At 43.6% G+C, this 113,129-nt stretch overlaps 5 protein-coding genes across 6 annotated transcripts; 1 reads left to right on the forward strand and 4 right to left on the reverse strand.

Annotated features, from left to right (window-relative positions):
• Positions 1-23,665: 23,665 nt before the first annotated feature.
• Positions 23,666-28,223, reverse strand: LOC103188757 (zinc finger protein 180-like). The gene is given in 3 exon segments (XM_007908845.2): positions 23,666-24,136; positions 24,139-24,879; positions 27,968-28,223. Coding segments are annotated over 2 exon segments (1,011 nt in total). The 5' UTR covers positions 24,853-24,879; positions 27,968-28,223; the 3' UTR covers positions 23,666-23,839.
• Positions 28,224-53,493: 25,270 nt separating this feature from the next.
• On the reverse strand, positions 53,494-58,251 carry LOC103188760 (transmembrane reductase CYB561D2). Its single transcript, XM_042339776.1, has 3 exons — positions 58,052-58,251; positions 55,557-55,594; positions 53,494-54,430 (listed from the first exon to the last, which is right to left on the reverse strand). The coding sequence occupies exons 1-3, from the start codon at positions 58,173-58,175 to the stop codon at positions 53,927-53,929; spliced, it is 666 nt and encodes a 221-aa protein (XP_042195710.1). The 5' UTR covers positions 58,176-58,251; the 3' UTR covers positions 53,494-53,926.
• Positions 58,252-59,352: 1,101 nt separating this feature from the next.
• Positions 59,353-69,886, forward strand: nprl2 (NPR2 like, GATOR1 complex subunit). The gene is made up of 12 exons (XM_007908850.2): positions 59,353-59,556; positions 60,563-60,654; positions 61,569-61,737; positions 62,098-62,206; positions 63,001-63,137; positions 63,300-63,397; positions 64,315-64,351; positions 65,708-65,801; positions 66,827-66,944; positions 67,739-67,881; positions 68,258-68,342; positions 69,225-69,886. The coding sequence occupies exons 1-11, from the start codon at positions 59,407-59,409 to the stop codon at positions 68,323-68,325; spliced, it is 1,215 nt and encodes a 404-aa protein (XP_007907041.1). The 5' UTR covers positions 59,353-59,406; the 3' UTR covers positions 68,326-68,342; positions 69,225-69,886.
• Positions 69,887-70,566: 680 nt separating this feature from the next.
• On the reverse strand, positions 70,567-95,322 carry LOC103188758 (DDB1- and CUL4-associated factor 1). 2 transcript variants are annotated; one of them, XM_007908847.2, is made up of 25 exons: positions 95,273-95,322; positions 94,802-94,918; positions 94,171-94,247; positions 93,703-93,776; positions 93,406-93,519; positions 92,184-92,321; positions 90,833-91,345; positions 89,894-89,995; positions 88,968-89,126; positions 88,543-88,722; positions 86,903-87,112; positions 84,679-84,744; positions 84,032-84,201; positions 83,179-83,303; positions 81,515-82,784; positions 80,853-81,051; positions 78,399-78,481; positions 77,409-77,493; positions 76,894-77,127; positions 74,457-74,550; positions 73,860-73,964; positions 72,712-72,785; positions 72,081-72,182; positions 71,156-71,408; positions 70,567-70,692 (listed from the first exon to the last, which is right to left on the reverse strand). In XM_007908847.2, the coding sequence occupies exons 2-25, from the start codon at positions 94,909-94,911 to the stop codon at positions 70,634-70,636; spliced, it is 4,596 nt and encodes a 1,531-aa protein (XP_007907038.1). In that variant the 5' UTR covers positions 94,912-94,918; positions 95,273-95,322; the 3' UTR covers positions 70,567-70,633. The 2 variants fall into 2 exon arrangements, with proteins under 2 accessions (XP_007907038.1, XP_007907040.1); XM_007908849.2 differs by lacking the exon at positions 84,679-84,744.
• A 4,748-nt stretch (positions 95,323-100,070) lies between these two features.
• klhdc8b (kelch domain containing 8B) lies at positions 100,071-112,064 on the reverse strand. Its single transcript, XM_007908855.1, has 5 exons — positions 111,637-112,064; positions 106,614-106,778; positions 104,941-105,165; positions 101,573-101,674; positions 100,071-100,418 (listed from the first exon to the last, which is right to left on the reverse strand). The coding sequence occupies exons 1-5, from the start codon at positions 112,010-112,012 to the stop codon at positions 100,222-100,224; spliced, it is 1,065 nt and encodes a 354-aa protein (XP_007907046.1). The 5' UTR covers positions 112,013-112,064; the 3' UTR covers positions 100,071-100,221.
• Positions 112,065-113,129: the final 1,065 nt, after the last annotated feature.

The raw sequence follows: 113,129 nt of genomic DNA on the forward strand, positions 1-113,129 counted from the left end.
GTCATTTTTAATCTACGACTGTTTGTGGGACATTGCTGTGCGCAATTGGCTGCCGCGTTCGCCCACAAATATAGAGTTAATTCACTTTGCAGTGTGTTCTGTGAAGCGCTTTGGGACGTCCTCCCGATGTGAAAAGCGCTATATCAAAATGCAAGGATTATTATTATTATGTAAATCTATCTGTATTATCTGCTTCAATTACTACTTATGGGAGTGAGTTCCGCATAGTGCTGCCCTCTGTCTGAAGAAGTTCCTTCTAAATTCTCATTTCAATCCTCCAGTCACTATCTTATACTCGTATTTCTATGTGAAGTCTCAGTCAGAAATAGGAACTACCTATTTGAGCTGTGACACCATGTTGTATTGGTGTCACTTGTGGATGTAATCAGTCCTGCAGGTCAGGTTGGGAGTCCTGTAGCTCAGTGGTTAGAGCACTCGCTTTGCAAGAGGGAGACCTGAGTTCAATTCCTGGCAGGGCGAAACCTTGGGCAAGTTTCCTTACTCCACACAGAGCCTAATAATATTTCATCCAAAACCGAAAACAATAATAAATTGGTCATTTTTAATCTACGACTGTTTGTGGGACATAGCTGTGCACAATTGGCTGCCGCGTTCGCCCACAAATATACAGTTAATTCACTTTGCAGTGTGTTCTGTGAAGCGCTTTGGGACGTCCTCCCGATGTGAAAAGCGCTATATCAAAATGCAAGGATTATTATATTATGTAAATCTATCTGTATTATCTGCTTCAATTACTACTTATGGGAGTGAGTTCCGCATAGTGCTGCCCTCTGTCTGAAGAAGTTCCTTCTAAATTCTCATTTCATTCCTCCAGTCACTATCTTATACTCGTATTTCTATGTGAAGTCTCAGTCAGAAATAGGAACTACCTATTTGAGCTGTGACACCATGTTGTATTGGTGTCACTTGTGGAAATGTAATCAGTCCTGCAGCTCAGGTGGGGAGTCCTGTAGCTCAGTGGTTAGAGCACTCGCTTTGCAAGAGGGAGACCTGAGTTCAATTCCTGGCAGGGCGAAACCTTGGGCAAGTTTCCTTACTCCACACAGAGCCTAATAATAATTTTTCCAAAAACAAAAACAAAAATAAATTGGCCAATTTTTATCTACGACTGTTTGTGGGACATAGCTGTGCACAATTGGCTGCCGCGTTCGCCCACAAATATCCAGTTAATTCACTTTGCAGTGTGTTCTGTGAAGCGCTTTGGGACGTCCTCCCGATGTGAAAAGCGCTATATCAAAATGCAAGGATTATTATTATTATGTAAATCTATCTGTATTATCTGCTTCAATTACTACTTATGGGAGTGAGTTCCGCATAGTGCTGCCCTCTGTCTGAAGAAGTTCCTTCTAAATTCTCATTTCAATCCTCCAGTCACTATCTTACACTCGTATTTCTATGTGAAGTCTCAGTCAGAAATGGGAACTATCAATTTGAGCTGTGACACCATGTTGTATTGGTGTCACTTGTGGAAATGTAATCAGTCCAGCAGCTCAGGTCGGGAGTCCTGTAGCTCAGTGGTTAGAGCACTCGCTTTGCAAGAGGGAGACCTGAGTTCAATTCCTGGCAGGGCGAAACCTTGGGCAAGTTTCCTTACTCCACACAGAGCCTAATAATAGTTTTTCCAAAACAAAAATAAATTTGCCATTTTTAATCTACGACTGTTTGTGGGACATAGCTGTGCACAATTGGCTGCCGCGTTCGCCCAGAAATATCCAGTTAATTCACTTTGCAGTGTGTTCTGTGAAGCGCTTTGGGACGTCCTCCCGATGTGAAAAGCGCTATATCAAAATGCAAGGATTATTATTATTATGTAAATCTATCTGTATTATCTGCTTCAATTACTACTTATGGGAGTGAGTTCCGCATAGTGCTGCCCTCTGTCTGAAGATGTTCCTTCTAAATTCTCATTTCAATCCTCCAGTCACTATCTTATACTCGTATTTCTATGTGAAGTCTCAGTCAGAAATAGGAACTACCAATTTGAGCTGTGACACCATGTTGTATTGGTGTCACTTGTGGAAATTAATCAGTCCTGCAGCTCAGGTGGGGAGTCCTGTAGCTCAGTGGTTAGAGCACTCGCTTTGCAAGAGGGAGACCTGAGTTCAATTCCTGGCAGGGCGAAACCTTGGGCAAGTTTCCTTACTCCACACAGAGCCTAATAATAATTTCCAAAACCAAAAAAATAAATTGGCCATTTTTAATCTACGACTGTTTGTGGGACATAGCTGTGCACAATTGGCTGCCGCGTTCGCCCACAAATATCCAGTGTGTTCTGTGAAGCGCTTTGGGACGTCCTCCCGATGTGAAAAGCGCTATATCAAAATGCAAGGATTATTATTATTATGTAAATCTATCTGTATTATCTGCTTCAATTACTACTTATGGGAATGAGTTCCGCATAGTGCTGCCCTCTGTCTGAAGAAGTTCCTTCTAAATTCTCATTTCAATCCTCCAGTCACTATCTTATACTCGTATTTATATGTGAAGTCTCAGTCAGAAATAGGAACTACCAATTTGAGCTGTGACACCATGTTGTATTGGTGTCACTTGTGGAATTAATCAGTCCTGCAGCTCAGGTGGGGAGTCCTGTAGCTCAGTGGTTAGAGCACTCGCTTTGCAAGAGGGAGACCTGAGTTCAATTCCTGGCAGGGCGAAACCTTGGGCAAGTTTCCTTACTCCACACAGAGCCTAATAATAATTTTTCCAAAACCAAAAATAAATTGGCCATTTTTAATCTACGACTGTTTGTGGGACATAGCTGTGCGCAATTGGCTGCCGCGTTCGCCCACAAATATCCAGTTAATTCACTTTGCAGTGTGTTCTGTGAAGCGCTTTGGGACGTCCTCCCGATGTGAAAAGCGCTATATCAAAATGCAAGGATTATTAATATTATGTAAATCAATCTGTATTATCTGCTTCAATTACTACTTATGGGAGTGAGTTCCGCATAGTGCTGCCCTCTGTCTGAAGAAGTTCCTTCTAAATTCTCATTTCATTCCTCCAGTCACTATCTTATACTCGTATTTCTATGTGAAGTCTCAGTCAGAAATAGGAACTACCTATTTGAGCTGTGACACCATGTTGTATTGGTGTCACTTGTGGCAATGTAATCAGTCCTGCAGCTCAGGTGGGGAGTCCTGTAGCTCAGTGGTTAGAGCACTCGCTTTGCAAGAGGGAGACCTGAGTTCAATTCCTGGCAGGGCGAAACCTTGGGCAAGTTTCCTTACTCCACACAGAGCCTAATAATAATTTTTCCAAAACCAAAAACAAAAATAAATTGGCCATTTTTAATCTACGACTGTTTGTGGGACATAGCTGTGCGCAATTGGCTGCCGCGTTCGCCCACAAATATCCAGTTAATTCACTTTGCAGTGTGTTCTGTGAAGCGCTTTGGGACGTCCTCCCGATGTGAAAAGCGCTATATCAAAATGCAAGGATTATTATTATTATGTAAATCTATCTGTATTATCTGCTTCAATTACTACTTATGGGAGTGAGTTCCGCATAGTGCTGCCCTCTGTCTGAAGAAGTTCCTTCTAAATTCTCATTTCATTCCTCCAGTCACTATCTTATACTCGTATTTCTATGTGAAGTCTCAGTCAGAAATAGGAACTACCTATTTGAGCTGTGACACCATGTTGTATTGGTGTCACTTGTGGAAATGTAATCAGTCCTGCAGCTCAGGTGGGGAGTCCTGTAGCTCAGTGGTTAGAGCACTCGCTTTGCAAGAGGGAGACCTGAGTTCAATTCCTGGCAGGGCGAAACCTTGGGCAAGTTTCCTTACTCCACACAGAGCCTAATAATAATTTTTCCAAAACCAAAAACAAAAATAAATTGGTCATTTTTAATCTACGACTGTTTGTGGGACATAGCTGTGCACAATTGGCTGCCGCGTTCGCCCACAAATATACAGTTAATTCACTTTGCAGTGTGTTCTGTGAAGCGCTTTGGGACGTCCTCCCGATGTGAAAAGCGCTATATCAAAATGCAAGGATTATTAATATTATGTAAATCTATCTGTATTATCTGCTTCAATTACTACTTATGGGAGTGAGTTCCGCATAGTGCTGCCCTCTGTCTGAAGAAGTTCCTTCTAAATTCTCATTTCAATCCTCCAGTCACTATCTTATACTCGTATTTCTATGTGAAGTCTCAGTCAGAAATAGGAACTACCTATTTGAGCTGTGACACCATGTTGTATTGGTGTCACTTGTGGTAATGTAATCAGTCCTGCAGCTCAGGTGGGGAGTCCTGTAGCTCAGTGGTTAGAGCACTCGCTTTGCAAGAGGGAGACCTGAGTTCAATTCCTGGCAGGGCGAAACCTTGGGCAAGTTTCCTTACTCCACACAGAGCCTAATAATAATTTTTCCAAAACGAAAAACAAAAATAAATCGGTCATTTTTAATCTACGACTGTTTGTGGGACATTGCTGTGCGCAATCGGCTGCTGCATTCGCCCACAAATATAGAGTTAATTCACTTTGCAGTGTGTTCTGTGAAGCGCTTTGGGACGTCCTCCCGATGTGAAAAGCGCTATATCAAAATGCAAGGATTATTATTATTATGTAAATCTATCTGTATTATCTGCTTCAATTACTACTTATGGGAGTGAGTTCCGCATAGTGCTGCCCTCTGTCTGAAGAAGTTCCTTCTAAATTCTCATTTCAATCCTCCAGTCACTATCTTATACTCGTATTTCTATGTGAAGTCTCAGTCAGAAATAGGAACTACCTATTTGAGCTGTGACACCATGTTGTATTGGTGTCACTTGTGGAAATGTAATCAGTCCTGCAGCTCAGGTGGGGAGTCCTGTAGCTCAGTGGTTAGAGCACTCGCTTTGCAAGAGGGAGACCTGAGTTCAATTCCTGGCAGGGCGAAACCTTGGGCAAGTTTCCTTACTCCACACGCCTAATAATAATTCCTCCAAAACCCAAAACAATAATAAATTGGTCATTTTTAATCTACGACTGTTTGTGGGACATAGCTGTGCACAATTGGCTGCCGCGTTCGCCCACAAATATCCAGTTAATTCACTTTGCAGTGTGTTCTGTGAAGCGCTTTGGGACGTCCTCCCGATGTGAAAAGCGCTATATCAAAATGCAAGGATTATTAATATTATGTAAATCAATCTGTATTATCTGCTTCAATTACTACTTATGGGAGTGAGTTCCGCATAGTGCTGCCCTCTGTCTGAAGAAGTTCCTTCTAAATTCTCATTTCATTCCTCCAGTCACTATCTTATACTCGTATTTCTATGTGAAGTCTCAGTCAGAAATAGGAACTACCTATTTGAGCTGTGACACCATGTTGTATTGGTGTCACTTGTGGAATGTATCAGTCCTGCAGCTCAGGTGGGGAGTCCTGTAGCTCAGTGGTTAGAGCACTCGCTTTGCAATTGGGAGACCTGAGTTCAATTCCTGGCAGGGCGAAACCTTGGGCAAGTTTCCTTACTCCACACAGAGCCTAATAATAGTTTTTCCAAAACCAAAAATAAATTGGTCATTTTTAATCTACGACTGTTTGTGGGACATAGCTGTGCACAATTGGCTGCCGCGTTCGCCCACAAATATCCAGTGTGTTCTGTGAAGCGCTTTGGGACGTCCTCCCGATGTGAAAAGCGCTATATCAAAATGCAAGGATTATTATTATTATGTAAATCTATCTGTATTATCTGCTTCAATTACTACTTATGGGAGTGAGTTCCGCATAGTGCTGCCCTCTGTCTGAAGAAGTTCCTTCTAAATTCTCATTTCATTCCTCCAGTCACTATCTTATACTCGTATTTCTATGTGAAGTCTCAGTCAGAAATAGGAACTACCTATTTGAGCTGTGACACCATGTTGTATTGGTGTCACTTGTGGGAATGTAATCAGTCCTGCAGCTCAGGTGGGGAGTCCTGTAGCTCAGTGGTTAGAGCACTCGCTTTGCAAGAGGGAGACCTGAGTTCAATTCCTGGCAGGGCGAAACCTTGGGCAAGTTTCCTTACTCCACACAGAGCCTAATAATAATTCCTCCAAAACCAAAAAAATAATAAATTGGTCATTTTTAATCTACGACTGTTTGTGGGACATAGCTGTGCGCAATTGGCTGCCGCGTTCGCCCACAAATATAGAGTTAATTCACTTTGCAGTGTGTTCTGTGAAGCGCTTTGGGACGTCCTCCCGATGTGAAAAGCGCTATATCAAAATGCAAGGATTATTATTATTATGTAAATCTATCTGTATTATCTGCTTCAATTACTACTTATGGGAGTGAGTTCCGCATAGTGCTGCCCTCTGTCTGAAGAAGTTCCTTCTAAATTCTCATTTCATTCCTCCAGTCACTATCTTATACTCGTATTTCTATGTGAAGTCTCAGTCAGAAATAGGAACTACCTATTTGAGCTGTGACACCATGTTGTATTGGTGTCACTTGTGGAAATGTAATCAGTCCTGCAGCTCAGTGGTTAGAGCACTCGCTTTGCAAGAGGGAGACCTGAGTTCAATTCCTGGCAGGGCGAAACCTTGGGCAAGTTTCCTTACTCCACACAGAGCCTAATAATAATTCCTCCAAAACCAAAAATAATAATAAATTGGTCATTTTCAATCTACGACTGTTTGTGGGACATAGCTGTGCACAATTGGCTGCCGCGTTCGCCCACAAATATCTAGTTAATTCACTTTGCAGTGTGTTCTGTGAAGCGCTTTGGGACGTCCTCCCGATGTGAAAAGCGCTATATCAAAATGCAAGGATTATTAATATTATGTAAATCAATCTGTATTATCTGCTTCAATTACTACTTATGGGAGTGAGTTCCGCATAGTGCTGCCCTCTGTCTGAAGAAGTTCCTTCTAAATTCTCATTTCATTCCTCCAGTCACTATCTTATACTCGTATTTATATGTGAAGTCTCAGTCAGAAATAGGAACTACCAATTTGAGCTGTGACACCATGTTGTATTGGTGTCACTTGTGGAAATGTAATCAGTCCTGCAGCTCAGGTGGGGAGTCCTGTAGCTCAGTGGTTAGAGCACTCGCTTTGCAAGAGGGAGACCTGAGTTCAATTCCTGGCAGGGCGAAACCTTGGGCAAGTTTCCTTACTCCACACAGAGCCTAATAATAGTTTTTCCAAAACCAAAAATAATAATAAATTGGTCATTTTTAATCTACGACTGTTTGTGGGACATAGCTGTGCGCAATTGGCTGCCGCGTTCGCCCACAAATATAGAGTTAATTCACTTTGCAGTGTGTTCTGTGAAGCGCTTTGGGACGTCCTCCCGATGTGAAAAGCGCTATATCAAAATGCAAGGATTATTATTATTATGTAAATCTATCTGTATTATCTGCTTCAATTACTACTTATGGGAGTGAGTTCCGCATAGTGCTGCCCTCTGTCTGAAGAAGTTCCTTCTAAATTCTCATTTCATTCCTCCAGTCACTATCTTATACTCGTATTTCTATGTGAAGTCTCAGTCAGAAATAGGAACTACCAATTTGAGCTGTGACACCATGTTGTATTGGTGTCACTTGTGGCAATGTAATCAGTCCTGCAGCTCAGGTGGGGAGTCCTGTAGCTCAGTGGTTAGAGCACTCGCTTTGCAAGAGGGAGACCTGAGTTCAATTCCTGGCAGGGCGAAACCTTGGGCAAGTTTCCTTACTCCACACAGAGCCTAATAATAATTTTTCCAAAACCAAAAATAAATTGGCCATTTTTAATCTACAACTGTTTGTGGGACATAGCTGTGCACAATTGGCTGCCGCGTTCGCCCAGAAATATCCAGTTAATTCACTTTGCAGTGTGTTCTGTGAAGCGCTTTGGGAAGTCCTCCCGATGTGAAAAGCACTATACCAAAATGCAAGGATTATTAATATTATGTAAATCAATCTGCATTATCTGCTTCAATTACTACTTATGGGAGTGAGTTCCGCATAGTGCTGCCCTCTGTCTGAAGAAGTTCCTTCTAAATTCTCATTTCGTTCCTCCAGTCAGTATCTTATACTCGTATTTATATGTGAAGTCTCAGTCAGAAATACGAACTACCTATTTGAGCTGTGACACCATGTTGTATTGGTATCACTTTTGGCAATGTAATCAGTCCTGCAGCTCAGTTGGGGAGTCCTGTAGCTCAGTGGTTAGAGCACTCGCTTTGCAAGAGGGAGACCTGAGTTCAATTCCTGGCAGGGCGAAACCTTGGGCAAGTTTCCTTACCCCACACAGAGCCTAATAATAGTTTTTCCAAAACCAAAAATAATAATAAATTGGTCATTTTTAATCTACGACTGCTTATGGGACATAGCTGTGCGCAATTGGCTACCGCGTTCGCCCACAAATATAGAGATAATTCACTTTGCAGTGTGTTCCGTGAAGCGCTTTGGGACGTCCTCCCGATGTGAAAAGCGCTATATCAAAATGCAAGGATTATTAAATATTATGTAAATCAATCTGTATTATCTGCTTCAATTACTACTTATTGGAGTGAGTTCCGCATAGTGCTGCCCTCTGTCTGAAGAAGTTCCTTCTAAATTCTCATTTCATTCCTCCAGTCACGATATTATACTCGTATTTCTATGTGAAGTCTCAGTCAGAAATAAGAACTACCAATTTGAGCTGTGACACCATGTTGTATTGGTGTCACTTGTGGAAATATATTCAGTCCTGCAGCTCAGGTCGGGAGTCCTGTAGCTCAGTGGTTAGAGCACTCGCTTTGCAAGAGGGAGACCTGAGTTCAATTCCTGGCAGGGCGAAACCTTGGGCAAGTTTCCTTACTCCACACAGAGCCTAATAATAGTTTTTCCAAAACCAAAAACAAAAATAAATTGGCCATTTTTAATCTACGACTGTTTGTGGGACATAGCTGTGCACAATTGGCTGCCGCGTTCGCCCAGAAATATAGAGATAATTCACTTTGCAGTGTGTTCTGTGAAGCGCTTTGGGACGTCCTCCCGATGTGAAATGCGCTATAACAAAATGCAAGGATTATTATTATTATGTAAATCTATCTGTATTATCTGCTTCAATTACTACTTATGGGAGTGAGTTCCGCATAGTGCTGCTCTGTGTCTGAAGAAGTTCCTTCTAAATTCTCATTTCATTCCTCCAGTCACTATCTTATACTCGTATTTCTATGTGAAGTCTCAGTCAGAAATAGGAACTACCTATTTGAGCTGTGACACCATGTTGTATTGGTGTCACTTGTGGAAATGTAATCAGTCCTGCAGCTCAGGTGGGGAGTCCTGTAGCTCAGTGGTTAGAGCACTCGCTTTGCAAGAGGGAGACCTGAGTTCAATTCCTGGCAGGGTTAAACCTTGGGCAAGTTTCCTTACTCCACACAGAGCCTAATAATAGTTTTTCCAAAACCAAAAACAAAAATAAATTGGCCATTTTTAATCTACGACTGTTTGTGGGACATAGCTGTGCACAATTGGCTGCCGCGTTCGCCCAGAAATATCCAGTTAATTCACTTTGCAGTGTGTTCTGTGAAGCGCTTTGGGAAGTCCTCCCGATGTGAAAAGCACTATATCAAAATGCAAGGATTATTAAATATTATGTAAATCAATCTGTATTATCTGCTTCAATTACTACTTATGGGAGTGAGTTCCGCATAGTGCTGACCTCTGTCTGAAGAAGTTCCTTCTAAATTCTCATTTCAATCCTCCAGTCACTATCTTATACTCGTATTTCTGTGAAGTCTGTCAGAAATAGGAACTACCAATTTGAGCTGTGACACCATGTTGTATTGGTGTCACTTGTGGCATTGCTTCTCTCTATTATACTTTCTCTCTTTCACAAAATTTCTCCTTTCTAACACAATTTCTCCCTCTATCGGAATCTTTCTCTATCACACTCTCTTTCTATTGCAATCTTTGCCCTCTCTATCACTCTTTCTATCAGAATATTTCTCCTGTTACAACTTTTTCCCTCTTTCGCCTCTGTATATTACAATCTTTCCCCTCTTTATCACACCCTCTATTCCAATCTTTCTAACACACTTTCTCTCTATCGTATTCTTTCTCTTCTATTGCAATCTTTCTCCTCTCTATCACTTTCCCTCTCTATTCCAAACTTTCTCTTCCCTATCACACTTTCTCTCTATTTTAATCTCTCCTCTCTATCGCTCTTTCTATCAGAATCTTTCTCCTCTATCACACTTTTTATGTATTGCAATCATTCTCCTCTATCACTTTCTCTCTCTATCATTGTCCTTCTCTCGCTCAATTTTCTCCTCTCTCACATTACTTCTTTATCACAATATTTCTCATTCTTTCTAACACACTTTCTCTCTTTCAGAATCGTTCTCTTTCTCTCTATCACACTTTCTCTCTTGTGCAATCTTTCTCCTCTCTATCACACTTTCTATCAGAATCTTTCTCCTCTCTTTTACAACCTTTTCTGTCTCTGTCACACTCTCTCAATCAGAATATTTCTCCTCTATCACTCAGAATATTTCTCCTCTCTATCACACTTTGTCTCTGTTGCAATCTTTCTCCTCTATTCCAATCCTCCTAACACGCACTCTCGCCCAATTTTCCTCTTGTCTCTCATATTTCTTCTTTAGCGCAATTTTTCTGCTTCTCTCTATTATACTCTCTTTCTCTATTGTAAACTTTCTCCTCTCTATCATACTTTGTCTCTCTTAATTCCAATCTTTCTAACACTTTCTCTCTCTATATCAGACTTTCTATCCGAATATTTCTCCTCTCTACCGCAATCTTTCACCACTCTAACACAGTTTTTCTATCACAACCTTCAATAATAATGATCCTTGCATTTGATATAGCGCTTTTCACGTCGGGAGGACGTCCCAAAGCACTTTACAGAACACACTGTGGAGTAAGTGAACTTGGTCTCTCATTTGCAAAGCAGGTGCTCTAACCACTGAGCTACAGGACTCTAGTAACCAACCCTGACACCAACTGACTCGAACTACACTGAACCTGCCCTGACAAGCTAACTCAATCACACTCTCAACCAATCATAGCATAAACTGACTCAACAACACTAAACCAGTCTGAACAGAACCTGACTCGTGGCAGCCACACTGACCCAGACCCGGCAGTGACTGACTCTCGGCAGCTACACATTGCCGGTCACGAGTAAACCAGCCGTGCAAACTGCTCCGACCCAGCCCTGGCAGCGAGTGACCCGAGGCAACTGCACTGAGCCAGGCCTGAAAGACTCTAAACCTCAACAACTGCACTTGACCGGCCTCGACACAGTCACTGAATCTACACCTGTCCTGAACCAACTTGCACACAAACTGATGCTCCACAACCAGCCCCGACACAAACCAACTCTCAGCCACTAAACCCAACCAACCTTGACAGACACTGGCTCAATAAACTAAACTTCACACAAAGACTATATTACCCAACGACACACACATTCTCTGATCTCAGATCAAACTCTTGTAATAGAAGTTATCAAATCAAACCTTACACCAACTACAGTGTTGGACTTCAACCTCTGCGATTTATACAATCTGTACCAATTAATTCTACCCTCAACCCAAACTATCACCTCACCATGTTAACTCAGCAACATCTCCCCATCTTGTCCCTCTCAAACCCCAGTCTTTGATACTAACAACTTCTAGTCTCAACCTCCAGTGTGAACCAGAGTTTGGCTCATATGTGGTTGGATGTCAGACATCCTGCATGAAGTCCACATAATGTTACCAAACCTCTGGAGTGTGGAAGAGTGCAAGAGATAAAGAGATACAATCTTTGCCATCATCACAGGGTTCCCACTAGCACAGACTTGCCTTACTTATTCTCCACGAGTCTCAAGAAGCTAAAGAGAAATAGGGCATGAGCTTCAGTTGTCACCCTAAGCTTTCCAGGAATTTTCACTTTCCATAGAGTCCAATGTAGTGCAACACGTCTAAGTTCGACTCAGCTATAAACTAAAAGGCCCTTTACCTACATTGAACCAGTCTCAACACTAACCAATTCATGATCTACACTGAACCTGCCCAGACACAAAACAACTCAACACTGAACCAATCTCAGGATAAAATGCATTAATAATACAATTCTCTGACATGGATTAACTCCACAACTGCCCTGAACCAACCTCAACAGACACTGACTCCACACCTTGTCACAGTATCTTATCACTGGGTGAGAATTACACAATGTTTAAGTGCACTCTGAAAGAGCGATCCTTCTCTTCACAATTTTGCAGGTTGTGAGGCAGTAACCAATAGAGTAACATTATCCCAAACCTCTTACAAGTTCCTGAAATTTAGAGTTTGCATAATTAGTAATGTTAGAGTCAAGTGTCAGTGAAAACTCCAAACCTCAACAATTCTGGTTCATCTCCACCTCCTCCCTTTTATACCTCAAATGTGCCAAAGACACTTTTTTACCCAATCAATCCTGAGCACCTGGGACCCCTCTCTATGATCACAAACATTCACCTTATTTTGATTAGCCCTTTACTACCTCACAACCTGCACTGAACCAACTTGGACACAAACTAATGATGGACAAGTGCTCCAAACCATCTGTCGCATAAACTGATGCTCAACCAGTAAACTGAACCTACCTGGACAGACACTGGCTCTGGGCAAACAAAACCAACCTTCACACAGCTATTCGAGATTACCCAAAACCAAGCAAATTCACTGTCTAATCCGAAGATTAAACAGGTACCATCAAATCTAATTTTGCACCATCTAACAAAAGTATGTATCTTCAATCTCTGATATTCCTACAATCTGTGTGGATGAATTAAACCCTCAACCCAAACTGAGCTTAACACATTAATCCAGCAAGATCTCCTCCATCCTGTCCCTCTCAAACCCCAGTCTCTTTTATTAACAACTTCTAATCTCAACCTCCAGTGCGAACCAGAGTTAAGACTCATATGTTTGGATGTCAGACATCCTGCATGAAGTCCACACAGTGTTGGCAAACCTCTGGAGTGTAGAATGGTGCAGGAAAGAACAATATACAACCTTTGCTGTCATTACAGGGTTTCCACTAGCACAGACTTAACTTACTTACCCTCCTTGAATCCCAAGGTGCTAGAGAGAGAAACAGGGCGTTGGTTTCAGTCGACAGTTTTTGGTTCTCATTAGTACAGACTTGGCTTCTGGTGACAATAATAATAACCTTGTATTTGATATAGCACTTGTCATGTCTGATGTCTCAAAGCACTTCACAGAACGGACCATAAAGCAAATGGACTATTTATTTGTGGGCGAAACGCAGCAGCCAATTGCACAGAGCAGCATCCCACAATCAGTCGTGGATTGAAAATATCCAATTTATTATTGTTTTGTTTTTTGGAGCAATTATTATTAGGCTTGTGGAAACTTATCCAAGATTTCACCCTGCCTAGAATTGAACCCAGGTGTCTCACTTGCAAGGCGAGCGCTCTAACCAGTGAACTACAGGATTCCACCGAGCAACTGAGCTCAGCCCATTAATCACTTACATCTCCCATGGTTTTCAGCTGCATCTCATCTCCAAACGATTCCTAGTTGGACATCTTTGACCAAAATCTAGATGATGATTTAAAGACTAACACTGCAAAATAATAATTCTACATAACAATTCTGTCATCGCCATCTCTGAGACGAGTTAGACAATAAAAAGAAAAGCTGGACTGTTCAAGAGTTGTTTACAATCTCCATTAAATAGATGGATGGCAACAAGGTCTTTAAAGTTCAAAGGTTAGAAAACAAAAAGTGATAAATAATTGAGTTTCTCCAGAAAGATAAACAGTTTAAGAAAATAAACAAAAATGTGAACAAAAACACCATTGGGCACATTGGCAAGTGAGGAGAGTTACCCCAATAAGTGTCTGTGACAAATACACATAGTATAAAAATAAAACAAGTTAAAAACACAAATTCAGCTTAAAGCATATGATGTAGTAGCCATTATAGAGACCTGGCTACAAGCCAGAAATTACTGGAAGCTAAATATTCCAGGCTGTAAGATCTTCAGAAAGGATAAGGAAATTGGGAAAAGCAATATGGATAATACTGAAGTACACTAGTAGATAGAAAAGACTTTAGTAAAGGTGATCAGGCTGTAGAAACACTATGGGTAGAATTAAAGAACAGCAAAGGAGGGAAGACTCTGATGGGAGTTGTCTACAGACTCTAGAGAGAAACATAACCAATTGTTTTTGAGACAAATTACACAATAAAAGGAGAAGCCAAACTGGCCAAGAGTTGCTTACAATTTATATGAAGAGCAGGTGGACAGTGCAAATGTCTCTGAAGCTCACAGGGCTGACAACACCCAAGGTTTGAACAACTTCCCTTCACAAACATTACTGACAATTTACAGCCCACCAGAAAGTTCCCACAAATACAGACTTACTTGATATAGTCCATAGAAAGACCAGCCTGAGCCAAGCGCCACCACACACAAACTGACCATTTCACTGCTCTGAAACACAAACCTCCAGCAACTCATCTGCTCTCTCTGAGTTGATGAGGTGACTCCTTCCTCCAATTGTTTGACTGAGCTCAGCCTTCGAGTTAAATACCCAAAGGTTCAGGTTTTGACATGTGGCCAATGAGCGAATCACATTCCTCACGAGGTCCAGTTGAAGGTCCTCCCTTCACAGCTGGAAACAGTCAGTATCATCACATGGGCTATTGGCTATTGGATGGTTCAGAGAATTCACAGGTTTTATATTCATTACTTTAGAGCATTTACCCTTTTCTAGAATTTCCTATTAAATGCTCCATCAAACACAACATCAAATCAGATTACGAACACTAAAAGGTGTGAGAAAGAAGGAGAACGATTGCAATAGAGAGAAGGTGTAATAGACAGAGAGTGTGATGGACAAAAGGAGAAAGGTTGTGATAGAGAGATAGTGTGTTAGAAAGATTGGAATAGAGAGAGAAAGTGTGAAAGAGAGAAGCAGAAACTTTGCGATAGAGAGAGAAAGTGTGTTAGAAAGATTGGAATAGAGAGAGACAAAGTATCATAGAGAGGAGAATGATTGCAATAGAGAGAAAGTGATAGAGAGAAGAACGATTCTGTTAGGAGAAAGTGTAATAGAGAGGAGAGAGATGGCAGTAGAGAGAAAGTCTGATAGAGAAAATGTGATTGAGAAGGAAAAAGTTTGTGACAGAGAGAAAGTGTGATAGAGAGGAGAAAGATTGTAGTCAAAAGGAGAAAAATTGAAATAGAGAGAAAGTGCGGTAAGGAGAAAGATTCTGATAGAGAGAAAGAGTGATAGACAGGGAAAAGGTTGTAATAGAGAGAGCAAGTGTGATAGAGAGAAAGTGTGTTAGAAAGAAGGAGAAAGATTCGAATAGAGAGAGACAAAGTACGATAGAGAGCAGAAAGATTGCATTAGACAGTGCGATAGAAAAAAATAATTGTGATAGAGGGAGAGAAAGTGTGAAAGGGAAAATGAGAAAGGTTGCAACAGATACAGGGCAATTGTGACAGAGAGAAGGAAACAGTTTGCAAAAAAAAGGAAATGTGAGAGAGGAGGAAAATCGGGATACAGAAGGAGAAAGATTTTGCGATAGAAAGTGTGAAAGAGAGAAGGAAAAAGATTGCAATAGAAAGTGTGACACAGAAGGAGAAAGATTGCAATAGAGAGAAAATGTGATAGAGAAATAGAACGAATTCGATTGAGAGAGAAATTGTGTCAGAAAGGAGAAAGATTGTGGTAGAGAGAGAGAAAGTATAATGGAGAGAAGCAGAAAAATTGCAATAAAGAAGAAATGTGAGAGAGAGGAGGAAAATTGGGCGACAGAAGGAGAGCGATAGAGAGAGAAAGTGTGTTAGAAGGATTGGAATAGAGAGAGACAGTGTGATATAGATAAGATTGCAATAGAGAAGAGTGTGATAGAGAGCAGAAAGATTGCAATAGAGAGCAACTGTGACAGAGACGAGAAAGATTGCAATAAAGACAAAGTGTGATAAGTAGAGAAAGTGTGTTAGAAAGGAGAAACATTGCAATGCAGAGAGAGAAAGTGTGAAAGAGGGGAGAAAGATCGCGATAGAGAGAAAGTGTGATAGAGAGGGAAAAGGTTGTAATAGAGAGGACAAAGATTCTGATAGAGAGGACAGTGATTGCAATAGACAGGAACAGTGATAGAGGGGAGAAAGATTGTAATAGAGAGTGTGGTAAGGAGAAAGATTCTGATAGAGAGAAAAGGTTGTAATAGAGAGAGCAAGTGTGATAGAGAGAAAGCGTGTTAGAAAGAAGGAGAAACATTGCGATGGTGAGAATGAGAAATATTGTGATAGACAGAAAGTGAGACAGAGACGGAAAAGGTTGTAATAGAGAGAAGGTGAAAGATTCTGATAGGAGTGAGAGAGAGGACAACGTTTGTAATAAACAGAGACAAAGTATAATGGAGAGAAGGAGAAAGATTGCATTAGAGAGTAAAAGTGTGATAGAGAGGAGAAAGATTGTGATAGAGAAAAGGAGAAAGATTGCGATAGAGAGAAAGTGTGATAGAGAGCAGAGAGATAGTAATAGAGTGAAAGTGATAGAGAGGAGAAAGATTGCAATAGAGGGAAAGAAAGATTGTAACAGAATAAGTGTAAGAGAGAGAAAGATACTGATAGAGAGAAAGTGTGACAGAGACGGAAAAGGTTGTAATGGAGAGGAGAAAGATTCTGATACAAAGAGTGACAGAGAGGGCAAAGATTGTAATAGAGAAAGTGTGATAGAGAAGAGAAAGATTGCAATAGAGAGGAGAAAGAATGCGATAGAGAAGGAGAAAGATTGCAATAGAGAGAAACTGTGATTGAGAGAAGGAGAAAAATTGCAATAGAGACAAAGTGTTATAGTGAGAAGGGGAAAGATTCTGATAGAGAGAGATAGAGAGGGAAAAGTTTGTGATAATGTGTGATGGAGAGGAGAAATATTCTGATAGAAAGTGTGACAGATGCAAAAGTTTGTAATAGAGAGGAGAAAGATTCTGATAGAAAGAATGATAGAGAAGAGATTAAAATAGGGAGAAAGTTTGGAATAGAGAGGGGAAGTGTGAAAGGGGGAAGAAAGATTGTGATAGGGAGAAAGTGTGATAGAGAGGAGAAAGAATACGATAGAGAGAAAGTGTGTTAGATTGGAATAAAGAGAGAGTTTGCAATAGAGAGAGTGCGGTAAGGAGAAAGATTCTGATAGAGGGAAAAGCTTGTAATAGAGAGAACAAGTGTGAGAGAGAAAGTGTGACATAGATGGAAAAGGTTGTAATAGAAAGAGAAAATGAGAGAGAAAGAGAACGATTCTGATAGAGAGAGAAACTGTGTTAGAAAGAAGTAGAAATATTGTGACAGAGAGAGAAAGTATAATAGAGAGAAGCAGAAAAATTGTGATAAAGAAGAAATGAGAGAGAGGAGGAAAATTGGGTGACAGAAGGAGAGCGATAGAGAGAGAGTGTGTTAGAAGAATTGGAATAGAGAGAGACAAAGTGTGATAGAGAGGAGAAAGATTTTGATAGAAAGTGATAGAGAGGGAAAAGTTTGTAATAGAGAGAGAAAGTGTGACAGAGACGGAAAAGGTTGTAATAAAGAGGAGAAAGATTCTGATAGAAAGAGTGATAGAGAGGAGAGAGATGAAAATAGAGAGAAAGTGTGACAGAAGAGAAAGTTTTGAATAGCGGGAACGTGTGAAAGAGAGAAGAAAGTTTGTGATCGAGAGGAGAAAGATTGCAACAGACAGAGAGTGCGATAGAGAGAAGGAGAAAGATTGCAATAGAATGAGAGTGTGATAGAGAGGAGAAAGATTGCAATACAGAGAAAGTCTGATAGAGAGAAGGAGAAAGATTGCAATAGAGAGAGAGTCTGATTGAGAAGGAGAAAGATTGTAACACAGAAAGTGTGAGAGAGGAGAAAGATTGCAATAGAGAGGAGAAAGATTCTGATAGAGAGGTGTGATAGAGAGGGAAAAGGTTGTAATAGTATATTATACTTTCTGTCTCTGAAAAGGGTATGATAGAGAGAGTGTGTTAGAAAGAAGGAGAAACATTGCGATGGCGAGAAGTATTGTGATAGACAGAAAGTGCGACAGAGACGGAAAAGTTTGTAATAGAGAGAAGGTGAAAGATTCTGATAGGAGTGAGAGAGGGCAATGTTTTTAATAGAGAGAGACAAAGTATGATGGAGAGAGGGGAAAAGATTGTATTAGAGTGAAAGTGTGATAGAGAAAAGGAGAAAGATTGCACAAGAGAGAAAGTGTGATAGAGAGAAGATTGCGATAGAGAGGAGAAAGATTGGGATAGATAGAAAGTGTGATAGAGATAGAAAAGGTTGTAATAGAGAGGAGAAACATTATGATAGAAAGAGTGATATAGGGCAAAGATTTAATAGAGAGAGAACGTGTGATTGAGAGAAGGAGAAAGATTCTGATGGAGAGAGAAAGTGTATTCGAAAGAAGGATAAACATTTTAATAGAGAGACAACGTACGATAGAGAGGATAAAGATTGCAATAGAGAGAAAGTTTGATAGAGAGATGGAGAGAAATTCTGATAGAGAAAGTGTGTTAGAAAGAAGGAAAAAGACTGTCATAGAAAAAGACAAACTGTGAAAGAGAGAAGGAAAAAGATTGTGTTAGAGAGAAAGTGTGATTGAGAGACAAAGTATGATGGAGAGAAGGAGAAAGATTACAAGACGAGAAAGAATGCGATAAAGTGTTAGAAAGATTGGAATAGAGAGAGAGAAAGTGTGATAGAGAGGAGAAAGATTGCAATAGAGAGAAAGTTTAATAGAGAGGAGAAAGATAGTGACAGAGAGGGAAAAGTTTGTAAGAGAGAGAGAAAGTGTGACAGAAAAGAGGAGAATGATTGTAATAGAGAGAGTGTGATAGGGAGAACCATGGTCAAGAGTGGTCCCAATCTACACCAAACAGATGGATGGGGACAAGGTCTCCAAAGTTCATTGACGTATGGAAATCCGCTCTCATGTGGTACGAACGAACATTAGCCCAACGTTCAAGATCAACACAAACCTGCACTGGTCCCAGGACAACAACAACATTACATTTATAGAGTGCCTTTCACGTCGAGAGGACGTCCACTCACAACCTCTGACTCAAGTGGAAACAGCAAACTGAGGACAGAGAAGAGCGAAGAGTAGAAAACAAAAAGTGATAAATAACTCAATTTCTCCAGAAAGAGAAATGTTTTTTAGGAAATAAACAAAAAAAATGACAAAACACCATTGGGCCATATGGGCAAATGAGGACAGTTATCTTAAGTGTCTGTCCACAAATACATACCATAAAAAATACAACATGTTAGAAACACAAATTCAGCATAAAGGGTCTGATGTAGTAGTCATTACAGAGACCTGGCTACAAGCCACAAATTACTGGGAGCTTAATGTTCCAGGCTGTAAGATCTGTGGAAAGAACAGGAAAATTGGGAAAGGAGGGGAACAATATGGATAACACTGAAGTACAGCAGTAGATTGAAAGAACAGGTGATCAGACCATAGAAACACTATGGGTAGAATTAAGGAACAGCAAAGGAGGGAAGACTCTGGTGGGAGTTGTCTACAGACTCCAGATAGAAACAAAGTAGCAATTTTTTGAGACAAATTACACAATAAAAGGAGAAGCCAAACTGGCCAAGAGTTGCTCACAATTGACATGGAGAGCAGGTGGACAGTGGTAATGTCTCTGAAGCTCACAGAACTGACAACACCCAAGGTTTGGACAACTTCCCTTCACAAACATTACTGACAATTTACAGCCCACCAGAAGGTTCTCACAAATACAGACTTACCTGATATGGTCCATAGAGAGACCAGCCTGAGCCAAACTCCACCACACACAAACTGACCATTTCACTGCTCTGAACCTCCAGCAACTCATCCGCACTCTCTAAGCTGATGAGGTGACTCCTTCCTCCAATGGTTTGATTGAGCTCAGCCTCTGGGTTAAATACCCAAAGGTTCAGGTTTGACATGTGGCCAATGAGCGAATCACATTCCTCACGAGGTCGAGTTGAAGGGAACTTCCTCCCTTCACAGCTGCAAACAGTCAGCATCATCACATGGGCTGTTGGCTATTGGATGGTTCAGAGATGGTTCACAGGATTTATATTCATTACTTTAGAGCATTCACACTTTCCTAGAATTTCCTATTGAATGCTTCAGAGACACCATCAAACACACCATCAAATCAGATCACAAACACAAATAGGTGTGAGAGAGGCGAAAGATTGCAATAGAGAGAAGGTGTGATAGAGAGGAGAAAGTTTGTGATAGAGAAAAGGAGAGAAATTGTGACAGGCGAAAGATTGTGATCGAGAGGAGAAATATTCTGACAGAAAGTGTGATAGAGAGAAGGAGAACGATTGTAATAAAGAGAGAAAGTGTGAGAGGAGAAATATTGCGATAGAGAGAGGAGCCTCTGGAGCTCTTGCAGCCGCTGGAGCTCTTGCAGCCCTTGGAGCCGCTGGAGCTCTTGCAGCTCTTGGAGTTCTTGGAGCTGCTGGAGCTCCTGGAGCCCTTGGAGCTCTTGCAGCCCCTGGAGCTCCCGGAGTCCCAGCAGTTCCTGGAGCTCCCGGAGCCCTTGCAGCCCCTGGAGCTCTTGGCCAATGAGTGAATCACATTCCTCACACATTCCAGTTGAAGGGAACAGTCAGTTTCATCACATGGGCTGTTGGCTATTGGATGGTTCAGAGAATTCACAAGGTGTATATTCATTACTTTACAGGATTCACACTTTCCTAGAATTTCCTATTCAATGCTCCAGAGACACCATCAGATACACCATCAAATCAGATCACAAACACTAACAGGTGTGAGAGAGGAGAAAGATTGCAATGGAGAGGTGTGATAAAAGATTGCGATAGAGAGAGAAAGTGTGTTAGAAAGATTGGAATGGAGGGAGACAAAGTATGATAGAGAGGAGAAAGATTGCAATAGAGAAAGTGATAGAGAGGAGAAATATCAAAGAGTGATAGAAAGGAGAGAGATTGCGACAGAAAGTGTGATAGAGAGAAAGTGTGATAGAGAGAAACAACAAGATTTCATTTATAGAGCGCCTTTCACGTCGGGAGGATATCCCAATGCGCTGGACAGTTGGGTCGGGACCCAAGCAGGTGGGAAATGGTCAGAGTGAGGGGAGGGAAGGGAAGGAGCGAGGAGGGGGTAGAGAGTCGAGAGGGGAGCTGAAGGCACGGTCGAAGAGAAAGGTCTTGAGACCGGCCTTGAAGCAGGAAAGGGAGGAAGCAAGGCAAAGGCACTGGGGGATGGAGTTCCAGAGCCTAGAGGCTGAGAGGCTGAAGGCCTGGCCACTGATAGCAGGGCGGTTAGGGTGGGGGATGTGGAGCAGACCGGAGCCAGAGGAACGGAGAGTACGAGCAGGTAAGTAGGGGGATAGTAGGTCGGAGAGGTAGGAGGGAGCGAGGCCGTGAATGGCCTTGTAGGTGAGGATGAGGATCTTGAATTCGATCCTCTGGGGGATGGGGAGCCAGTGGAGGCGAGCAAGGGTGGGAGTGATGTGGTCGCGAAGCCTGGTGCGGGACAGTACACGAGCTGTAGAGTTCTGACTCCTAAACCCTAATCCCAAACCCAACACCTAACCCCTACTCACAAACACTAACCCTACCCTGAAACCCAACATCTCAACCCCTAACCTGACCCATACCTCAACCCTAAACCCCAACCCTAATACCCCTGCCTGTAACCCAACCCTAAACCTAACCCCCAATGCCAACCCTAAACTCTAATCCCTAACACAGCTCCTACCGTTACCCCCAACCCTAAACCTACCCCACAACCCTACCCCCAACCTGAAGAAAATTTTCAAAGAAAATTTGATCAAAAGAAATTCAGCACATGGAATGCACAGGAACATGTGTAAAACTACCCCCAAAATTTAAAAAACTTAACCCTAACCCTAATTTTAATCACCCCTATTTGCTTAGCTGTTAAAAGACTTTTCTCTAGAAAAAAATGGCCATTCCTATCCTGTCTGTCCTGCAGTGACCACCCTTACAAGTTTGGGAATTGTCAGTTTCAACTTAAAAAAAAGCAGAAGATTTTATTTCAAATCAGGCTTTGATTCATTTCAGATGCATGCAATTAATTTTAGGAAAAAAAACAAATCTAGGAGATACATAACAAAAGTTCAAAATGCAACAAACAACAAGGGTGTGGTTCTCTGAGATGCTACCCCACGTGAAAGGATTTTTATCGCGAAGAAACGTGAATTTCTACCTGACATCGAAATCCCTGTACCCCACTTGCATACAAATGCGAGTTTTTGGAATGCAATAACAAATTTAAATTTATACTGCCCTTCATATCGGAAGAATGTCCCACAGTGCTGGGCAGTCTAGGATTTGCACCCAAGCTGGGAGCAGGGCCAAGGGTGAAAGATGGTCGAAGGTATGGTCAAAGAGGAAGGTATTGAGATGGACCTTGAAGGAGGAGAGGCGAAGGGCGGATTGGAGGAACTACAGTCTGGAGTTCCAGAGAGCAGGAGCACAAAAGCTGAAAGCTCACCCATCAATGGTGGGGTAGGCAGGGCGGAGGATGTAAAGCAGGATAGTGCCTGCTGAGAAGAGGGATCGTGTGGGTTGGTAAGGGTTTTAGGTCACAGAGGTAGGGTGGAGCAAGACCCTGGAGAAATTTAAAGGATAGGACAAAGATTTTGAAGTCGATCCTCTTGGGGAGCCAGTGAAGCCAGGTGAGAATGGGGGTGATTGGCTCCTAGAGCCTGGTGTGGGAGAGGACACGAGCTGCAGAGTTTTGGTTAGTCTGCAGTTTGTGAAGGGAAGAGTTGGGAAGTCCAACAAAGGGTGAGGTCATGGTGGAGGCGGACAATGTTGCAGATGAGGGGGTGAGCACAGAAGGAATGCAAAATTAAAATGGGAACAACATGTACATGTAAAATATGGTGCATAAAACAGTGAAAAATATATTTGTTTGGAAAATAAAATACACAATGGTGAAAGCAGAAACTGTTCTGAAATATCAAGCTTTCAGAGACAATAAGGCACGGCAGCAACAGCTTTCAAGTCAGGAATCAAAGTCCTTCAACACAGCATCATAATAGAGAGAATGTGCTGCAAAATAGAGGTTATAATAATAATAATCCATACATTTCGTACTTGTCATGTCGAGAGGATGTCCTAAAGAGCTTCACAGGATAGACTGTAAAGTGCAGTGATTGTGTTTTGTGGGACAACATATCCAATTATAATATTAATAATAATGCTTGCATTTGATATAGCGCATTATCGCATCTTCGAGACATCTCATGGTGCTTCCCAGGATTCACTGTAAAGTGTCGTGACTGTGTATTTCTGGGGGTGAAATTTTGCATTCAGCGATATCTTCATGAACAACCTTGAGACGAATGAACAATTTTATTTGATGGATTGTTGACCAGTTGAAATAAAGAGAAACTCCCTTCTTTTGGAAGCAGTTCAATTCTAGCTTTCAAAAGGGAATTGGATGTGCACTTAAAAAGGAAAAATACGCAGGACTATGGGGTAAAAGCGGGGGAATGAAACTAGTTAGTAGCTCTTTCAAAGAGCTGGCACAGGCACAGAGGGCCAAATGGCCTCCTTCTCTGCTGTAAGATACTATGATTCTTTTCCAATAGCACCACAGATGTCCTGAACACAGCAGAGACATTAAAATTTTACAAACAGTGACTTCCCCACAAACAGCTGTGAAACAAATGACTCATTTTATTTGAGAGATTGTCTGACAGCAACGTGGGAGATCTTTAACATCTGGCCTGAATGGGGCAAGGACATGGAGTGATGTCTAACATCTCATCCAAACTACAGCATCTCCGACAATACGGCGCTCGAACCTACAAGCTTCTGACCCAAAGGCAAGTGTGTGCAGCTGAATCGGGCTGACAGAGAAGCAAAGCCTGCATTAACTGGAAGTTGGTTTGCCTTTCGTGTGTGTACGACGGTGCAGTGCCAGGTTCCCTAGTCTGTTGAACCCCTTTTCGCACACGTCGCATGGGAATGATTTCTCTTTGCTGTGGGTGTGTCGGTGCCGGGCCAAGTTGCCGAGTCGGTTAAACCGTCGCTCGCACACGTCACAGCGGAACGGCCTCTCCCCGGTGTGTGTACGTTGGTGTACGGACAAGGCTCCAGCGGCGCCAAAACGCTTCTGGCAAACGTCACACTGGTATGGCCGCTCCCCGCTATGTGTACGTTGGTGCCGGGATAGTGTGCAGGGACGGTTAAAGCGCTTGTGGCAAACCAGGCACTGGAATGGTCTCTCACCGGAGTGCGTCCTGCGGTGCCGCGAGAGGGCACTGGCAGTGATGAAGCGTTTGCCACAGGCCTCACAGCGGAACGGCTTCTCCCCAGAGTGTGTGCGACCATGCACTGCCAGCTCCCCCGCTGTCTTGAAGCGTTTGCCACAAGCCTCACACCCGAACGGCCTCTCCCCGGAGTGCGTGCGCTGGTGCCGCAACAAGTCGCTTGATTTTCCGAATCGCTTGGCACAGCCTCACAGCTGAAGGGCTTCTCCCCAGAGTGTGTGAGTCGGTGCCGCGCCAGGTCCCCCGATTTGCCGAATCGCTTGGTGCAGGCGCCGCACTCATAGGGCTTGTCGCCGGCGTGGCTGCGATAGTGCAGGAGCAGGTCGGCCGCCGTGAGAAAGCGGCGCAGGCAGGCGGCACAGGCGAAGGGCCGGTCAGCACAGTGGGCTCGCTGGTGTCCCCGCAGGTGGCCAGAGCGGCTGAAGCCACGTCCACAGGAGCCACACTCGAACGGCCGCTCCCCGGTGTGCGCTCGCCGGTGCACATCGAGCTCCGAGGGGAAGCGGAAACCGCGGCCACAGGCCGAGCACCGGTACCGCGCCTGCGGCATAACACCCCCCACGGCCTCCCCACTCCCCCCGCACACCTGCCCTGCCTCTGTCTCCACATCCATCCCCGCAAACCGTCTGCCGAGCACCGTCTGCAAAGAGAGTGAAAATCAGCTCAACTAACAATGAATAAGTATGAGCTGCAAGAGAGTGAGTGTAACGGTGAGAGTGAGTGTGTGTCACTGTGTGTGTGTATGTGTATCACAGTGTGTGGGTGTGTCACAGTATGTGGGGAGGGGGCAAGGAGAGGTAGAGTTTTGGCTGAGAGCAGCTGTGAATGGCTGGAGGTGGGTGGACAAGAGGTGGTTTGAGATTTGATTTAAAATTGAATTCAGGAAGAAGGAAATGGGAAAGAGGAAGCGAGAGCACGAATGCAGGAAGCGACATCAACATCCCCAGTAGCTACTAATACACAAAATGTATTGAGTAAACTTAGCGAGATAGAGTGTGTAATGTGAACAAATAGTCTGCGGCGTTTACACGGACACGAGTCTCCCCACTCCTGCTCCTCACTCTCCTCTACCTCCTGTGTTCCCCTCTCCATTATGGGAACCTTTAGCTTTCTCTTAAAGGCTTCAACACAATTTGATTCCACCACTGGTTCATACAGTGAGTTCCACAATGTCGTTATCCTCTGCAGGAAGAGGTGCCTCCTAAATTCTCTTTCATATCGCCTCCCCACCCAACCCACACCCCCAGTCACTATCTTATACCTGGGTCCCCTGATTACAGACTTCCCAACTGGTGGCAACAGCCTGTTGATGTTAACCTTATTAAACCCTTTTATAATTTTGAACACCTCCATTCGCTCCCCTCTTAATACATCTCTTCTCTAGTGAAAAAAGGCACAACCTCTTCAGTCTGTCCTGCCAATAACCTTTGTGGAGTCCTGTAGCTCAGTGGTTAGAGTACTCGCTTTGCAAGCGAGAGACCTGAGTTCAATTCCAGGCAGAGGGCGAAACCTTGGGCAAGTTTCCTTACTCCACACAGAGCCTAATAATAATCCCTCCAAAACCAAAAACAATGATAAATTGGTTATTTTCAATCCACGACTGTTTGTGGGACATTGCTGTGCGCAATTGGCTGCCGCGTTCGCCCACAAATATACAGTCAATTCACTTTACAGTGTGTTCTGTGAAGCGCTTTGGGACGTCCTCCCGACGTGAAAAGCGCTATATCAAATGCAAGAATTATTATTATTATAGTAACCTGATCAACCTCATAAACCTTCGCTATTATATCGTTATAGTGTGGCCTGAACTCCAAATGTGATCTAACCAAGATTTTGTATAAATTCAACATCGACTCCTCACTTTTATAGTCTACCCATCTGGATATAAAGCCCTAAGCCCCATTGGTCGTTATACATCTGTCTATCTACTTTTAAAAGGTTGTGAATTTCAATGTCCAGGTCTGTTTGTGACTACTCCTACCATCTAGACCAGAACCAGCGGGAACCAAACATTTATATATATGTATAATGAACAGCAACGATCCTTACACATCACTTCTTACTTTTTTCCAGCCTGAGGTAATGTCCTTAACTGTTTGCTTTTGATTTTCTAACCATTCTTTTATCCACTCTGCTATTCCAGCCTCGATTTCTGACATTTGACCAAAAGTAAAATAATCCTTACATTGAAGCATTCTGAGACACTACCCTGCATAAAGAGCCCTAACCCCAACCCATAAATGCAAGTTGTTGTTGTACATTTGTAACAGCGCCTTTGATGTCGGAAAAGCTCTTCACAGGATATACTCTAAAATGTAGTGACTGTGTATTTTGTGGATGAAATGCAGCAGCCAATTTGCACAGAGCAGTGTCCCACAAACAGTAGTGGAGTGAGCGAACATTTTTCTCTGGGGAATCGTTACCATCATTCCGGGAGTGAGAATTCCCTTCTCATTTCAAATAACGCTATGGGATCTTTAATGTCCACCTGAACAGGTAGAGGGACATCGGTTTAACATCTCATCCAAAGGATGGCACCTCCAACCAGGCAGTGCTGCCCGCATGTGTATGTATCTCCTGAGTGTGTGTGTATCTGTGTGTGTGTGTATGTGTGTATCTGAGTATGTCTGTGCGTGTAAGTGTCTGTACCTCTCTGAGTGTGTCTGTATATGTACAGACACACTCAGAGAAAATATATAATCCTTGCATTTGGTATAGCGCTTTTCACGTCTTCTAGACGTCTCAAAGCGCTTCACAAAATATACTGTAAAGTGAATTGACTGTTTTTGTGGGCGAAATGCGGCACCCAATTGCGCACAACAGTGTCCCACAAACAGTCGTAGATCGAGTGACCAAATTATTATTGTATTTTTTGAAGGATTATTATTCCTGGAAAAGTGATCCACCAATCGACTAAAAAACAGGTTCCTATTTATTGCTAGGTAAACAGAGGGGTGTGGAGTAAGGAAACTTATCCAACATTTCACTCTGCCAGGAATCAAACCCAGGTCTCTCGCCTGCGCTGAACTACAGGACTCCACTTATTTATGTGCATTTGAGTATGTTATTTTGTGTGTGAGTATGTTATGTGTTTATATGTTATTTATGTGTGCTTGTTCATGTGTTTGATTATGTGTTATTTGTGTCCGTATATGTGTTATTTGAGTGTGTGTGTGTGTTATTTGTGAGTGTGCGTTATTTGTATGTGGAGTCCTGTAGCTCAGTGGTTAGAGCACTCACTTTGCAAGCAAGAGTCCTGGGTTCAATTTGGGCAAGTTTCCTTATTCCACACGCCTGATAATAATCCCTCCAAGACAAAACAATAATGAATCAGTTGCTTCAATCCACGACTGTTTGTGGGACGCTGCTGTGCACAATTGGCTGCCGCATTTCGCTCTCAAATATACAGTCAATTCACTTTACAGTCTATTCTGTGAAGCGCTTTGAGACTCTATAAGACGTGAAAAGTCCTATATCAAATACAAGGATTATTATTATTGTATGTGTTGTGTGTGTATGTGTGCACGTGTTGATTTTTTGTGCATATGTTCTTTTGTGTGTATGTGTTATTTTTGTGTGTGTGTTATTTGTGTGTGTGTTATTTGTATGTTTCTTATGTTAAGTGTGTGTTAGGTGTGTGTTATGTGTGTGTTATCCTCGGCCTAGTTCCCAGCAAGCGACTCCGGAATTAAGTGCATGTGTATAAAAAGCAGAGAGCGCTGTCTTACCTGACAATCACAGCGTTACACACAGAAGCTCTCCAGGGAATGCAGAGGGTAAACAGCCAGACTCGGTGCACAAAGTTTTCCCACCCGCAATCAGTCCTGGATAAATGGGAGACACACAGTGACTGGTGCAATGCAGCAGCTTTTAAAAAGGACTTTAAAATCTCTCAGATCGGCCACATTCCCACCAGGTCTTTGCAGAAATCACTCAGATGCGACTCACAAAGAAACCCTTTGGTTTCCTTCCTGTCCTGTCCTCCGCCCCAGAGCAGCAATTGGCTGCTGTACACTTGTCAATTCAGCTTCTGTGGAGTTGATTATTCTGGCATTATGTCTCTCCACCCCTTTCCCCTCCCCTCTTTACTGCCCTTCATTTCCCCTTACATTGATTGGATTCGGAGCACTGCTGATAACAGCATAGCCAGCCTGGCTTAGCTGGTTAGACTCCAGCAGTTACCCCAACGCATATTCTGGGGTCCCCAAGCCTTGGCTCTTGCCAACCCATGCCTAATACTTTCTGGAATTAGGTAAGCAGAATGTGGGGTTCAGGTGCGCATTCCAACAATCTTTCTCTGGGATTTCCATGTGTAAGTGGGATGCATCGAATTCTCAGTTTGGTTTGGAGTCTCTTAAGCACGATGATAGGTTTCAGTGTGTGTCAGACACCCAGCTGACAAAGAAAAAATCGCAAAATCTATTTGTGAGAAGCATTCAGCTGGACTGGTATAGAGGTCTGAGGGAGTAAATTTAGCAGAGTCCATCCCTCCAATCTCTCCCTAAAAATTCTCATGTATCATCCTTTCAAACCCACCAGCACTTTCCTCTCTGACATCTCTCCCCTCCTATCTTCCCTTAGCCTCTGTTCTGAACACCTCTTCACCTTGGGTGCCTCAGCCTCCATTTTACCCCTTCCTGCTCCACCTCTGCTGACTTCTCCCTTCTCTTCTCTCACAACCTTTCCCTCCATTAACTCCGCCATTCACATTTATGAAGATGAAGATGTTATCCCAAACCCCATCTACCTATTCAGATGGATGTTAAAGAGCTCCCTCAGTGCTATTCAAAAATAAAAAGGAGTTTCTCTTTCCCAGTGTCCTAGTCAACAATGAATAAAAATTGCTCATTCAGTACATGTCTATTTGCGGGGACTTCTCTGTAAACAAAACAGTCACTGCACTTTACAGTATATCCTCTGAAGCACTTTGGGAAGTCCTCCTGATATGAAAGGTGCGATATCAAATGCAAGGATTATTATTAATAAGACTAATAGGGGAGAAAAATAACAAAAAGCAGGGTCAAAGAGGAAGGTCTTGAGGCAGACAATAAAAGAGGCCAGGGAAGAGGAAAGTCACCGTGATTCTGGGATGGAATGTCAGAGACTGGGGGAGGGAGGATGAAAGACTCGCGGGCGATGGTGGGCAGGGCACGTGCCAGCTTCAGGGTCAACAGGGTTTGAGGAGGTCGCAAAAGTGGTGGGACAAGACACTGGAGGAGTTTAAAGATTAGGATGAGGATCTTGAAATTGAGCACAACTGCACAGCACTGGGGTCAATGCAGCAGTGATAGGGCAACACATGATTGAGTTCTTGGTCTTGACTTAGGAAATAAAATGGGGAAAGTGAGTAACATGAGGTTTGGGAGCATCCCAGAAACAGTGAACACATTATTAGGCTTCATATAAAATGTATTAATAATAATAATCCTTGCATTTGATATAGTGCCTCATCATGTCCTTGAGATATTTCAGAGCGCTTCACAGATATACTGTAAAATGTTTTTTGAATGTGTGTTTTGTGGGTGAAATTTAAAAGAGTGAACAGTTAAATACAAAGGTATCCAATTTGAAAACAGGAAATTTCAAAGTATTTTCAAAGCTGAGCTAAAGAGTATACAAACAAAATAAGCATATATTCTCTATTATTAAAGGGAGAACTATTAAAACTACAGTTTTTTGGGTGAGTGGAGAAATTAAAATAAAAATTCAATAAATGTAAAGATGTTAATACAACAGAAAATCTGTCTGTGTGTAGAAAATGGAAACAAAAAAGGAGATTCGAAAGGGAAAGAGGATAGACTGGCAAGGAACATGAAGAAAAAATACAAAAGGATTTTATAAACACAACAAAAGAAATCACAGAAAAGATAGGGACAAGTATAAGCGAAATGGAGAAATCTAATAGAAAATGAAAGTCTGGCAAAGAAACTTAAAGAGCAGAGAAATGTCAATGGGGATGTGCCTCAGGAGACCATCAGTCACAGCACTTGTGAAGACAGGCATCAGGTCCACATTGTCCTTTGACAATTTGTGGCCTAGAGAGTTGGTGGGGGGTAACAACCTACCTTCCCATTTAAGGAATATATTTCGGTCCAATTCACCTTTGTGGGGGATGAGTGGGGACAACCTCGCTCACCCCAAAACAACTTCTAAAAGAGAATTTAGAAGGAACTACTTCACCCAGGGCTCTCACTGGAGTTGAATTGGCTCCAAGGTGACCTGTTTGTCAACAGATGTTTGGCAACTTCTGGACAAAGTGATGAAGAGGAACGTTCGGGGAGATCTTTGTGAAATCTCAGATCACAAAGCCAAAGCTCAGAACAATACTAACAGAGATCCATGAAAAGGGAGAAATGCCTTTATTTAAAACCTATATATCGTATTTCCTAAAAAATAAGCACTTTTTTTTGGGGGGGGGGGGGGGGTCAGCCAGGTTTCTGACACATGTGGAAACCCATCACCGTGCTTAAGAGTTTCCAAACCAAACTGAGAATTCTATGCATCCCACCGATACGTTGAAATCCCAGAGATAGATTGCTAGCTGCCTCATTTCGCCCACAATATAAACAATCAATTTGCTTCACAGTATATTCTGTGAAGCGCTTTGGGATGTCTAGAACATGTAATACCACACTATATCAAATACAAGGATTATTATTATTATTTCCTGGTTATTTTAGAAGCTGTTTACAGAAATCTACATTTTAAAATCCCTTCTGGATTTCTTTAAACCTTTGATAACTCGTACTTTTTTCCTGACAGCAATGAATTCTTTCAACAAATCTGTCATGTTCTGAACTTCTACTGCTGTTACTGGTCGGTCACTGAGGGCAGGGATTTTTCCCTCTCAACTCCTGTTAACCCAGCAAGTAAAAGCCCTAACAGGTAGGGTGGTCCTAGCTGGACAAACTGTGGGAAGTTTGACGGTGCTCTGAATGCCAAGCTACCCTGTTTTAGTTGGTCAGACTCCGGCAGTTACCTCCAAGCAACAACAACAAAATGGATTCATATAGCAGAGAGGAGTGGAGGGCATGGAGAAAAGATAACCAAAGGCTCAGTTGAAAAGAAAGGTTGGGCCTTGAACAAGACAAGGGAAGAGGCAAGGCGGAGGGGGTCCAGATAGCAAAGTACACTTGGGTCACCAAGCACTGGCTCCCGTGAACCTGGATTTAATAATCTCTGAATTGCATAAGCAGGAGGAGTTCCTCTAAATTTGTGTACCATTCCAATACACAGTGATTCCTTTGTGTAGACATGGAATTCTCACTTCGGTATAGAAATACTTTTTTTGGTCACCTTGTGAAGGCTCAACCTGTTGCCAACCTGTGCCTAATACTTTTTGGAATTAGGCAAGCAGGATGCATCCCTCCAAGGAGAGAGTACGCATTCCATTCTATGTGTAGATTGAATGCATGGAACTGTCAGTTTTGTTTGGATATTTTTAAGCAAGGTGATGGGTTTCCACATGTCAGACACCCTACCGACCAAAACAAAACACACACTATCTCATACATTCACATTCTCACACACAGGGCAGTGCTGATAGCTGCTGCAAACAACAACAACAACTTGGATTTTTTTAAAACAACAACAACAATAGGAAGGATGTTGAGGCATTGGAAAGGGTGCAGAGGAGACTTACGAGGATGGTACCAGGAATGAGGGACCTTGATTATGAGGAAAGGCTAGAGAGGCTAGGATTATTCTCATTGGAGCAGAGAAGGTTACGAGTAGACCTAATCGAGGTCTTCAAAATCATGAAGGGATTTGATAGGTTAGAAAGGAAAAAATTGTTTCCACTGTTGGGTGTGTCGGTGACTCGAGGTCATAGATTTAAAAGAAGCAGAGGGGAGGTGAGAAGAATTTTTTTACGCAGCGAGTTGTTCGAATCTGGAACACATTGCCTGAAAGGGTGGTGGAGGCCAATTCGATAACTACTTTTAAAAAGCGGTGGACAGGTATTTGAAGAGAATGGGTTTGCAGGGTTATGGGGAAAGGGCTGGGGAGTGGGATTGACATTAATTGCTCTACTCAAAGAGCCGGCAAAAACTCGATGGGCCGAATGGCCTCTTTTTGTGCTGTATGATTCTATGAACTTGGATTTATATAGTGCCCTCCACGCCAGATGGCGTCTCAGAGCTTCACAGTAACGGATTCCGGGGCCGAGTCGGGGGGGGTGTGGGGGGGTGAAGGTGACCAAAGGCGCGGTCGAAAAGAAAGGTCTTCAAACCATACTCCTGGCTCAATAGTTAATTTCAAACATTGTGAAACCAACGCACATTTATTTCACTGCTTCAACCTGGCTGTGAGTTTAAGAAGTTGAGCGAATGGAAAAAGCACCCCATTTCTCAGCTCCTCTCTGAACTTCCTCTGGCTCACCACATAAATGCACGTGTTTGTGCCGCAGCTGAAAAGCTGAAGCATAACTCCCACTTCTTGTCTGATGAACAGAGGATCGTCCACAATATAATAATAGTAGTTTTGTGTGATTCGGCCATATATGCCATTGATAACGTAAGTCATCCAGAGCAGAATAAAACTGCCTGAAACAGCAAAGAGTAAAACAATGGACTTCCTGCGGCTCTCCATCTCCGGATCTTTACGGTTTCTGGCATCGTTGCCGGACCGGAGTCTCCTCCGGGCTCTGCCGCTCACCAGGATATACCTGACAGTCAGAGCATTGAGGAGCAGAATCAACAGAAACGGGAGCAAAGGATTCCAAATGTACAGAATGTAGGCATAGATTTTCCATCCTAGAACCGAGTTAAAGCTCTGAGTGTGGACACAGCCCCAGGAGACGTTGTTAATCATGTAGCGAGGCCCGAATATAAAATACTGCACGATGCTCTTCAGACAGTTGATGATAACGAAGATGCCGATCACCTTGGATGCGGTTTGGTTTGTACAAAATGTTGCTTTCAGCTTTTGGCAACAAATGGCTACGAAGCGATCGAATGTGAAAGCGACTGTGAACCACACAGAGCAATCGGTGGAGGCCGTGAAGAGGACGATATTGACACGGCAAACCGGGGTGATATTGAGCATTGTGGTGGCAAAGTAAAGGTACCCAATGCGGTAACATATCACATCAAATATCACCACCATTAGGTCACCTGCGGCCATGGCCACCAGGTAGCGAGTGATGCATTTGGAAAGACCGCAATTTCCACGGGACAATCTCACAATGGCCAATAGGTTTACTGAAGAGAAAGAGAGAGAATACAATAGCAATTACAATTGTAATGTTTAGATCCAGGTATATTAATATTGAGGAAGTCGCTGTGTGAATTATATGCAATACAACAACAACAACAAAATTACATTTATAGAGCGCCTTTCACATCGGGAGGACGTCCCGACAAGAATAAGAACTGGGCCGATGAATGAACAACTTGCTATGATATACTCATCACCAGAACAGGCTGGACTGAGCTGAATACATCATCCCTTATTATTATTCTCTTTTACAAGCTTCCTTTTACAAACATTTACAGAGTGGAAAATGGTTATTCAACCCAACCAGTCCCTGCCAGTGTTGATAATTTCTCATCTCCCCCATCCCCATTCTTTACTCTTTCTTATATTCCTCTAGTTCCCTCTCCCTTGTGTGAAAGTCTAGCTGTTGCTTTTAAATGCATCTACACCAGGGGCGGGCAATTATTTTGGCTGGCGGCCACTTCACGAGTTTTGCTAAGCTTCGGGGCCACACACTTAATATAGATGCAAATGCTTAATAATAGCTCAAAATCAAGTCTTATACTTGTACATGCATAAAATAAAGTCTATAAAATTGACATTCATTAAAATTAGGTTAAATAAAAACAACTCATTGAGCAGACATTTATTCGATATTTAATCATTTATTCACATATTGATGAGAATGTAAGAAGCTCACTCAATGGGAAGAATGAAAGTGTTGATGTGTGTTAACCAGACAATTGAAGTCAGGCATCATCTCCGTTGTTGCAATGCGGAGAACTGCTGCAAGGTGGTCATCAGTCATCGCAGATCTATGTTTTGAGTTAATGAATTTTATCACAGAATATGTCTCTTCGCATATGTATGTTGATCCAAAAAGCTCAAGCATCCTTCGGGCATGAGCCTTTATTTTTGGAAAGGTATATTCATCAAGAGGCCTAAAAACTGGGAAGCGACACTGATTTGAGTAGCTCTGCAAGCAATGGATCATATTGCAGGTCAATAAGCTTGAGTTGGAGGTCAAATGGGGCTTTGTCAACATCAAATGAGAAAGGTGAAGAGACCAAAGACAGGTCACTTTCGATCAAATTGAAATCCTGGAATCGTCGAGAAAATTTGGCACGTAAATCAAGTAGTGAGGAAGTATACTTTTTAAGGTTTTTATTGAAAACGGTAATCTGCTGCAAAGTTGGAAAGTGGGCGAACAGCCTGTTTCCTATCTGATGCGATAAAATAAATAACTTTGTCATAAATGACTTGACACTGCAATACAAATCGTTCACAAAGGCTTCCCTTCCGTTGCAGTTTTGAATTCAGTTCATTGATGTGGCCCATGATATCAACAGCAAATGCAAAATCAGAGAGCCAATTCGCATCATGTCCAAAAATCAATCAATCTCTGTTCTCAGTTCCCACACTCATTTCAAGACCTTTCCTAAACTAAGCCATCTTACATTCGCGTGATACAGAACATCCGTGTGCTTGGATTCCAATTCCTTAAGCAGAGTTACAAATTGCCTGTGGTTTAATCCTCTTGCTTGAATGTAGTTGACCACTTTTGTAACTGTATCCACAACATTGTTTAGTTTCAGAACACTCTTACAGAGGACCTCTTGGTGGATAATGCATTGTAGAAAATTAATATTCTGTTCTGAATTTGTTTCTTTGACTTGATCTTGAATTCTTTTCAATAACCCAACACTTTTGTCTGTCAGATTTGGGCTTCCATCGGTGGTCACATTCACCAATTTTTTTCACTCCACTCCTAATTTTAAGATACCTATTTGCTGCCTCCAAAAAGTCTTCTCCGGTTGTCGTATCTTGCATTAACTGCATTGATGACAATTCTCCTGTGAGCTCAAAATGTTTGGTGATACCTCGAATAAAAATTATCAACTGAACTGTGTCTTTGACATCACAAGTCTCATCGAGTGCCAGTGAAAAACATGCAAAATTGCTTACTTTATTTTGTAACTGCACAATGTTTTTATTTTCTTTATTTTATTTTTAAATTTATTTTTATTTTATTTATTTGTTTTATTTTCCACCCACACTGGTAAAAAAATATTTAGAAGTCCATTCTTTGTTGCATATTTGGCCTTCAGCGTCCACTTTCCGCTTCTTTGATATCTCATTTCGAATTAACATCCTCTTCAGTGAAAAGTATTGCCGCGGTTGCCGGGCGGGTGTTTGAAAATTTGCCGATCTGTACATTTCTGGCATCAGCCTGATTCAACACTTAAGGGAGTTGCACACAACTAAGCCATGTGATTGGATGATGTTCCAGGTCAGATTCAAATGCAAAATTTGTGTGACTTTCTGGGACTGAACAAACTATATTTTTTTCTGTTGCCAGACACAATGACAGGCCGAATAGAATCACTGGCGGCCGGATATGGCCCGCGGGCCAACTTTGGTCCACCCCTGACCTACACTGATTTAATCATCAGTTCAGGCGGCAAGTTCCACAATCTCACTGCCCTCTTTTGGAAATAGTTCCTCATAAATTCTCCTTCACCCCCAGTCACTATCTTATACTTGGGTCCTCCGGTTACAGATTCCTCAACCGGTGGGAACCGCTTATTTATGTTAACTTTATTGAACCCTTTTATAATTTCAAACACCTCAATTAAGTCCCATCTTTTGTGAAAAGGCTTAAACTATCCAGGCTGTCCTAATAACAGTAACCAGCCAGCACTGACAATGTGTTAAAGTCTGCTGTTCTCTTTCCATCCCTGCTGTAGCTTCCTACAAATATTATGTGGACATAGAGGGATGGGTCAGGTTCTACCTTCAATGTTCACTTGACCAGGCAGAGGAGTTCTTGGTTTAAAATCATAAACAAAGTAGCTTCCTCCAACAATGTGCACTGATTGAAACCACAACCTTCTGCGGCAGAGGCAAGCATGACACTAATTGAGCCTGACTGACAGCAATTTATGAGCAAATTATAAAAAGTTATAGTTAGATCCTTCAACCTCCCTTGGTCATCTCCTTCAGCCCTGAGCATCAGACTATTCTGTCCACCATCTTCTCTCCTCTACTGCCTCCTGTTTACACCACAGCCCCATCAGCAATGACCAGCCAATGCTCATTGGAACTTTGTCCCTAAATTGCTTTGGCTTTGATTATTCTCCCTTTGTGTTCAAATCAATCTCCTACATCTGTCGCTTTGGACAACCTAAGTGTCTCCTTTCAACCCCCCTCCCCACAGTATATCCTCCTGATGTGACAATTACAAAACCAAATGTAAGGATTAGTATTGACTGGTCATTAATTTGTTAATTAGATGCCATTGTATGTTTGGAATTCCAGGAAATATCAACATGGTGTAGTTTACGTGCCCAGAAGATATCATTTTCATGTTTATCATATAAAATACAGGCATCATTATGAGTCCTGTAGCTCAGTGGTTAGAGCACTCACTTTGCAAGCGAGAGACCCGAGTTCAATTCCAGGCAGAGGGCGAAACCTTGGGCAAGTTTCCTTACTCCACACGGAGCCTAATAATAATCCCTCCAAAACAAAGCAATAATAAATTGGTCATTTTCAATCTACGACTGTTTGTGGGACATTGCTGTGCGCAATTGGCTGCCGCGTTCGCCCCACAAATATACGGTCAATTCACTTTACAGTATATTCTGTGAAGCGCTTTGAGACGTCTAGAAGACGTGAAAAGCGCTATATCAAATGCAAGGATTATTATTATTATTATTAATACAAACTAAAGGAAATGACAGTTAAGTAGCACCTACCAGGACCAGGGTGGTATAGGTAATCTGCCTTTCCTCTGCCTGGACTCCCTGCACGAACCCCTCCAATCCTGGTCTATGTCACCAATGCCATTCCTTCCATTTGTGCCTACGATTTTTTCTCCCTCTCCTCGTTTTTCTTGATCTCCCTGCCACTGTCAATACTGTTGATCACACTATCCTTCTCCTCCACTTCTCCTCTCAGCTCCACCTTCATGGTTCTGTTGTTTCCTGGTTTCATTCTTAGTTCTCGGAACTATACCTCTTTCAAAGGCTTCTCCTCCTACCACTACAGTCTCATTTACAGTGTACCTCAGGGCTCTCTTGCCATCCTCTCATTTTCAATCTCTGTTTACTTCTGCTTGGAGATTTCATTCTTTCAGCTTCCAGCGCTCCCTCACTCACAGGCAGAGACCTGAGTCGATGAATCACGTTCAGGCTTGACTCCCAATCTCTGCAAGTCAGTCTACTTGCCTCTTCCCTTCACAACCTACAGACTTTCCAGAACTCTGCAGCTTGTTCCATATCTTGCACTAGGCTCCGCAAGCTGATAACACCCATCCTCGGCCACTGGATCTTCATCATTCAGAGGATCAAGTTTAACATCCTCGCCCTAACCTTTTGAGTGTCAGCCTGGTGCAGTGTGTAGCACTCTCACCTCTTATTCAGAAGGTTGTAGGTTCAAGCCCCACATCGTGACTTGAAGTCACAGTTTAAGATTACGCTCCAATGCAGTGCTGGGGGTGTGCTACATTGTCAGAGGTGCTGTCTTTCAGATGAGATGTTAGTCTGACGTCTGTGTGGTAGTTCAGGTAGGCATTAAAGATCCCATGGAACTATTTGAAAAGAGAAGGAAGTTTCTATCTCCCACTGTCCTGGCCAACAATCCCCCCAAATAAAATTGGTCACTCACTCCATAGCTGTTCATGAGACATTGCTGTGTGCAACTGCCTGTTGTGTTTCACCTGCAAAATACACAGTCTATCCACTTTACGCTAGATTTGTGAAGTGCTTTGAGACATCTCAATGACATGGTAAGGTGCTACATCAAATGCAAGGATCATTCTTAATACAATCCTGTTCTATGGTCACCTCATCATATCTCTGCGACCTTCTCAAACTCAACAAACACTTTGCTTCACGTCTCTCACTCCACCATCTGCAGTCAGGTTTTCAGACTACCTTCCCCCTTTCTCTGGAACTCCATCCCAAAGTCTGTTTGCCTCAAACCTTTCCTCGCCTCCTTCACAGTCCACCTTAAGACCTTCCTCTTTCACCGCACCTTGGGACATCCTCTCCCTACCTTCCTCAGTTCCCACCTCAGACACTGGACTGTCCAGCTCCTCGGGCACCTCCCAACTTGGAAGGCGCTTTATAAGTAAAAAGGAGGGAATTTCTGTCTCCCATTGTCCTGGCCAACAATCCCTCCAAATACTGCATATTCATTTTGTTCTATTGCTAACTTGGAGTAACCAAGTGCGGGACAAACACATCACAATTGACATGTAGCATAACTAGACTCGCAGACAGATTAGCAAGGAGCATAAGCACTGCTTTGACTACAGGCTGCTCAGCTGTGGGAACATACCAGGGACCTGAAGGGCGGCCAGAATGGGATAGTATATGAAAGCTATTGGAAGAACTATTTCTTGTCGATGCATTGTCTGTGAGAAACAGTCACAACTGCTGGTGCAGGCTGCACGGGTTTCAGTGAAGAGTGAGTCAGGCAGGCGGCTGACAAGAGCTTTACTTAAACTGCAGGGAGAATTCCCGGTGAGATGGGGAGGTCTCACAAGCATTGAGGTTAGTGACAACTGGCTGAACAATTAAATTAATGATTATTTGACAATTGAGTTGGTATAACACATTTCAAAGATGAAAACAACAAAAACATGTCACATTTTCTCCTGAGGAAAATTGAAAACTGCCCTATCATGGAACTGGTTATTGCTTTTTGTTTGATTTCTGTAACTACATGAGCTGCTAAAAAGACTGATACAAATCAAAAATATTGGTGGAAAAAAAGACAAAATACTGCAAATGCTGGAAATCTAAAATAGAAACGACCTGAAATGTTTACTAACTTTCCTCTCTCCATATGCTGCCTGATCTGCTTAGTTTCCCAGCAACGTCTGTGTTTATATATTGTGGATATTGTGTCAGCACCTTTTTTGAGTTACTGAAATCTTTTTGAGTATAGTTTCGGAATCACTGTAAGTTTTGTCAGAGAAACAACAACAACATATTACATTTATATAGCGCCTTTCACATTGAGAGGATGTCTGAAGGTGCATTAAAAGAGAAAGGTCTTGAGATAGACATTGTAGGAGGCAAAGGAGGGGGCGAGGTGGAGGTGCTCCGGAATGGGGTGCCAGAGGGCGGGAGCAGAAAGGCTGAAAGCCAGACCACTGATGGTGGAGTAAGCAAGGTGGGGGACATAAAGCAGGCAAGTTGAGCGGAGGGATTGAGCAGGTTGATTTTAGTAGTTTGCAGAGATAGGAAGGAGCAAGACCATGGAGGGCTTTAAAAGTGAGGATGAGGATTGGGAACTGATGCTCTCGGGATGGGGAGCCAGTGGAGCTGGGCAAGGATGGAAGTGATAGAGTCATAGAGCCTGGTGCAGGAGAGGACATGAGCTGCAGGGTTCTGAATAATCTGCAGCTTGTGGAGGGAAGAGTTGGGAAGGCTGACAGACAGGGAGTTAGCATAGTCAAGCCTGGACATAATTAAAGCGTGGATGAGGGTCTCAGTGGCCTGAGGGGAGAGGCAGTGGCAGAGGCAGGCAATGTTTTGGTGGTGGTGGAAAACTGAATGGGTCATGGCACCAATCTAAGGTTTAAACGACAACTGAGAGTTGAACAGGACTTGAACAAGGTACCATACTGGCTTGTTAAGGTGGAATGTGCATCCATGAAGAATGATGCTATCAGTGCCTGAGGTGAGGAGGCGCTGAAAGAGCCGAGCAGGAGGGCCTCAGTCTTGTCAACATTCAACTGGAGAAAGTTAGCTCTCATCCAGGACTTGATGTCTGATAGGCAATTGATCATGACAGCATTGGTTCTGGAATTGAGGTTAGAGGCAGAGAGATAGTTGAGTGTCATCCGCAAACATGTGGAAGTTACCCACATGTCTGTGGATGACATCACCGAGTGGCAGCATATAGATATTAAAGAGGAGAGGACCAAGGACAAAGCCTTGAAGAATGCTGCATACGATAGTGAAATGTTGGGAGGAGAAGCCATTGGCAGATACAAAGTGGATATGATGGGAAAGGTAAGATTGAAACCCGGCAAGAACAGAACCATGAAGGTGAAGCTGAGTAGAATAGAATGGTCGATAGTATTGAAGGCAGCAGAGAGATCAAGAAGAACGAGGAGGCAGAGAAAGCCCTGGTCACAGTTGGACAGAATGTCATTTGTGTCTTTGACCAGGCTGTCTCTGTACTGTGAGCAGTGTGGAAACCAGATTAGAGGGGGTTCATGCTGGGAGCGCAGGGCGAGGAAAGATCAAAGCTGGGAAGCAATGACTCATCCCAATACCTTACAGAGGAAAGGAAGGTTGGAAATGGGACAGTAGTTATGGAACAGGGATGGGTTGAGAGAAAGCTTTTTGAGGATAGGGGTTGATGACAGCTGTTTTAAAGAGGATAGGAACTGTGCTATTAGACAGAAAGGTTGATGATGTCAGTTAACAGGTGGCAAAAAGGTGGAGTTGGGAGGTGAGGAGTGGGATGGGGTCAAGGGAGCAGGTGGTGGGTTCATTTGGGAAATTATGGAAGTGAGAGGGGAAGATGGGATTGAAAGTTTGGAGGGAGGGATGGATGAGTGAGGCCAGAGTGGGAGGTGGGGATGGTTTGACAGTTGCAAGGGCAGTGGCAGCATCTCACATTTAGAATTGCAGTTCAGGATGAGTGGGCCCTGGGGAGGTTGGTGAAGGAGCTGCTCTGTGGTGAAGTGGAGACTAGGGTTGTCCTTGGCCTCCAGGATGTTCCTGGAGAAGAAGGACGATTTAGCTGAGGCGAGGGCCCTAGGAAAGAAAAAACAAAACAAATTATTCTTCTCCTGTGGAGTCCTTTGGCATAATGATTAGTATGCTTGCCACTCAAGCGTTTGAATCCCAGACAGGGCAAAACCTTAGGCAAGTTTCCTTACCCCACATGCTTCTGTTTACCTAGCAGTAAGTAGGAAACTCAGTTGTTAATCGATTGGCCCCAGTTTGGGACGTTGAATCAAATTGTTTAAGCTGACTCTCCAATGCAGTGCTGGGGGTGTAATAATAATAATAATAATGTACCACAATGTTGAGGTGCCATTCTTCAGATGAGATGAGATGTTAAACTGAGATCCCCTCTGCCTGCTCAGGTAGATGTTAAAGATCTCATGGCTCTATCTGAAAAGAGAAGCTGTAGTGTTTCACCCGCAAAACACAGAGTCACTACACATTACAGTATATCCTGTAAACACTTTTGAGACATCCCAACATGACAAGGAGCTGTATCAAGTGAAAGGACTATTATTATTATTGCATATTTAACACAATTTTTATAGCACATATAGCACATATATAGCATGTTCATAGAACCATAGAATTATACAGCACAGAAGGCGGCTATTTGGCCCATTGTTTCTGTGCTGCTCTTTGAAAGCAGCTGTCCAAATCAACCCCACTCCCCCGCTCTCTCCCCATAGCCCTGATCAACCACTCCCCCGCTCTCTCCCCATAGCCCTGATCAACCCCACTCCCCCGCTCTCCCCCCATTGCCCTGATCAACTCCACTCCCCCGTTCTCTCCCCATAGCCTTGATCAACCCCACTCCCCCGCTCTCTCCCCATAGCCCTGATCAACCCCACTCCCCCGCTCTCCCCCCATAGTCTTGCAAACTTGTCCTCCCCAAATAATTATCTACTTCTCTCCTAAAAGTTGCTATTGAATCAGCTTCCACCAGCTTCTGCCCCGTTTTGTGCAGGGGAGTAACATTTCAACTCTCCAGGCCTCTGGAACCACCAAGAAGGATTGAAAGACTGTGGCCAGAACCTCCGTTATTTCCACCCCAGCTTCCCTCAGTAACCTAGGATGCATCCCGTCTGGACCGGCTGACTTATCTACCTTGAGCACTGTCAACCTTTTCAGTACCTCCTCTCAGTTTATTCTTATCTTATCCAATTTCTTTACCCTCTCCTCCAATACAGTGGCATTGGCTGCATCCTCTTCTTTTGTGAAGACAGATGCAAAGTACTCATTCAGTACATTAGCCATGCCCTCTGCCTCCACAAGATTTCCGTTTTGGTCCCCAATTGGACCTACCCTACCTGACTAAACTTTTATTCTTTATATGTTTAAAAGTTCCCTTTTATGTTACTCACTCATCTTTTTTCATACAATCTCTTGCAGTTCTTATTTTTTTTTAGTTTTCCTCTGTACTTTCTATAGCCTATTTGATTATCTTCTGTATTTTGGCCCTGGCATTTATCATAAGCCTCCTTTTTCTATTTTATTTTAATCCCAATTTCCTTATTCATCCAGAGAGGTTTGGGTGCCCTACCTTTCCCTTTTGTAGGAATGAAGTTGTTCTGTCTCCAAACTATCTCCTCCTTAAAGGCCTCCTCCAGGGCATTGGGACGTCCTCCTGATGTGAAAGGTGCTCTATAAATGTAATTTTGTTGTTGTTGTAAAGGCTTCCCAATGCTCATTAGCTGTTTTATTTGACAATCTTTCTTTCCTGTCCACCTTGGCTAGGCCCCTTTTTAACTCACTGAAATTAGCCTCTTCTAGTTGAGTATTCTCACCTTTGATTGTTTTTTGTCCCTTTCCATAAGTTCTCTAAACCTATGATGTTGTGATCACTGTTGTCCAGATGCTCTCCTATTGAAACTTGCTCCACTTGCCCCACTACATTCCCCAGAACTAGATTCAGCACTGCTTCCTTCCTCATTGGGCTGGAAACATACTGATCCAGAACGTTATCCTGCATACATTTCAGGAATTCTTCCCCCTCCTTGCCCTTTACACTGTTATTTTGCCCGTCTATGTTAGGATAATTGATCACCCCATTATCACTACTCTATTTGTGTTACATCTTTCTGAAATCTGCTTGCAGATTTGCTCATCTATCTCCTTCCCACTATTTGGTGGTCTATTGTTTGCACCTAACAGAGTAACAGCTCCATTTCTGCTCCTTAACTCCAACCAAACAGATTCTGTTTTGGACCCTCTAGCACATCGTCCCTTTCCAGGGCCATAACCAGTATTACCACCCCACCCCCCACCACCCCGGCTTTTTTTTTCTTCTCTATCCCTCCTGAACACATTGTAGCCAGGAATATTCAGCTCCCATTCCTGCCCAACATTCTGTTGCCAAACAGGTCACCTTGGAGCCAGTTCAGCTCCAAGGAGACCCCTGCATGACGTAGTTCCTTCTAACTTCTCTTTTAGATGTTGTTTTGAGGTGAGTGAAATTGTCCCCAATCATCCCCCACAAAGGTGAATTAGAGCAAAACATGTTTCTAACATTTGCCCCTCATTCAATGGGAAGATAGATTGTTCTGCCCCACTAACTCTCTAGGTCACAAATTGTCAAAGGACAATGTGGATCTAATGCTTGTCTTCACGACCACTGAGCGAGTGCGGTGACGGATGGTTTCTTGGTGACCAAGACACATCCACATTGACTCTCTGCTTCTCTCTGTGAGGACCGATTGAACTCCTCTGATGGGCAGTAGGCAATACTAATTCCCGTCACAGGGCATTATAATATAATAAGAACACATTTAGACCCTAGTCACCATTTGCTCCTGGCATCCCCCAGATATGGACTCCCCGACCACTGGAAAGGATTTATGCCAACCTTCTCCACATTTGTTGGGAGATTTCCCAACAATTATGGGAGGTTTGGGACATGGCTACTTCACTGAACGTGTTGTTGCAAATCAACTTCGCTCACACCTCTCTGTCCAATCCCTCCTCAAGCCCCTGCAGTCTATGTTCCACACTGCCCACAGCACAGAGATAGGGCTTGTCAAAATCACAAATACTTTGCGACTCTCTCTCTGTGACCAGGGTTCCCTCTGCCTCCTTGTCATCCAGGAAGGGATCTGGGACGCAACCACACGTAAAGAGTGGTCTATAAATGAAAGTTGTTGTTGTCTTCCTGGATCTTTCCACTACATTCAACACAGTTGATGATGCCATCTTCCTCCACTGCATCTACTTTCTCTTGTACTTCAGTGGGATGGTACTGTACTAGTTCAAATCCTAATTAGCTATCACCATCACTTCCAGGCAGAGGGCGAAACCTTGGGCAAGTTTCCTTACTCCACACAGAGCCTAATAATAATCCTCCAAAACCAAAAACAATAATAAATTGGTCATTTTCAATCTACGACTGTTTGTGGGACATTGCTGTGCGCAATTGGCTGCCGCGTTCACCCACAAATATACAGTCAATTCACTTTACAGTGTGTTCTGTGAAGCGCTTTGACGTCCTCCCGACGTGAAAAGCGCTATATCAAATGCAAGGATTATTATTATATTATTATCATTTTATCTCCACAAACAATTTCTTTGGTCCACCACTGCCCCCCCACCCCCCCCCCCCCGTCTCCACCCCCCACCCCCCGCAGACACCTGCAGCATATTGCAAGGTTCTATCCTTGGCCCCCTGCTTTTCCTCATTTATGTGTTCCCTCTCGACAATTTCATACACTGACATGGGGTGAATTTCCACATTTATACCAATGATACCCAAATCTACTTCTCTTCAACCAGCTGCCACTCCAGGTCCTCTGATATTCAGTCATCTTGTCTGTCAGACATCAAGGCCTAGATGAGCACAAATTTCCTGCAGCTGAATGTCGACAAGACAGAAGCCGTACTCCTTGGTTCCCATCAACGTCTTCACACCTGAGGCTCTGACCGCCTCAGCCTTTCCCTAAGATTTACCAAACCTGTACCTAATCTTGGCATCGGGTTTGATCCCCATCTGTCCTTCCTCCATCCATCCCCACCTATCTTCCTTTTAGGTCACAACTAAAGCCTTTCATGATAAGGCATTGTATCAAATGCAAGGATTATTATTATTATTAAAAGCAGCCAAACCCACGAGAAAAGCAAACAGTGGGAACAGAGGTCCTGCAATTCCCTAGTGCTTCTTCAACCAAATAAAGCTAAACAGGATGCAGTGGTAATATATCAAAACTCACTTCAAAGAGACAAAGACAATGGTCAATCAACTTCAGACCCAAATATGCCAGCAACTGACCGAAAACAATGGTTCTGCTTCGGCAAAAAGATTGAGGAAGAGAGAGAGGGCGATCCTAAATGAGTCTGGCACCAGATTTGAAGAGCAACTGGACAACAGCAGAGAAAGAACACAGCAACAATGTGTATGGTGGAGATGGTGCTGAAACACCCTCTGAAAAAGCTGAGCTCTTTAAAGATCACCTCAGCACTATCCCCACCAAAACAGACCCTAAATCTCACAGGAGCTTGGGTTATCCCCCAAAGGAGCAGCAGTGGGGGTGGTTACAGAGGTTAGGAGCAGAGAATTGACAACAATGGTGGTACAGACAGGACCAGGCTGTGCAGCTGACCCGGGTTAGCTGAGCAGATGTGGGAACAGAGGAGTCAGACTTGAGGAGGGGTAAAGGAATTTATAGGTGTGAGGACCCTGATATGGATCTGCTGGGAAACACAGAACAAATGGAGCCAGTCAAGACTGGGATGATGGGTGTGCAGAGTTTGGCACACCCATCATCCCATCACTGCAAGCAGCAAAAATTTAGATGAGTTGAGGTTTATGGGTTAGGGTTAGGGAGGGAGGGAGGGAGGAGAAAGAGCAGCCAGGGAATGTGTTTGGACTTCCAACACTTTCCTTCACAAACTGCAGCTCGTGTCCTCTCGTGCACCAAACTCTATGAACCAATCAACCTCATCCTTGCCCGGCTCCACTGGCTCCCCATCCCTCAGCGGATCGAGTTTAAAATGTTGTTGTTGTTGAAAGTGCATCTGGGAGATGGCACTGAAGGTGAGGTAAAGGTGAAGATAGAAAAGCCGAGACCAGATAATAATAATCCTTGCATTTGATATATCCCCTTATAACATCTTCGCGACGTCTCAAAACGCTTCACAGAATATACTGCAAAATGAATTGGCTTTATATTTTGTGAGCAAAATACAGCAGCCAATTGCGCACAGCAGTGTCCCACAAACAGTTGTGGATCGAGTGACCAAATTATTATTATAATTATTTTTTAAAATGGATTATTCCCACCAGAAAAGTGATCTGCCAATCGACTAACTGGGTTCCTACTTACTGCTGGGTAAACAGGCATGTGGAGTAAGATGACTTGACCAACATTTCGTCCTGCCCGGGAATCGAACCCAGGTCCTCTTGCTTGCGAGGCAAGTGCTCTAACCACTACACTACAGGACCCCACAGATGGCAGAGAGAAAGGAAAGCTGAGGATGGAATCAGGTTCCAGCTCGGGGAATTTGGGAGGGAGGCTGAGGAAAACAGGCCAAGAAGCGAGGAGACATTGGAGGGAGTCATGGCTTCCATTTCGCCCACATTTAGTAGCTTGAAATTAGGGCTCACACAAGCCTTGATGTCAGTTGATATTGCATAATGCATACAAAAGTTAAAATATATCACCCGTGTGAAGGTGTTTACTGAATCGACTTAGTCATGAGCGATGATGAAACCTGTCAACCTCCCTGGAGTTTGCTGCCATCTGCTATAAATATAAAATTGTTTTGATGTGTCAGTCACAGCTACTCTGTGGCAAGGAGAAATTTGTCCACTTTCACAAAAATGGGAAATCCATTTGACCTGTTACCAACAATGTTTCAGATGGAATACATTTACTATCCGCTTCTTGCAGCAATCGGAGTTCCTGGTAAGACTTTCACTGAGGCTAATTGGTGAAAATAAAGTTTGCTTCCACAATTGCTTCTGCAGCATTCACGTTTGCTGTCTTTGCTGGAACCTGGGAATCAGTTTATGGTGTGTGTATCCATAATATTTGTTAGTTCTTTTGTGATATTTAGGGAAGTAGACGGGTGTATGTGAGGTGAAGGATTGAAGAGCAATAGGGATAGCACAGAGCAGTGGGATTGAATGAACATCTTGTATTTTTTGTTTTTTTTTGCTCTGACCTGCTTCATATCCCCCGACCCACCCACCCCACCATTGGCGGGAGAGCCTTCAGCCACTCTGCCCCAACCTCCGGAATTCCATCCCCCAGTCACTCCGCGCGATATAGATAGGTTAGGTAATTGGGCAGGTAGGTGGCAGATGAAGTATAATGCAGGGAAGTGCGAAGTCATCCACCTAGGTAGCAAAAACAGTGTAGCGGGTTATGTTTTAGAAGGGGAGAGATTGGAATGTGTTAGCGTCCAGAGAGACATGGGTGGCCTTGTACACCAATCACAGAAAGTTAGTCTGCAGGTGCAGCAAGCAATTAGGAAAGCGAACAGTATGGTAGCATTCATTATGAAAGGATTAGAGTAAGAGTAGGGAAGTCTTGCTGCAACTGTATAGGGCCCTGGTGAGACCACACCTGGAATACTGTGTGCAGTTTTGGTCTTCTTATTTAAGGAAGGATGTACTTGCCTTGGAGGGGATGCAGCGTAGATTTACTAGGTTAGTACCAGGGATGAAGGGGATGAGTTACGAGGATAGGCTGACCAATTTGGGCCGTTCGCCCACAAATATACAGTCAATTCACTTTACAGAATGTTCTGTGAAGCGCTTTGGGATGTCTAGAAGACGTGAAAAGCGCTATATCAAATGCAAGGAATATTATTATTATTATATTCTCTAGAATATAGAAGAATTAGAGGGGATCTTATAGAAACCTAATGATAGATAGTGGGAGATTGTTTCCCCTGGTTGGAGAAACTAAAACCAGGGGTCACAACCTTAAAATCAGAGGCCAGCCCTTTCGCACTGAGTTGAGGAAGAAGTTCTTCACTCAAAGGGCAGTCAATGTATGGAACACATTCAAGACTGAGATAGATATGTTTCTTATTGCAAAAGGGATTAAGGGATATGGGGATAAGGCAGGGTTATGGTATTAGCTGAAGTTACATTAGACGATCAGCCATGATTGAATAGCGGGGCAGGTTCGAAGGGCCAAATGGCCTACTCCTGCTCCTACATGTTATATTATGAGAAGTCTCAAAGCACTTCACAGAATATACTGTAAAATGAATTGACTGTATATTTTTTGGACGAAACCCGGTCACCAATTGCGCACAGCAGTGTCCCACAAACAGCTGTGGATTGAGTGACCAAATATTTTAAAAGGAATTATTACCCCCCCGAAAAGTGAACCGTCAATCGACGTCAACCGTCAATCGACTAACAACCGGGTTCCTACTTACTGTTACGTAAACAGAGGCGTGTGGAGTAAGAAAACTTGCCTAAGGTTTCACCTTCGACAGATTAAGCGAGTGGAAAAAACTGTGCTAGATAGAGTTCAATGTGGGGAAGTGTGAGATCATCCACTATGGATCCAAAAATGGCAAAACAGAATATTTTCCAAATAATGAAAAACTAAGAACTATGGAGAAGCAAAGGGATTTGGATGTCCACATACACAATTCATTAAAAACTAGTTCACAGGTACAAAATGTTACCAAAAAGGCTAATGGGATGTTGGTCTTTATCTCAAGGAGTTTGGAACATAAAGGAGAGGAAATGATGCTTCAACTGTATAGAGCCTTGGACAAACCCCATCTGGAGACTGTGTTCAGTTTTGGGCACCGCACCTCAAGAAGGATATATTGGCCCTGGAGAGGTTGCAGCGCAGATTCACCAGAATGATACCAGGGCTTAAAGGGTTAAATTATGAGGCCAGGTTGCATAAACTTAGATTTGTGTTCTCTTGAGTTTAGAAAGTTGAGGGGTGATCTGTTTGAGGTTTTTTTATAGAAAAAAAGGGATTTGATAGGGTAGCTACAGAGAAACTATTTCCTCTGGTGGGGGAAATCCAGAACAAGCCTAATCTAAAAATTAGAGCTAAGCCATTCAGGAGTAAAATCAGGAAGCATTTTTTCACGCAAAGGCTAGTGCAAATCTGGAATTCTCTTCACCAAAAGGCTGTCGAGACTGGATCCATTAAAATTTTCAAGACTGAGGTGGATAGATTTTTGTTAGGTTGGGGTATCAAGGGATTGAACTCTGCGCCGAAATGCAGGAACACTCTTCCTCTACCCCTCCACCTTGTCCCTTCTTTCTCCATCTTCAGAGTGCCCCTGAAGACCTTCCTCTTTGAAAGTGCCTACGATCACCTCTGCCCTCCCCCAGGTTAGGTGTCATGCTCTGCCACTGTCAAGCGTTCTGGGACATTACCCTGCATGAGGGGCTCTATATAAATGTCAGTTGTTGTTGCCAGCTGGCATTGGGTCCCACTTCTTTGGCTGGTTGTCGGGTTGGCTGCTCAACAGATCTGTGATGTGAATTCTTTCTTCTCCGACTTGAAAGGATGGAAGGATCAAATGTAAGGTTTATTAATACCAGTCTCTATTCCTGATCATATCAAGGAGAGGATGCCAGTCAGTGCTCGGGGTGCCGATTAACACTATTTACCCTGTTCTCTTTCCCAGTTAACTTAGTTGCGATTATTATCCTGTCCCGAGGAAAGTGTGGTCTCTCCAAATGCATCACAAGCTACCTGGTGGCCATGGCAACGGCAGATTTACTGGTTGTTATTTGCGATGTGATTCTCAGGAGGTTGCGAGAGTTTTATTTCCCCTTAACCATCTTGTCCAGCACAGCCTCATGCAGCGCAATCACTGTCCTCCGCTACTCTGCCACAGACATTTCTGTCTGGTTGACGGTGGCTTTCACTTTTGACCGATTTGTGGTCATCTGCTGGCAGACATTAAGAATAAAGTACTGGACAGAGAAAAATGCAACAGTGGCAGTAATAGTAATATATGTGATAAGCTTCCTGAAAAATATTCCCTGGTACTTCACTCATGAACCTCTCCACACAATCAACAATGTGCCATGGAATTGCAAGACAAAGCAAAGTTTCTTTCTCTTTCCCTTGTGGATAGCATTTGACTGGTTTGATCGATTATTTACTCCATTACTTCCTTTCTTCTTGATCTTGCTGTTGAATTCTCTGACCGTCCAGCACATTTTATTTGCTAATAGAACACGCAAGGAAATAAAGATCCGCAGCCATAGTGAATATGACAATGATCCTGAATTGGAAAACCGAAGGAAATCCATTATCTTACTCTTCACTGTGTCTGGGAGTTTCATCTTGCTATGGTTAATCTCTTTGGTCCATTTCCTGTATTATCAATTTGGAAAAGTTAAGTATTTCCAAGAAGGTACCAGCGAACCATGGTTTATTGTAAAGGAAAGTGGGACGATGCTTCTGCTTTTGAGTTCCTGCACTAACACCTGCATTTATGCAGTAACTCAGACTAAATTCAGACAAGAGCTGAAAAATGCAGTGAAATATCCGTTTGGGCTAATTAGCAAAATTCTAAAATAAATGAAATAAATTCAGCAAAATTGTAATTTACCCATGTGTCACAGTTTGTCTTATTTAGGTCCTGCACTGGCCCTGAATTTATATATCTCGGCATCCAATTTACACAGCAGGAGAGGGGTGAGTCTGTCAGGAAAATTCTGGATGACAGCAACCAGAATCGCTCTAGGGCCCCCTTAAACCACAACAACAACAACAAGATTCCATTTATTGAGCGCCTTTCACGTCGGGAGGACGTCCCAAGGCGCTGTACAGTTGGGTCAGGACCTGAGCAAGGGGGAAATGGTCAGGGTAAGGGGAGGGAAGGGAGGGAGCGAGGAAGGGGTAGAGAGTTGAGAGGGGAGCTGAAGGCACGGTCAAAGAGAATTCACATTTTAACCTACTATCTTATACTTAAACTGCAATACCGTTTCATCTTGGGGAAGAGGATCATCCACCAACTGAAGACTCTGGATCTGCAAATTCAGTTGGCTGTGCATTAGTGGCTGTGGCTGCCCGTGGACACCCCAACCAGTTACTTTATTCTAACATTCAGGATGGCGTACTCAGAATCTCCTCTTTCTGGACCTCAATTCCTGTCCTCACCGCCTCATGACTATCCAAACTGATCCACACCACCTCCTCCATTATACATTATGTTTGAAACATTGGACATGGATGCCTTCAGGAAACGCATTTTTGAGGGGTCCCAATTTTGCAGGGTTACCGTCCATTGTGCACCGACGGCGCATAACATCTGGTCTCACTTACTGCACAGCCAATCGATGACGGCAGGGACTTCACCATAACAACTTGGTCCTCGGATACCAGAAATGGGGGCACTGGGGTCCTCACCGCTCGGTCTTATGACTGTGTTCAGGAACATGGGAACTGCTAGTCACGCTCTCCCTTCTGTCGCTCCCACAAAACGTGAGCTCACATCTCAGTCATGCTTCCGGACACATGCTGTACATGGCAGGAGGCATGACCAAGTTTGCAACTACGAGGCTCAAAGGCTGCAGAAGAAGAATCTTTTAGGAGTTCCTAATCCCAACACCATAGGCACACGCAAACCAGATCTAGTTATGCACAGAAATAATCTGGGTTTTGGACAGCCAACCATGACAATCTCTCTTCACACAACCTTAAAGCACAATACTATAACACACCACACGTCAGGGAATGGACAGAAAAAACATTCCCTGACTCCAGCGGCATCGCCCTCGAATGGAGAGGAGTTTGATGCCCCGAATCTGCAATTCCTCCTCTGGAGCTGGGACTCGACAACAGCCATTTTGAGCTCATGTCTCTCTGAACAACTCGAGTTGTCACTGCAGCACAGAGTCAGGGCCCATCACCGAGATCACCTGGAGCCACGCACCTGTCACACCTGTAATGCACGTGATCTAAGGCCAGGGAGTAGGATGGCGGCAGCTTGATCTTGATTTCCAGGATGAATACAGATCATGAAACCGGGGCCTCGCGATCCTTCTGTATATAATAATAATATAGAGCTATACATTATATACTCATTAAAATAGGTGTCTATTCCCAAAAATATGCGGTTAACATTTAGAGAAACGTATTTAATTATGTGTTTCTATTACTCACCATTTGTGGGTTAAACTGTGGAGAAACTTAACTATTTGTCTCAAAGATCTGCTCAACAATAAAACTACCTGTGGCCGAGGGAGCGGCTTGTGTGCACATGCACATTCCCATCATGCTTCGCATTTAGCCAATATCTCCCATGATGCTCTGCATTGCCGTTTCTGACCACACACAGCGCCCCCTTTGTACTGGAGCCACTTTACAACTTCTGACCACACACAGAGCGCCACCTCTCATAATAATAATCCTTGCATTTGATATAGCACCTTATCACTTCGATGAAACGTCTCCAAGCGCTTCATAGAATATATTGTGCACAGCAGTGTCCCACAAACTTTCTTAGATTAAGTGACTAAACTTTTTTTGAGGATTACCCCTGGAAAGGAATCTGCCTAATAACTGGGTTCCTAGTTACTGCAAGCTAAACTGTGGCATGTAAAGAAACTTGTCTAAGGTTTCGCCCTGCCCAGGAATCGAACCCGAGGCGTCTCGCTTGCAAGTTGAACGCGCTAACCACTGTGTTACAGGACTCCCCTGTTCCCATTCAAGATAGATGGAGTGTTTACTGTCTCTGCCCTGTGCTGTCACAAGGTAGAGGGTGCTTTCCTCTGTCTCTGACCTGTTTTGTTTGGTCAGCTAGGTGTCTGACACATGCAGAAACCCATCACCATGCTTAAGAGTATCCAAACCAAACTGAGAATTCCATGCACCCATCTACACATGGAAATCCCAGAGATAGATTGTTGGAATGCGCACTCCCTCTGGAGGACGCACCCTGCTTACTTCATTCCCAAAAGTATTAGACATGGGTTGGCATTGGGGTGACTGCTGGAGTCTAACCAGCTAAAATTGCATTGCCATTGCTTTCCCACTGCTTGTCCAGCTCGGAACACCCTACCCATTAGGGCTTTGGCTTGCAGGGCTAACAGGAGCTGAGTGGGAGGATTCCCTGCTCTCAGTGACTGATCTATCCTTCCAAGTCCTGCTGATGAACCAGGCTGGGCTATGCTGTCAACCGCGGTGGCCTGGACTACTGAGGACCCACCAGGTTCAGAAACTGGACAAGAGACCGTCACAGAGGACTGGCCCAAATCTGCCTTTCTGCTGGCAGGTATGTCACCTTGGAGCCAGTTCAGCTTACCATCCACCCAAGGAGGATACAAAGGCTTAAACTGAACATACTGCATAACATTACATTACCAGAGATTTAAATGCAAAGTAAATTTTACTTCATTTAAATAACATTTTAGCGCTGCACTGCAATGTGTGAAAGGAATATTATCAACATAAAAAGTGAGTAATGGAACATCACAAGCTTTCTAGTTCGGTCCTATTTAGAGTGCTAGTCTCATAAAAATTAGCAATGCATTACAAATGTGATAAATAACAATTTCTGAACATATTATTTAGACTCTTGATATTGCAGCACAAATTATCAGATTTAATTGTGGGAATTAAAATAATATGTAATTTATCAAATGAGCAAAGAATCCAAAGGTCAAAGATGGTTTCTTTGTAGGTTTCCCTTCAGAAACAGCTGCCTGAATTAATCAGTTGCCTGAGTAGATCCCATGAATGTTGTTTGTGAGGAATGTAAACTGTTTCCATTGTACTGATGGTAGAAACAATAAGACTTGATTCAAACCTGCATTCTCTTTTTCATCCGGTGGGAGTTAGTGATTTGGTTCATGATAACCAATGCTATCAGCAATGGACAGAGTGCTAACATGTACCAACTGATGCCACTCACAGCCACAGTGAACCAGGTTGAACACATACCAAGCAGTAGGCTGGTACTGCCCAGCATGTGTAGAACGAGCCCAGAGATGCTGTGGTACAGCTTCAGTTTTGCCAGTGACCATTTCCTCATTAGTTTAGGGTAGAAGAGAAAGATGCCTCCAACAGACTGCAGACAGGTGCATATCACAGTGACCAGGCCACACAGACCGTGCCAGCTGGCAAAATGGGGCTTGTTGTTCAATGCCTTGTTGTAGCTAATAGCAGCCAATCCAAAGAGAGCACAGACCGTGGCCAACCCCTGCAGCAACCAGTGTAACCGGACTTTGATTTTCCTGGAGTAAGATGGCACGGGAGAACATTCTGGAGAGAACAGCAGAATAGCTTCAGTCATAATGAAGGAAAACTAGGAGAAAACAGAAGCTCAGTTAGTTCCTCAATACTAACACTCCCCAGGGTAACGTCTCTTACAAATTGATTAGTTTTATATTAGAATAAAATACTAATACCATAAAAGGTTTATTTTTGAAGGCCAGTTTGACTTGTAGCAAGTTGAGTTTCATTCAAACAGGAATAAATAGGACATTCAACCACTTTGTCAATTTTTAGATCATTACAGATTGTTTAATCCCATCACAGGAACATCAATAAACCTAGTTTATGAATTATTTTATACAAACAGAGAGACTATTCACCCATTCACCAACAAGACATACGCAGTCAAACCTGTTCAAGCAATCACCTCCATTCAGCAACCACCTCTTGTTAACAACCACCCTGCAATAGCCCCTTCAACGCACGTTCACACATCAACAAACCCTGACTCAGAGGTCACCCTTAGATAAAGGCTTTGGCCCAGTCCCCTGAGAGTTTGAAGAAAGGTTTGAAATATCATTGGAGGAAAAACATGGAGGTTAGATTTTTACAGAGGGGTGTTAGCATATTAATATTCAAATACCAAAACCGAAATACAGGTAGAATGGGGAAAATTACCAGGAGCAAAATGGCCTGATAACCTGGCACATCTTCCAACTTCCGATGCCATTACTCCGTCGTAGAGATGCCAAAAATAAATTTCTAATGATTTTGCAGAAGAGAAAGGATGTTTTGATGTTATTGTGTTACTTCATTATGATGAAGTTTGGCTTTCATTCATGTACAGCCAATCATTGTATCCTCCTGATGTCAAAGGTGCTATTTAAATGTAAAATTGCAATGTATTGTATTGCAGACATCAATACCTCATCTGGAAGTCAGAAGCAATGTAAAAACAGTGTAAAGTAACAGTGTAAAGTTCATGCTGTTTCTGAGTCAGGGAGGGGAGCAAAGAGAGAGAAAACAAAGCATCTGCCTGAGGAATGTCTATTAAACTGTAGGCATTCACTTCCTGTCAACCAGTTACAAACACTTGGACTTCTGTCTTGCGATCAGGAGCTCAGGCAAGAGGGTGCGAAGAATAAATGTACTTTTCTTTTAAAGTAAAAATCATATTTATCAAAAGTTGGAATGCTCATCAAAAACACATTACTTACAGCTAATGTCATGAGGAATGGATGCCAAGAAAATAAACCTGCAGATAAACAAAATTGGTAAAATCAACAGCTCTCCTCTATCCACAAACATTTTTTTTTGCAATTCAGAATATCACATAAACACAATCACTTTTAACTTCAGGAGTTGGAAAATAAATCCTATATTCTCTTTTCTGACAAAACCAGTCACACACAACATTTACAGTAATTTCCATCATTCTGTGAGTGGAGTCCTGTAGCTCAGTGGTTAGAGCACTGGCCTGGCAAGCAATGAGACCCGGGTTCAATTCCAGGCAGAGGGCCAAACCTCGGGCAAGTTTCCTTACTCCACACAGAGCCTAATAATAATCCTCCAAAACAAAACAATAAATTGGTCATTTTCAATCCACGAACCTGGTCTGGGTGTGTGTTGGCTCATATGGGAAACACATGGGAACCTGGTCTGGGGTTTCCATGTGTAACAGATGTTACCAACACCCTAAACCCTGACCACAAACACACACACACCAACCCCTGGGGTAGAGGCTGTGGGAGCAGCTCTCACTGGGCCCGTGTCACCGTGTCTCTGTATCACTTTGTGACTCTCTGTATCTTACTGCCACTGTGCCTCTGTGTCTCTTTGTGTTACTGTCTGTGTCTCCGTATCTGTTTGTGTCTCTGTCTTTGTGTCATTGTCTGTTTCTCTGTGTCACTGTCTCTGTCCCTGTGTCACTGTCTGTGTCTCTGTCTGTCTTTGTCTCTGTCTGTCTGTGTCTCTGTCTGTCTGTGTCTCTGTCTGTCTGCGTCACGGTGTGTGTCTGCATTACGGTGTGCGTCTGCGTCTCTGTCAACGTGTGTGTCACGGTGGGTGTCTGTGTGTTTGTCACGGTGTGTCATGGTGTGTGTCTGTGTGTGTGTCAGGGTGTGTGTCTGTGTCTCGGTGTGTGTCTGTGTGTGTGTCAGGGTGTGTGTGTCAGGGTGTGTGTCTGTGTCTCGGTGTGTGTCTGTGTCTCGGTGTGTGTGTCTCAGTGTCTGTGTCTCAGTGTCTGTGTCTCAGTGTGTGTCTGTGTCTCGGTGTCTGTGTCTCGGTGTGTGTCTGTGTCTCAGTGTCTGTGTCTCAGTGTCTGTGTCTCGGTGTGTGTCTGTGTCTCGGTGTGTGTCTGTCACGGTGTGTGTCTGTGTCTCGGTGTGTGTCTGTGTCACGGTGTGTGTCTGTGTCACGGTGTGTGTCTGTGTCTCGGTGGGTGTCTGTGTCTCGGTGGGTGTCTGTGTCTCGGTGGGTGTCTGTGTCTCGGTGGGTGTCTGTGTGTGTGTCACGGTGTGTCATGGTGTGTGTCTGTGTGTGTGTCAGGGTGTGTGTGTGTCTCGGTGTGTGTGTCTCGGTGTGTGTCTGTGTCACGGTGTGTGTCTGTGTCTCGGTGTGTGTCTGTGTCACGGTGTGTGTCTCGGTGTGTGTCACGGTGTGTGTCTCGGTGTGTGTCACGGTGTGTGTCACGGTGTGTGTCTGTGTCACGGTGTGTGTCACGGTGTGTGTCTCGGTGTGTGTCACGGTGTGTGTCTGTGTCTCGGTGTGTGTCTGTGTCTCGGTGTGTGTCTCGGTGTGTGTCACGGTGTGTGTGTCACGGTGTGTGTCTGTGTCTCGGTGTGTGTCTCGGTGTGTGTCACGGTGTGTGTGTCACGGTGTGTGTCTGTGTCTCGGTGTGTGTCTCGGTGTGTGTCTCGGTGTGTGTCACGGTGTGTGTCTCGGTGTGTGTCTCGGTGTGTGTCTCGGTGTGTGTCACGGTGTGTGTCTCGGTGTGTGTCTCGGTGTGTGTCACGGTGTGTGTCACGGTGTGTGTCTGTGTCTCGGTGTGTGTCACGGTGTGTGTCTCGGTGTGTGTCTGTGTCACGGTGTGTGTCACGGTGTGTGTCTCGGTGTGTGTCACGGTGTGTGTCTCGGTGTGTGTCACGGTGTGTGTCTGTGTCTCGGTGTCTGTGTCTCGGTGTGTGTCTGTGTCTCGGTGTCTGTGTCTCGGTGTGTGTCTGTGTCTCGGTGTGTGTCTGTGTCACGGTGTGTGTCTCGGTGTGTGTCACGGTGTGTGTCTCGGTGTGTGTCTCGGTGTGTGTCACGGTGTGTGTCACGGTGTGTGTCTGTGTCTCGGTGTGTGTCTGTGTCTCGGTGTGTGTCACGGTGTGTGTCTGTGTCTCGGTGTGTGTCTGTGTCACGGTGTGTGTCTCGGTGTGTGTCACGGTGTGTGTCACGGTGTGTGTCACGGTGTGTGTCACGGTGTGTGTCTGTGTCTCGGTGTGTCTGTGTCTCGGTGTGTCTGTGTCTCGGTGTGTGTCACGGTGTGTGTCACGGTGTGTGTCACGGTGTGTGTCTCGGTGTGTGTCACGGTGTGTGTCACGGTGTGTGTCTGTGTCTCGGTGTGTGTCTGTGTCTCGGTGTGTGTCACGGTGTGTGTCTGTGTCACGGTGTGTGTCTCGGTGTGTGTCACGGTGTGTGTCTCGGTGTGTGTCACGGTGTGGTCACTCACTGCTCCCGGGGTGACTGATCGCGGCCACAGTGACCGCCAGTCCGAGGCCGAGCAGCTGCGCCGTCAGTCCGGCCGCGGGGCCGAGGCCGCGGGGACAGGGGCCGCCGGTGTCGGGCTCGGCCATCGCTGCTGTGGGGGCGGCGCTTGGCGCGGGGCCAGGACTCGGGCCTCGGGCTCGGGCTCAGCACTGAGGCCGCAAACATGAGCCGCATCGAGTGCGTTTTCTTCAGCGAGTTTCACCCGACACTCGGACCCAAGATCACCTTCCAGGTCAGTCACCGCCACCGCCGCCATCACCGCCATCACCATCACCGCCAACACCCTCACCCTCTCCCCCACCAGCAGCTCCCCCACCCCCACCATCACCCTCTCCCTCTCACCCACCAGCAGCTCCCCCACCACCCCCAACACCCTCACCCTCTCCCTCACCGTCTCCCTCACCCTCTCCCTCACCGTCTCCCTCACCGTCTCCCTCATCCCCCCCCCATCACCCTCACCCCCAACACCCTCAGCCTCTCCCTCAGCCCCCACCAGCAGCTCCCCCACCCCATCACCCCCATCACCACCCTCTCCCCCACCAGCAGCTCCCCCACCCCATCACCATCACCCCCACCCTCTCCCTCATCCCCCCACCAGCAGCTCTCCCACCCCCACCCCATCACCCCCATCACCCTCACCATCACTGCCACCCCCACCCTCTCCCTCACACCGCCCACCATCAGTTCACACACCGCCATCACCACCAACACCGTCAGCTCACACAGCGCCATCACCACCATCAGCCTTTGGGCCAGTTACACCACCACCGCCATCACCACCAGCAGCTCCACACCACCATCACCATCAACACCAACAAACACCCGACCCTCGGGCCCAAGGTCACCTTCCAGGTCAGAGCTACCACACCCACCACCACCATCATCATCACTACCACACCAGCTCACCACCAGCCCCTACACTCTGGAACATTATACCCCAGTGCCTTCGTCTTGCTCCCGCTCTTTCCTCCTTCAAGGCCGGTCTCAAAACTTTTCTCTTCAGCCGTGCCTTCAGCTCCCCTCTCGACTCTCTACCCCCTCCTCGCTCCTTCCCTTCCCTCCCCTCACCCTGACCATTTCCCCCCAATGCTCGGGTCCTGACCCAACTGTCCAGCGCCTTGGGACGTCCTCCCGACATGAAAGGCGCTCTATAAATGAAATCTTGTTGTTGTTGTATCACCATCAGCTCACACACCGCCATCACCACCAACACCATCAGCTCACACACCGCCATCACCACCAACACCATCAGCTCACACACCGCCATCACCACTATCACCAGCAGCTCACACACCAACACCTCTAACAGTCACCACCATGACCAGCAGCTCACACACACCAACACCAACTATCACCCGACCCTTGGGCCAGTTACACCACCACCGCCATCACCACCAGCAGCTACACACCACCATCACCATCAACACCAACAAACACCCGACCCTCGGGCCCAAGGTCACCTTCCAGGTCAGAGCTACCACACTCACCACCACCATCACCACTACCGCACCAGCTCACACACACCGTCACCAGCAGCTCCACCACCATCACCACACCATCAGTCACCAGCAGCACCACACCAGCACAAACACCAGCAGCAAGATCACCTTCCAGGTCAGCACCAGCTCCAGCACAACCTCCACCACCAGCAGCAGCTTCAACACAACCACCACCACCAGCAGCAACAGCTCCAACACAACCTCCACCACCAGCGGCAGCTCCAACATTGTCAGTGACACAGACACAAACACCAGCAGCACAACAACCACCAACACTCGTATTTATACACAGAGCATTGCCCTCACATGCAGTTAGTTTGTGCTCCCGCGGGGCCAGAACTAAACTACTCATTTGTTCTTGTAGTAATGGATGATAATAATAATCCTGGCATTTGACACAGCACCTTATCACATCGTCGAAACGTCTTAAAGCACTTCACTGTGGCCGAAACGCGGCAGCCAATTGCGCCCAGCGACATCCACACGAACAGCCGTGTGACCAAATTATTATTGTTTTTGAGTGATTATTATCCCCAGAAAAATAATCCGCCAATCGACTAACAAGCGGGTTCCTACTTACTGCTGGTAACCAGAGGCGTGTGTGTGGAGTAATGAAATTTGCCCAACGTTTCACCTTGTCCCGCCCAGTAATCGAACCCAGGTCTCTCACTTGCGATGTGAATGCTCTAACCACTGAGCTACAGGACCATAATAATATGAATAAGAACTACTTTGGACAATGTACTGGAGAGCACCTGTGCCTCCGAAAAGGAGAATATGTTTTTAAGAAGTCCAAGGAGAAACTTAGTTCCTTATTTAACCTGAGGTCATCTATTCCTGCTGCTAACTGTTTCTATTTCTCTAACTTAACTCACGGCTATCTATTGTGTTCCTCAAATACTGAATCTTCTGTTGACTTCAGTCAAATTATTCAGTTCAACTCTTTCCTTGAAATGTGTGCGTTGGTTTTGTAGGTGCCAGAGGAGTACATTTCGCGGGAGCTGTTTGATACAGTTCAAGTTTATATCATAACCAAGCCCGAGTTACAGAACAAGCTCATCACTGTGTAAGTCTAACATACACCATCTCCACTTTTGCCCTAATGCTCTTTTTAGGAGTGCTGTTTTTTTCCTTAATAATTTCACAGTTAATTCTGCAAATGGACTCTTTTGCCCCCAGTTATCTGAACTACTATAAAAGTCTATACTCTTATTTCAGATGGTTTGCAACACAAGTTTAAAGGGATAGGTTTGTCCAAACAGTTCTTCATAGTCCGAACTTGTGGGCATTTAGTTGTCAGCCTATTTGCGAAATCCAAGGTCAAACAGTGTGATGGTTTTGTGGTACAAAGAGGGCAGGTTCTGGCCTACCCTGATCAGTCGCTTAGCGACCTGGAGATGGCTTCTTGCCAAGGCTGCAGACCTGGATTAAACAGTAGGTGTTGAATAAGACAGGCACATGATATTGCTTTTGGAACTCTTGAATATCAATGTAGCTGGTTGGTCACGAACTGTCCTGCTTAGATCTTTCCATCTCGCTGAAGGCAGATTTGTCAAAAAACAGATGAGAAAACTCTGAGGCTTGTAACAGCAGCTGGAGGGCATTACCTGGAGCCTGAGTTCATAAGCACCCGCTCATATCCAGGGCTTGGTAATTAACTTGATTGTCATGGAGAGTTAAGTAGCTGTTGTTGAAGCTCTGCATTCTAAGGTCTTGTTAATGATAGACCAGATAGGCTGACTTGTCAGCACGGGGGCAAGGAATCCTCCCACTCAGGACCTGTTAACCCTGCAAGACAAAGCCCTAAGGGGTAGGGTGGTCCCAGATGGACAAGCAGTAGAAGCTTAGCATACAGTGTTCTTAATGACAAACTATGCAGATTACAGGATTTGCTAGTCCAATTCTATTACCTTTGCACTTATGGTATTCCTGTGTTTTAATTCTATATTTCTGTTAATCATTTTCTTTTTATGTTGTAAGGACTGCTATGGACAAGAAGCTGATTGGTTGCCCTATGTGTATAGAACACAAGAAATATGTCCGGAATGCTCTTCTTTTCAATCTGGGCTTTGTGTGTGATGCCGGAGTCAAAACCTGCTCCCTCGAGCCAATTGTTAAAAAGCTGGCTGGGTACCTCACTACGCTGGAGGTAATGATATTCCAGTAGATCTCGACCACAAACGTGCATTAGGGGAGCCCTTTGGATTGAGTAGCAAACTCTATGCCATTGGAAAGGGGTTCCCAGCTGTTCTCTGATCTGATCCACTGATGTTGTTTATCGAACTTACCAAGATCCAAGCTGGGTTAATTTCAATTTTATTTTTAACTAGTAAAGTGGCCCTTCCTCGGACGGGCAATATAGAGGAGGGCCTATGTTGGGAACGATGATCTGTAGGTAATGTGTGTGACTGGATAAGTTTGTGAGAAAGTCTCTGCCGTTGTGTGCAAAGGTTAGGGTTCCAAGGATTGGTTTACACTTTGAATGTGTTTTTCTGCTTCCCTTTTCTAGCTGGAGAGCGGATTTATATCCAATGAGGATAGCAAGCAGAAGCTGGTTCCTATAATGACAATTATTCTGGAGGAACTAAACGCCCATGGAGAATGCTCTCTGCCGATTGGTATGTCTATATTTACATCTTTTTGCAAACTTTCAAGTTTAAGTACCAAATGGCCTGTATCTAGGGAAATGCTAATCATACATGGTACATCAATTGATTAAATACTCCACTTGGGATCAGAAGCTTCTGGGTTCAAATTGTGGTGAGTCCCCTCACACTTTCCCCTTTTTGAGGTTGCTGCTATATCTAAAATATACCCGGTAGGAAGTGCGTTCTTGCTAGGATTTATCTCGCTCTTAACTCGCTCCAACAAGATGTGGCAAATACACAAGTGGGAAAATAAGGCAGTAAGTACTATGTTACATACATAATCTGTTCAGGCACTGGGGGCAGGCGAGAAATTAATTAAATATGATGACATCCTGCTTCATACTGATGCACAAATGTGTATATAATGGAAATCCAATCTGCCATTGATTGTAATTGAGAAGCCTAGAAATAGAATTTAGCACCACTCCTTCTTGGTCTTCCTAAATGTATATACTTTCAACTCCACATAAAACACATGTTACAACCCAATGCTATGGAGGTATTTAGTAGGTTCACCAGGAGTATTTGGATCAAATGGTCCTTAGCTATCAGAAAAAGCAGAAGTGCAGAAAATGTTATTGCTTAGTACATGCAAAAAAGTCTGTTTCAATGGGAACATTCGGCAGGTATCAAAGTAAAATTGCTAAGTGGGGGAGGGGGGGGCGGTCTGAGAAGGGAGTCACAGTCCGAGAGAAGTGACTGATTGATGGGGGGGTCTTTAAGCTGCTGTGTTGTAAGCAGGTTGTGGACTGCTGTCTCAACAGATGAATCTAATACCATTCACCTGAAGGTGATTCCCCAGCGGAGAGACCAGCCTGTGGTGCAGGAGTATGGTGTGCCTGTCTTCACTCAATGTAAAGAGGATTTCATCAAATCCCACCGCGATCTCACTACACAGCAGGTGAGAGAAAAGTTTTGAGAAGAAAGTGACATTAGTGCTTTGAGAGACTCAGCATTAACATAATAGGAAAAATAATGAACTTTGCATTTAATCGAGTGCCTTTATGTGCTGTATAATAGCACTGTCAAACAGGAGCTAAAGTGAGGCTCTTTTGTCCCTCAGATTCTGCCATATATTGATGGATTCCGTCATATTCAGAAAATCTCTGCTGAAGCAGACGTGGAGCTGAATTTAGTGCGGATAGCTGTTCAAAATTTACTGTGAGTAACAAAGGGGATTGGCAGTTAGCTACTGTAGATATATATCAAAGAGAAACGCAAAACATTTTTGAAATACATAAAGTAGAACACTGGAATGATATATCCACACGTCCAATTACCTGTGTTAGAGGCTCTGATGTAGTTGTAGACACAGAGATACAAGATACTGGCAAATAGATTGCATATATACTAACTGCCTAAACAGAAAGTCAGAGAGAGAAAGTACCCAGCACAGTATGGTACTATAGTCAAAGTCTAACTTCTGATGGTAGCACTGAATCCAGTTTGTATTTTGAATAATGTCTATTTACCTAAGTTTGTTTATCCACAATGGTCCCAATCGGTGCAGATAATTGGCTTTTTGTATTGAGTTCTTAAGCTGATTATTTTAACTAGTTTTTCATGTGAATTTTTACATGAGAAACAAAATATCTTTCCACATTCCATTCAGCATTCCCAGGTCCAGTGAAGATGGAGGGTAAAGCTCCCTATACACTGTTCTATCAAGCACTTGCAAGGCAGGTACAACATAAGGTAGTTACAGAGGGAGTGAGGTGGGAGTGTGAGAAAGGACTCAAGGCAGCAGATTCTAAAGGATGGAGCAGGAAGGTAACAAGGAAAGCATTGGAGAATCTATCTTGGCAACGTGGAATGTAGAAGGATAAGCATGGAATGTTCTGGAAGGTCTTAATGATTTGAAGTCAAAATATATTAATTCAGTTTAATTTGGTATTGATTCCTTTGCATTATTCAAAATATAATTTAATGCGATTTGATTTTTTAATACAACAGGGATGAAGTTTGAATGTGTTTTCTTCTAATTCTTTGCAGAACAGTGTAGTGTTGTTTCACATGTGCTGCTACTGAGGGGATGTTTTATCACATGTAAAATGTAATGATGTGTTGCTATTTTGCAGATACTATGGGGTTGTAACATTAGTGCCAATATTTCAGGTAAGTTAGGAGGAAATATTCTGAAATTGTATCTGTTGATACAAAGGAAATCTTTGTATTTTGTTCTACCTGATTGTGAGAGGTGGAGAAAACAAGAGATTGGTGTAGGCAGCCTGGAAGCAGGATAGTTTCAAAGGTAAGGAAATACTGTGGAGTTAGAGGAGGAGGAGGTAAACCTCAGAATAAGGGAAATAAGCGCAAATAAATTGGTGAGATAGCAGACAGCAATGAGCGATTTACAAGTGAGTGGGAGAGAGTTCAGGAGAAGTACACACTCATGAGAAATAAAGGGGTTGAGTCCGAACTACAATATGTTGGAGTAACATTTGCATTATGTAAAATATAAGACCAAAATAGTGGAAATTAGATAAACTCTTGGAAACTCAGCAACAAAAGGGATATAAAAAGAGGGATTGAGAAATAAGACCTCGGAATAGTTAGTGGTGGGAAAACGTTGAAAAAATGGATTTAAGTATCAGTTTGGCGCAGTTGGCCTTTGGGTCAGAAGGTTGTGGATTCAAGACCCACGTTTGGGATTTTGAGCTCACAGATTAGACTAACACTGCATTTTCTGTAAGGGAGAGGGTTGCATTGTTCGAGATGCCATTATTCATTAAGCCAATGTTCTGTTAACCTGCGAAGAGCTTGTAGCACTTTATGAAATAAATTTCTCCTGATGTGTTAGCCGACCACTTTGCAGATAAAATGGTGGTTACTTCATGAATGTTTTAAAATGTTATGGTATGTGTCTGTACATGTACACGTTTGACTACAGTTAAAAGCTCTTTGAAGAACTCTGAGATGTTTCAATTTAATGACATTTAATATAAATTGGGTAGATTAGAAAATTGTCAGAATGAATATATGAGAGTTCAGGAGAATATTGATATATAAAAATGAAGTGGTTGGACAAGTGGTAGATGCAGTTTAACTTTGATGAATGGTACCTACTACATTTTGTGGAAAAGAATAGGAGGAGCGAAATTGTAGCTTGAAGGGTAAAACATTCAATGGAATACAAAATATACAGTCATTTCACAATATATTCTGTGAAGTGCTTTGAGAAGTCGGGAAAACATGACAAGTGTTGTATCAAATGCAAGGATTATTATTGTATTATTAATTCAAAAAGGAACTAAATTAGACATTAGGGGATAAGAGATATTAAGTGCTTTGAGACACTACTGCATGAAGAGCCCTATGTAAAAGCAAGTTGTTTCTGTTGGATATGGAAAAAGAAGTGGACAACTTAGAAAAATAGCTATCGGAGCACAAAAACGAAGGGACAAATGTCCTTCTGTAATGAAACTATTTTTTGTCAGTGCATATTGTTTTCTGTTCCTTTTTCCTCCACAGTATTCTAATGTGTACTGCCCAACTCCGAAGGTACAGGATCTGGTGGATGACAAGATCTTGCAAGATGAATGTTTGGTGTATGTCACAAAGCCAGGTACTATTGGCTGTGCTTAAGTAAAATGAAATTGAAAATCAACAAGGTTGGGCAGACTCAGCGACTGCAGACATACTCCAGGATTCTGTTTTGGCAAAAAACTGCGCCATTAATATGTTCATTGTCCAAGTCGATACTTTGAGCTCATAGGCTGATAGTCTCAAGCAGTGCGGGAGGAGCTCAGTATTTCGTACCTTCAATAAGACGTTAAACCGAGGCCCTGTCTGCCTATTCATGTGGACATTAAAAATCCCATTGCACTGTACGAAAAGAAAAGAGCAATACTCTTTGTTTTCTGGCGAACAATCCCCAGATAAAATTGGTCATTCACATCATGGCTGTTTGTGGTACATTGCTCTGTGCAAATTGCCTGTCGCTTTGGTCTATAAATGCAGTCACTATACTTTACAGAAACTTTTTTTGAGGACATTCTCAATGTTATAAGCACTACATGAAATGTAAGGATTGCCATTGCAGAAATTATTTTAGGACAGTGTGATAAAGTTCCTGATGAGTAGACACCATAATTATCCTATTCATGGAAACAATTTACAAAAGGATATTATTATCCTTGAGAGAATGCACAGGCACCAAATATACCAGAACTTGAGAACCAAAGGAGAGGAGTATAAAGTTATGATTGTTAGAAAATAGTGGTGCTGAAGGACAAATTTTGACAAAGTGTTCAAAAACTTCAGTAATTTAAAAATGAGGAAAATAATGCAGTTCAGGCAGAAATGTTTCATACAGTGATTGATACACAAAATAAGTGATCAAACGTAAGTCCCACAAAATAAGTGGACTTAAAACACAATTAGATGTGTTTTAGTGAGTACTTGTACGAGCCCTTGTATCAGGTACACAGTTGGCACCTGTAAACTTGAATCCTCAGTAAAAGGAAATTAAAATGCTTTGAGCAGAAAAGAGTTGGGGAGAAAACACTTCTCCAATTCTAAAAGCCGTCAAAGATAGATGTGGAAGTTTTGAATCTTTGAAGATCTGTTAATTTTTCTGTTGGTCCACAGGACACAAACGTGCCAGTCTGCGAGACGTGTTCCAGCTTTACTGTGGCCTGAGCCCTGGCACCACAGCTCGTGATCTGTGCTCCCGCTATGCTCAGCAGCTTCAGCATGTGGAGGAGAGGTGAGACTAGGGCACTGGGAGCTGCAGGTACAGAGTGTACAATAAACACCCCTCTGATTTACTTGATCTGTGCATTCAGTTACGGTGGTTTTCATGTATCCTTTTGATAACTATTTGTTTCTTGTGAATGGCTATGATACTGGTAAAAAATTAATTTGTTCAAATGCACACAAGGTTACTAGGGATGCAATTTACCCACCAAGTCCCAGTGTGCTGACAGTAACCTTGCGACATGCACAGAATTTTGATATTTTTTGCTGATCTTGCAATAGAAAAGTGTTTTACAGTTTATATAGTGTGTATTGTATAGTGTATGGTATATGCAGAGCTAGAGAACCATAGACAGTAAGCGATTGAGAAGTCAAGGGAAAGTTTGGGAGACCGAAAGAAACAAGAGAACAAAAGAAATGGAGAGACTTACGAAACAGAGAAACCTATTTATTATGTACGAGTGTACTGTGACTCTTTTATATTGCACAGATGTGCATTGTCATTCAGGTGTACTGTGTGTCATTTATGTGTACTGTGTAATGTTGCACTCCCTGTTATATGTACATAGCTCTCACCTGCTGTTTTCAACTCTTACATCCGTTGTGTGGCTCAGGCTGCGTCACTCACTTACATACGTGTGTGAATATGAGTCATATCCATAATTCATACCTTTCCTCTTTCACACTCTTTCCTCTTGTCCAATCGCACATGTGCATCTCCTCTCCATTTCACTTGTGCATTATCATGTCGGTATTACATTTCCTCTCTCACGTTTTCTGTCTTTCTTACTTTTGTGCACTCAGAAAATTGATCCAGTTTGGTCTGATGAAAAAATTGATCCGTCGACTCCACAAGTACCCAGTAAAACTGAACCGAGAGGAGAGGAGCGGACCACCGTCCCTCTACACTGGCTCACACAGTTGCGATGAAATTTGCTGCAAAACTGGTAAATATCCCATGCACTTTCAGTCAGTAATTTCTTTGTGGAAGAAAGCAGTTGCTAATTAGGAATTCCAAGAGAAATAGAAGAGTGAGTTAATAGTGCTATGTATGTGTATATATAATTTATGTGTTATACAGTAATGGCCATGTATCAGAATATTACCTTACATGTTACACAGTAATAGTGCTTATGTGTGTTACACATTAACAGTGCTGTGTATGTATATATATTACAGCAAGATTATATTTGTATAGCGCCTTTCACGTCTATTATTACTACTACACAGTAAATGTAGGTAATTTAACTACCATGAATTCTGTGGTGGAAGGCATAGACCTACCCACCTAGAATCCATGTTCAATGTTTTCTGTTTTCTCAGGAATTAGTTGCAAGGAGTTGGATGAAAGGCTGGAGAATGACTCGAATATCATGGTTTGCTGGAAATGAGCGAGGAGGAGCCTGTGGTGAGTGTCACTGGGTGTCGCCCACTAACAGGAAACGAACAACAGTGAATGCAGCAAGCAACCCTCCACCTGAAGCTCAGTCACAAGGGTTCTGGTCTATTTTTCATTAATTACAATCAGGACCAAAACTGAGACTTGTTTATTCTTCCTGACTGGCCATGATGCATCAAAACATTTGTTTTTTTTCCCCCCGGTTTCTCATGAAATTCAATGTGAACATGTGCACATGGCTCATTGTAGGCCAGCAACAAACTGTGACATGAATAGTTACTATTGCCTGATCATTGATCCTAGCACAATGTCTGGAGATTTGTTAAATAATTTGTTTTAAACATGGAGATACTAAAAAAGCAAAGTGCATGTATAGGCAATGGCGCTGAAGTCCAACATTAACAATGTAGGAACAATAGTTAGTAATAGTTAGTTGCTGGTCCATTGAACTTGTCTCAACATTTTATTAGGTTGCGAAAGGTTTTAATACTTTCATTCACAACAAACTCTCTTTTAAACATCCCAACTGATTCTGCATCTATAGCCTTTTGGTAGCGTTCTGTGTGAAGAAATCTTTTCTGATTTCACTTCTAACTACCAAACCTCTAATTTTAAGATTATGCTTCCTAGTTCTAGATTTACGTAACAACGGCGTTCCATAATGCAATGACCTGCGCAAAAGGCTGATTAGGACACAGTTGCAATATTGCATGTATTCTAATTTATTAGTTTGAATTAGATGCTATTGGAATCACAGTGCAGTGAGTCCAGCTCCACTTAGCATCTAAACTCCCGAGTAGGCGGTCGCACTCTCACCTAGAGTCAGAAGGTTTGGTTTCAGGCCCACATCAGGACTTGGAACTCGTAATCTAGGCTGACATTTCTATGCAGGGCTGGGGATGTGCTGCAGTGTTGGAGCCTGTGCAGATGGATGCTGAAGGAAGATCCTGTGGCACTATGTGAAAAGACAAGTTTGTCTGATCAACAATCTTCCAAATCAAAGTGGTCATTCACTTCATGGCTGTCAGCATCTGCATCTAGTTCACTGGATTGTCACCTACACCATATCAGAAATAACTTGCTCTTGTATATGGTTTTGTAAAACTTACATTAGGGACATTGCCACTTGTGAAAAAGAGGTGGAGAGAAAATAAATCCAATAACATTATTCTTGAGTTCTAGTCTTCAGAACCTGGCAAAAAATAAATCAAACAGATCAGGTGATGAGGAAGAGGGTCATTTGAGTTTGAGACAAACTATGTGTCGGGTCTCTTTATGATAACAAAACAATGCCCATTGTATCGGAAAAGGGCTCTTAAAACTCAAGAAGTGGTGTACTTCACAGCTTTCTGCAAACCCTAAAGCAGTTTGGATACCTCGTGCACCTCCAATTGGGAGACAAAACAAAATCAGGCTTTTAGTTTGCATCTTAAAACACTCAAATATCTATTCATAACTATTATGTAAGGTTTGTGCTAAAAGAAACAATGCTCCCAGCTATATCTCCATACAACGGGAGGTAGTTGAGAAAATGAGACATCCTAATATCTCAACTGTCAGTAAAATTGGATAATGCTGATCCAAAATAAATACAGTCCTAATCATACCCATTATATAGAAGTTCTGATCAAAGCTGAACGTTTATTCAAAAAATGGTTTGCGTTGCAAGATTTCACTGTATGTTTTAACAAATGTATTTTATCAACAAGGCTATTCCAGCATACGTACCTAAAGCAAATAGTATTTACTGTTACCACAAAGCGTTTCAAAATCAAGCAGGTCCCAAACATTGCAACATCAACTGAGGTAAAAGGATGTTATGCCTCCTGGTGAAGTGTCAGCCAATGTTTAGATGTAAAATTATGGTGATTTCTCATTTATACAACCACCCTTATTATATGGATCTCTGTATAAAAGTTGACTTTTTTTTTACACATATAAACAAATGTATCATAAAAAAAATCCCCCAAAACAAAATTATTCTTTTTTAACCACTCCAAGTGCTCGTGCACACGTGAGGCCAAGCTGTCAGAGGCTGCTCGCAGTCACCACACACACGTGATGGCCTCACTGAGCCCAGGGTCTGCACCTCATCAACCAACCAGAGTTCAGCATCACAGGAACCAGTGGCCTGGTTCCCAGGAGCATTGCAATCAGACTAATTTACTTTCCGTCTCACTCTGTCTGTCAGGACTTAAAACATGTCTCCTGCAGTCAACACGATTCTTTCTCACTAGCTCAGATGGGCACCTCTTTTGAGCTTAGATCTTCATTCTCTTCACCTCCTTTCAACCACAGCCTCATTCATTCAGTGACAAAATGATGTCGTCTTCCAAGTCAGAGTTATCTGAGCTATCCGCTGTTTGAGAAACAAAACACAAAGTTTACCTGCTGTTCTGGAATCCCCATAGCCCCGAAATTCATTATAAATTAATACAAGCTTAATTTCTTCATAATCAGGTATATGATGCTAACAAGCACTAGGATAATTATGGAGTGAACTTTTTGGTACATGACAACATATAGGGTACTTGGAAATGCACCTATCGGGGGGAGGAATAATTTATTATATCTCAAGACTTGATTTGAGATTTTGGGTTCTGGGGAGGAGTCAAAGTGCTGCCTTCGCTGGGGAGGCGAGTTGTGCCAGGTGTTACTGATGCGCCATCTGAAGTCACCATGTTACAAGTTATGTCACTAGGGAGCTAAGAGGTACTTTGGGAAAAATCCAGGAGCTTTAACATGCATCACTAATAGCATGGAACAGAAACCGCAGAAAGGAATCATCTTTTATACATTAAAGCAACATGAGGCTGACTTACACACGCCAAGAATAAGGTCAGCATCCTCTTCCCCATCCTCATCCTCATCACCATTACCGCCCAACAGGGCCTCCAGCTCCTCATCAGATGGTGAGAATCCCTGCTCACCGTCCTCCATTACATTTACTTCATTATCATTATTATCATCTTCATCATCCTCCCCGTCCAGGAGTGGGTCTGTGTCCAGATCATCGAGGTCGTCATCAGAGTCGTCATCATCATCGTCATCATCATCATCTTCCTCTTCTTCCTCCTATCACAGTAAATGCTTTACTACCTTGAGCACCATCACACTCATTGATTCACCTTCAGCTACATACCTCCAATTACAGTGATTGTATTTCTTGTGTAATTACAAAATTACTGTTTGTCCAGCAGCACGAGGCTCGTTCACTGGGTAATTAATTCATTAGTTTGCAAGACGAACAGATAGGCTGACCCCAAATAATGTGTTTGACCGCAGAGCAGCCGAGGGAAAATGAACAGAAAGTGTATATTTCACATTATTGTGAATCTCTTTAAATAGATATGTAATGGGCAGAGCCAATGCGAGTGCTGTATCAGGGACTTTGACCAGAAAGTTACAGGTTTGCACTGAGTGAGCTGATCTCAGTTGGGGAAGCACTGACTTCAGTGGGTAGGTTTAGGGGAAGGGGAAATCAAGCCGATTTCCACTCTCAATTATCCAGAGACCCCTCCCACCCCCTAGTGGAAGGTGTGTAGATATCGGGAGAGGACAGGAATTGTCTACAATTCCCTTCATAGTCTATCTACAATCACTGTGTAGCCTCCTGCATGGAGAATGGAAACTTAGGGCATTGAGAGTGTAGAGCAGCTGGCGTCCACAACCAAATTCTCCAGAAAGGAGGGTAGATAAAAATATGAATACTCCAAATATACAAAAAGAAATTGAGATGGTCTAGACCTGATCTTCCTCTTCATCCTCTTCCTCAGCCAGTCGCTGACGGCCCACTTCATAAAGCCTGCAGACAGTGTCCATAGACAAAGCATCCATGCTGCCTTGGTTCTGTAACAGAACATGGATTACATTCTGAAAGTCAGGACATTTCAAACCATTTCACAGGAAATGCCTGCACCCCTTGCCCCACCTGACCTCTATGATCTCTTAATACCCCTGCCATTAGCATGTTCTCCTGACGTGAAAGGCGCTATATAAATGTAATTTGTTGTTGTTAACTCAGGCCAACTTCATGTCTTCCACCATCAGTGGGCAAGCTTTCAAACCTCTCTACCTTCCTCCCTCCCTCTCTTTTTGCTTTCAACATCAGTCTAAATACCTCTCTCTGTGACTGCGCTGTTTATCTTTGTTGTACACAAAGCAATTATACATAAAGCACCTTCCTCCTCCCTTCGAATCGTGGTCAATGGACATAAAGCACCCTCCCGCAAAATAAACTCAAAGAGTAGCTCATGGGAAATGTAAATCAGATTTTTCTATAATCCAGCCTCATTATTACTATCTCCCATGCGGGAGGGGAGGAGGAAGAGTCATAGAAAAGTTCTGTTCTACACAGAATGAGTCAATGTGAACTCACCTCAATTACAGCCAGGTAGCAGTCTTTCGTATCTGTGCAAAGATCAAAAATGTTCCTCTTCACATCAAGGGTTGCTTTTAAAAATAAAATGATTTAAAATATTGAAATCAATAAACCTGCTTTGTTGCATAGCAATAATGTTACAATACTGGGACACCTCTCAGGAACACAGTTTGATCTCAGCCTCTCACCACTTCACAGCTCCTAGTCTGAGAAACATTGGTTTTGTTTTTCTTAAAATGAGTATTTGTTGAAAGGGAATGTTTAGCAAGGAAGCAGAGGTGCTCATTTCTCACTGAAGAGCTAAGTATCTACACTCAGTAATTACAGGAGAATGATAAATGGAGCTTAAAAAAACACTTAAAACTTTGGCATATCCCACCAAAACCTGCTACTCTCTAAATAATGCTGCAGAACTGTGAAGCTTTGCCTGAAATTAAAGACTTTTGTTATGGATACAGTTTAAGATTAGGGAAAAGATGGCACTGGATGTAATGAAGTTCCAAAAAGTAAAATAACAAATTTCAATGGTGGCAACATGCAAAGGCCATTACATCAAAGCTCAGTCCCCAGTGCCTTAACTGTCCCATTGGGGAATAAATAGTATTTTGAATAATCTTTATATTTTAACCTTGATTGTTTGGTAATTTTTAAAATTTCTTTCAGATGAAAAACAAACTAGCCCAATAGCTGGTAGAGTTTGACTAGTGCATTGTGAACCCTCAAGTAACTCCTGTAGACTTGCCTTGTTTTGGCCCCAGACATAGAAAGTGATGGATTTACAATTATTCAAAGGTTCTGTTGTAATTTCAAATCACATATTTTCCATCTCTATTTAAAAATGTTTATATCAGAGTTCAGTTTGATTTGCCAGCTGTCTACCCAATTCCATAACCAATCAAATTATTGACCCAATTTTATGCCACATCCCACCTCTACTACTTCCCCTATTTTTGTCATCAGACTAGATGATGTTGGTAGCTGAGCAGCACTGAGTTGTGTCTGTTCCAGTCAATAAGCAATTGACACCAAACAAATTTCACAGCTTCCCCTTCCACACGGGCACACAAACTAATGACGAGCACAAATTTATTAAAGAGATTCTAAACACAGATCCACTGAGAAATCCACACTTTCAGACACCTCACCTATTGGCTTGTAGTCAGTAGCATCAAATGTTCTGAAAGAAGATCCAAAGGGGCTTTTCATTCGCTCCTCCATCATATCATCCTCATCGTCTGCCTGTAACATGGCTATGAACCAAAGTGAAACTAGATAGATCCACGCACTCAAATTTGCACACATTAATCATTCTTGCACACGGAATTTACTGAACATAAGATGACACCAGCACGTTTATTCATACCTGCCTAGATCTTCACCACACCTGCAGACAGATGGTCATCATGCCTGTATACAAAATATACTGAACATGCACTGACCAGCTGGGAGTTCCACCAGTCCACAAATATACAGGTCAATTCACTTCACAGTATATTCTATGAAGTGTTTTGAGATGTCTAGAAGACGTGATAAGGCGTTAAATCAAATACAAGGATGCTTATTGAGAATGTACAAGATTACAATTGTGTATGATTGGGTGGCGAGTGTGGCTTCAGTTTTTTTTAAATTTATAAAATCAGATGGAACGAAACCCTCACAGATATTTGAAGCACTTTCATTATTCTTTGTTGAAAAGTGACAATTTTATTTCCCTCAAAGTGAGTGTGAGTGAGTCTTCTTACCCCCATAAATGACAGTTCCTGTATTGTTGAAGACAATGCGACATTGATCTAGTGCTGGCACAGTGTGCAGGAGGTGGAATGTTCGCAGGTCCCACTGAAAAGCACTCATTAAGGAACACATTCAACACTGTCAGATCCAACTCTCAACTGCTGCGTTTATATTTAGAAATATATTTTACCTCAAAGAATATAAACAGTTGGTTCAAATGGATTGAACTGGTTATAAAACACTAGTCAACAATTGAGTCTTGTGCCAATTAAATGGCTCAATTTTCCTCAACTTGGACAATACAAAGTGTAACTCACCGATGCTCCCGTTAAAAGTAACCACGGCCCCACAAGGAACGACATACAATAGTTCAATAAGACCATAAGATGTAGGAGCAGGAGTAGGCCATTCGGCCCCTCGAGCCTGCCCCGCCATTTAATAAGATCATGGCTGATCTTCGAACCTAATTTCATTTACCCGCCCTATCCCCATATTCCTAAATCCCTCTATCCTTTAGAAAATATACTGAACCAAATATACAGTATATAATATAGTAAAATATACAAATAAGTACTACATATCTGAAAGAGAATACTGCAGAGGCTACAATTCACAATCTTAGTACCGACAAATTCCTTCCATTTGAGCTATGCATTGCAGGTTCTGTACCAAAAAGAATCATTCTTAGTAATTCATCACAGTAATTACTGTCCACTTTTTGTAGGCAAACATGATAGCAATTAGGCACACAAGGTCCCAAAAATATCCATGAGGTGAATAACCAATATTACTTGCAGGATTGTTGGTCAAGAAACTAAGAAATTCCCTTCTCTTTTTGAGTAGCGTGATTGAATCTTTAATCTTTACCTGAACAAGCAGATAGAACCAAGGTTGATAGCCTCATCAGAAAGATGTCTCCTCAGCGCTCCCCCAGTGCTGCACTCAGCCACAGGCAAGAGCACTGCTGATTGATCTACGCTGACAAAGTCTGATTCTAGTGGGTCATAACACAAGAAACGCTAGACAAAAAAAGACCAAGGTCCATCTAGTTCATTTTCTAACTTCTTGTCAGTCACATGCACATATTTCCTAAACTCCCAATGTAATATATCCCATAATGTTATTCCCTAAAACTATCTAATCTGTGTTTGAAAGAATCAACACCCTGCTTCAGCCGTCTCCCTAGGGAGCCTGTTCCACAGGTTCAGTGGAAGTCCTTTCATTCCCTCAATCATTTTGGTTGCCCTTCTCTGTATCTTCTCGATTTCTCCAATATCCTTTTTCTACTGCGGCCACCAGAACTGTAACTGTACTAAGTATGGATCTCACCAATGATTTATACAGTGGTAGGATTACCCCACTGTTTCTATTTGCTATTGATCTTTTGATACATCCCAACATTTGGTTTGCTTTACGCATTGGGTCATAATCTCACAATCTCTGAGCTCTACTTGCTTGTGAGCAGTAGTGGACAAACAACATTATATATTGATGTAGTGCCTTTCATGTTGAAAGAACATCTCAAAAGGGTTTCATACACAACGGAATCTGAATGGGGCAGAGGGAGGGTGGGGGCAGAGGTGTAAACGTAGGAACGGAGGGGTAGATGGCCAAAGCACAATTAAAAAGTGGGGTTTTAAGGCAAGTTGTCAAGGTGAAGAGGGTGGGGGTTAAGCAAGAGGGACAGAATGACTGAAAGCTCACTCACCAATGATGGGGAGGAATGCTTGATCAGAGTTTTCTGAACAGAGAGCATGGCTGGGGCAGCAGGAAGTTGCAGAGGTAGGGTGAGGGAAGAGGATGGAGGCATCTGAAAGCAAGTACGAGAATCTTGAATTTGATCCACTAGGGTGGGCTAACGGAGCCTGCTGCTGGAGGACATGATTTTTGCACTTTGTATAGGGAGAAGCTGAGGAATTCAGTGAGAGGGGCTAACCCTAACTCTAATCTGGAGGGCTTTAGTAACTTAGTGGAGGACGAGGCAGGTCATGTTGTGGAGGTGAGGGAAGGCAGCACCAGCCCAGCAGTGTGAGGCTGAGTGAGCACCTGTCCGGGTGGATATTGTTAGTGCCTGAGGTGAGAAGGGTTGATGGGAGCCAGGTAGAAGACTCTTAGTCTCGACAACATTGAGCTCTAGAAAGTTAGAGCCGATCAAAACAGCAACAATGACAAATTACATTGCTCTGCGCAAATTGGCTGTCGCTTTGGTCTACAAACACACAGTCACAACTTTACAGTATACCCTGTGAAGTGCTTTGAGATGTCCTCCTAACGTGAAAGGCGCTTTACCAAATGCAAGGATTATTATTTTTCAACCAGACTCTTGCCAGTTTGGCGAGTAAAGAATCTATCCCAGGTTTGCTGATGGGGCGGTAGGAAAAGCATTGTCTGAGGTAACATTGAGCTTAACAGAGCTATAATGGCCACTCGAGCCGAGGGGAAGGATACAATCTCAGTGTTGATAATCACTTCCAAGCCGTTTGGATGGAAAACACCACTGATATTCATGTTGAATTTATCGAACTTGTGAACAGCTTGTTTGGAACGCACATCCCACAAAACACCGTCATTTAATACCAGGTCATCAGTAGGATTAAAGGTTGCACAATTCCGCTTGTAATTATTGGCCAGGTCGGGGTTGTATAGGGTCAGGATATTCAGCCCAGTCTGAACATCATATATCTGAGGATAAAATAAGAAAAGAAGAGCTTTGAAAGAAGCTGCCAATTATAAATTATAGATTTGTCTTAGGAATTCTGTATCCAAAGATTAATTCACAATCTCCTGATCTCAAATGACTAAGCAACCAGGAAATTATATAAACATTTTAAAAAGTCACGAATCAATTTCCAAATGATTTGGGTCAATTACAAGGGGTTTGCAAGCAAATAAAAATACATTTAGTGGCTCAGAGGAACAAGGTTCCATTACTATTTGTGGTTAGATACAAGTGCAAGACTCACGTGAGCAACCTCCTCTTTTGTTCCGATAACTCTGTCTTGAGATAGTTTACTGAACTCCACATAGTGATCATCAGGGAAGGAGTGTCTGTAACATGGAGAAAGCCAAATCTATGTGATCTCCAGTGTTCTAGTCAACACAGTCAACCAGTTGCTACCCTGCGTGAGGGGGACGATATAAAGGCAAGGGAAGGGAGTAAGGCAAAAGAATGGAGTTCCAGAGGGTGGAGGCAGAAAAGCTGAAGGCCTGATTGCTGATGGTGGGCAGGCAAGGCGTGGGAGCAAGCCCAGTGCCCACCGAGCGGCGGGAAAAGGAAGTATTAGTAGGTCGCAGGAGTAGGGAGGAGCAAGACCATGGAAAGTAAGGATGAGGACCTCAAACTCGATCCTCTGGGGGAACAGGAGCCAGTGAAGCCGGGGATGGGGGTGACTGGTTCACGGAGACTGCCCTGCACCATGTCCCCCACCCTGCCCGTCCACCATCAGCAGAAATAGTTAGGGGGATGGAGAGAAGAAAGCGATTGAGAAAGGGGGGAGTGGAGGGAAGGAGAGAGATTGATTGAGAGAGAATGTGAGAGGAGAGAGAGAATGTGTGTGTGAAAGGGGGAGTTACAGATGAGGGAGAGTGAGTGGTGAGAGAGGTAGTGTGAGAGCAGACAGCGTGTGTGTGTGGCCAAGAGAGAGAGTGTGTGAGAGGTGGGGAGGGGGTAGAGAGTGATTGAGAGAGGGAGCGAAAATGTTGGTGAGAGAGAGAGGGTGCAGAGTATGATTGAAAAGGAAAACACAAAAATATTGCATATGCAGACCAGGGACATTTCTCAAAAAGGCCACCTGGCCCTCAGCAACCCAAAGATGGGATCACCCTGGCTTAGACTATGTGATTCCAAGTTCTGACATGGGACTTGAACCAAAAGAGGTAAGTTTTAAAGCAATCATCCACCTCCCCACAGATTCTTAACCTTCATTAGTGACTCGCAATTTGTGAAAACTTACTTCATATCAAACACTGATCTCATTCCCCAAAGGGCAGAGAGAGGCTGCCCCCAACTTGCTGAAGTCAACAACAAGGATCCATCCTGTAAAACACAAACATAAACATCAGATGTGACACAACATAAAACAGAAGCATTTGTCACGCACTTGCCAAAAGAAGACATTGGCGAGGAAGGAACTTTCACAGATAGTTAGTATGGATATTATTATTATGGATGCTAAGATGTATGAGTTGATATTAATGATTGGAGGGCCAGCAACCTCCTGCCGTTTGCGATACCTTTGAGTTGGCTCATGTTCTTTCATGGAATCCCTGTCAACTCTTAACCCAACAACAAAATTACATTTGTAACAACAACAACTTGCATTTATACAGCGCGCTCCACGCCAGGCGGCGTCTCAGAGCTTAACAATGGTGGAGCCCAAGGCCAAGCCAGGGAGAGGGGAAGGTGACCGTCGAAAAGGAAGGTCTTCAGGCACGACCTGAAGATGGGGAAGGAGGGGGCCCGGCAAAGGGTTTGAGGGAGGGAGTTCCAAAGTTTTGAGGTGTAGTGGCTGAAGGCACGGCCGCCGATGGTGGAGTGGAGGATTCGGGGGACACGGAGGAGGCCGGACCCAGTAGAGCGGGTACTGCTGTGGGGAGAGAGGAGGTTGGGGGGGGGGGGGGGGAAAACAAGGAATGGGGGGATTTAAACACTAGAGTGAGGCTCTTGAAGTGGATCTGCTCTGTGACTGGGAGCCAGTGGGGTTGGGCCAGGACTGGAGTAATCGGGGTGTGGAGTTTGGTGCGGGTGAGAATGTGGGCGGTGAAATTTTGAATGAGCAGGATTTTGTGAACAGTGGAGGAGGGGGAGACCGGCGAGGAGGACTGGGCAAGGGTCTCGGCAGCTTTGTAAAGCGCCTTTCACGTCGGGAGGACATCCAAAGGCGCTGAACAGTCAGGGATCAGGACCCGAGCGTGGGGGGGGCAGGTTTGGGATGAGGGAGGGCAGAGAGATAGGAGGGTGGCTGAAAGCACAGTCGAAAAGGAGAGTCAAGCCACCAGAATTCAGGAATAACGTGCAGATCCATTCTCTGCAATGTGATTGCGGTACTCTTCTCTTTACCACTTTATGAAGAAAATAGAAATGTTTGTGCTCCAATGCATTGAGTAACCAGCCCCTCCCATGTCAGTCAAGAGTGCGATAGTGTGTGAGGGACAGTATACGTGCTGGCACCAACCAGCTTCCAATCTCCTATCCTGCCAAATCATGGCTTTATCCTCAATCCTTTCCTCTTTAATATCTACTGCTCCCGCTCAGCAATGTCATCCTCAGGCATGGGGTTAACTTCCCACATGTATGCAACACCCAACTCTATCTCTCTGCCTCTATCCTCAATTCCAGGACCACTGCTTTTCTGATTGATATCATGTTCTGGGTCAAAGCCATCTTTCTTCAGTTGAATGTTGACACAACAAGCTCTCCTGCTTGGCACTTGTCTGTGCCTTCTCACCTCTGGAGTAGATTGGCATCATCAATCTACATCCATGAAGTCCACCTTCCACATCTGAGCTTTGACCCATTCAGCTTTCCCCCACCTCCACATTATCCACCTTCGCCACTACCTCTCCTCTTGGGCCACCAAGACCCTTACCCATGCTTTTATCACATCCAGCTTGACTATGTTAACTCTTTGCTCACCAGTCAGCCCAACTCTTCCCTCCACAAACTGCAGCCCATTCAGAACTCTGCAGCTCGTGCCCTCTCCTGCACCAGGCTCACGAGTCAATCACCCTCATCCTTGTCTGGCTCCACTAGCTCCCCATCCCCCATGGGATCTAGTTCAAGATCTATATCCTCACTTTTAAATCCCTCCAAGGTCTTGCCCCATCCTACCTTTGTGACCTTCAAAACCCTGCCCACTCCGTCCGCTCATCAGGCACTGGCACACTTCATATCCACCCCCACTCCTGACTCACTACCGGCAATTGGTCCTTCAGCCTTTCCGCTCCCATTCTCTGGAACTCCATCCTATAGTACCTTCACCTCGCCTCTTCCCTTGGCTCCTTCAAGATTCATCTCAAGACCTTTCTGTTTGTCTGCATCTTCGGTCATCTTTCCACTCTCACCTTGGCCTCCATCTCTTCCGAATCTATCTCCCAAGTGCAATCTCTTGACTGCCCAGCGTTTTGGGATGTCCTCCCAACATAAAAATTGCTACATAAATGCAATTTATTGTTGATGTTGTTGACAGAAGCTGCCTCAGTGACCGAGTATTTTCTGAGAAACAGGAATTTCTCCAAAAAAGCCAATAAAAATCTTTGAAACCATGGAATTAAGCTCTTGCAGAAAATCCAATAGGAACCCATCAGAAGAATTCTGTTGGTCTCCGAATGGAGCATTACACTAATTCAATATGTTCCAGAACTGCCTTACTTACACCAAGTAATGGGAATTGCTTAAAAACACTTACTTTAGATGGTTCCAGATGTGAAATAGCAGAGTTGTGGCAGGCATAGGTGGCTTCCTCCTGACCACTGAATAAGTTATAGAGTTTGAGTTCTCCAGTGCACGTCCCCAGCATCAGAAAACGCTCCCGAGCAGAGAATGCACAGCAGGTAAAGCCACTGCCTTCCTCATCAGATTCCCTGAACACAGAAATCGGACGGAACCTTTATATAAAAAAAACACATTGGGTTATGGAACACATTCTTTTATATACGACTTCTCTTGTACCTCAGGTGATTAATCCAAGCAATCAGTTATCTTTCAGTGTACTTCCTCCAAAATCAAGATATCCTTACAGTAACTGTACTTACAGTAATACAGTGATTGAATTATACTAAGTATTCAAGGCGGGGTCACCTGAAACCATCGCTCAATGAGTAGGCACATACTGTAAAGTGAATTGAGTGTATATTTTTGTGGCCGAATTCCTGTGAAGTGCTTGAAAGTTTCTTTATCAAATACAAGGATTATTATTTATAGCTCATGGTTAAGGCTAGGATAGTTTGGACTCTCCACAAGGATAGAAGAATAACAGAAATGCAGAATTTAGGGAACCAGTAAGCTCTGACTGAATGAAGAAATAATTCCAGTAGTATCAATGTTTACACATTTATTATGAAACATTACCTGCTGAAGATAAGGTGTCTGTCAAAACAGCCGCCGTCCACCCCGCCATACTTGGGGAAGGCGGCTCTGCAGGCCACTCGCGAGGTGCAGTTCAGTGGCGCCTGTCGCCTCTGCTTCGGCTCCGGACATTGGTGAGGAGTAAACAGAGAGAATGGGGGACAGGTGACCACGGGGTTCTTGCAACGAGCATGCTGCTCCCTCAGGTACTCGGTGATGATGCTGTCCAGCGAGGGAGGCGAGGGCAAATGACGGTCTAACTGTTTTTTGATGGCCGGTGTCTGGTTATAGGCTCCGTAGTCTGACTTTTGGCGTATAAGTTTCTGCTTCCTGAGGCTGCAGCCATTGCATGGTGATGGCTTCTCTTTAGAAAAACTTATTTTACCAATTATTGGAGAGCCATTGGCACAGGAAGGCCCAGTGCCAGAGCAGGAGACTTGTAATGCTGATGGCTTTGCCTGACATGGGGTTGAGACGGACGTCAGGTTGATAGTTCTAGAGCAAATACCATTGGCTAGTCGGGGGGTTCGGGGCAGGACAATGGGGGATGTTCCTGCAGCTACAGGTGTGAAGGCTGTAGGATGAGAAGGCACAGGTTGGATGGCAGGTGTTCGGGGAAGGTCTCCCTCCTTTGTCAGCGTGGCAGCTGTTTCCTGGAGCCCGTGAGACACCAGGTGGTTCCTGATAAGAAGCAGCAACTCTTTCTCTGAGAAACTGATTCGCGTCTGAGCCACAACATCTGCTTTCTGTAGGCGTGCCAGGGACACGTCTGACCCAATGGACAGGGGTTTCCCAGAGATGCGTTCAATCAGTTCCGAGGCGTACTTGCAGAATTTAACATGCTCATGACGTTTGTCCTGCAGCACAGGCTCCCTCATGAGCTGCTGGATCTGACCACTGCTGAACAAGGGCAGTTTGCTGATGATCTGCTTAACAGAACTGCTGCGGGAGAGGCCGACCAGGGCCTTGCAGGCCAATGAACGGATCTGATCTGCATCAGTAATCGGCATCTTCACGGTCAGCAAGGATAACAGCACCTTGATACCGTTGTTGGCCTGAACTACGTTCCACATTTTGGTCAGTACGTTCTCGCTGCTCTTGGGGGTCTGAGAGTTCTTGCGCCGAGGGGTCCCAGACAGAAACTTGCCGATGCTGGAGATGCGTTTGTCAGGCCCACACACGCAGTTCATGATCACCTGAAGAGCAGATTTTTGTGTTTCAGCATCATTCACAAAGATATCTCCCTCAGCAACTCCAAGGATAATGCTCATCCCTACAAGAAACAAGTGTAAAAAATTTGAGCAGCTGTAATAAAGGACTTCACTAACCTGCATCAGGAATTTGGGTCTCTGTGTTCGAAGACCTGAATCATCTTCCCCCCACTCGGCCTCTATCAATACCCTATCTTGCCTACCCCAACATCAACGGTCAGGCCTTTAGCCTTTCTGCCGAGTCCCTCTTTAAAGGTACATCTCCATTCCTATTAATTGCGCCTTCTTGTCACTCCCCAAACCTTAGCCCCCACTTCTCTGGAATCCAACCCCCAGCCTGGGTGCAAACCCTTTACTGTCCAGCTCCTTGGAACGTCCTCCCGAAGTGAAAATCGCTATATAAATGCAATTTGTTTTTGTGAAATTAGTTCCAGCACCCACACCATTTACACTCACCCACTGTGGTGACAGCAGAGCCGCTCTCATCGAGCACATCGACAGGCTCCGCTAATAAAAGCGGAGTTTTGGGTACAACGGTGAGAATGGCGAGCACATCGAGAGCAGAACGAACAGTGTCACTCCTACCAGAGAAAGTGCAGAATTAGTCCCCGAGAAGCATCTGCAGGTACTGATGGAGGTACATCAGAACAAATTAACTTATCGAATTAGTGGTTTTATCAACTCACACCTACATCTCCTCTCCCTCCCCTATCACTTGTTTGGGGTTTTCTGCTCCATGCAGTGGCTAAATTCCCACCTTTCTATATCTGAGATCAGAGATGATAATTTAATTCTTTGCCTTGCCTCTCAGGTCTCCAGCCAACTGCCTAGGCTGCTGGCCTTCAATGCCCCTTATGCAGCGGTTAGGATTTAAGTCACAAACACTATGTTTCAGCACTGAATTCAAACTACAAGACAGTGGCTTAAAAACTGAAATGTGACCAAGTATTTTCTAATTTTCTCCCCAATGATGTATAGCTCTCTGGTCCCAGCCTTCTCTTGCTTGGATGCTGTTCCACAGGCACTGGTTGACCTCCCACCCAAGTGTCAATTATTTATGTGTGAGCCCTGGCAGTAAGTGTTGGAACGCCACATGATAGTAGAAGGCATGCCTGTCCTCCCCCAGCTCAAACAGAATCTTGGCTTTTTACTTCTCAATAAACCCTTGGAAGGTCAGGGCCTTGCAGCCCTGAGTGAGACCAGCAAACTCAGCACAGTGAACCAGTAATCTCCTGGTCTGTAAGATCCAGCTCTATGCACTGCACCATTTTTCATATATTTATATGATCTCCAGTAGGGTGCAGCTTACCTCCCATAGTATGTCCTCCAATCACAGGCAATCGATATGAGCTGCAATAGGAGTTGTACACACGAGAGCTTGTGGAAGATCTCTGCTGGTTCCCAGAATAGCCTTGCAGGGCCACATTCAATCAGGAATTCTACCATCTCAACAACTTGCTCATGGGTGTAAGAACAAGCCTGGAGAAATTAAACAACATGCCATCAGTGATCTACCGGCAGCATAAGAGCAGTAGCAACAAATGGTCTTCAAATCCCTCAGCTCCAAGTTCCACAAGTGCAGCAGGAGGTACAAGTACCAGTTTGTGAATTGAAAATAACTCCTTCAAGTTCCACATCTTTAAAACAAATACATCCATCATTCATTCACAGGAACATTTACTCTGATACAATTTGGAAGTGGCACAGGATAAAGTTCTGTAACTTAAACTGTGAGACAGCACAGTTTAAACTATGACTGTGTGTTCACAACAGATTGGTAATCAGCTTTTCCAAGTTAATATTTTTACAAGAGAGAAGGGAGGTTTGAGGGCTTATGTGGAGTACAAACAACTGTGTGGACTGGTTGGGCTAAATGGCCTATTTCTGTTCCCTATCATTCTATATAACTTGACAGTGCAGTAAAAGACATGGAAATACTTTAGAGAAAGTCCCTACCTGATTTTTGGAAACAGGACACATTGACAATTCCCAGCAAGCCCACTTTCGAAATGAACCCAGTGTCTGGCAAGAAAGAAGTAACTGATCAAAATAACAATTCTGGTCATAGGTCAGTGCCTACTCACGTACACACAAATATGCATGGTTCTCAGGTGCTTACATAGTGTTGCTCCAGATTTCCAGGATGTCAGGTCATTGCTGACAGCACCTTGTATCGTGTGTATTATGCACACAAAGCACTGATGACATCTGCATGCCGCAGAAAGTTACGACAGCAGCAACCCGATGACCCAGAAGTTGCCCACTTTGTGGTGGGAGAAGTCAGGGGGAGCATTATAAGGGTGTTGCCCAGCAAGTTTGTTCACATAATTACAAACACCTAAAAATCTACTTATTTCCACGTAGTGAGAATTGGTGGTGGTAGGGGTAGGGGGAAAAGAAAACGAGAGGAAAGAGAAAACACAGAGCTACGTATAACAGAAATTCATTTCAGTGTTAAGACATGGAGCGTGTAATTTCAGTATTTGACACATTATAATAGTGGTGTTGCTGCAAAAGCATCAATGTGTGGTTTCCATTAAATACGTGATTTTATTTGCTTCAAGAACACCCACCACAAAGAGGGGAGGTGGAGTTATTACGAAGCCTAAATTCCTACACGTTCCCATTCTACACCATAAAACAAAATGACAACACCTTTTACTGGTAACATTATATGGTAAAGTCTATATGAGACCACCAAAAGAATTTCCATCAGAAGTTCCATTGGGTAACAAATATGGGGATAGACGGTTTTAAATGCATAATAAAAAGATACTTGAATTTAATCCACCCCAAATCAATGGGATTAAAGACTCCCCCCTCTGCAGTCCTAAATTTAACATATTTGAAGCTCAATTCAGCTCCTATTATAAAACATAAAAATTCTTCACAAATTGACACCCTCACTCAAAACATTCACATCACTATAGTGTGTGTGGGACGGTGGAAGAGAGTTTCTTCTGAAGTCAGGTTAAGGCACATGGACAGAGCAGGTCAAAGGGACTTTAAGCCTACAACTGTCCTAAGATATACCTGACGCTGGGTTCCAAAAGTGTTCCTTTCCCAATCGATATTACCATCAATATAAAAGTGCAAATTCACTTCTATACATGAAAGTTCTACTTATGGAAAGGTTCCCATCTCCTAATTTAGAATTTATTCCCCAAACCTGAGAGCTAAACATACAGTCACAATATTACACTTTTGTCCAGTTGTATTTATCCTGGTGCAGTATAAGAGCAAAGCCAGCTCAGCTTGAACCACTTCCCCTAGAGTGTGGGCTGCCGGCAAGCTAGAGATAGTAATCAGCATTTCCAAGTCATAGCCTCACTTCAATTAGAAACCATACTTATAGCTTAAAATCTGCACATTTGAAATGTAATTGCGAGTAGAATCCAGCAAATGCGACAGAAACGTCTGCAGTTTTTATCATAGCAATAAAAATAATAATCCTTGCATTTGAGATTGTGCCTTATCACGTTGTCAAAACATCTCAAATCACTTCACAGCATTTGCTGTAAAATGTAATGGCTGTGTATTTTGTAGACAAATGCGGCAGCCAATCTGGGCAGAGTAATGTCACACAAGTAGCCATTTTGCCTGGAAAGTTGTTGGCCACAACACCTTCTCTTTTTGAATGGTGCTATGGGATTTTTAACATCTAAATGAACAGGCAGACAAAACCTTGATTTAACATCTCATCCAAACAATAGCACTTCTAACAATGCAGTGACCCCAGCACTGCATTAGTGTCAGTTCATACTGTGAACTCAAGTCCCAACGTGGCTCTTGAACTCACAACCTTCTGAATCAGAGGCAAGTGTGTGACCAACTGTGTCAGGTTGACACTTTGTTCTGAGAACATTATGAAATAAATTAGATGTTTTGATGCATTTCTGCATTAATTACTCATTAAATCATTTGAATATATAATCATAGAAACTCTCATTGAAACCCACCAGTTACACGAGTGATCACTGGGCACTAAGGGACAGGCCCTCCAGTGACCACATGATTTTTGTATCAACTCAAAGACGGTCCAAAAGTGATAAAATTACTGAAGCAGGCGCGACACGGCAGGTACCGTTTGCTGTTGTATCTATGTATTATATTGGGATGTATTTTAAACAGTTTCTTCTCATTTAAAAATTCAAGGCAGGTTTGAGAACTCTGTACACACCTTGTATGGAGGCTGTGGATGTATGAGAGCACCTCCTTCTGTTCTCTGCAGGGATCGTTTCACATGCTCCAGTTTGATGCCCAGGTGGGCCTCAAAGTATCTGCGTAGTGCCATACAGGTATGCTTGGCAGTCTGACGGCTGGCAAAGATTTCATCATCACTAAGTAGTGCCCCCTGATCCTCCAGGTTTAAGATTTCCAAAGTGCTAATCTGCAGAAGTAAAATTAAAAAGCAATTACTGAGTGTTCACAAATCAGAGTAACACATTTCTGGTTAATGAGATCAAACACAGTACTGACTTGTTCTTTAGCTGTCAAGACCTTTTTTTTTGGTGAACACGGTTTTGACACATGAAGAGGCTCCAAATCAGTTCACATCTGCTGGGAAATTTCCCTTTGTCTGGAATGGAATACACAACTTTCACCCCAGTGCAATGCACTAATTTGCTCCTCCGAATCCTGCAAGTGAGCTAGGCTGACCAGTCAATCATCAACAGTGCCTTGGACTACTACAGATCTGTCTGGCTCAATGACCACACCAAATTACATTTGTATAGCATCTTTCACGTCAGCAGGATGCCCCAAAGCACTGAACAGTCAGGGATCCACACCCAAGCTGGTGGTTAGGATCGGGAGGGGTGGAGGGCAGTGTGGGTAGGAGAAAAAGGGTGACTGAAGGCACGGTTGAAGAGGAGGATCTTGAGACAGGTCTTGAAGAAGGCAAGGGAGGGTGTGAGGCGGAGGGACTGTGGGATGGAGTTCCAAAGAGTGCGGGCAGAGAGACTAAAAGCCCGTCCACCAATGGTGGAGTGGCAAGGCAGGGGCGTGAAGCAGGCAGGTTCTTAGAGAGTTAGAAGGTCACAGAGGTAGGGAGGAGCAAGGCCGTAGAGGGCTTTGAGGGCAAGGACCAGAATCTTGAACTGTATCGTCTGAGTGACAGGGCTCAGGAACTGGATTACCATGACGGTCACAAAGGATCAACCTCATCCCAATAATCTCCCAAGAGCACCATCCTGAAGCGTACTCAGCCCCCAAGAGCTCCCCAATTACCTCCCCTCAGAGGACAATTACTAGTTGACAAACTGATTGATTAATGTTACCCACAACATACAAGTGCAATCCCCTCGACAAACAAATTACAATAAAGATCCAATTATTAATTATATTTAATCATTTCCCTCCTGATCGTTTTCCCACCCTCAGTCACTTCAAGAGTTACTGGTGTCTCAAAGAGAGCAGACCATGTCTCCAAGGCAGGAGCAGGTCTGACCTGGTTTCTCTTGGTGTGTTGCAGTATTCATTGGCCATCTATTCAAATGCTCACAAGCCATAACTGAAATAGACATAAAGGAAAAAGCTTCCCATAACAGGGATCGTTACTGGGTTCAGTGACCATGATGTCCTGATCTTAGCTATACAAAATGCATAAACAACATGAAGGTTGTGGCCTGTTGGCCTGATCCTCAGTTACTGTGTCACTGCTGTCCTGCCCACTATCCAGGCTGCAAAACAAGTTGCAGTGTTCATCATCTTGAAACCTTCACCCAATTCTTCCCAGAGCGCTCCCTGAATCCACAGGTATATAATCGGTTGTCATTGCCCGGTTATGGCACTATAGAGTAAAGTTCTTGCCAGGCTTACCAGGTTAACCAGCCGTCTTAGTCCATCCTGCTTGTCAAAAAGCTCCAGGACAGAACGAAAGGCAAATGAAATGGAGAAGAACATGGTAGCATGACAGCGTCCCGACTCGTGGGAGCACTCCAGCAGCCACAGGGTGTAGCTGACCACATCTGAGAGAACAAAGTGAGGCAACAAGCAAACCTGGAGAGAATAGGTAAGGTTAAGTTTAGGCATCGCAAAGCCGTGCACCAAATGCGAGCGGTGTAAAGCTTCACACTGTCGGTGTGATTCCATGCAACAAATGGCCAACACTATGTTTACATTGTGAGACCCCACCCCCCCCCACCAACACTAAACTCCTCACAAGGAGATACTAACAAATGCAGCAACGACAACAAATTAATTTGTATAGCGCAGTCTCTTGCTTCGGAGACAAGAAGACTTACCCGCTCCATTGCATCCTGATTATAAGCCAAATAGTACAAGCAGAGAGAGACGCCGGTGGCTGCCATGGATGGCCGCGGGATCTCCAGCAGCTTCTGAACTCCACCCTGAGCCACAAAATCTGCGGCAAACTTCTTGTGCAGCAATAAAGAGGCTAGGTACTGAGAGAGTAAAAACCAAAAAATTAAACATCCAACAGTAACAGAACATGCTCTCCTTCTGCTCACCCTCTATCTGCAACACTCACAGCAATCTGTCCCAGTCATCCCACTGAAGACACTCAGAAAACCTCAGCCCTGCTACCTCGCTTTGCATCATGACTCTGGCCCTACGTTTCCCAACCACCCAATTGCAATAAGTAAGTGCTGTCACCCAGAAAAGCACACATCTTTCCCTCTATGTAGAAATGAAGCAGGTCAAGATCAGACAATCCAGTAAAGAAAAACAAATACAGTAATTTCCAGAAAACACATCACTCCAGAAGAAAAGAGCTCAGCAACAAGTTATCTGGAGATCGGCATAGGCCCTCACGAGCTACAAGGGGACAGTGTGACTGGAATGCCAAAGAGTGGAGTAGGGCGCACATGCTCAGATTGCATATGTCTCTGGTCCATTGAGGGCCACTTCATGGCTTCCCACCTGCACCTGTCACAGGTTAGTGTGGGAGGCCTCTACAATACAAGATGCTATCTTATAACACAATCAATTTTATTTACAAGAATTTCTAGAATGGAACTAGTTACATGTTAAGCAGAATAACATTTTTCATGGGAAGCCACTGGGATATTGACAGCATGGCCACATAAGTTGTCGTGACAATTGAGACAAAGTCAAGTTATCAGGAGTTTATAGTAATTTCTTTGCATTATTTTTCAATATACATTCTCTCTTTAACCCATCATCAAAGAACACATCAATTATTTCATACCTTCAGGGCCTCAAAGGTGAGTTGGACATCATTCGTCTGCTTCAGATCAATATAGAACATGAGCAGATCTCGGGCCCCGAGCTGCATGAACACAGCCAGCAACTGAGACAAGCAGAAACAAGGTTAGCAATTTCTGAAAATAAAACAAGGAAATAAAAAGCACAGAGAAAGAGACCACAGCCGGCCACAAACCTCTCAGTGCCATTAGGTATTTGAGGCTGTTGCAACCCCAAGAGATACAGTGGGAAAGCAGGAGGATGCAGGATTGACACTCAGCCCTTGGTACCTCTAGCTTGTTTCATTAATAAGTTATAACTTTAAGTGATAATTGTGTCAGCTCATTAACCTTGCACCAAACTATTGATTTTATACTTTTTCTAAATTTCAGTGCTTTCAAACTTCCTGCTTCACTATGTTACCTTGATGGGGACAGTTACATAGGCACAATGTTCCCACCAGTGACCATCCATCATGTGTGACACTGGACAGGGTGTGTGGTCATGTCAGCAGACATTCCTGCCTTCAAGCAAAAAGGAGGGAAAGAAAAGGCAGGGTCCCTCCAGTCCAGAAATCTGGTTAATTTTTACTCCCCAAAGTCTAAAGGCCCTGAGGCTCAGTAGTGTTCCTATTAAATCAACTGAGATCAGTTAGCAAAGGCCAGAGCTCTTTGGGGATGTATGGCTTACTTTCACTCAAGGCAATGGCTGTACCAGCTGACATACAATCACTCTTCAATGCCAGGCCACGAGCTGTTTGGATCCATAATTTGGTCATTAATTTCAATGTTGTTGTAGGGATCTTTCTATACACCACCCCCCACACTCACTAAGGATTTCCATTCAATCTCTGTAAAGTGCTTTGAGATGTTATCCTATATGAAAGGAACTGTAAAAATGCAGGCTGTTAAATTATTCTGAAGGGGATTAGTTTGCTCCTTACCTCTTGATACTCTCCAAGGGGTGTTAGGTACTGAAGGATCAATCTTTGCTCAATGGCAGAGGTCAAAGGATAAAGGTTATAATTATTGCCAATCACCCAGGGTGACATCTCGGACCAGCTATTAGAGTGTTCACTACAAATCCGGTCAGGATCCAGCCCTGAAAAACTAAGCCTGTGTTTGGGAACTTTCCTTCCATCCTCTCCCTCTGTCCTTCCTCCATCTTTACTCTTTAATTGGTCCTCTCTCTCAGAGCTTTTGACGATGGAATTAACTCTGCTGTTGGCTTTACACATAGAGTTCAGCTGGAAGGAAAATTCCTCAAGACCTTCCTCTCCATCTGGTGCCCTCTCCGTATCCCCATAGTCCATGTCCACAGCCTCCTCATCCATGGGAAGCAGTGGCTCTAGAGGTGGATTCAAAGGTGGCTTCCGAGGGCTCTGCCACTTTATCTTCTGATTTCTTTCCAGATCCTGCTTCTGCAAATCCCGTAGTCGCTGCAACATCAATGGTACCTGACGGGAATGAGCGAGAGCAGTGGGTTGGGCTATCCCAGACAGCAGGCTTAGTCAGCGAATATAGAAAATGAGTGCAGTTAAAGTCAACTAAAGCCAGGCTCCACATCCCCCAGAATTCAAAATCTCATCCCTCCACAGCCTTGCTCCTTCCTACCTTTGTGACCTGCTAACCCCATATCAACCTGTCTGCTCCTTCCGCTCAGCAAACTCTGGCCTACTCCACGTCCCCCACCCGGCCCCACCATCAGCCACCCAGCCCTTCTACCTTCAACCTTTGGAACTCCATCCCATATTCCCTTCGCCTCACCCCTTCCAAGCATGTCTCAAGACCTTCCTCTTCGACTGTGCCTTCGTCCACCCTCCTACCCTCCATCCCTCCAGATCCCATCCCCCTGCTCGGGTCCAAATTCCTGACTGTTCAGTTTCTTGGGACGTCCTCGCGATGTGAAAGGCGCCATATAAATGTAATTTGTTGTTGTTATAGTGAGGTAAACCAATCATCTTAAAATAAACAAGATTTCAAATAAAAACTTTATATTAAAAGAAAATCTGATTCGTACCTCGTCTTGAGATTCACCTGGGATTACCAAGTCTAGTCAGCAATGGCTGCCCCTCAGCCCCATTCTGTACATCTGAACTCTCTCCCCCAAGCTCTGTGCTATACTCAGTACTGAGTATACAACAACAACTTGCATTTATATAGCGCCCTTCACTATATAAATGCCGGAAGGTGTCTCGGAGCGCTTAGTATACCTCTGCCTGCACCCCACTTAGCAGGAATAGTTGGGTTAGTCTTGAAACACCAGAAACATGTTGATGCTCTGGGAGTCCTCACCATCTGTGAGTTTTCCTCCCGATAGTTGGCTGCAATGTCCTGGTTTTCCATAGCACCGGCAAGCAGTCCAGTGGCATACGTCCTCAGCGGTTCTTCTGCCTCCCGAGCCCATTTAAACAAGTTTTCAACGATCCCTTCCTAAGTGAATGAATCAAAACATCAATAGCATCATCTGCCAAGTACTGATATTCCTGTTGGCATGTATTTAGCAACTTTGATGCAAAATCCCACGAGAGTTTGATATCAATGTCATTCTCAACACCAACAGCAAGTTCAGCCTCTAAATCTTACATGGAAATTAATTAGTCGGGTTGAAATGTGGTTGGGTTAAGCCTCTCCTGTTTATGGAATTCTTAACAAGATTTGCTGTTTGTTGATTTGATTATTCCTGGATTTTCCTATCTATCGTGAGAGAAATTAGACACATCAAGCCATTTGTCAGTCAGATCAACTCCAGTTTTCTCCCAAAGTACAATCTTAGATTCCCAGAGAAAAGAGGAGTAAGATGCTGTTCATATGATACAATGTATAAGAATTCTTGCATTTTATATAGTGCTTTATCTCACTGTTGAGATGTTTAAAAACACTTCACAGGATTTTACTGTAAAGTGTAAATGACTGTATTTTGCAGGTGAACACAGCAGCGAATTTCAGTATAATAATAATAATAATCCTTGCATTTGATATAGCGCTTTTCACGTCGGGAGGACGTCGCAAAGCGCTTCACAGAACACACTGTAAAGTGAATTGACTGTATATTTGTGGGCGAACGCGGCAGCCAATTGCGCACAGCAATTGTCCCACAAACAGTCATAGATTGAAAATGACCAATTTATTATTGTTTTTGGAGGGATTATTATTAGGCTCTGTGTGGAGTAAGGAAACTTGCCCAAGGTTTCGCTCTCTGCCTGGGATTGAACTCAGGTCTCTCACTTGCAAAGCGAGTGCTCTAACCACTGAGATACAGGACTGTGGCACAAACAGCCACGATCAAGGGAACCTTCACTTCAACCTGGAATACCTAAAACACTTCCAGCCGAGACTGTGAGCTCAATCTCCCAACATGGGGCTTGAACCCACAACCTTCTGACTGGGCTGACATGATGTTAAATAGACATAAAAACAACAGAAGTACATCAAGTCTGCTTTGGATTACCCTGACAGATTCTAACCATTGAAGTACAGTAGCAGCAAAATGCACTGGTAGAATCTTCCTTCTTACCTTCTCCTGAAATACAACTGCCGTTTCCAGTCCAGGTTTGATGTCCAGTAGCAGTCGACATGCAGCCGTATTCACCGGTGCATCTCGGCTGCTCATCACATAGGCATTAACCAACTGAGGAACAAGACATAACAGCATCAAACACAAATACCTACTCATCCAATGTCTGATCCCAAATTTATAGACAGCAGGAACCATGAGGAAGAAGCTGAGCCAAAAGGAAAAATAAGCGGAGGGTGTCATTGGGCCAAACTGTTCTCCCTCTTACTTTTTTAGCCTCACTTTGATGAAACTTACCGAATTCATGAAATCATCATTTTTGAAGAGTATTTTGAGGAGATGCCCCAACATACATTCTGGATCTGCCCGGCCTGAAAGAGATGTAGATTCATTGTAAATTCCAAAGTTCTATTATTCTTGTGATCAGATTACAGCCATCAAGCTGTCACCAAGGATGTGCTGGATTCTCCTTTATTGACAGGTTCAGATGTTGAATACCTGGCACTATCTCATGTGGGGTTCAGACAGGAGATTGATCTCCACATTGTCAGCCCCAGATTTCTGCCTCATGTATGGTTTTGGGCTCTCAGTGTAAGGTGACAAGCAAATCCACATCATTCAAACGCAAAATTAGACAATATGCTACTTTTTTTGAAGCCCCAGCGTGCACACATCACATTCCATATATGGGTATAAATAGAATTGGTGACCACATGAATAGTCTCAGACTACACTGCCAGCAATCACATCAGAGCTCAGTCTTACCAGGATGACGGTCATCAAAAGGATCAGGATCCGCTTTATGGTATTCTTCGGTCTCCTTCTCAATCAGGTCTGAAATCCTTAAGAATAATATGTGAAAAGCTTTAAGAGCAACTGCAACAGCAACATGAAGGCTGCAGAACTGGTTACATATATGCAGAATCACATTCTTTACTGAAGAAGTCTCACCATAAGAAATTTAATTAAAAAACATATTAATCATTATTTTTCTATAAATTTTGATAATCTGTTTTAAAACAAATAATCGTTGTCTTGCAGCAGTCACCAAGACTGATAATGTGGGTTATAAATTGACATCAGTAAGGCCAATTATTAACCTGTTGCTTCTTCAGAGATTGTGACATATCAGCGGGCAGTCCAATGCTGTTGTTATTGATGTAGTGATTTATTATTCAGGATCGACAAGATTGATTTGATGTAGGGCCTAGCAGCCTTTTATGTGTAATAACACTGATGCATCTTAGAATTAATGACAAAGATCAAAGCATAATAGTCATAATCGGAGTGATTCTCCAGATGTCCAGAAGCATCCCATCACTAGTCACCGCCAAAAGCCAAGCGCCCCTCTCCCCACTGTGCCCCTCATTCCCTCCCTCTCCTCTGTAGTACTCACTTGGTGAGAATGGGGATGACATTAGTGCCGCTGTTACTGTCCCGTTCCCACTGCTCCAGTAACGCAGTGAGCTCAGCTTTCGAATCAACACTTGAAGTACCGGATGCCATTGCTGAGCTGCAGGAGCACAGACACACACACACACACTGAGCAATGGCAGCCGCAGACACATGGACCCTCTCGGCGCCGCGGGAACCACACAGCTACACGTTTACAACCGCGAGAGATGGAAGAATGAGAAACACTCAACACCCCCCACCCCCCGCGCGCGTGTCCCCGTGTGTCTGCCCACCCCCACCCCCCTCTCTGCCTCACCCCGTGTCTCTCTCCCCCCGAGGCCCCGGGCTCTCTCTCGGGTCCCGTTGCTTTACCGTCTCTGTCGGGGAAAGGCTCCTGTGTGCTCGAGGGCCTCCCGCGGGCAGCACGTGCCGCTGAGGCGCCTTCAGCCCGGCCCCGGCTCCGAGCTCTTACCTTATTTCGCGGCTCCACGCTCCCGCTCCAGGCCCCGAATGGCGGCGCCCTGACGCTGATCGACGTCCTCACGTCCATGCGTGACCTCACAAAGCATGCCGGAACTTGTAGTCCGGGTCAATCTATTTCCTGCGCATGCGTGCCAGCACCGATGCCAGCCTGTGAGCTGCAGGGTGGCACAGCTCACTTGGCAGGTATCTCACTTTCCTACCGTGTATGTTACTCCTCTTCTGAAAATTTATGGTGTTACATTTTCCCTCTGTTTATTATCTGACTTTGGCTTCTTTCCGCTTTTCTATAATACACCAACTCACAGGAATGACATTTACTGAACACAAACATTCATTCATTTAAATGGTACAATTTGCTGCTCATTTGCCCAATCATGTCTGTGCTATTGCCATCTACATTTCTGAATCACTTTTTTTTATTAATCTCAGTTCCAGCACTCTTCCCACGTCTTATATTTGTGTTGCATTTCTTTTTAAATGATTTATAGATCCCGCCTCTGACATTCCTGTTACCTCTTCCCTAATATTGAAAGGGAGACAATGCCCCATTGTTATTGATTCCCAAACTAAAAGAAATCCTTTTTCTTATCGCGCTCCTTCAGTACTCCGTTACATCATAAAGAGGGGCGGTGCAGTGAGGGGACAATATGTACCGTGTAAATAAAGAGCATCAGAACACAAGACAGGAACATCTTGGTCCCTCTACCTGAATGGGCTGTTCGGAGGCAGTCACAAGGGGATGGTTCATGTGTGGATTGTACCGGACAGTATATGTGTTGCATTTTCTTTTTTGTCAAGAGAATTTTTTAATGCAAGCCAAATACTAAATACTGCAATAACTATACTTTATCAATAAATATATACTTTGTTAAAAACTATCATCTCTCAATATCTTCTGCTCCAGCAGAAAAAAAAGCCACATGTAAGCTAATTATTTCGACCTATAGAATGGTAAATTTTCAGATTTTTGAAAAAAAGGAAAGAGAATACTCCTTTGCACAAGATCATTAGTATTTATTTCACATCAGTAATTCTCCAATATCAACACTATATGCCTCAGCCAAGATTTTCACCAACCTCACTCGTAGCCCCTTCTGTGGGATACATATCTAATTACATATTATAGTCAACTGTATAACTTCTGCAGCAATTATGAAAGAAACCTCAGGGAAGATAGTTTCTACGAAGCTACAGCAGCCAATACAGATGGCATTATTGCAAGAACCTAGCATAAATTGCGCAGCTGCACGACTCACATTATTCATTGGTGTTACACAACTGTAACAGTAGTATACGTCCATCAATGCACTCAGATTGGAGAATACTACTAGAAACTTCCACAGGATAGACAGTGCTACAAAACCTTTCTTCTACTGTTTCAGAATGATAGGTAAGATCATGTCACTTGTACTGCTGAGACATCATTTGAAAACGACTGATCTACAGGTATAAGTGAGACATAAAATCAATAAAACTTCCCTGAATCATATTGTCAGAGATAATTGGGTGTTTCAACTCCTTCTCAAATGTGACAAACTATTTGACAAACATTGAACTGGATTCTTGTTGATTGTGTTGCTTCCTTGTAGATTTTGCATGTAGATTTGATGTCAAATCATATACAGTTGCAAAAGCTAATAATACTTCCTTTTGATATAGCTCCTTATTATGTCTTCAGGATTTCTCAAAGCACTTCACAGAATATCTGTAAAGTGAATTGACTGTATTTTGGAAGAAACGTGGCAGCCAATTGCACACAACAACAACAACAAGATTCCATTTATTGAGCGCCTTTCACGTCGGGAGGACGTCCCAAGGCGCTGTACAGTTGGGTCAGGACCCGAGCAGGGGGGAAATGGTCAGGGGGAGGGAAGGGAGGGAGCGAGGAGGGGGTAGAGAGTCGAGAAGGGAGCTGAAGGCACGGTCAAAGAGAAAGGTCTTGAGACCGGCCTTGAAGGAGGAAAGGGAGGAAGCGGCGAAGGCACTGGGGGATAGAGTTCCAGAGCCTAGGGGCTGAGAGGCTGAAGGCCCGGCCACCGATAGTAGGGCGGTTGGGGCAGGGGATGTGGAGCAGACCGGAGCCAGAGGAACGGAGGGTACGGGCGGGTAGGTAGGGGGATAGTAGGTCGGAGAGGTAGGAGGGAGCGAGGCCGTGAATGGCCTTGTAGGTGAGGATCTTGAATTCGATCCTCTGGGGGATGGGGAGCCAGTGGAGGCGAGCGAGGGTGGGAGTGATGTGTTCCCGAAGCCTGGTGCGGAACAGTACACGAACTGTAGAGTTCTGAATGACCTGCAGTGTGGAGGGAGGGCCGGGAAGGCCGGCGAGGAGAGAGTTCCCATAGTCCAGCCTTGAGATGATAAAGGTGTGGACCAGAGTTTCAGCCGCGTGAGGGGTGAGGTAGTGCCGTAGTCTGGCGACATTCCGGAGGTGATGGAAGGCGGTGCCAGTTGTGGCGCGGATATGGGGAGAAAGGACAGCTCAGGGTCGAACAGAACCCCGAGGTTCCTGACTGGCTTTGAGAGGTGGAGAGTGCAGCCTTGGATGTTGATGCTGTCAGCGCCTGAGGTGCGGAGGCGCTGACGTGAGCCAATCAGGAGGGCCTCCGTTTTGCGCATGTTGAGCTGGAGAAAGTTATCTCTCGTCCAGGACTCAATGTCGGACAGGCAGGCTGTCAGGACATCGGTGGTCGTGGAGTTGAGGGTAGAGGAGGAAAGGTAGAGTTGGGTGTCATCCGCATACATGTGGAAGTTAACCCCATGTCTGCGGATGATGTCACCGAGGGGGAGCATATAGAGGGTGAAGAGGAGGGGACCGAGGACAGAGCCTTGAGGGACACCGCACGAGACAGTGCGGGGGCCGGAGGAAAAACCATTTGTGGAGACAAAGTGAAGACGGTGGGAGAGGTACGACCTAAACCACTCAAGGACAGGGCCTTGAAGGTTTAGGTGGGAGGACAAGCGGTGGAGGAGGATAGCATGGTCGACCGTATCGAATGCTGCCGATAGGTCGAGGAGGACGAGGAGGCAGAGGGAGCCCTGGTCACAGATGGTCAGGATGTCATTGGTGACCTTGACCAGGGCAGTTTCTGTGCTATGGGCAGCACGGAAACCCGACTGAAGGGGTTCGAATAGTGAGTGGTTGGAGAGGAAAGAGCGCAGCTGGGAGGCCACAACTCGTTAAATAATGTCCCACAATCAGTCGTGGATTGAGTGACCAAATTATTTTTAAAAACATTTTTGAAGGGATTATTACCCCTGGCAAACCAATCCACCAATTGACTAAAAGCTGGGTTCTGAGTTACTGCTAGGTAAACAGAGACATGTGGAGTAAGGAAACATGCTTGATGTTTCACCCTGACTGGGAATCAAACCCAGGTCCTCTCGCTTGTGAGGCGAGTACTCTAATCACTACCCTACAGGACTCCACATAACAAAGGGTGTAACTTGGTTCATACCTGATAGAACTGTAACAAACATTCAGTGGTCAGGTATAGGAACCTCTTTTAGTGCGACTCTGCCTCTGGCATTGATACTGTGTTTCTATAGAACCTCAGTTGCCACACAATCATTTCAACACAGAACATTAATTTTGGACTAAACAGCACCACTGTCAGAGTCCTAGTAGACAGCAGCCTCACTGTGCAGTGCAGATCCAGCCATCATGGACATTGCTTAGAGAATTCACACCCTCGATGCTGTACTAGTTCAAGAGTCTTACAGGTCTAATGGGACCTCAAAGTCCTTGTGCTGGTGTGAAAGAGACTACATGAATCTCTACCACTTGCTACATTATAATTATCCAAACCTCTATGCTTTCATTGGTGTAACATTAAATAAGCTCCACTTTTATACAATTACGCCCATCACTCTTGAAACGTTACACTGTGAAGTAATAGCACTAAGGAAACCTCGCACCTATGTGCTTAAGAAACACTACTAGCACGTTACACACCAAGGTAACGCCACTATAGAAACCTCAGAGCTTACAGGACTCCACACCTATGTAACTGTATGTCTACACGATACAGCTCTAGCTTTGATTGGAACAGCTAGTGGAGAGCACTGGTTACTTCATCATCATTGTCTGGCTCCTACATTAACAAAATCAGAATATGAGTTTTTTTCTGCTCTAAAGTTTAGCGTTGTACATTTTTTGGGAGTATCACAGTTGCTATATGGGTTGCTGAGGGACATCAATAACACAACAATAGTTTACCCACTTTGTACTCTACTAGCATTGCAACTTGGAATAGTAAAATGTTAGCAATCTCCTGAACCTACTCAGACCTCATTTTTGACCCGTTGTTGTACTCCTTCAAACACAATTCTACAAATAAAGTTCACAATCATAGTAAATACAATGAGCCATGTTATTCTGTCTGTCCACTTAGGCTCCTATATTTTAAAATATTCTCAATATCCAGATTTTGGATGCTCAGTGCACTGGGTTTGGATTTAGTACTGAACTATAATAATAATATAATAATAATCCTTGCATTTGATATAGCGCTTTTCACGTCGGGAGGACGTCCCAAAGCGCTTCACAGAACACACTGTAAAGTGAATTGACTGTATATTTGTGGGCGAACGTGGCAGCCAATTGCGCACAGCAATATCCCACAAACAGTCATGGATTGAAAATGACCAATTTATTATTGTTTTTGGTTTTGAAGGGATTATTATTAGGCTCTGTGTGGAGTAAGGAAACTTGCCCAAGGTTTCGCCCTCTGCCTGGAATTGAACTCAGGTCTCTCGCTTGCAAAGCGAGTGCTCTATCCACTGAGCTACAGGACTCCACAAACTAATTAGAACTAATTCTAAGACAAAACATTATTTGAGAGCTTCTCACACTGTCACACTGATGTCAATATTCTTCACCAGAATCAGACCACAATGGCACATAATCCACGTTGCTGCTATTTCAGAGTTTCTCCAAAGTTAGCTGCTTTCTCGGACACTCAAGGCCTCCACAGCATTACTGGGTCCCTGAGACACCCCACCAATCACAAAGAGCATATTGTCACCTTGGAGACTGGCACAGGAACAACGAGGGCAATTCATTGCTGGTAGACTCTCCCATTTCCTCTTAGTTGGATTAAACCCTTCTACAGACCCAAGCGGCGATGGTTGGTTTCCTGCAATTGAGATGAAATATAAAATGGGATGATTGGCTATTGAAAGATTATCCCAAATTTGAGATGGGACAGATCAATTATATCTCTGTTAATTATTGCAGATGAGATGAAATATCTAGCCTGGAAAAAGGAGATAGAATAGATACTTAGAAAGTAAGAGTATTAAGGGATCGAAAAAAGAGCAGAGGAATTGAATTAAAGTAAAAACTGCCATAATCTAATAAACACAGCAGGCACAAATAGTTACTTTAAAAGAATTGTCTGCAGATTTCAAATGGTTTCTATCTGTACAAACCCTCGATTGGCCAGCACCTTGAGATGTCCTCCCGATGTGAAAGGTGCTATAAAAATGCAATCTGTTGTTGTCGTACTAATATACAGAGCATTCCTATGTCTTTCCTTATCCAGCAGCACCTGGTAATGGGCAATTACAGCCTTTGTATACAGGCAGTTAGAACATTTGTAGGATTGGGATCGTGACTAGAGGAGGAAAAATAGTATGTCATCCATATACATGTGGAAGTTGATCCCATGTCTGCTGATTGTATCACCAAAATGCAGCATATAAATGAACAAAAGGAGGAAGCCTAGAAACAGCCTTGCAGTAAAACCATAATCAAAGCACTAGATGGCATGTCCTGTTCCCCAGACAGGCTTGCTGAGCCCTGACTGTCTGTCCACTTTGGCTGACTGGAGTTTACTTCCCCAGAGTCTGTTATGTGTTGAACAAAATCAGTCATCATTTATGGCTGCATAGTTGATAGTAGTATTTTAAACTATATCTATGACAAAGATTTACAAAGAATGTAAAGCATGGAAACAGGACACTCAGCCTAACCAGTACTTTCTGCTGTTTATACTCCACATGAGTTTCCGTCCATTCTTTACTCCTTTCCTATAATCTATTCCCCTCTCCCTTGTGTGAGGATTGAGATTCCTCTTGAACACATTTATACTATCTGATTCAACCATTGCTTCAGGCAGCAAGTTCCACATTCTCACTACCCTCTCCGTGAAGTACTTCCTCCTAAATTCTCTTTTATGTTTTATGAAAGCATTGAAAAATTATATTTTGAGACTCAGACAAAGTAAGAATCAGGGCTATGTCCTGACAAATGGCCTGATGAAAATGTGCAGCTCATATGTAGTGATACCTAAACCTCCAGCAGCAACCACTCGACCTCCAACATAACCCACAGCAAAGTCTGCTCGTTTCTCTCTCATCCGTGTGCAGCGGGACTGCTTGGTCCAAAGCCCTGAAAAAAACAAAATTAATATTTATAAACTTTCAAATGTAGTGATATTTGTAATGCAAGGGTTTTCAAAATTATGAAAATTTTAATAGGGGGAAATGGCAGATAAATGGAATTGGAAGGATTGCTCTTAAAAGAGCAGCACAGACACAATGGTTCTAATAGCCTTCTTCTGTGCTGTAAATTTCTATGGTTCTGTGGTAAATATAGAGAAAGACTATCAACTAATTAATGCGTCATATAAAAAAAAACTGAGGGATATTACTAAAAGAAAAAAGGGAAATTAGAAGCAGTTTTATTGTACAGTCATTAGAATTTGGAATACTTCTCTACAAATGGCTGTTGTAGCCAAATTGGTAACAACTATTTAAAAGAGAATTGGATGATGACATGAGAAAATAAAATTGAAGGGGATAAGAATAATATTAGAGCCAATTGTTTCAATTGATAAATGAGCACCAGTACAGGCACAATGGGGAAAGAGGAGGGGAATGAGATAAGTACAGATAGCTCCAGGTTTTAGGAGATCTTAGTCACTTCAGTTACCATGGTAGCACAATTTCATTATTTTAGGTAACATGATGAATTCACTGTGGGCTGGAGCATTTATGACAAAACAGACTAAAAGTCTTCCCAGCTCCACCATGCACAGCATCCATCTGATCCTAAACTCTGCCGCCCACATACAACAACAAGATTCCATTTATAAAGCGCCTTTCACATCAGGAGGACGTCCCAAGGCGCTGCATACACACCCACTCTAAATTCCATACCCCCATTATACCAGTTCTAGCCAAACTCCATTGGCTCCCTATCACCAAATTGATCGATTTCAAGATCCTCACACTCATTTTCAAATCCCTTCATGCCCTGGCACTTCCCTACCTCTACGACCCGCTTACTCCCCAACCCTCAATCCGCTGCCTCCGCACGACTGGCTCCAGCCTTCTCCATGTCCCTTGTGTCCTCTGTTCCGCCATTGGTGGCTGCTCTTTCAGTCACTACACAACAAAACTCTGGAACACTCTTCTCCTCTCCCTCTGCCTTGTCCCTTCCTTCCTTAAATGCAAGTTATTGTTAAATGATAGTTGTTGTTTGAGATTTCGCAATTATTCACTAATATCTTTACTTTGTGGAACATCAAATAGCTTCCTTTCAAATATCTATTTGCAATAATAGCTGGTCTATACCTATTTCCGAGGTGAATGCAGGATACTGGAACTCACTGAAATCAGATAATCTAACACATTGACTGGATTCCATAAGATGGCTGAAGGCTATCTCTCCATTGAAGTGTAAACATCAGTACAATTCATAGAACTGTGCAAGAATGACCTTAACAGGGGTAATATATGTCATATTTAATCAACCCAAGAAAGTCTGTGCGTAGGAGGGCCAGCCTGAAACGCAACATTGAACAATGTACTCTGTGTCTCCACTTTTCTACCAGGGTAGCATGAGATACTACAACAACAACAACAAAATTACATTTGTAAAGCGTCTTTTTTGTCAGGAGGATGTCCCAAGGCGCTGGACAGTCAGAGTTTCGGACCCGAGCTGGGGGTCGGGATCGGAGAGGATGGAGGGCAGTGGAGGAAGCAGGGTGATCAAACGCACGGTCGAAAAGGAGGGTCTCGAGACGGGTCTTGAAGGTGGCAAGGGAGGGGGCGAGGCGGAGGGGGTGCCGGGTGGAGTTCCAGAGGGTGGGGGCAGAGTGGCAGAAGGCCCGCCCGCCAATAGTGGAGAGAGCAAGGCAAGGGACGTGAAGCAAGCCGGAGCCTGCTGAGTAGAAGGAGCGAGCAGGATGGTAGGGTGTTAGGAGGTCACAGAGGTCGGGGGCAGGAAGACCATGGAGGGCTTTGAAGGTGAGGATCATGAGCTTGAACTGTATCCTCTGTGTGAAGGGAAGCCAGTGGAGTCAGGCGAGGATGGGAGTGATAGGGTCGCGGAGCCTGGTGCGGGAGAGGACACGGGCTGCAGAGTTCTGGATGATCTGCAGCCTATGGAGGGAGGAGTTGGGGAGGCCGACAAGCAATGCGGTTACATAGTCAGGCCTCGATGTAATGAAAGCATGTATGAGGTCTTGGTGGCCTCCGGTGTGCAACCATGGATGGTGATGCTGTCAGCGCCTGAGGTGAGGAGGCGCTGTCAGGAGCCAATCAGGAGAGCCTCGGTCTTGTTGACATTCAACTGAAGGAAGTTTGCTCTCATCCAGGACTTGATGTTTGACAGACATTCTGTCAGAACAGCAGTGGTCCTGGAGTCAAGGGTGGAGGCAGCTGGGTGTCATCCGCATACATGTGGAAGTTGGCCCCACATCTGCAGATGATGTCACCAAGAGGGACTCTGGATATCAAAGAAAGCATTGCAAGAGTTGTGGCCATACATAGCCAGAGTGCAGTGGTGAGTTTACTAATTTTGCCTCTACTTGATGACCAAGGCTCTGCAGTGTTTGTGTCCTGAGAGGAGCCTTCAGGTGTGGCCCCCTATTGACAGCCCCACACTTTGCAACTCACATAGCAAATGCATTTCTTGACCTGTACTCCCTTGTCTCTGTACTCCCTCTACCAAGTGCTCTGAGGGTTGCTATATAAGTGCAAGTTGTTGTTGTCTCCTTTCGTGATCCCCATGTTTTTGGTGCTGGAGCTCCTGTGTCTCCTGTGTCTCCTGGGTTGAAACTGGACCTGCACATTTCCCAATTCTAAGAACAGAATGAAAGGTCTCAAGTGCTCCTGAGTATTACAGATTTCTAACAATAATCCTTGCATTTCATATAGCGCCTCACAGTCAATAATTATCACAGTGCTCTGTACCTCACTCCAACCTTGTGCTTCACAATAGACATCTTATTCCCAGTCTCAGCTCATTGCTGTCGCTAGTGCCAAGCAGAAGTCAAGTGGTTTCCCACAGCAGGGAACTGTTCTTATTGTGTCTTGGCCAGCCAGGTCAATGTGGCATTGGCAGAGGTTTGGGAATAATAACACATTGATATAGTGCCTTTCAAGTCAGGAGGATGTCCCAATGCGCTGGAATAAGTTGCCTCAATAAGTAATGCAACCTGCTCCACTCAGTTGCAGTTAAGTGTATCGACCAGATATGAAAAGGGAAATTAGAGGTCATTCCGCCTTGAATGAAACAATAATAATAATCCTTGCATTTGATATAGCGCCTTCTCACTTCTTCGAGACACCCTAAAGCGCGTCACAGAATATACTGTAAAATGAATTGACTTTACAAGGCTAGAAAAAGAGATTAAACATTTAACTTGCCTTGATCTGTGTCAAACACTTCCACTGTATTGACAAAGTGTGGCCGGGAGTAGAAGTTGTGGGGGCCTGGCTGCTGAAGCCCTCCCAAGCTGTAAAAGCATTTCTCCGTCATGGTACAATTTGCAAATGCCCGCCGGCTAGGAATGCTGGGGTATCGGGTCCAGCTTCGTGTTTCCAGATCCAAGGACTCAAAAGCTGTCACAGGAAGTTTACTCTGCCTTCCTCCTAACAACAAATAGAGGTTTAGGTCACTTTCCTTGCTCTGTATACTTTTTCTGGACACAAGTTTATTTCTTGGAGACCTCCTGTTATTGAATGATCTAAAACTATTCCCCAAATCTTGAGTGAAGTAAAGCACACTTTGCCAGCTTTATGTTCTTTTAACAATTTCTGAATGTATTGTTTGAATGAACTGTGAATATATGTTACGGTGAGATTAAACTGTTATTAAATTCAGGACAATCATATTTTGTTTTACTTCAAAGTGGACAAACGAACAGGGCTCACCAAACTCATCTACAAATCCCTTCATGCTCTGGCACCTCCCTACTTCTCACACCATGCCAAATGTCACCTACCCCTGCTCGAAGTCAGGCTCTGTCACTGTTAAGAGCTCCGAGACTCTATCCTGCGTGAAGGGCGCGATATAAATGCAAGTTGAGTTGTTGCTGTATTGTTAGTCAGAACTGCCTGAGGTTACACATATGTTGGTATTAGCTGATGAAAGATAGTTTCATTTTAAGATAAACATGGGATATGACTATCATTCATCATTGTTTCTGTGGCTAGCATTGCATTACCATGCATATATAGCACACAATACTTACATGACTTCAGTGTTAGATCTAGAGAGGTGATAATAGTATTGGATACAATAATTAATGCAAACTATGCAAACTCCCTGCTTGTCAGCCTCCCCAACTCTTCCCTGCATAGGTTGCAAATCATCTAGAACTCTGCAGCCCGTGTCCTCTCCCTCACCAGGCTCTGTGACCCTATCACCCCTATCCTCTCCAGACTCCACTGGATTCCAATCACATAGAGAATACAGTTCAAGATCCTGGTCCTTACCTTCAAAGCTCTCCATGGGCTCACTCCCTCCTACGTCTGCGACCTCCTAACCTGCTCCCTCCGCTCAGCGGGCTCCAGCCTGCTTCACATCTCCCGCCTCGCCCACCCCACTGTTGGTGGGAGAGCCTTCTGCCACTCTGCCCCTGCCCTCTGGAACTCCATCCTGCAGTCCCTCCACCTCGTCCCCTCCCTTGCCTCCTTCAAGACCCATTTCAAGACCCTCCTCTTTGACTGCCGTTTTGGTGACCCTCCTTCCCCCCCTGCCCTCCACCCTCCCCGATCCCAACCCCCAGCTCGGGTCCGAACCACTGACTGTCCAGTGCCTTGGGATGTCCTCTCAACATGAAAGGTGCTATACACATGTAATTTTGTTGTTGCTGTTGTTGATGGTATGCTGGCACATTTAATTAATATAATTTTGCAAGCACTCTGGACACTAATGTTGATATTATCGTTACGCTCAGTATTGATTTCCTGAATGTTAGATGTGAAAATCTGAATGAACTCTGGATCTAAAAATGGCTCGCACTGAAACAGACAGCTGTTCAGCAGCAAGAGTTGTTTTACACTCTACACCATGAGAGCAAGGGCTGGGCATTTACCTAGGACATAGATCTTATTGCCCCGCAGGAAAGCAGATGCTGCATATTGTGGAGTAGGCATCGGTGGCAGAGATTGCCATTGATCTCTGGCTGGATCATAAAGACGGACCAGTGCCTGTGGAGCTGCATCTGAGCCCATCCCTCCAAGGGCGAACACTTTGTCATCTGAAACAAAGCATAAGTATAATCTTAGAGTTGATCAAGACAATCTGGGAATGACATTATTATAGTTGCATCAAATACTGTACTGGATCCAGGAGCCGAGCACCTCATCCCTGGCTCTTCATCCCCCAAACCCTCAACTGTCCAGCTTCCTGTGACGTCCTCCTGATGTAAAGGTCCTATATTAATGTAATTTGTTGTACCAGTATAGTTAAGATGATTAACAGGTAACAAATCTACATTTTAACTAGTACCACTAACATTAACTAATACCTACAACACCAACTGCATCACTCACATCCATGGTCATTCCCTCGACCTGGTGATTATCTGGGGACGCACCATCTCGGACATCACCATCACCAATAAAGCCATTATTTCGTCTCCCTTAACTCTTTCATCCCATTCCCTGCTACTCAACCCACTTCTATCTCCTACCGCCCCTGTAAAATAAATTGCTGCTCCCTCCCTCCGTCTTTTCCGCCCTCGAGTCATCCAAACTACTGCCGTAACGACCTCACCTCCTCAGTCACTCTCCTTCACTACTCCCTCTCTGCTACCCTAGACACACTTGCCCCATCCCTCCTGCACCGCCTTCTACTCCACAAATCCCCTTGGCACACCAGTCACCTCCACTCACTGACGTCACAAGTGAATGCCACTGAACGCACCTGCCACAAATCCAATCTTACGGTCCATCATCAGATCTGGCTGGACCACATCAAATTCTACTGCTCCTATCTATCAATCTACCATTGCCTCAGCTAAATCGTCCTTCTACTCTAAAATTATCTGAGAGGCCAAGGAGAAGTCACAGCGACTCCATGGGGCCCCAGAGGACCTTTTCCTCGCTCAAAACTCTGGATAACTAGTCACTGAACCCTTTTAATAATAATCCTTGCATTTGATATCACAACTTATCACATCTTCGAGACGTTTCAAAGAGCTTCACAGAATATACTGTAAAGTGAACAGACTGTATATTTTGTGGGCGAAACATGGCAGTCAATTTTCCCTTGGAGTGATGAGTTATCAGGAGTTTAATGTGTATTACTATTGTAGAGTGTTCAAACAAATCATTCGTATGTGAAAGGTGCCATATAAATGCAAATAGTTGTTGTTCGTGCTCAATGACAGTGCAAAAAATGGGGGGAAAAAAATTATTCAATGATCCAATTCGGCTATTTCTCAGGATCTGTATTGACTATTTATTATTAGATGTTTAATAATCTGGAATTCATATGAATTGGTCAAAAGATGTTCAGTCTAATGAACAAATGGCATGTGTGTAGATGCTCATGTAGAAGGCCAGGTTTAATGTTCTGCTTTGTTGCTGAACTTCAAAGATCCAACTGCAGGATTCCTAAGGGTTAAAGGATATAATATCTCATTTACTTAAACGAGAGACTTGTGTCGTCTGGTTGTCAGGGTGTCTCCAAGGAAACAGGTAGTTGGGAAAGAAGAGCAATACAATAATTAGAGCTGATTTGTACTCTCCTCTGGGGGTAGCTTGACCTTTGTGTATGCGTGGGAGGAATTGTGTCCTTCATCACAGGAAGCAAACTTTTTCTAAAAAAGCCTGGAAAAATCAGGGCTGAGAGCATTCATCTATTTTCTTTGCAGCAGAATATTATCTACAGACAATGACATAGGAAAGAATGTGAACACTGGAGAATTCCTTGCATCAAAGCATCAATTCAGTATTTCTGTAGGTCAAAGACGATGTGAAATCCACCATTTTCTAAGTGCATTCGGTCAACAAAAAGGATTAAAAATCTTTAGATTGATAGATGGATACAATCTGTGGAAAATTGGGATGGGTTTACTCCCTGAAATTGTTACTGAGCTTATTCCTGTTCAGATGATCCATTGGGGAATAATCAGTGGAACTTAGTGAGGAGTTGTTCTGAAGCTTATGGGTGGTTAAGCTGGGGAACCAACGAATGGGCATTGGAAAATCTCTTTCTTCGAGTGAGCCTTTCATCCAGCACCCTCCCACACTGATTTTGCATTCACTCCGACTCTGTAAAGTGCTTTGAGACAAGAATGTGAAAAGCACTATAAATGTGTGAGTTGTTGTAGCATCATAAATTAATGCCCTTACTGCCAGTCCTTCTGATTCTCAATTGATTGGAGCTGGAACAATGCCTGATTATATTGAGGGTACCTTAGAGAGTTGTTTTTGAAAAATCTGTCAAGTCTCAGTTAGGCTTTCGGGAAGAATAATTAGAAAAGATGCAAATCAGAGAGCTCTGCCTTCCTTCTAAGCACCAGAGCTCCGTACCTGTTGCTTGCCGTTCGCAAACGCAACTGAAGTCCTTTTTCCTTTCTTTGAGATTTAGACTGTGTTTACATCTATTTACAGCTGTAGTATGTAAGTGATCCAAATTACTCAAACACACAACAGCCAAATAATAATAATAATCCTTGCATTTGATATAGCGCTTTTCACTTCGGGAGAACGTCCCAAAGCGCTTCACAGAACACACTGTAAAGTGAATTGACTGTATATTTGTGGGCGAACGCGGCAGCCAATTGCGCACAGCAATGTCCCACAAACAGTCGTAGATTGAAAATGACCAATTTATTATTGTTTGGGTTTTTGGAGGGATTATTATTAGGCTCTGTGTGGAGTAAGGAAACTTGCCCAAGGTTTCGCCCTCTGCCTGGAATTGAACTCAGGTCTCTCACTTGCAAAGCGAGTGCTCTAACTACTTAGCTACAGGACTCCTAGAAGGTTTATTGCACACATTTTAAGTTTACAATAAATTTGAGCAGCATGTGACATGGCAAACATTGCTGCACATTACACTCTGCATTTAATTGTAAAGGAACTGAGACATCTTCTAAGAGCTGCATATTCCTTTCCTTTCAGAAAACCCACCCTACTGTCCTTCTCATCACAGCATCAAGCTTTCTTTTAACAAGCCCAAGTATCCTGTCCTCAACCACCCTTAGGCGCTGTACAAATGTAATTTTGTTGTTGTTGCTGGCAACCTGTTCCAGTCATTAATTACTTTCTGGATAACTGATTAACACCCAGGTTCCTACTTACTGCTAGGTAAACAGGGGCGTGTGGAGTAAGGTTTCGCCCTGCCCGGGAATCAAACCCGGGTCCTCTCGCTTGCGAGGTGAGTGCTCGAACCAATACACTACAGGATACATGTATACGCATTTGCACATATATGTCAGTTAAACAAGCACATAAAGTTACAACACTTGGAATATCATCAAATATTTACATTTAGGGTGTCAGCCTGGCTCAGTTGGTCGAACCTTCTGAGTCAGTCAGAAAGTTTTGGATTCAAGCCCCACATTGCGTCTTGGGACATCCTCCTGACGTGAACAGCGCTTTACAAATGTAATTTTATATTGTATTGTATTTGAACTCACAGTTTACGTGATACTCCAAACAGTGCTGGGGTTTGCTGCATTGTTAGAGATGCTGTCCTTTGAATGTGATACTAAAGATTAAACATCTTAAAGAGTTTCACAGGTGTGAAGTGAGAGACTTGTATTTGTAGGCAAATAGGGCAATCTTTTTGTACACAGCAAAATTCCACAGTTGTGAAGTGAATGACCAATTCATCTGGGGAATTGTTAGGCAGGACATTTGAAGAAACTCTATTCTCTTTTCCAACAGTGTCATGAGCTCTCTAAAATTCACCTGAACAAGCAGATGGGATCTCAGCTTAACATTTTATCCAGGAGTCAACAAACCCAGCAATGCCGTGCTCCTCAGCACTGCACTGGAATGTCGGCCTAGAATGAAAGTCTCAACATGGGGCTTGAACTATGTCCACCTTCTGACATAGTGCTGAGATTGCTTCCAAGGAGTGCTGAGCCAGTTAGCGATCAAACTTCTATATATTTTTTAACACTTTCTGGGATACATTTTAATTTTATTAAAACTTCAAATTTTAAGTCTAAGGAAAATTAAATATTAATTTGTTACTTAAAAGTAATCTATTTAAACTCTCATATTTAATACCCAGTTTATGTTAGCCTAAATTTTACAATTTGGAGTATTTTCAAATTTAGTGCAATAATAATTATAGTCCTATCTTTAAAACAATTAATCAGTCAGTCAGTGAGTCACTCAATTAGAAAAAGTCAGAGAATCAGTTGGGAGGCTGATGTTAGTTATAGAAATGCTTTACAGCAATTTCATCAAGGCATTTCCCAATCATTTGTACAATCTGGTCAATGGCCAGACAAGTCTTTGGCAATTCTTTGCTGCCAAAGCAGATTATTTTCTGATTCCTGAGCTGTCTTACATTTCCAACGCTTTTACCAAAGCTCTTCAGGGAAACTGTGTGGCAGGAAAACAGCAGTTTTGTTTTCTGACTTCCAAGAATTGGCATGACTGCTCCCACAAGGTAGAATTAAAGGATTAAAAAGAATTTTAAGAAAAGGAATCTCAGTCCAGTGAAAAGCAAGATAAGCCCAGTGTCCTATTTCTTTAAAAGAAATTGCCATTCAGAAACCGTAATAACATTACATTGGTATTGAAGCCTATATCTGTGTAAAGACAATCCACAATTATGTGGAAGAAATTATATTTCTTGCTATCCAGCAGCCTCAATGGTTATCCATACATATCTGATGCCAAACCCAATCCAATTGTAAGGTTCAATGAAGGTTGAAACCTTCTGTTGTAAATGATCAGAATTGCCCGACGCTGAAGGCACATTCAATGAAAGTTAAATAGAGTGGTAACAATTTCAGGCAATTCCCCTCAAGATTCCTTCAATGTATGTATCTACGTCTAGTATAATAACTATGAATTCTGGCCAGCTCACTTTTGAAACCGCTTGTCGTTTCAACCTCAAGAATGATTAATAAACATGAGGTGACTTACCTTTCTTTACAGCTGTGATTCCCATTGAAGGTTGTCCTAAAGGTGCCTTCTTCTCCCACTTTCCTTCATCCATGTTAAACACCTCGAGTGACCCCAGCGGGCTCTGCTCTTCATTCATTCCTCCAATAATGAGGAGTTGTTTGCTCAGAACCACTGCTGCTGCCCCGGCACGAGGAGTGGGCATTGGTGGGAGCCCGGTCCATTTCTGACTAACGACATCCAACATTTCAACTTTGTCCAGGGGCAATCCTGTCTCGCTACAGCCCCCCAGAACAAAGACTTGCCCATCTTGGTAAAGTGCAGTGCAGTATACACGCCGAGTAGACATTGAAGGGAATACTTCCCAATGCATCGTCTTTACAGCAGGCACTGCCATCCCTTAAATAACTTAACTAGTAGATGCCAGTCTCACTGAGTCTCCACAGAACATGAAGTTCCATTATTCAGATATTATTCCAGAGTATTGAAACAGCATTCGCCAAACTTGACATATGACCAATAACTCATTGGAAAGATAACTGGAAACACTGGGATTTCACTGAATCCAATCTTAACATTGATTTAAATGCAGGTTCTGGGAGGACTGTTGGTCTTCTATGTGTACGAGTCCAAGGACAAGATGCGCCAGTGGATGTCTGAGGGAGCAGGAGGAGCACAAAATCTCAATTCTGTGTTTCAACTCAAATTCTTCTCAGGCAGGTTCACCTTCGACCTTCATAACATAAGAAATAGAATAGATATCACAACTGGAATTCCTACTCTCAGACTTTACTCAGATGGATAATAATAACATTTCAATTGGACAAATTATTTGGATATCTGTGCTAAAATACCTCAGTACCTAAATACAAATAGGGTAGTACCTGAAAACATAAATCCAGAGCAAAAAATGTTAGCGATATTTTTTCTCATTTGGGAAGACACAAAAGTCTCTTTTATCCCAAAATGTTACACTTCAGCATTGTGATGATCCACTTCAAATGATTTGTCTCATCTACTTTGCCCTTTCGTCCCTAAATACTATTAAAACTAGATAGAGTAATAAAAATGGATTCCCCTTTCATTACCACAAAGATCTATTTAGTTTATTTTAGGCTTAATCCTAGACTAAAGTTTGTTCAAATAAATATGGGTCTAAACTGACTCAAAGATAAGGTTGCTTATTTTACGTTTCAAAAAAGTATATTTTAAAAGAAACGTTGTTGTGAAACAATGCAGTGGATTATTTTTCTGTAAATGTCTGTACACAGGTAATAAAGTTGGAGAGGAGCACTAAGAAAGTTACGCTATTTATGTAGATTAATATACCTGGCAATAACACCATTACATGTGAACATCCAGTCGGCTCCACAGCTGCAGCTCTGATGTGCCAAACCGGGAGTTGGTCAGGATGTGAAGCTTACTCCTGGTTCCCAGCAAACCTGCTCGTGTCGGGCAAGTGTTCGCATTTCCATTTGAAAACTAATTGGCTTTCTCGCAGCCTCGGCTTTGGA

Source organism: Callorhinchus milii, unplaced genomic scaffold, assembly GCF_018977255.1.
Source record: "Callorhinchus milii isolate IMCB2004 unplaced genomic scaffold, IMCB_Cmil_1.0 Scaffold12, whole genome shotgun sequence".
NCBI lineage: Eukaryota > Metazoa > Chordata > Chondrichthyes > Chimaeriformes > Callorhinchidae > Callorhinchus > Callorhinchus milii.

Excerpts from the sequence above, each read along its gene's own strand:
- klhdc8b (XM_007908855.1), bottom strand. The coding sequence starts at position 112,012 with ATGGCAGTGCCTGCTGTAAAGACGATGCATTGGGAAGTATTCCCTTCA. Across the intron at positions 105,166-106,613 it reads CAATAAGATCTATGTCCTAG|GAGGAAGGCAGAGTAAACTT; the intron begins GTAAATGCCCAG and ends ATTTGTTGTTAG. Across the intron at positions 101,675-104,940 it reads AGTGTTTGACACAGATCAAG|GGCTTTGGACCAAGCAGTCC; the intron begins GCAAGTTAAATG and ends TGTTTTTTTCAG.
- LOC103188758 (XM_007908847.2), bottom strand. The coding sequence starts at position 94,911 with ATGGCATCCGGTACTTCAAGTGTTGATTCGAAAGCTGAGCTCACTGCG. Across the intron at positions 72,786-73,859 it reads TACTGACTACAAGCCAATAG|CAACCCTTGATGTGAAGAGG; the intron begins GTGAGGTGTCTG and ends TATTTTTAAAAG. Across the intron at positions 72,183-72,711 it reads GCTACCTGGCTGTAATTGAG|AACCAAGGCAGCATGGATGC; the intron begins GTGAGTTCACAT and ends GTTCTGTTACAG.
- LOC103188760 (XM_042339776.1), bottom strand. The coding sequence starts at position 58,175 with ATGGCCGAGCCCGACACCGGCGGCCCCTGTCCCCGCGGCCTCGGCCCC. Across the intron at positions 55,595-58,051 it reads GATCAGTCACCCCGGGAGCA|GTTTATTTTCTTGGCATCCA; the intron begins GTGAGTGACCAC and ends GTTTATCTGCAG. Across the intron at positions 54,431-55,556 it reads CATTCCTCATGACATTAGCT|TTTTCCTTCATTATGACTGA; the intron begins GTAAGTAATGTG and ends GTTTTCTCCTAG.
- nprl2 (XM_007908850.2), top strand. The coding sequence starts at position 59,407 with ATGACCAGCAGCTCACACACACCAACACCAACTATCACCCGACCCTTG. Across the intron at positions 61,738-62,097 it reads GGTACCTCACTACGCTGGAG|CTGGAGAGCGGATTTATATC; the intron begins GTAATGATATTC and ends TCCCTTTTCTAG. Across the intron at positions 62,207-63,000 it reads AGAATGCTCTCTGCCGATTG|ATGAATCTAATACCATTCAC; the intron begins GTATGTCTATAT and ends CTGTCTCAACAG.